The 144,179-nt window shown below is 35.5% G+C and overlaps 7 protein-coding genes, 1 long non-coding RNA gene, 1 other non-coding gene and 3 pseudogenes across 14 annotated transcripts; 5 read left to right on the plus strand and 7 right to left on the minus strand.

The window, feature by feature from the left end:
* The first annotated feature begins 19,611 nt into the window (after window positions 1–19,611).
* Window positions 19,612–21,178, plus strand: LOC120125567. 4 transcript variants are annotated; one of them, XM_039143972.1, is made up of 3 exons: window positions 19,612–20,558; window positions 20,607–20,762; window positions 20,805–21,178. In XM_039143972.1, the coding sequence occupies exons 1-3, from the start codon at window positions 19,735–19,737 to the stop codon at window positions 21,145–21,147; spliced, it is 1,323 nt and encodes a 440-aa protein (XP_038999903.1). In that variant the 5' UTR covers window positions 19,612–19,734; the 3' UTR covers window positions 21,148–21,178. The 4 variants fall into 4 exon arrangements, with proteins under 4 accessions (XP_038999903.1, XP_038999902.1, XP_038999901.1 ...); XM_039143971.1 differs by having other exon boundaries at window positions 19,612–20,766; window positions 20,809–21,178; XM_039143970.1 differs by having other exon boundaries at window positions 19,612–20,762.
* Window positions 21,179–25,686: 4,508 nt separating this feature from the next.
* LOC120125565 (ABC transporter D family member 1-like) lies at window positions 25,687–48,724 on the plus strand. The gene is made up of 26 exons (XM_039143968.1): window positions 25,687–25,885; window positions 27,914–28,035; window positions 30,175–30,454; window positions 31,745–31,969; window positions 32,628–32,825; window positions 32,944–33,398; window positions 40,093–40,231; window positions 40,313–40,391; window positions 41,496–41,734; window positions 41,859–42,163; window positions 42,244–42,352; window positions 42,435–42,593; window positions 43,150–43,249; window positions 43,337–43,445; window positions 43,801–43,891; window positions 44,020–44,144; window positions 44,291–44,440; window positions 45,423–45,495; window positions 45,968–46,148; window positions 46,223–46,381; window positions 46,991–47,152; window positions 47,223–47,456; window positions 47,576–47,739; window positions 47,840–47,892; window positions 47,974–48,052; window positions 48,229–48,724. The coding sequence occupies exons 2-26, from the start codon at window positions 27,974–27,976 to the stop codon at window positions 48,313–48,315; spliced, it is 4,017 nt and encodes a 1,338-aa protein (XP_038999899.1). The 5' UTR covers window positions 25,687–25,885; window positions 27,914–27,973; the 3' UTR covers window positions 48,316–48,724.
* A 1,672-nt stretch (window positions 48,725–50,396) lies between these two features.
* On the minus strand, window positions 50,397–50,469 carry TRNAR-ACG. Its single transcript has one exon. It is a non-coding gene; the product is annotated as a tRNA-Arg (tRNA).
* A 203-nt stretch (window positions 50,470–50,672) lies between these two features.
* Window positions 50,673–53,979, plus strand: LOC120125569 (oxidation resistance protein 1-like). The gene is made up of 8 exons (XM_039143975.1): window positions 50,673–50,967; window positions 51,561–52,081; window positions 52,206–52,278; window positions 52,662–52,739; window positions 52,829–52,892; window positions 53,158–53,245; window positions 53,411–53,495; window positions 53,649–53,979. Exons 1-8 carry the CDS (start codon window positions 50,854–50,856, stop codon window positions 53,730–53,732), a joined length of 1,107 nt encoding a protein of 368 aa, XP_038999906.1. The 5' UTR covers window positions 50,673–50,853; the 3' UTR covers window positions 53,733–53,979.
* Window positions 53,980–54,615: 636 nt separating this feature from the next.
* On the minus strand, window positions 54,616–67,772 carry LOC120125572 (annotated as a pseudogene).
* Window positions 67,773–68,284: 512 nt separating this feature from the next.
* LOC120125568 (chaperone protein dnaJ A6, chloroplastic-like) lies at window positions 68,285–74,477 on the minus strand. Its single transcript, XM_039143974.1, has 8 exons — window positions 74,370–74,477; window positions 72,378–72,545; window positions 71,593–71,734; window positions 71,350–71,407; window positions 70,583–70,625; window positions 69,455–69,503; window positions 69,262–69,342; window positions 68,285–69,179 (listed from the first exon to the last, which is right to left on the minus strand). The coding sequence occupies exons 2-8, from the start codon at window positions 72,482–72,484 to the stop codon at window positions 68,310–68,312; spliced, it is 1,350 nt and encodes a 449-aa protein (XP_038999905.1). The 5' UTR covers window positions 72,485–72,545; window positions 74,370–74,477; the 3' UTR covers window positions 68,285–68,309.
* A 3,848-nt stretch (window positions 74,478–78,325) lies between these two features.
* On the minus strand, window positions 78,326–78,756 carry LOC120125573. The gene is made up of 3 exons (XR_005516375.1): window positions 78,665–78,756; window positions 78,451–78,530; window positions 78,326–78,372 (listed from the first exon to the last, which is right to left on the minus strand). It is a non-coding gene; the product is annotated as an uncharacterized LOC120125573 (long non-coding RNA).
* Window positions 78,757–86,469: 7,713 nt separating this feature from the next.
* On the minus strand, window positions 86,470–88,182 carry LOC120125571 (50S ribosomal protein L29, chloroplastic-like). Its single transcript, XM_039143978.1, has 2 exons — window positions 87,789–88,182; window positions 86,470–86,829 (listed from the first exon to the last, which is right to left on the minus strand). The coding sequence occupies exons 1-2, from the start codon at window positions 88,122–88,124 to the stop codon at window positions 86,653–86,655; spliced, it is 513 nt and encodes a 170-aa protein (XP_038999909.1). The 5' UTR covers window positions 88,125–88,182; the 3' UTR covers window positions 86,470–86,652.
* A 1,491-nt stretch (window positions 88,183–89,673) lies between these two features.
* LOC120125570 (ubiquitin carboxyl-terminal hydrolase 4) lies at window positions 89,674–93,726 on the plus strand. 2 transcript variants are annotated; one of them, XM_039143977.1, is made up of 7 exons: window positions 89,674–89,979; window positions 90,675–90,791; window positions 91,699–91,797; window positions 92,035–92,223; window positions 92,402–92,583; window positions 93,027–93,462; window positions 93,613–93,726. In XM_039143977.1, the coding sequence occupies exons 1-6, from the start codon at window positions 89,863–89,865 to the stop codon at window positions 93,427–93,429; spliced, it is 1,107 nt and encodes a 368-aa protein (XP_038999908.1). In that variant the 5' UTR covers window positions 89,674–89,862; the 3' UTR covers window positions 93,430–93,462; window positions 93,613–93,726. The 2 variants fall into 2 exon arrangements, with proteins under 2 accessions (XP_038999908.1, XP_038999907.1); XM_039143976.1 differs by lacking the exon at window positions 93,613–93,726 and having other exon boundaries at window positions 93,027–93,592.
* A 452-nt stretch (window positions 93,727–94,178) lies between these two features.
* LOC120125574 lies at window positions 94,179–102,578 on the minus strand (annotated as a pseudogene).
* An 11,026-nt stretch (window positions 102,579–113,604) lies between these two features.
* LOC120125553 lies at window positions 113,605–119,142 on the plus strand. 2 transcript variants are annotated; one of them, XM_039143956.1, is made up of 7 exons: window positions 113,605–113,776; window positions 114,532–114,646; window positions 114,930–115,000; window positions 117,581–117,868; window positions 118,052–118,094; window positions 118,256–118,364; window positions 118,984–119,142. In XM_039143956.1, the coding sequence occupies exons 1-7, from the start codon at window positions 113,753–113,755 to the stop codon at window positions 119,060–119,062; spliced, it is 729 nt and encodes a 242-aa protein (XP_038999887.1). In that variant the 5' UTR covers window positions 113,605–113,752; the 3' UTR covers window positions 119,063–119,142. The 2 variants fall into 2 exon arrangements, with proteins under 2 accessions (XP_038999887.1, XP_038999888.1); XM_039143957.1 differs by having other exon boundaries at window positions 113,605–113,764; window positions 114,520–114,646.
* A 19,638-nt stretch (window positions 119,143–138,780) lies between these two features.
* LOC120125527 overlaps window positions 138,781–144,179 on the minus strand; it is a 14,954-nt pseudogene continuing 9,555 nt past the window's right edge.

Genomic DNA, 144,179 nt, shown 5'->3' on the forward strand with positions numbered 1-144,179 from the left:
AAGAGAAATATTAGTCGGATGTAAGCGGTTAATGTGCCTTCCCCTAAGGTTGAGTCCAACAGATTCCTTGATCGAACTGAACATAGCTTCAACAGTAGTTGTTTGTGATTGAAAGATCCTCTTGTTTCTTTCTTTCCAGATTGTGTAGATCAAAGCATTCAGGGAGAGTTTCATGATTGAAGAGAGAAGGGAAGATCCCTTCCACTTAACCGTTGTCCAAGCGTAGAGAGCATCCCATGACTGGTGGCTGAACCGAAGACCACTGCAGGAGAAAATTGCAGACCACAGAGCAGTAGCAACCTGACATTCAAAAAATAAATGGTTTCTAGTTTCCATTCTCGTTCCACAAAATGTGCAATGGTAGTCAGTGACGATCCCCATTCGATGAAGCCTCTCTTTTGTGGGAAGTCGGTCGAGGAATGCCATCCAAGTAATAATGCTATGTTTAGGAATAAGGAGAGGAAACCAAATAATACAATGCCAGTGAACTTTCGGGTTCTTGACCCTAATGTCATTCCAAATTTGACTAATTTTCTTAGAGACAGAAGTCGGGATAGAGGAGGCTTCAATTCTAAGCATCAAAATCTGTTTGAAGCTCCAGCTCATGCTTGATTTAACTGCAAGAGACCAAAAATTGTTAGTACTAAACATGTAGCTCTTAAGCCAAGCTACCCACAAGGAACCTTCACCAGCAAGGATGTTCTTTATTAGGCTCATCATGCAAGCTTTATTCCAAGTTTTTAAATCTTTAAGACCTAGGCCTCCCTCAGATTTGGGAAGACAGATTTTCCGCCAACCTACTCTAGCACCCGCAGCAGGTTTATCAGTCCCTTTCCAAAAGAATCTAGAACATAATTGTTCTATCTTTTTAATGATAGAGAAGGGTAAAAATATTTTCATGCACCAATAATTAGTTATGCTAAATAAAACAGCTCTGATAAGTTCTAATCGTCCAGCAAAACTTAAAGTCTTACCAGACCAATGATGAAGTCGATCTTTAATGGTGGCGATGAGAGCAAATCAATCTTTTTCAGTAATTTTCCTAGTAACCAGGGGAATGCCCAGATACCTTACTGGTAAGCTACCAATTTTGAAACCAGTAATCTTTTGCAGATCATCAAGGGTGGAATTAGAAACACCAGCAGTAAAAAGTTCACATTTTGAAGCATTTAATTTAAGGCCAGAAATTTCATAAAAAGTATCAAGCACAGAAGTGACTCCGATGATAGAGTCAACATTACCTTTGCAGAAAATTAAAAGATCATCAGCGAAGGAGAGATGAGTAAGACCAATGAGCTTGTATTTGGGATGATAACTAAAAAGGCATTTAGAAGCAGCTAGATTCAAAGCACATTATTAATTAAATTGTTTTTATTAAATGAATATTAAAAATGTAAATTACACATTTAGTATTTAAACTATCACTTTTATCTCATTTCAGTACATAAACTTTATTTATTTTTTAAATAAACCATACCTAACATTTTAGTTTGGTAAATCGTCGTTAAAAATTTAATGGCAATACTGATGGGATATGATATGTCAATTTTTTTACATCTTCTTTTTAATTAATTTTATTCAACTAATTAGGTGGTGTATGAGGATAAAGTGAAATTAATTTTTTTGCTCCAAGCGTGAATTAAACCTAGGACACTCGCATAAAATGCAAGGTACTTAACCATTAAGCTCAACTAATCATTTTGGTTAAATGCACCATATTTTGTCTATAACTTATATAATAACATCATCACAAAATAATTATTTTTCGATGATTATAAGATTGGAATATGAGACATTTTAAATTAATGTGTAACACCCCCAACCCGTATCCGACCTGAATACGAGTCTGAGGTGTCACATTGACTTTTCAAACTTTGACTCTTGACAAAATTCAAGGAAAATTTAAAACTTTCATTAAAATAAAAAGCGGAGTATTTACATGAATTGACCAAGACAACCAAAATCGATCAGAGCATTCATAACTGACACTTTTCTTACATGCCAACATACTATACACGACAAAATACATACTTTATCAGTTACTTATGATATGATCTTCTAGTAATGATGTTGATCTTGCCACTCCTATTTCTGCTCTTTTGGATTCTTTATACGTACGTGTAAAGAACTTACACGCTAAGTCACAGACTTAGTGAGGCATAAAATAAACATACGACAATAATATCACAAACATACACTACTATCAATCCACTAAGACATAGCTATGCACATGTAAATACCACACTATGACATATGAGTAAGATATGCATGAATAAATAATTATGTTTCATAAGAATTTCCTTTAATTTATCTTTGGAATGCCCATGTACATTATTGAGAACAGAAGATACGCGAGTACACTGAGGTTGTGCACAATGCTGTCACCACAGCTCGAATAAAATCCCACTAGGGGCACTGAATATTTGTCTCGAATTACCACTATGTCCTGAATGACCACTATGTCCCAAAGGATCACCGATAATCCCTCGACTCTTAGCATACCAATTATACCTACAGCTCTCATATTAAATAACATGGGCTTAATTATAAATATATTTCTCATTTCATATCTCTTTCATCATTGTCCATGTAAACACATAAGTCACTTCATATGATCATTTCCATTATTTCACATACCTGGAAGGATTCTCTGATAATGGCATTCATTCATATAATATCATGTTAAATCATGAATGAAAAATGCATGAAATCACTATAACGTTAACACACACACATATATATATATATATGCATGTGCGTGAATATGGAATCATAAATTCACTGTTAAGAGATAGATCGCAAGTCTTATCTCAATTCTATTTCATCTAGGATATGCAATCACCTTGGCCTTGCTTGTTTTGACTTGATCCTAATCCTTCGTTTGTTTCGGAACGAAATTACATTCTATATCTACATAGTGATACATTGATACTAATCAATATACTAATTAATATATTCTAAACTATCACTCCTTAGGCTAAAAAGAAAGCTATTTTCATCTCTTAATGAAAGTATGCATCGATGCACTACACCATATATCGATGCATCCCTTGACGGGTGCATCGATGCACTATCTATGCATCGGTACATAAATCATATTTGATGTTTGTATTTTAAGGGGGTGTATCGATGCACTACTTGTACATCGATACACTGATGGCATTCGATGTTTTTATTTTAAAGGAGTGCATTCATACACTTCATGTTCATCGATACACCTTGAACAATTTCTGGGATTTTACCCTTGATGCATCGGTACACATTGAATGTGTATCGATGCACATAGCCCATAAATGTTATTTTAGCACGAAAATCTCTTCATAATCTTCTCAACACTTTATATTTTCCCTTTTTTATATCCTTAACTTGCATACACCTACTTAAACTAATTAATACCCATTCAATACCTCTTAAACTTAAAAATTCAATCCTCCACATAAATTTCAAGAATCTCCCTCAATTTCCAACATGTTCTAAATCTAATTCTAACACTTCGTATGTCTTAATTAAGTCGATGACAAGTCAAATTCAACCTCCGATTCTATTTCAAGATTTCATTCAAGAACTCCTAATCTTTAATTCTTCATACACCCTTCATCTTGTTTTTTTAAAGTAAATTAAGTTTTCCTTAAGCTTAATTATCATCTAAGGATCAAAACCAAACTTAAATTTCAACTAACAATCAGCTTATGAGAAATCTCACCTTTGCAAAGTCTTCACGTTGGGAGAAAAGAAGAGAAGAATAGAACTATGGAAGCTTATGTATTTCTCTCTTCACTCTACGTGGAAACATATATAACCACAACAATTAAATTATTTCCCTTGTCAATGACTATTTTGTCCTTCTATTCCTCATTCTTTCTAATTTGATCATACACCACATTTTTTATATAAGTCTTTAATTGTTCAATTATTATACTTTAATCACTAAATTCTAAAACTTTACAATTTAGTCACTAACCCGGTATTGAGGATGTTACAAATCTTCCCCCTAAAAAAATTTGTCCTCGAATTTTCATTACACGAAGAGATGGGGGTACTGAATCCTCATGTCCTCTTCACGTTCCCTCGTTGCTTCCTCTATCTTGTGATTCCTCCACAAGACTTTAACTAATGGAATAGTCTTGTTTCTTAACTGCTTAACTTCATGAGTTAAAATCTGAACTGGTTCTTCCTCATACGTTAGATCTGGCTGAATTTCGATCTCTTCTGAAGTCACAATATGGGAGGGATAAGATCGATACATCCGAAGCATTGAGACATGAGAGACATCATGAATTTTCTCCATTTCAGGTGGCAACTCTAATTGATATGCCACTGATCCAACTTTTTTTACTATTCCGTAAGTCCAATGAACCGAGGACTCAACTTTCCTCTTTGACCAAACCTCAAAATATTCTTCCAATTAGACACTTTGAGAAACACTTTATCTCCAATTTGATATTCGATCTCTTTTCTCTTTAGATCCGTGTATAATTTCTGTCTATCAGCTGCTGCTTTGAGATTACTTTGAATTACTTGAACTTTTTCTTCCACTTCCTGGATCAACTCAGGACCAAGAATTTCTTTATCTTTAAGCTCGAACCAGTTTAAGGGCGTACGACATGTTCTTTCGTAAAGAGCTTCATAAGGAGCCATTTTGATGCTTGATTGATAACTATTGTTGTACGCAAATTCAGCAAGAGGCAAGTACCTTTCCCATGATCCTTTGAACTCGATAACACAAGCTCTCAATATATCCTCCAAAATTTGGATTGTTCACTCGGATTGCCCATCGGTTTAAGGATGAAATGTTGTACTAAAGTTCAACCGAGTTTCCAACGCTTTATGTAATGATTTTCAAAACCGTTAAGTAAATCTAGGATCTCGATCCGAAACAATAGAAACAGATACTCCATGTAGACGTATAATATCCCTGATATACAACTCATAGAAACAGATACTCCATGTAGACGTATAATATCCCTGATATATAACTCGGCATACTTATCCATGGTAAAGTCAACTCGTACCGGAATAAAATGAGCTGACTTTTTCGATCTATCAACAATCACCCAAATAGAATCTCTTTTATTCGAAGTCAAAGGTAACCCCGTTACAAAATCCATTGTTACATTCTCTCATTTCCACTGAGGAATAGACATTGGTTGCAATAATCCTGACGGAACCTGATGTTCAGCTTTAACTTGCTGACACGTCAAACATTTGGATACAAATTCCGTAATGTCTCTCTTCATTCTAGGCCACCAATATCGACTCTTGGGATCCATATACATTTTATTTCATCCCGAATGCATAGTCAATGGACTACAATGAGCTTCCATTAACAAGTCTTTATTCAACTCATCATCATCTGGAATCACTAGCCTCAATTGATAATATAGGTTCCCATCAGCTTTCATTTCATAATCTGTAACCTCTTCATTCCTTATATGTTGTAACTTCTTTAAATACTTTTTATCTCTAGCTTGCAATTCTTTAATTCGATCTAGCCATGATGGCTTGAGAGTCAATTCTGCACATATGGCACCATCTCCTTTTAACGATAGTCTGGCATCCACAGCTCGTAAGGCTGCAAACGTCTTTCGGCTAAAGGCATCCGCTACCACATTCGCTTTCCCTGGATGGAAATCGATCACTACATCATAATCTTTTAACAATTCCACCCATCTTCTTTGTCTTAAATTTAACTCCTTTTGGGTCATCAAATATTTCAAACTCTTATGATCTGTATACAAATAGCATCGTTCACCATGCAAGTAGTGACGTCAGATCTTAAGAATAAATACTACTGCAGCCATCTCCAGATCATGCGTGGGATAATTCTTTTCGTGCGGTTTTAGTTGCCTCGATGCATACGCTACCACTTTACCCTCTTGCATTAGCATGCATCTCAAGCCATTATGAGACGCATCACTATACACTACGAAGTTCTTGCCAGACTCGGGTTGAATCAACACTGGAGCTTCTGTCAAAATCTTCTTTAGCCTTTCAAAACTCTCTTGGCACTCCGGAGTCCACACAAATTTTACCTCTTTCCTCAATAATTTAGTTAGGGGTAATGATATTATCGAAAAGTTTTTAACAAACTTTCGGTAATAACCAGCTAACCCCAGAAAACTCCGGACTTTTGACACATTCTTTGGAACTTCCCACTCTAAAATGGCTTTAATCTTTTGGGGATCCACTCGAATTCCTTCTGCAGAAATCACATGTCCAAAGAACGTCACTTCCTTCAACCAGAATTCATATTTGGAGAGTTTGGCATAAAGCTTATTTTCTCTCAAAATCTGTAAAACAATCTTTAAATGTGAACTATACTCTTCTTCTGACTTTGAATACACTAAAATATCATCGATGAACACCACTACGAATCGAGCCAAGTAGGGTTGAAATATTATGTTCATAAGATCCGTAAAAACAGCTGAAGCATTTGTAACTCCAAACAGCATTACGATAAACTCATAGTGACCATATCTCATTCTAAATGATGTATTTAGAATATCTTTATCTTGAATATTCAATTGATGATAACCAGAACGTAAATCACTTTTTAAAAACATTGAAGCTCCCTTTAACTGATCAAATAAATCGTCAATTCTGGGGAGAGGATATTTGTTCTTGATGGTCACTTTATTAAGTTGCCTATAATCAATGCAAAGACGCATAGATCCATCCTTCTTTTTGACGAAAAAAACTAGAGCTCCCCATGGTGAGACACTCGGTCTGATAAACCCTTTGTCTAATAATTCTTGTAATTAGATATTTAATTCTTGTAACTCTTTTGGGGCCATTCTGTATGGTGACATGGCAATAGGTGCAGTTCCCGGTATTACTTCAATCTTAAATTCTACCTCTTTGTCTGGAGGCAAATCCAGTAACTCTGCATGAAAAACGTCAGAAAACTCTCTGACTATAGTAATTTCTTCAATCCCCTTATCTTTAGCTCTCACATCCAGCGCACACTAGCAATAAACCCTTGTCATCCCTACAGCAATAACTTCTTTGCCGACATCACTGATATTACATTAGCTAATGGGTTCCATCATTCACTAAATACCACGACTTCTACCCCTTCTGGGCTTCTCAACATTACTCTTTTCAGTCTACAGTCAACATTAGCATAATAATAATATAACCAGTCCATTCTCAGTATCACCTCGAATTCATCAAAAGGTAATTCCATCATATTAGTAGGGAATTCAATTCCCTGAATCCATATGGGACACCCTCGACTTACCATATTGACCCGAGCACTGTGCCTTAACGGATTAGTCACTATCACCTCGTTACTAGTAGCTTCTAACAGAATATTCAATTCTCTCACTAACTTACTACAAATGTAAGAATAAGTAGACCCTAAATCAATCAATACAAAAATATTCTTATCGTACAGTTGAAAGGTACTTGCTATAATCTTTGGGTCATCTCGATCCTCGCTAGTCTTAAGATTATACACACGAGCTGTAGAACGTATCTCTTGTGAAGCCGATGACTCAGATTGACTTCTTCCTCTGCCTCTACCTCTTCCTCTCTGGATAGCCAAAGCAGACCTCTATGGTTGAGCAGATTCACTAGCTAATATGGGATAATCTCGAACAAAATGCCCGGTTTCCCCACATTTGAAGCAGACTCCAGAAATCATCCTACATATCCCCGAATGGTTCCTTCCAAAATGTGGACATTGTCTGACTTGGCTCAGGTTAGTTCTCACAGCTCCAGATCCCACTGACTGTGTCTGTCAACCCCTCATCTGATTTGATCCCCTTGCAGAAGATGCAACTGATTCTGATCTCGCTTGGGGTCGAGAACTTATATCTCTGCTCATTTTTGATGGTGCAACACTCGATGATGCGCCCGATCTTTTCGAAGTCTGAACTTGAGAATCTCTGAACCTCTCATTTTGAGCTCTTTCCAGAGCTTTAGCACGGTTCACCACTTCTTGAAATTAATATAGATTTAACACAATTAACATTTCCTTTAATCTTGGATGTAAACCTTCCACGAACCAATCACAAACATCATTCTCTGTAGGAATAAGCTCGGTAGCAAAACGACTCAGCTTGTTGAATTCACACTCGTATTTATACACTGTACGATACCATTGCTTCAGGTTCATGAACTCTTGCTTCATTTGTCGGATAAACTGATCTTCGATATATTTATGCTTAAACTTTTCTAAGAACAAAGACCAAGTTACTTGATCACCAGGCATTCTCAGTGTAACGTTGGTCCACCAAATCCTTGCTTGCCTTTTAAGCAAGGAAATTACTCCATCTAACTTCCTGAATCGGAGCAATAAAGTCCCTTCAACATGATTTTTACACCATTAAGCCAAAGGTCCGCAGCAATAGGACCTTCTTTGGCTTCACCTCTAAACTCTAGTACTCCTAAACCCTTCAACTCCTTTGCAACATTCATTCTTGGAGTTGAAGTAACAGAAGGATGAAAATGCACCAATATCGCGTCCAGTGTTCTGAAGAACACGTCTTGATCACTTACAGGCACTTTAGAGGGTGCATGATCTTCACTCTGCCTGGCCAGGGCAGGTGAATTGCTACTTTCAGTGGGCCTATCATCTCCCGCTTCACTTCTAGAGCTACCATGTCCAGACATCTATAAAAACATACCCATATCATTCTATCAGCAAAACATCATACTTACTATTATATCATATCAGAAATTTTTGCTATTTTGTTGACATGTATACCTTATGGGACACTCTAGACTTCGGTTTATGCCGAGAATCGACTAAATCGTAGCTCTGATACCATTAAATGTAATACCCCCAACCCGTATCTGACTCGAATACGAGTCTGAGGTGTCACATTGACTTTTCAAACTTTGACTCTTGACAAAATTCAAGGAAAATTTAAAAATTTCATTAAAATAAAAGCATTATTTACATGAATTGACCAAGACAACCAAATCAATCAGAGCATTCATAACTGACACTTTTCTTACATGCCAACATACTATACACGACAAAATACATACTTTATCAGTTACTTATGATATGATCTTCTAGTAATTATGCTGATCTTGCCACTCCTATTTATACTCTTTTGGATTCTTGGTACCTACGTGTAAAGAACTTACACGCTAAGTCACAGACTTAGTGAGGCATAAAATAAACATACGACAATAATATCACTAACATACACTACTATCAATCCATTAAGACATTGCTATGCACATGTAAATACCACACTATGACATATGAGTAGGATATGCATGAATAAATAATTATGTTTCATAAGAATTTCCTTTAATTTATCTTTGGAATGCCCATGTACATTATTGAGAATAGAAGGTACGCGAGTACACTGAGGTTGTGCACAATGCTGTCACCACAGCTCGAATAAAATCCCACTAGGGGCACTGAATATTTATCCCGAATAACCATTATGTCCCGAAGGAACACTATGTCCCAAAGGACCACTGATAATCCCTCGACTCTTGGCATGCCAATTATACCTACAGCTCTCATATTAAATAACATGGGATTAATTATAAATACATTTCTCATTTTATATCTCTTTCATCACTGTCCATGTAAACACATAAGTCACTTTATATGATCATTTCCATTATTTCACATACCCGGAAGGATTCTCTGATAATGGCATTCATTCATATAATATCATGTTAAATCATGAATGAAAAATGCATGAAATCACTATAACGTTAACACACATATATATATATATATATATGTATGCATGTGCATGAATATGGAATCATAAATTCACAGTTAAGAGATAGACTTATCGCAAGTCTTATCTCAATTCTATTTCATCTAGGATATGCACTCACCTTGGCCTTGCTTGTTTTGACTTGATCCTAATCTTTCGTTTGTTCCGGAACGAAATTACGGTCTATATCTACATAGTAATACATTGATACTAATCAGTATACTAATTAATATATTCTAAACTATCACTCCTTAGGCTAAAAAGAAAGCTATTTTCATATCTTAATGAAGGTATGCGTCGATGCACTACACCATGTATCGATGCATCCATTGACAGGTGCATCGATGCACTATCTATGCATCGCACTGATGGCATTCAATGTTTTTATTTTAAAGGAGTACATCGATACACTTCATGTGCATCGATACACATTGAACAATTTCTGGGATTTTACCCTTGATGCATCGGTACACATTGAATGTGCATCGATGCACATAGCCCAGAATTGTTATTTTAGCACGATAATCTTTTCATAATCTTCTCAACACTTTATATTTCCCCTCTTTTTATATCCTTAACTTGCATACACCTACTTAAACTAATTAATACCCATTCAATACCTCTTAAACTTAAAAATCCAATCCTTCACATAGATTTTAAGAATCTCCCTCAATTTCCAACATATTCTAAATCTAATTTTAACACTTCATATATCTTAATTAAGTCGTTGAAAAGTCAAATTCAACCTCCGATTCCAAATATGAACTCTATTTCAAGATTTCATTCAAGAACACCTAATCTTTAATTCTTCATACACCCTTCATCTTGTTGTTTTAAAGTAAATTAAGCTTTCCTTAAGCTTAATTATCATCTAAGGATAAAAACCAAACTTAAATTTCAACAAATAATCAGCTTATGAGAAATCTCACCTTTGCAATGAGTCTTCACGTTGGGAGAAAAGAAGAGAATAAGAGAACTCTGGAAGCTTATGTATTTCTCTCTTCACTCCACATGGAAACATATATAACCATAACAATTAAATTATTTCCCTTGTCAATGACTATTTTTTCCTTCTATTCCTTATTCTTTCCAATTTGATCATACACCACATTTTTCATATAAGTCCTTAATTGTTCAATTATTATACTTTAATCACCAAATTCTGAAACTTTACAATTTAGTCACTAACCCGGTATTGAGGATGTTACATAATGGCCGAAAGCTTAGCCACTAGATTATAATGTGAATCTTATTTTATTATATTGAACTTAATACACGCTTATGTTATTATTAAATTAAAAGACTAATATTTAATTTTTAAAATCATAATAATTATTTATAATTTATAATATTATAATATTTATTTAAAACTAAATAGTTAATGAATTCTTTTAATTCAATAATAATATAAGTAAGTATTAAGTTGATGCCCACGTCACAATTCCATTGTATTGCTGAGGCGACTGATGTTACTTCACTCCATCATATATGAACGATCAATTGACGTAGGAAATATCATCTTTGAGCAAATCCATGAGTGTGCCAAGAAGGCTAAAGATAATTTATTTTTTCTAAATTTGATCATTGTCTTATGTAAGAAAACGAAAGTGCTTGAGGAGTCCCTGGAGGAATTCATCTAGTCCAATGAAGGTATTACAAAGAAGAAGGTATCAGAGTTGATGATCTTTGATGGCGATGCCTAAGGTGAAGGGCTGGAACGCGGTGCAAAATCCATTATCGTAGTATGAATGACTACTGTAGTGACTACCACCTGAGAGACAAGAGAAAGGTTGAAGCGTTTGGAGGGGCACGCACATGGAGACCGTCTTTACTTATGTCAATGCGAGGGATGTCAAGCTTAATGCATTCTTCAAAGAGCTGTTACCAATCTCCAATGAAGATCTCCCACCATTCTCTGACGACATCTTGCTCAAACCAGCACCAACAAGAAGTCTCACATTATTTTCCTCAGTACAAAATGTTCAGATCAACTCTTCGATCGATGTCTCCCCACTTGCTGCACACTTCTCTCTGGTTCCTGAAGAAGAACAAGGCCTAAATGACGAGCACCTCAATCCCAACTCCTCGAAGAATATTGAGGTGATTCTGTAAGAGTTATTTGAAGAAAAGATTACTTCGGCTGAAGTTGTTGTTAAACCAGTTGTTGAGCATTTTTTCACCGAGTAAACCGTTGAGCAGACCCTGACCTGAACACTGAACCTACTGTCGAGATCTAAGCAAGCCAGCCCTTGGAAGTACCAGTTGAGAATTCTCATACCAAGGAGATGCCACAACGAGTTAGTCCCCTAGGACCAGGTGTCGCCTCAAACACTCAGCTGGTCACACTGCTACTTATCCCCCATCACCGTTCAACTCTGAAGATACCAAATCTGAAAACACACCCCCTCTCATGCGACTCCGCACCCGAGCGTCTAGCAAGGCCAACCCACCACAATGAGGTACCTCACTCCTTTTGCATTTGCATGTCATATAGATTAGTTTAGGTTTACTTAGTTTTCATATATTGAGGACAATACATCCCTCAAGTTTGGGGGAGGTGTTGTGTTTCACACTTAGTTCATTGCGTTGATAATGTTTAGTAGAAATAATTTTTTTGCCATGACATAAGTTATGATTAGGGTAGTTACTTGGAATGAGTTAAAGATACCCAATGATGAAAGAAATTTTTTGCATTGGTCAAAATTATTGTACATGACTGTTGAGGAGGATAAAGTCAACCTTTGGACTGGATTCTTTGTGGCTCTTTTAACAAGATTGTATGTTTTCTATGTTTAAGGTACTTAGAAAATTTTTAGGTTTGAACTTTTGCGCGCCTTGACATAAAATGATTGAAAAGATTAAGTTGAACTCCTTAGTGCTATGAATTATGTTAAGTTATAAATAAATGCCTCGACATAACTGTAGAGTGGCACTCCTCTGTGCATCGGTATTACCTGGAAACCTTACTTGAATAAATGGTTGCCTTGGGACATGAGTGAATGAAAGTACTCAGATGATGACTTTACCTGACTAGCTCGGGGGGTGTAAGGTATGCTCCCTTACACCTAGAGTGTGGGATGGTAGGTGTGACGTGTTTACTCCCTTCGTAGCGATGTTAAGTAAAAAATTATTAATTTTTTTTTTGAAATTAAATGAAAGTAGTGACAGTTTCCTTAATAAATAATTTTATGCCTTGGCAAACCAAAAGAACTTAGGAGTTTTCTAAATTCATTAAGCATAGACTAGATACAATCACGCACACACACTGATAAAGGATCCTGGCCTAGGAAAAGGTATTTGACCTTCTCATTTAGTCTAGAATGTTGAGGCCAAACTTGTTGCTGAGGGTTGAAATTGTAAACCACTTAAATGCCCTAATTTATACTTTGCCTTGAAACTTTATTTTTCTAATACTCATTATTTATTGCTTGAGAACAAGTAATAACTTAAGTTTGGGGGTATGATAACACCATAAAAATACCATATTTTAGATTTTTTCCCTTCAGTTATTGATTGTCTAAAAGTTATTGACATAACATTTAAGTTTCATTTAGGACATTGTTGCATGTGGTGGATAAGTTTTTGTCGTGGAAAAGTTTATTTGATTAAATTGATGTTGCTGATAAGAAGGGTTGTGTGCTGGATGTGATGATACATGTGATTGGAAATGAATGAGGAAGAATTTATTTGTCGAGGCAAATTATGTGTCAGGGCTAGAGGAACTAAAGATGATGCCCTTGAGGAATAATTTTTGTCGCAGCGAGTTTTATCTCGCAAGTCTGACCAAGGCACCTCACGTGAATACCTGCCCCTGCTTAGGATTTGGGACCACTTCTAGCTGCCATTTTATTCACACAGTGGGTGTGAATTCAATGGTAGTTGTGGAAATTTCAAGGGCACTAAACACTAGAAATTCTCACTATAAATAGCACATTATATCCTCCATAAAGGAGGAGAGAAATATACCCTAAAAGAAAGGCTTACAGAAAGACTCGTACCTGACCCGAATACGAGTCTGAGGTGTCACATTGACTTTTCGAATCATTTGCTTTTACAAAATACAAAAATTCCTTTGTACATTTCTAATAAAACCAAATAAGTTCTATTATATAAAACATGTGGTTTTACAAAACTTATCAGAGCGTATACAATACAAAACTTTTTATCTTTCATGCCAACTACATTTCATATAACAAAATACACATGATTCAAAACTCTTCTGATCTGATCTTTAAGAAGGAGAAACTGACCTGGCCTGCTAATCTTCATCCCCTTTTCCTTTTCTCGGAACCTACGTGTGAAACACTCACATACTAAGACGATAACTTAGTGAGACATTAATAAACTTAAATATAAAATCTCAATACTAATTCTACTATGAACATTTCATATAATCATACTAAATTATCAAACACATTATGCATCAAAACATAAATACATACATATACATATCATACCAACTCATAATTTTTTTATGTAATAGTTACACATATGCACACATATCATCATTTACCTTAATAATCTTATTGTATATTATTATCATTTATCCCTTTTATCTTATCATCTTTTTCTTATCTTTAACACACATACATCTCATATAATATTATATCACCAAACAAACATATAATATCACATAAAGTTTTCTCATATTGTATCTTTTAATGGCCTATGTACACATATGAGAACTATAGATATGTGAGTCTATAAAGGTTGTGCACATATGTTGTCACCACAGCTCGTATAAAATCCCCCTAGGGGCACTTAGACTTTGTCCCGAAAGACCGCGTAGAAATATCCCGAAGGACCACTCCTTAAGAACCATATACATATTCCAATAGACCAAATAAGTGTACCGAAGTACCACATATATGTTCCAAAGGATTACATATATGTCCCGAAGGACCACGTAGAACCCTCGACTGTTGACATGCTAACTATACTTCTAGCTCTCCTTTCACATAACATGGGCATTACCATTATATTTATCACATATTCATATAGACATATGGTTAACTTACACGTAGAACATTTTCATATGATTCACATTCACATATCACAAAGCTTATCACATATACTTGTATTTTTTTCATCTAATCACATAGTCATATAATATTTCATATGATCTCATAGGTCATATCACATAGATCCGTATTCAATACATATAATCACATAGATCATATTTATCATGTTCCATTAATTTGTTTTTATATAATTTGTCACATAAACATATATTCTCGTAACTTATTATTACTTAGTTCCTATAACATCCTCATATGATATCCGATATCTTTGTACTATACTTCATAACATATAAGAATCTAACAAATTTTATATCATAATTCCACTTAACATAAAGTCCTTCCTATATTACTTATCTAACATATTTAAATACCCACTGCTATCAATAGCTCCTAACTTCTCTCATATTCTCCTATTATCATATAAATCAACCCTACTTAGTTTATCTCACTTATCATTTATTCACTTAAATCTAATTCATATAATTTATACATTGTCATCATACAATTACTAATACCCTTAGCACACACAATAACATATAACACTTATGACTTTATTCATGTATTCATGCATATATAATAATCATATCACACATATTAAAATTCATATATTTATGCAATCAAATATTGAAAATAGACTCATCGCGAGTCTTATTTCCATACACATTATATACCAATTAATATGCACTCACCTGGCCTCACTAGTTAATAGCGATCTCTTATATTTTCCTCAATGACTATTAATTGCCAATTGTTCTAGAACTCGTTTATGCTGAGTATCTACATAAATATAATTTCCAAGACATTATCAGAAGCCTAAACATCATAGTTCGATTCTAATAACTTAAGCTAATTAATGAATCAAAATTCACATTTTCCCCTCCAGTGGTATCGGTACCCCTAAGTATGGTACCAATACTTCTCTTTAGAAGGGTATCGATACACTATTGGGGTATCAATACCTAAATTAAATTTGACGTTTACAGGTATTGATACCTGCCTAATGGTATCGGTACTTATGGCATCGATACCCCTTATTTAGGTATCGATACCTCATGAAGATGTTCTTCAAAATTGGTCTTAGGGTATCGGTACCCCTTGCCCAGAACATGCTATTTCACCCGAAAATTCATCAACTCTTCACTAAATTTCATCATTTAAAACCCCTTTCATACCATCAAACTCAACTACAACCATTATAACTATCATTTATCTTCCTAACACCTTATAAACTTAGATATCTCACTTCAATTCTTGAAACTAAGAAATTTACTAAGTTTTCCATGTAATCCAAACTTATTTCTAACACTTGTAACTTCTTATTCACACATATGACCAGTCAAATTCAACTTCTAAATCCATTAACTCATTTTATTTCAATAATTTACTTAAAAGCTCCTTTTTCTTAATCTTCCATAATTTGAAATTCTTTAAGTTTTAAGCCACTTAAAACTTCCTTTAAGCTTTCTTATCACTCTAAGAATAAAGAGAAACCTTAAAATTAAAGAAACACTCAAGTTGAATCCAACTCACCTTTGAAATTAGCTCACAATGAAGAGGAAGAATAATAAGAAGCAAAGTTCCATATTTCTCTTTTCCTTTCCCTCATTTCCCACGTGATTTTCCTTTATAAAGGGAAAATAAAAATATTTCTTATCAAATAACCATTATACCCTTATTACTTTCAAACTTTACCATTAAATACTTTATAAACTATTTCCCAATTTAGTCCTTAAACTTTTAAATCTTTTAAAATTAGACCTCAAAGTTTCAAAACTTCTATTTTAGTCATTAGCCCTTATTTTGGGATATTACAGTTCCCATTCTCGTCCGTCCTTAGTACCCTCCATAGCCAGGCTTCGCCGGAGCCGTGGCTAAGCACTCAAGAGAGGCTAACTCACTAGAACAGTCATGGTGGTGGTCTGATGTTAGGGCAGAGCTCTGTTCTGAGAGTTTTTCTTCTTCTTGCTCTATATTTCTTATATTTTAAGGGCTTGTACTTAATTAATATTTTTGGGATGATGTTAGCCACATCGTAAATTGTTTTATTTGGTGTTGGAAATGCTTTGATGATATTTTATTTTATGTTTAATGAATGATTAAATATATTTTTGTTAATTGTTGTTTTCTTCGTTGTTGTAATCTTTTGCCTTAACATTGTAAGAGCTTTTGAAAGATTGCCTAATGCCTTGCAAAAATATTCCTAGTCTTTGTAAGAGCTTTCGAAAGATAGTCATTTTTCTAGGAGTTAATACCTAATATCGAGAGAGTTAGGTTAGATCTACGTGAACAAGTAAACTAATCCGGGATGGTGAGGTTCTAATCCACCTTAGAAATAATGAGAGAATTTCATGCGACTAAGAAAGATAAATGCTTAAGTAGATAGTCTATGAGGTGTATTGTTGTAGCAATAGTTCGTCAGGTTCTGTGCTAGAGATACTCTTGGAACACTTCAGTAAATCCTGTCAAGCAACATAGACTTAGCGTACTAGATTATCCTAAACATAGATTAATTTCTCACCGTAAAAAATCAACCCAAATGCTCTGTTAGAAGTATGATTGTATGAGGTTTTCGATCTATATTCAGAACTCAAACATTTTTAGCCTTGGCAACTTTTATTTGTTTACTAATACATATTTTTCTTACCACGACAAAACTTTTATACTCACTTCATTATACATTTTTGTTGCCTCGACATACTTTTTCCATCTATTCATACTATTTGCTACTGCTTATTTTTCCTTTGTGAATACCATTAGACAAAAAATTTAGGATTAGTTAGTGACACCTAGTTCTAGCTGTAGCAATCTTTAAAGATTTCCCCTCAATCCCTGTGGAGATGATAACTCACTTACTACTATATTACTTGAATTGATTGTGTATACTTGCACAGATTTACGCACCACAACACACACATTTATACGCGATCGGTGTCCTAGGTTTAATTCACGCTATGAGCAAAAATGACTTCTTTCATTTTATCCTCGTAGGTGATGATTTCTTTCATTTTATACTCATAGGTGATGACACATAACATCATCTAAATGAAAAAAAATAATTAAAAATATTTAGGAAGAAAGAGAAATGTGATGTGAAAATTAAAAAAACTGGCATGTCATGCTATATTATCATTACCGTTAAGTTCTTAATGGTGATGTACCAAATTGAAACTTAAATTAAACTTTAGATATGATTTTGAAGAAAACTAAAGTTAATGAAACAAAAATAATAGTTTAAGTACTAAATGTGTAATTATCCTTTTAGTGTTTACTCAATAAGGATAATTTAATTAACAGTATGTTTAATATTTTGCATTAATGATGTGTTTGAGTCTACGATGTTGTACACTAATCCTATATATTATATAAATTTAAATGATTTTTTTCCTTATATAGGACATTTTTCATGTACCTTTTTAGAACCCCAGGTTAAAAATTCAAGCCCTAGTCTGCAAGGGCAAAATTTTCGAGATAATGTTCTCGAATTTTTTATTTAACGATATAACGTACTCCCAAGATTAATTGTTCAAATAGGGCGAATTGCACAGTGTTGGCCATAGGTCGCCATGCCTTCCGGGCGACCTACGGCGTGGCAGCTTCCCAGCATAGGTCGCCATGCACTCCGGGCGACCTTGTAGGTCGCCATGCACTCCTCCTGCTCCTCGCGTGATTCCTCTTGCCCTCGGATGCCCTCGCATAGCTCGCTCGAATGGCCTTGGTCGGATGCCCTCGGTCGGATGGCTTCGGATGCCCAACGTGTTGGAACGTGCATGACACATGCAATCTCTCTCATAGCTCGCTGGGAAGACATGGCGACCTAGTAGGTCGCCCGGATGGCATGGCGACCTACGACCAACACTGTAGATTTCACCCTATTTGAGCAATTAATATGAGGAGTGCATTATCTCGTGAATTAATTTATTCGAGAACGTTATCTCGAGAGTTTAGCCAGTCTGCAAGGGCATTACGTGAAAATATGGAATACGTGATGTTTCGGAATTTTAGGGTTAGGGTTTGGTTTTTTAGGGTCAAATGCAGTCCATACATGAAAAAATTTAGAAATTTTATTTAAAATTTAGAGTTTAGAATTTAGAAAATATGATTAAAATAGATAAATTATATAAAAAATGTATCAAGTGATAATTCTAAAATGTGTATTTTATATTCTTTATGATATAATAATAATATACGTTAAATATAGGTTAAAAGTTAATATTATTGTTCAGCTACTTCAATAAATATAACTATCATTTGTTTTTGAAAGCTGCAGACCCTTTTGTTGTTCAACTGATCTATCTATTTCCAGAGTTTAATGGATCTTTCTTCTTCTTCCTAGAATAATATTTTATGATGTAATAAATAAAGTAGGAGATAACAGGAAAATATCATTATTTAATTTCAACAAGAAGAAAGCTGTGTGAAAAGATTCTCTAAAGTTCCACTGAATCAATTATACGTTATTAAACCACCCAGATTATGATTTGGTGTTTAATCACTGACTAGGTCAAAGACTGGCTAGGAAATTTTTATATTTTCATTTTTTTGTTCATTTAAAAATATTTTTTTAAATAAATTTAAATAAATATAATATTATCATAAATTTAAAATTAATAATAACTTTTTTTTACTAATATTGTATCAAATAATAATTTATATATTATATTAAAATTTTATAATAGTAAAAAATATTTTTTTCTACAAACCAAAAGTTTTCCTCTCTAAAAAGCAAAAAGTAAGGGTAGGGGGGAGATTAACTAAGAAAGGGCTTCCCCCTCTTCAAAGAAACTCCCAGTTTCGTTTTATCTATATTCTGCAAACCATTTAGTTTTAAGTTCCTTTGTTTAATTTATTACATGCCCTTTTGCTGCTTAAGGCAAAGTAAAAAAACAAACCAAAACACTGTCTTTTTTCTTTTTTTTGCAGATCAGAGCTTTAAAGACAGCATGGGTACTTTCCGATAATTATTCTTCCAGAAGATCTTCCTCTTTCTTCTCCCTTTTCTTCGTTTATATTGCCTTTTCATGCTTTGTTTTGTTGTATGTTCTTTCTTCAATCTCTTCTCTGCAGAAAAAAGAAGAAAAACTCCATATCTCATATCTTTTGTCTTCCTTTTACGTCTACCCTTGTTTTTGCTATCTCTGGTCTGTGTATCTCTTCTTATGGATTCTGGTAACAGTGGTAGTGTGCAATCTTCGAGTTGCCGCAGCGAAGAGTTTGATTCACGCGCTGACTCAATCTCAGCTTTTTTTAACAGTAACCCATCGAGCCATATTTGTCATGATCCTTCGGGTATCCAACAGCCGCCGCTGATGCAACAGCAAAGTCACTCTCCATCGTCTATGCTGTTTGATCCTTTATCGAACTACTTCGATCATCCTTTATCAAGTGCGACGAACCCAAATTCACAACTCAACCTGGGCGCGGTTTGGTCCAAAAATATAAGATCTGAGACCAATTGCAGTGATCTTGGTGGTGGGTTTATGGCATCACAACAAGCTGAAAGCAGAGCCACGTTTTTTTCTGTGCAGATTACTCAAGGGCCAGAAAATGGTACAAAAGCTTCAGTTCCAGGCACAATTGACCAACCTACAAACACCAATATGGCGCGTAACTCAAAGAAGAGATCTAGAGCTTCTCGGCGTGCACCGACGACCGTTTTGACGACAGACACGACTAATTTCCGAGCCATGGTTCAGGAGTTCACCGGGATCCCTGCACCGCCCTTTACCTCCTCGCCTTTCCCAAGAACCAGGCTTGATCTATTTGGTACGACTCAGTTAGACCCTTGTGCTCCCCATTATCTTTTAAGACCATTTGCCCAAAAACTGCAGTATCCTCCCCCATTTATTTCTTCTTCTACAGCTTCCTCTTCCATGGTAGATGCTATAGCTTCTACACCTATTACTAATTCTACTTCGAGTACAACTTCCATTAACTACCAACTACCATCCGAGTTAGGCCTTTCAAAGCAGCTGCCTCAAAATCCACTCAACAACGACATCAACATACAAAACCCAGTTCTTAACTTCGTATCTCTCCTTCAAACCCCTCCAAAATACCCGCTGTCCAATTCTACAGGGCCCTTTGATTTTCCATCGAACGAGTCTGCTCTCAAAATGGGTGTTTTTGAAGAGTTCGGTTTGAGCCAGGGGCATGGAAATACCAACCTCAGCGGGGTTCAAAGCATGGTTCCATCATCAGATATTGAACCATTGCCAAGAAATGAAAACAGTGCTAATCCTTCGAGCTGGGGAGTATCAAGAGGGGCTCAAGATCAACATGACCAAAGTCTTCTGTGGTCCGTCAATGGCAACTACAACAGTAACACGCAAAGAGTGCTTACAAATGGGGATTTTCATGGCGATAAAGGGCCAGATAATGTAGCTACAAGAAGAGAAGGTATGGCGGGTTCATGGATATGTTCATCTGATTAGAATTATCTAAACATATTATCAACAAAATGATAAAGATCTTCACAAGGAATATCAAGGAAATGATGGTGAATAAATATTATATCATGATGCATGAAAGAGATGGAATCTTTCTTGTTCACATTTTAAGTTTTAACCATGATTTTCAAACATATATGTAAATCAAAACAGTACTGCCCCTCCCCCACCCTCCACTTCCTTTAAAGTTCAAACTCCTCCTTTTGGATATAATTATATGTAAATGATAGTATAGCCTCTGGATATCACATTTTAACGTAGTATTATTATGTTCATCATACATAGACGATCATACGTAGACGTCATTTGGGTTTTGTTTGATTGTAGTGCAAATATAAAAGTAAAATCAGATAACGGAAACCATGAAAAATTAATGTTAAGAAATCGCAACAACAAAAGAAACCCTAATAATTTAGGGTAAGAAAGCAAATGGTCTGGAGTTTTGTCTGGTTCTTTCTAATTTCTATGATTATTAACTACTAATTTAAAATAAAAAAAATTGCTTTGAATAATTTTATTTTATTTGGTTGAGCGTTGAATAGTTTAATATTATTTAATAAAGTTTTTAATTTAAATATTATGGATGAAAAAAGTGTTGAAAAATTATTATTCATTTTTAAATTGATCTAATTCAATTTTAAATATAGTTGTAATTTGTATGATTATCGGACACGTAGATTTCATTGTATATAAAATTATGTACGACGGCTAGGATCTATTTCTTGTGGTAATTTGTGCTTCGGTAGAGTTGTACATTTTCTTGACATATTTTGATGATTGATTTTGGAATTACTCTTTTGTAATGTAGATAGAAAGATGCGCATGGTATTTTTATAAAACCGTATAATAAAGTTCCTGTAAAATATGCATAAAATAGTTGAGTGTCTGTTTGATTCCAATTACTATTATAATGTAAAAGCAAGTATTTGGAAAATTGATTATCAATGTGTGACAAAGTTATATAGATCAATTTTCATTGATTGATAGATCATCATCTCTTTCACTTCGGTAATACAAATTTTTATCTTTTGGTTTTGAAATAAAATGAATAAATAAATCTATGGAAAAATATCAAAAATTTATTCGAGTAGTTGTATCTATAAGATGTGTGTTATTAATATGTTATTTTTTTAAAACAAATACTATATTATAATAATCTCACGCTATTTAAAAATAATATATAAATAAACATAATAAATGTTATCAAAATGTAGAGATTATACATAATTACTATGTTTTTTTCAATATAAATACATATAAAAAATGGGTGATTACAAAATAATAACAAAACAAGCATAAGATATTGGGAACTTTTAGAAAGAAATGGTATGTTGTGATGAATGGAATAAAAGAGAAATGATTAGCCAAGGGATAATTGGAGATAAAAGGGGGCAGGCCTTTTGAGACAAGAGAAAAGTGTGACATTTGTTTCAGCATATCATGGTGGCCCATGTAGCCTATCTGGCATCAGCCCACACGCTATCAATGTGGCAAACAAGAAACATAAAAAAATATATACCATGACAATACATATGCTAAAATTAATTCATTAATAATAAAATAAATATATAGGGATAGATCATATTACACAATATAAAATTCTTTTATTTTTACATATGTTTAGGATTTTTGAATGAGTAAAAATAGATGACTGAAATTACTGTAGGAAATAAGAAGATATTCACCGGAAAAATAATAGAGAGTTAATCTCAACCATCTATTTCCATTCATCCAACGGTCCTAAATTTGTGTAAAAAATAATTTATATTACATAAATGTAATTTTATTATTGTATTGGTATATAATTATATATTTTAAAGACATTAAATGAATTTTTTTCGTACAAAAGTATAATTTAATCGCTACATTATAATCTTATAATTTTAAAAGGTTTACGGTGATAAAAGAAAATGAGTTTATGATCGAGAAAGAGTTAAAAGTGGGTGACGAATTTCAAACGTTAAAACGGAAAAAAGTCTCAAGTTGTTAAAATGGAAGGCATGGAGGGAATTATAACTAAATATTGATAAATATTGATAGGTTGAAATATTAGACTATTTAAAAAATATAAAGGTTTATTAATTATTTAAAATTAAAATACAGTAAGAATTAAACAACTTTAGTTATTAAGGAATTGTTGTTATTTTTGAGGTATTGAGTTCGAGCACTGCTCATGTGGGTATGTGCGTTCATTATTAAATAATTGAGAGTCTTTGTACATATATTATCTTATATTCACTCTAGATTTATAAAAAAATTAAAATCCACATGACAATATTTAATTTGTGTAATATTAAGATTTACAATGACCTAAATTGTTATTATATCAAAAATTTGAGAATACGAAATTATCCTTTATTAGTTGATCTTACTTGATTAAATATTTAATAAATTATTATATTTCTAATTCAAATATTTATTTGTACATAAACTAAAATACTATTAAACTAAAATTATATTAAATATACAAATTTAACATGTATTGGGCCCATTTGGATCCTCACTATGCTCACGCCCCTGATGGAAGGTAATAGAGCATGGGCGATTAACTGAAAAGTATAATTAATAATTATAATAGAGATGAAGAACTACACGTTAAATATTCCGGTTGACTTTACGTAATAATGGGAAAGTCTCAAGTAAAATAATTTTAATATACTATTAACAAAATGTGTTATAGGAAATATTATTATTTTTTAATATTTTTGATAAAAAATTATTTAAAACATTATTATTTTTACAGAAAATGTTATTATTAAGTGTTTTATTTAATATATCAGGTAAAACGCTACCTAAAACATTATTTTTCCTACAAAAAAATGTTAATATTGAACACTTTATCGGAAATGTTAAAAAATATTAACATTTTAGGTAAAAAAAATAATATTTTAGGTAATTTTTTTATCGAAAATATTAAAAAAATATTAACATTTTCTGTAACGCTTTTTTAACTATATATTAAGACTGTCGTACGATAAAACTACTTAGTAATCATCTATACTAAATTAAAAAATAATATCTATAATAGCTTATATGACATAATTTTTCCACCATATTATCTAACGATTTTGCCCCCATTTTCACGTTAAATCTATATAGGTCAGAGTAATTGCCATCAAAACTATGGCGAGTAGTGGTAGCCGTGTTCCAATATTTGGCCACCACAACATCAACAAGTAGACTGAATTTATACACATTATAGTTCCATAAACGTTAATAACGAGGAAACAGCATCAAAACGTGAATCCTATTATTTGTTGCCCGTACAGAATGCAAATTAAAAATAAACTAATTCAGAAATTTCCCAGCAACGTGAAACTATTCATAAATCTATATCTTACAATGCCGTATTTATTTATTTTATTAATTGAATAAGTATCAAACGTATTAACTGGTCAATCAATCATCATATTATTTTTTTTGAAAGAAATCAATCATCATATTAGAAAATTAATTCGGAGGGTTTTTTTTTTATTTCTCAGTCTATATGATTGTTTATAAAATTCGGATTTTTTAATACCAAATAAACTAATTTTTTATTAAAACTTGATTCATAATATATTTAACAAATGAACAATGTTAATTTCTCTTTCCCAATAGATAGAAATTGTTTAAAAAGAAAAAAAAAACAAACGAATAATGTTTTCTATCAATTTACGGTTAGGTATGATTCAATTAATTAATTGATAGATTTTTAATTGATGTCCCACATAATTGTTAATTAATTTTTAAAAGTATAAATATACATAATTAAAAATAATATGTATTCATATAACCATATGAATAATTAATTAGTACAAAGATGAAACTTAAACCATAATAAAATTTTGATTTTAAACACCAAAATTTTTATATAATATTTAAATATAATAAAATTCGAAATTGATATAATAAGATTCTAAATCTTAATTTTATCATTGAAGCAAAATATTATAAGTATAAATGGACCGATTCTTAATACAGATCCAACACCATAACTCTAAACAAACAATTAAATTTAAATTAGAGACTTCTAGAGCTAAAACAAGAAGTCATTATCAACTGCAAACGGTAACTTTACAGAAAATAATGGTCTTGATTTAATTTCAAACTTATTCGGACATATAATTGATATTAAAAATATAAAACACGACTTTTATGTTGGCATTTCTTTAGCTAAAATTTGGGGGAAATTTATTAAAATGTATATTGTTAAGATAATATATATATATATATATATATATATCATAAAGATAGGGTGTAAAAGCGTGAACCACTGAATCAGCAGCTTGTTCATGTAAGTTTGGATTAAAAGTAAAACTTGAGAATGAAAGAAAGGAAATTTGTATTTACAGAATTTTTCTTTCTTTCAAAAGTTGGAATTACATTACCTATTAAAATCTAATCTTATAATACAAAATAATGGCGCCGTAAAGGACTCATCATCATCTATAATATATCATCCGCCAGAGTCTCTCTCTCTCCTCTTTCCTTGGAATTTTGTTCATAGCGTTCGTCTTCGATTTACCAAATTTTTTTACTAAAAATCCAAGGTTTGAATGATTGGTGCGCTTGACGATTTTATTGTTAGTATTTGGAGAAAAATTCGTTGGAAATTTTAGTTACCGACTACCGGGAAAAAATTGATAGATGGGGGATATAGAGATGGGGATTGCAAAAGATTAAAGCGGTTTCTATTGTTTTGATGCGATTGTGAGAAACTTCTGCTGCTGCAGCTGCTCAGGTATTCTTAAACAGTTACTATCTAGTTTTCTTCTTTTTTTTTCTTTTTGGATTATAGTTAAATTTTCTTTTTCTTCTTGTTTTTGAACCTGCGGTTTTGATTAGTTTTTAGAGCACAAGATTATTATGTTTTTAGAAAATATTTTTATAAAAAAAGAAAAGAAAAAAGGCTGTGTTTCTATTTAAAGAAAGTATGTTTGTTATGGTAGGGTATTTGATCAAATTATGGAAAGTTGAACTGAAGTGTAGCTCTGAAAATTTAGGTCAGCATTGTTGAAGTTGTAAAATTTGATGCCACTGAGAGACTTTAGCTCTTCTCGGTTTATTTTCGAGGAAGTTGTGAATTGTAACCGTGTAGGGTTATTACATGTATAGATTGTAAATGTTCTGGCTACTATTGCTGTTAAATTGAACAACATTGACTCACCTATAGTTCTCGGCAAATATTGTATCTGATTTGGTAAATGTTATGGTTAGTAATGGTGAATTTTATGTGGTATTTGTGTTTGAGACCAGTTTGTCTGGTTTGCGACAGAGGGTTCGATGTCCCTAAGTTCTATTGTGGCAATTAAGCATTAGAAATTCAGGTTTGTTGCATGTTGGACAATGATCACAGAAGCAATTTAACAAATTGTTTAATGAAGAGGAGGTGAGTTGAGCAGATATTCATTTACATTTTCAGATGAAGAATGTTCATTTTTTATTTCTATATTTTATTCAAGCAATGGAGTTTGCAATTGGTTAAGACTGTTTCAGACTAATCCAGTGACGATCAATTTACCACTGTGATTCTTTTTTGGTCTTCATCTCTCCTGTTATGTCAACTTGTACTATTATTTTACACATGCAAGAAACTTCAGCTGCATCTTTGTCTCTATCAAGTATCAATTTGCATAGCTTTTAAAAAATGTAATTTTTCTTTTTTCATGTTTATTTTATTGACTACTTCCTCTTCTTCTGACGTAGGGAATATGCAATAGTTTTGATCAGTGTGACTCCATTTGTTTATCATCATGAACAACTTAGATTATCCTCCAAAGAACATTTTATTGAACTTCAACAGTACTCTTGGATTATGATTTTTTTATTTGTTTGTTGCTGCTGCTTTTTCTAATAATTTTTATTACATACTCCATTATTGTCTTTGGTATGCTGCTGGTGCTTAAATAATATATCTCACATATATGTTATGCCTGATTATTTGTTGAGAATTATTTGATAAGAAGCGCTTATAAGTTTTAATATTACAAAAATTGAAGTAAAATCTCTTGCCAACATTTACTTCTGGTGGAGCATGGTTATTGGTTAACACCATTGGCTTTTGAATTAGAATTGTGAGAGCTCAAAACAACAGTTGTAAAAATGTTTTTTTGTCCTTTTTTCTTGATAAAAACTTGCTTTACCTTGTTAATCAACAGGATGTGACTTTTGGAGAATCATCTTATGTTCCTTATAATGTGAATTTGTTAAAATTGTTTTTCCTTCTGCAGAGCATTATCTTTCACTATTCTACTAATTGTATTAGATGGTATTGCAACTACCCTGCTAATTTAGTTCCAACGTGTTGTGCATTGGCTGTAAAAATTTGGAGATCTTTTCTTTTTGGGAATGGCAGGGAAGATTTGGGATGTTTTAGTCAATAATAAGATATTGTTGTTTAAAGTATCTCTAATCTTGGAGATCTTTTTCTTTTGGGGAATGACAGGGACAATTTGGGATATTTTAGTCAATAATAAGAAACTGCTGCGTGAAGTTTCTCTAATTTGAAGAGTCCTTCCTAGATTTTATTTTCATATGTAATATTGTATCCTATTTTTTTTTTCATTTACAACAAATCATTTTATAGGGGTATACATATGCCATATATAGCAATAGGTATGTACATTTCTAGCAAAGTTTCTTCACTTTTTCTTAAAAAAGTAATAAGTATTACTTGTCCCTCTTTCAATTTATTGGTTCCCAATGTTGATCTTAGGAAAAGCCAAAGTTGAAGCATTGTTATTTAACAATTGTTGTTAATGCATTCCAGAATCTTCCATCTTTGGTGGGTGGCCTTTCTTTGCTCCCGTGCTGAGTTCCACCTTCAACAATGCCTTCTCTTCAATTGTTGCAGCTAACTGAGCATGGCCAAAATCTTTTGGATTCTAGGAGGTATTTATGTATTTTCTTGGTTATATTCAGTTCAAACAGTTATGTTGACTCTTCTATATCGTAATTGAGTGAATTTATTGTTCGTACACATGGTAAGAGTTGGTGCTTTTCTTGAACTGGTCAGTTAATGATGATGCTAATATTTTGTGTTTCTTCTTGGGAATATATTACCTTGTATTTTCTCTATCCTCTGTACTTTTCTTAATATCTACTTCTCGATGAATGTGAACAACATAGAGAAAAAGTGTCTTCAAATCTTCTGTTTGTTTGGGGTTTCTTAGTATATAATGAAAGTAAGTGACTTCATGGGTAGAAGGCCTACAGTTTACACGTGTCAGAAGCTTTAAAATTGTTGAAAAAATATTGTGACACATAGTCAATTTTCAGCTTTTTTCAGCTTCCATGTTTTTAATTATTAGATTAATTCCTAGGAGCTGTAATTGGGAGGCCGATAAATTAGCTAAGGAGGGGATTGGTTGATTGTAAGGGTATTTTTCTAGAGAGCTTTAAGGTTTTTTAGTTTTAATCTGCCTCCCTAAATGTATTGGTGTATTTTATTGTAATAGTTACTCTATTTAATAAAATCAGACACTCTTTTCCTCCTTCCGCTAGTTACTCTTTTCTTGAGTAAACTAAGAGGGAGGTTTTTAATGAGGCCTACTATTCCTATCAAAAAAAAAAACTGTCTTCATATTGGGAACAACTATTGTATGAAGACATTCTCTATCAATTAGTAAAACCTTGCAAGTTGTTTCTTTAATGGTTATAAAAAAATTCAAAATTTTAGATGGAGAATACAATAAGAGAAAGAAACTCATAATATTTTGAATGTATGGGGTGGTGATTTATCCATATATATAGGAAACTGTCTTCAGTAAATGTCTGTATTATTAGTTTAATTATTAATAACCTCGAGGCTTTCCCCACCGATGGTTACCCTTTTCTTCAAATGATAAATGATTTTCTATGGGGGTAGGATGTAATCGCACATTCCCTTTATCATTTTGGACTATGTCTCAATTACTTTAACCCAAAAGAAATGTTAACTATGATTATCTTTGAATTTTTTTTAAATCAGCTAACTATTGGAACAAACATATTTTAGGAGTTGGGAGACAAAAGAAGACATCTGGGAAATGTTTAGCGTAGGAAACCCCTACTGGTTGGGCCTATTCTTTTGTAAAAGATGACGTTGGAGAACATACAATCTTATTATTAGGACAGGTCCTATCACGTCTTACTATAGTTAAACTAATTGATGTTATGTGGCATGATATTATTCCTCTACTTGCCTAGTAGTGCTATGTTGGATGTTCATGCTATGATATTCGTGTTACAGTGCTTAAGTCAGATAACCTTTCTCTTCTTTCCTCCCATTGGGTGGTGCCTGTTTCCGAGAAATTGAGGGAAGGAAGACTACGGTGGTTTGGGCATGTCCTTAGGCGACTACCATCTGATGTGGTCAGGAGGGTAGAGTCGATTACAGTCGACGGTGCCAGAAGAAGAGGACGACCAAGGCGGAAGTGGGAAGACTGCTTGAGATCTGATTTGATGGATTTAGCTCTTACCGAGGACATGACCTCTGATAGGAAAGTATGGAGACTTAAGACTAGGATAGTCGAGTAGTGTGGGTCACATCTCTAGGGTGTATCATCTCTGTCTTCTTTTACTGCCTTTGTAGTAATTTACATAACTTCTACTTTTTATCCGTTTCTGTTATTGGTATTTTTTGAAGGCTTAGAACTGGCCTTGCTATCGTTTGAATTCTGTGTATCATTCTCTCCACTTTTGAATTTAGTCGGGTCTTACGTTTCTGTCCATATACAAAGATTACTGCCCATTACAGACGCGCATATGACATTAATGATATTAATGACTGCAGATGAATACTGTACAACTATGTATTTATGTATTTATTTATACATGCATTGCATTTTATCTATATTTTTAATTTTCTGACTGCCGGAGGTCTTCCACGGAAGCTACTCTCAACCTGGCGTTGGGGGCAGCCTACTACCCTACCTCCCCCTTACCCCATTGCATATGGGAATTGGGTTTTGTTGTTGTTGTTGTTGTTGTTGTTCTTTCCTCCCATTGTGATTGTCTAGTATTTTACTGTTCTTTTTAATGTTTTCTCAGGAAAGCTCTACTTCTTGCTTCTGGTATTGTGGTTGCCGGTGGAACTGCTGCTTATCTGAAATCAAGGTTTAGCAACAAAACACCTGATTCATATAGTCATTACAATGGGGTCCGAGAAAACAGAGAAAAATCAGGTAAGGTTCTTAAAAAGAACAACAATGTAAAGGGAACTACACGAAAGAAAGGCGGATTGAAGTCACTCCAGGTTTTAGCAGCAATTCTTCTATCAAAGATGGGCCAAATGGGTGCAAGAGATCTTTTGGCGTTGGTGGGCATGGTGGTAAGCCTTTTATATTGTGTATTTCCAACATACAAGGGCTCAATATTATTCCAACTTTTTGAATCTTTTATCCTTTATATTTTATTTGCCACATCACATTGCAAGTTACAAACATTATTAAGATAGGAAACTTGAAAATTTAACGAGTATTCGGCCTTCAAAGATTGGGGTTATTTAGCATTTTCTCGATGTTGAATCTTTAGCATAGAGATGTCACTTGACTTGTGGTTATGTGCACATATAACAAAAGGGATTGGTTCAAATCCATCTTTATGCTAGAACATGACAAAAAAATTTGCAATATCTAGAGCAGCTTGGTTGTCACACCACAATTTTATAGGTTCGAATTACCAAGACCAAAGTCCCTTATCAATTCATATGTCCACACAAGCTCACATGTAGCTTGTGCCATGGCTCTACTCTATTTTTCCAATAAACAAGGATTCACCATTTTGCTTCTCTCTTCCATGATGGAAGATTGCCTTCAACAAAAAACAACAAGTTGTAATATATCTTCTATCAATTTTTTAATCTCATAGATTTGCACCTGAGGAACCCTCAATACCATTGCTATATAATATGCACATCCTGGAGCATTTTGCCCAGAGGGGTAAGAGGTTATTGGTTGTAATATGGGTTTTGTAGCAAATCACTAGGAAGGACTTTTTCGACATTTGACTGATGTAATGGTCAATCACTATTAGAAATAAGAGAGATAATAGTATAGGTTTAGCCACTGGCGAGAAAGTACTAAAATCTTTGGTGTTTGAGCAGACCTTATAGCAATAAGGGACAGGTTGAAGTGAGCCATTAGGATTAACTTTGTCTACAAACAGTACAAACCAATAAGCTCTTGTCTTCTTGTGAGTATGCTAATTCCCAAGTAACATTATTGTCTTAAGCAGTACACAGCATATTACACAAGCTATAGAATTAAATGAGTGTACTGAATCAAATGATTCTGTGATTAAGTTTATAGTTACTTGCTATATTTACTACACAAACGGAAACAAGGATAAGCCAAGGCACATGAGAAGGAAATTGGTTAAGGAAAAAAAAAAGAAACTTTGTCTATATACCTTCAATATGTGCATGCATGCCTGTGATTTAAGCTCGAACTTCTCATGTGACATGCATCAGATATAGCAACGGGCACAGAAAATATTTAAAAGGGTGATGGAAATTTAATTTACTTATAATGGGATGTGACTCAGGATGCTTTTGTAGCTTGAACTCTTGAGGGGGGGGGGGCTGTGCTCCTTTTAAGTAACATCTATTACCTTTTTGCAGGTGTTGAGAACTGCTTTGAGCAATAGATTAGCAAAAGTTCAGGGATTTCTATTCCGTGCTGCTTTTCTTCGTCGTGTACCATCATTTTTCTGGCTAATATCCGAAAATATTTTATTGTGCTTTCTTCTGTCGACCATTCATTCAACTTCAAAATACATAACGGGTACCCTAAGTCTGAGGTTCAGAAAAATACTGACGAAACTCATCCATGCACATTACTTTGAGGTAGTTTTCTGCCTTTGATGTTGGCTTAATTTGTTTTTTATTTTTTATCCTATGCTATTTCATTTTTTTTAATCTGGTTTGATCAGGTCTCTTTCCCATCTGACTTCATTAATCATGCTTTACTGTTCCCATGCGCTTGCATAAGTGAACTATCTTGTTTGCACATCTCTACCACTGCAGGTGGATTACATGTTTTTGTTTAATATTTAATTGTCTTATATTCCTTTTATCTGGTATTTTTCATCTTCTCTTTTAAAATGTGCGTAATAACTTTAACCAAAGCCTTGTGGAGCTAAAGTCTTAAATCCTCGTAGACTTGAAATATGTGAAGTTCAGAATCTTATGAAATTTTCATTCATGGAACTGAGTATATTTTCTTATGAGTGCTGAAAATTTTTAGTATTCTGTTCTAATCCTGATATCCAGTCGCTTTCCTCCAAATGCTTTTTTCCCGAATCCATTTTTGCTTTAAACTGCAGCGAGATTGTCCATCTGGTATATAAATTGCAAATACCATCTTCATTTCCAATAGTGTTGCTTTACCTTCGTTTGTTCTCATGAAGTAAGAAGTACTTATCTATTAGTTTTACATGCATAATACATTTTTTTTAATTACTATGTTTTATTTATTATTGACTGAAAAAAGATGTGATTTCAGAACATGGCGTATTACAAAATATCGCATGTTGATGGACGGATTAGAAATCCTGAACAACGGATTGCAAGTGATGTTCCAAGATTCTGTTCAGAGTTGGGTGAGCTTGTACAGGATGATCTGACAGCAGTTACTGATGGTCTGCTTTATACTTGGCGTCTTTGCTCTTATGCTAGCCCAAAATACATATTCTGGATTTTGGTAATTTTTTTCCTATTAAATTGTATTGTTACTGGCTTACATAATTTCCTGGCATTATTCTGCTGATGTAGCACTGCGATATTTTGTTTAATTGTCAAATTAACACATTGCTTTGCAGGCCTATGTTTTGGGAGCTGGAGCTGCAATAAGAAACTTCTCTCCTTCCTTTGGGAAGCTAATGTCCAAGGAACAACAGTTGGAAGGAGAATACAGACAACTTCATTCAAGGTTAAGGACCCATGCAGAGAGTATAGCATTTTATGGTGGAGAAAGTAGAGAAGAATCTCATATTCAACAGAAGTTTAAGACTCTTGTTAGGCACATGAGGGTTGTACTTCATGACCATTGGTGGTTTGGCATGATTCAGGACTTCTTATTGAAGTACCTTGGTGCTACTGTGGCTGTTGTTCTGATTATTGAGCCTTTTTTTGCTGGCCATCTTAGACCAGATACTTCAACATTGGGACGGGCGGAGATGTTGAGCAATTTAAGATATCACACCAGTGTTGTAATTTCACTATTTCAGGCCCTGGGAACCCTTTCTATAAGTTCAAGACGGCTAAATCGTCTCAGGTATTTCTTTGTTCACTGCTGGCTTTCGAGAGAGATTAGCGATACAGCATATTGAGGAACATTAAACACTTCCTAAGCAACCTCTAAAATCTTACCAGGCACATCCCTAAAATCCATAATGAATAGAGTTGTTGATTGTTACAAAACTGACCTTCAGTGAGACAGAGATAGGGGAACATTAAGCACTAAGTAACCTTTTTTTTATAGAAGGTTAGGCCTCATTAAAAACCCCTTCTTACCCTCCATGTTACGAAAATAACATGGAGGACATTGAAAGGAGGAAAAGAGTGCCTATAACTTTATTAATCTGAAGAATAATACACTGTCGTCCCTAACATCAATCTTAAAACCTTCCCACAAGAACTTAAGACTTTAAAACCACATTTTGCTGAAAAACCTTAACAATAATTACATAAGACTGAAAACAAAATCCCTGCAACAATGAAGAGAATCATACAATCTAGCACCCCAAAAACAAAGCCTAATAATCAACCTATACCCTCTTTAGCTAATCTGTCCGTTTCCCAGTTGGCAACCCTCAAGATAAGCCTTAACATAATATCCTTCCCTTCCATTAAAGAGATGATCTCCTTCACCAAGGATTGGAACATAGGGGTGCTTGACTTTGGATTTTTGATCCACTTCAGCGCGTTACTTGAATCCGATTCTAAAATAATCCTTTGATTAAGAACCAAACCTAATTCATTAAACATGCACAACCCCCTCTTTTTGTCGCCAAAAGTTTTGTCAAAATCGGAGGACCACCCCCAACCTTATCAGAGAACCAGTTAATCAACACACCACTGCTGTCCCTAATCAGGCCTCCTATACCACCTTTATTCCATCCCTTCACCATCGCTCCGTCAACATTAATCTTTATGAACCCATCTGGAGGAGGAACCCAACAAGTAGGTTGGGATCTTCCTTTTTTCCGTCTAGCAACCGAATCAGCAAGTGTAAGATCACCCACTAGGGAGTCGAAAGGAATCTGCATGTCAAAACTTGCAGCAAACCAAGAAACTATTCTAAAACGAGCAATAAAAAACAACATCACCATATCCAGCTTTCCATTCTTAAAAATAACCTTATTCCTGCTTTTCCATACCGTCCACAAAATGGCCCTTGGAATGAATTTCCAAATACTAGAGTTCGAAAGTAGATCATCCCACTGAATAATACAATCTAAGATGTTATTTGGAATCACCCAACAAACGTTCCACAAATACAAAAATCTAACCCACAGTCCCCAAGCTACCTCACAATGCAAAAAAAGATGAGAAACATATTCCCCAAACCTGCCACACAACGGACATAAGGGATCTTCAATCCTAGCCACTCCACGCTTTAACAATTCCTCCTTAACCGCCACTCTCTGATGAACAACCTGCCATAAGAATGTTTCAACACGGGGAGGTGCTATCCCTACCCAAATATTTCTTTCCCAAAAATCCTGATTCCCCCCAATATCGATCGAATCAAAGAAATTCTTGATACATGAATTAGTACAGAAGCAACCCTCTCCATTCCCTGACCAAATCCAACCATCTTCCTCATCGAGAGGCAGTGAGATGTTATTCAGCATAGAAATCAGGTGTAACCATTGTTCAATCTTCCAATCCACCAGATTTCTTCTCATTTGAATATCCCACACCCAGCCTGCAGCATTGTTCACCCTGAACTCCACTTTACCCGTTTTATTAATTGAAAGAACATACAATCTAGGGAACATATCTTTGAGGGGGACTTCTCCCTACCAAACATCATGCCAAAATACCACAGAATGATCGTTTCCAGTTTTCAACCTGAAATTATTCCTAATGCAATCCCCAAACCCATCATTAGAAAAGAAATTATTTATCACTCCTCTCCAAATCCAAGAGGCACGAGTTGTCCAAGTATTCTCCAACATTTTGGAATTTGGTTCCAAGTTCACACAACATACTCTTCCACCAAGAATCCTTTTCAGAGGCAAACTTCCATACCCATTTACCCAATAGTGCTCTGTTCAAAATAGCTAAGTTCGGAATCCCTAGACCCCCAACCTTCTCGGCTTACTGACCAATTCCCAGTTCACCCAATGTATGTTTCTTTTATCAGTCGAACCCCCCATAAGAATGCAGCCATGATAGAGTTTAATTCCTGCAACACAGTAACTGGAATTCGAAATATTGAAAGGAAATAAGTGGGGAGAGAGCACAACACAACTTTGACCAACACCACCCTTCCTGCTAGCGCTAGAGAGTTTGCCTTCCAACCAGTCAACTTGTTATGAAATTTCTGCACGATTGGCTCCCACATTGCAACAGAATTCCTCTTGAACCACAGAGGCAAACCTAGATATTCTGCTGGAAAATTACCCACTGAGCAGCCAATTTCCTTAGACCAATTAGATAGTACATCCTCTTCAACATTAATCCCAAAAATTCTTCTCTTGACTAGATTAATCTTCAACCCCACCAATAACTCATAAATCAAAAGCACTCTTCTAACATTCTTCAAATCTCGAATTGATGCTTTTGAAAAATAATAAAGTCATCCGCAAATTGTAGATGCGATAGCTTGAAGGAATGATCTTGAACTCCTAACTCAAAACTCGAAAACAGACCCATATCCACTGCTTTAGTTAACAGCAAATGGAGTAATTCACCACCCAAATTAAACAGCAAGGGGGATAACGAACAGCCATGTCTAAGACCTCTTTCTGTATGAATTTTCTCCATAGGAGTCTCATTCACTAGAACCGAAATAGAAGTTGTTGACATACACTGATACATCCAAGAATGCCATTTTTCTCCAAACCCCATTTTACCCATTATTTTCAACAATACCAACCAATCAACTGAATCATAGGCTCTCTTGAAATCTACCTTGAAGACCACCCCCTTTAACCCTTTCTTCCTCCAAAAATCGATTCCTTCATTTGCTATGAAGGAGCAGTCCAGAATATTCCTCCCTTGAATAAATGCAAATGGAGACGGACTAATTATTTCATTGATACACAAACTGAACCTTCTAGGTAATACCTTCGACAAACTTTTATATAGCCCTCCCACAAGGCTAATTGGCCTAAAATCCCCCACCCCCTCCGGGTTATCCTTCTTAGGAATAAGGGAAATAAAGGAATGATTCACCTCCAAGTCCCACTCCTTACCCTCAAAAAAATCCTTAAAAAACAGCATACTATCATCTTTCAAAGTAGTCCAGAATTTCTTAAAAAACCCTAAATTCAGACTATCCGGGCCAGGAGCTTTGTTGCTATCCGAGTTAGCAATTGCTCCCCAAATTACCTCTTCCGAAAATGGCTTCTCAAGTGCTATACTTTGTCCTTCCGGTAATTTTAGAAAATCCATATTTAATTCCTCAGCCTCCAAAGAATAATTCTGAGTAAACAGACCATTGAAAAATTCCACCACTGAATCTCTAATTAAGGTAGGATCTTCTATGACTTCATTACCCACCCTAAGGGACTTTATACCATTTTTCCTCCCTCTAATTGTACTATGATGGAAAAATCTGGTGTTCTTATCTCCCTCCATTCTCCATTTCAGTCTCGATTTTTGCAATCAAATCGATTCTTCTTTCTTATGAAGCTCCCATAATTCTTCTTTTGCTTCAATTATTGACTTCATTGTCACCGAGGAAAGACCTTGTTGCATTTCCAATTCCATGTCCTGAATTCCTTTCTCCAACAATTTAATTTTTCCAGGCAGCTCTAAATAACCCCTCCCTTACTATCTCTTTATCACATCCTTCACCTGCTTTAGCACCTTAGACAATGGCTCCCCCTTTTCCTCTTTACATAGTTTACCCAGCTCCTTTTCCATCATCACAGTAAAACCATCCTCCTCCATTACATAGTTAAATAACCTAAACGGTTTCAGCCCCCAATTGCATTCTTTGTTCTCCAGCAGAATAATATTATGATCGGAAACGGACCTTGACTGCAATGATTGGCTTATCTTCATAAACAAAGTTACTAATCTCTGATCAACCAAAAAACGATCCAACCTCTCAAACGTGGGAACTTCCCTATTATTGCACCATGTAAAACGGCCTCCAGACATTGGCCAATCAAACAAATTTGCCTTGCTCACGAAATCTCTAAAAATATTCATAGTAACCGAATTCACAGCTCCTTCTTTCTCCTCCTGTGACAAGACTGCATTGAAATCTCCTCCTAAGCATAATGGACAGTCAACGTTCTGCAAAAGTGATAGTAAGTCGCTGAAAAACATCTCCTTATCTGTATCCACACTAAGGCCATACACATTAATGAAACAACATCCTAGGAATCCATCCATAGTCCCTTTTTTTGCTACAAATCTGCCATAAATGACTATATCCTTCACCACAAATTCCTTCTGATTCCACAAGGTTATTAAGCCACCAACAGATCCTATAGCAGGGGCTACTGCCGATCCAGTAAGTAATTTCCCCCCCATTTTCCTTACTAACATATGACTGACAACCTCCAACTTGGACTCTTGCAAAAATAAAATTATAGGTTTCTTCTCATCAACAAACCTCTTAATAGCTCGAGCTTTCACCCTCCTACCCAAACCTCTAACATTCTTAGACATTGTCGACCACTCAACCATCATTAATATAACATAACCTTACATCCCAATTACACCTACTATCCCTCCTTCGAATTACTTTCATTAACCAGAGGAAACATTTTGGCCATAAAAGCTTTTTCTCCTCCTTTGAACTTAACCCCCAACAATTTGGACACATTCCAACACTCCAATGCCTCTGCCACCCCCTCTGTCTCATTCTCTGCAAACGAATCAAACTCCTTACCATTGCAACTCTTAACATCCCACCTCCTAGAATATACATACTTATAAAAACCTCTTTCAATATTACTTACTGATGCACATTTCCCAATATGTTGACGCCTCACCGGTGAGACAGACCCATTCTGCAAGTTTAAAGCAGTTTGTTCACCATTTTTTCTTTCTACAGATTTACTTCCAACCCCATTGGACCTTAAACTCCCTTGATCAGACCCACTTGTTTGACTCCTAACTATGCTGGTATTAGGCCCATTATCTTGGACATCCTTATCATGGCTCATGATGACATCTCCCAAGGTTCTCTCCTTTTCTCTCCCTTCATTAAAATCCTCTGACACTCTGTTGACTGGGAACATCACCTACTGCTTTCTCCTCATAACAAAAGTCAACAGCCAACATATGTTTTGTTCCTACTTTTCTTTTCAAATTTCCATCGATAAACGTATCATCCCCTTGTTTATCACCTCGAACCCATGCTTCAACCCTGTCCTGAGAGTCTGACAAGGACTAGTAACCCAACTGCTGTTCCTGTCCCTCCTGAGCATCTCGTTGACTCCAGTCCGGCGAGTTCTCCTCCCAAGAAGCCACTGTTCCGTCTTCTTCAACCACATCATCCAACTCTAGAAAAAAATCTTCACTCCCTTCCACTTTAATTTTAATGATAAATGATCTTCCATACGTATTAATGGTGACCTGAGAAGGAATATCAAAAGCACTCTCCGCCCTCAGCAGCATATGTGCCACTCTACAGTCCACTCTTTGAATTGTTTGCTCCTGAATCTTCACTAGCTTGCCCCATCTCGATGCCAAATTGGTGAAGAATGGAACTGACCAACAATTTAATGGAACACCTATCATGGAAATTGCGCAGTAGGCTAATGGAACAAAATTCTCCTCCATAACAGATTCCAGCCTTTCGAACCAGAAGGACAGAGCCTCCCACTTATCTTCCATCGCTGCTTCTTTGTCCTCCACTGTGTTAAAGACTATCAAACATGCATTTTTTTGCATAACCCCACCTTACCACCTTAACATTGAATCCCTCAGTCCTTAATGCCCTCTGCACAAATTCCACTTCGAAGATCGCCTTACAAATGCCTGTTAAGGACGACCTCAGCCACCTCCTCTCCTCCATTGGAATAAACACTTGCATAGGCTTTTTCACCTCCCTCTTATCTCCAACGTTGTTCAAATGTTGACCATCAACTTTTTTCACCCCACTACCGTATCCTTGTATGTCGTACCATCATAAAACTTGTTCATCAGTTCATTCTTCCCCAACCTCCACCAGGGATATTGGTCTTTTCCCTTTCGACTACTCTACGCCTGCATCTCTTGACCCCACCACGTTATATCGCTCCAAGTTCCTCACAACACTATTCCTATGATATTTCGCAATCGACACCAATGTTCTCCTCCCATCAACCACAACGTTATTCAACCGTTCCACTGCCTTCAGCAAATCCTCCTTGCTAGCAAAATGCATAAAAGCAAACGTACCGACCTTATAATTAGGTCTCCTATTAACGAACGGAATAAACACCTTAATCACCTTGCCATGAACACTAAAACGATTCCATAAAGCACTTCTGTGCACTCCCCTACTGAGATTATCAACGAACGCTACCCACGATACTCCTCTAGACACCACTCTACCTCTGTGTTTGCTACCAGCTCCTCGTTCACTCTCTCTCTAGCTCTCTCACTTATTTTGCTTTAACTCTTAGCACTAAGTAACCTTGGAAATCTTAAGCATCCTTAGAATTCTTTGCACCTTCAGTAATAATTGTTGATTGTTACAACTTACAAGAAGTAACACGTGAGTGAGACTGATTTCTAATTAATCTAATAACTTAAGTTGTATTCTTATTATTGTTTCTCTTAATATCTTCCAGTGGTTATGCTGATCGTATTCACGAGTTAATGCTCATATCAAAAGAGTTAAGCGCTGATGATAAAAAGTCATCCCTGCAAAGTGCCGGAAGTAGGAATTACTTAACTGAAGCTAATTATGTTGAGTTTTCTGGCGTCAAGGTATTTGAGATGATATTTAACCATTTATGATTCTTAATATGCCTTGGCAATGTTTTTGTTCTAATGGTTGTAACCATCCAGGTTGTCACTCCAACCGGAAATGTTTTGGTGAAAGATCTCTTTCTAAGGGTTGAATCGGGATCTAATCTATTGATTACAGGTGCTTTTTCCCTCAAAAAAAAGATTGATTTACATTTTTACTTTTAATGTCTTATGTTTCCATTTCCTCTGGTTTTAAACATGCTTCTATTTTGCTATTTTTGATCCATTTCTATTATTGTTGAGGAGGTATAATGAGTTTTTATTGGAAATGAGAGTTACCATAAACGAGTTGTAGATTTTTTTACATAGTGATGATTGACTTCAAGTTTTGGTTGGTTACAGTGGGGCTTTTTGATGAAGTTTTGTTCTTAATATTTTTATATTAACCAAAGAGTGGCTTAATTTAAATATTAATCCCAGTAATGGTTCTATTTGATAACGATCTTGCTTTGTAGCTATATTTCAGTACATGTTTAGTTTTGAAGAAGAATATAAATCACTAACTGGTGTACAGCAGTAACAGCATTGAATTCGTAATTGTCTTTTTTTTTGGACTCCTTCGCTTTAGCTTTTAAATAAAAACAAGATAAATGTTCATATTTTTCTGACATTTATGATTCTCTTTACTTTCATTGTTCTCTGCTAAGATTCCAAAGGAGTAAGCTCTTCGAGGTGCTTAGAAGATAAGGCAAGCTGAATAAGAGGACTAGAGACATGTTTAGAGTGAGACAGAAAAACATACTATATGTTTAATTCCGGTTGCATGTAAAGGGGCAGAGATCCTCCTTTTGAGTGAACATTTTCTTTTCAGACAAGGCAGATAACTGGATTTATGCTTCAGTTCTGAAGCAAGAATGGGGTGAAGATGGATAATATACTCCTTTCTCTTCACATTGTCCTCAGCAGCCCTTTACCAATCTTGCTTGCCTTTATCTATTGCCTATTATTAATATCCTTGTATTCATGCTTTTCCAGTGAAAAGTGAAAGTCTTTGTGTTCTTTGTTTATTCATGTATGTGTATGTGTATGTGTTTTTTGTGTGTGTGTGTGCGCACTCGTTTATGTGCTTTGTTTATTATGTATGCATGCTTATTTATGTATGTGACGCCCTTTAAGTTTATCTTCCTGAAAACTAGTATGCATGTGCTTAATCCTGTTTCAAAGTTGCGGTGTGATTTTTTGGGCCAATATAAATCTCTTGTTTTTTTTTTCTTTGCTGAAGGTCCAAATGGCAGTGGAAAGAGTTCCCTTTTTCGTGTTTTAGGTGGTCTTTGGCCACTGGTATCTGGCCATATTGTGAAACCTGGGGTTGGTTCTGATCTTAATAAGGAAATCTTCTATGTGCCACAAAGACCATACACAGCTTTTGGAACCCTTCGAGACCAGCTAATTTATCCTCTTACCGCAGATCAGGAGGTTGAACCTCTTACATGTAGTGGAATGGTGGACCTGTTGAAAAATGTACGAGTTTAAACTCATAATAATTTTCTTGTTTTCTCTTGCTTAATTGTGTATTGATGCTTTCTGTGTCTTTTTGAGTTTTATAGGCCACCTTCAAAATAATTTCACTTTGTTGTTCCTTTAGGTTGACCTTGATTACCTGTTAGATCGTTATCCACCTGAGAAAGAGGTGAATTGGGGTGATGAACTCAGTCTTGGGGAGCAACAGAGATTGGGGATGGCTAGACTCTTCTACCATAAGCCTAAATTTGCAATTCTTGATGAGTGCACTAGTGCTGTGACAACTGATATGGAGGAGCGATTTTGTGCTAAGGTTAGAGCAATGGGTACATCATGCATAACCATATCACATCGTCCAGCACTAGTTGCATTTCATGATGTTGTTTTGTCCTTGGATGGGGAAGGAGGATGGAAAGTTCATTACAAAAGGTACCATGCATAAAGTTGCAGGTATTGCATATATTACCAGTAGTTATGGTGTATTAATTGAATTTGTACAAAACCTGCAGTGAGAATTCTTCAGTACAAAGTGAAGGCGAGATTGATTTGACAGTTTCTGAGACAGATCGCCAAACTGATGCGATTGCAGTTCAACGGGCATTCACCGCTGCTAAAAAGGTCTGAAAAATTCTGAAGCTTGGTTTGTGTTTTTTTTTGGATGTTTTATCTCACAGCAAACTTTGGCACTGATTTTTTCTAGGACTCTGAATTCTCAAGCCCAAGGACTCTATCATATGTGTCAGAGGTAATAGCAGCATCGCCCTCTGTGAATCATGATGCTAAATTGCCTATTGTTCCTCAACTCCACAAGGTTCCAAGAGTACTGCCATTGAGAGTAGCTGCCATGTTTAAAGTATTGGTATGTTTTGTGCAAGTTTTCTTTGTTCTCTTAAACTAACCTCATTAACTTAAGAGGATGATTTTCCCATTTTTGTGCCCAAAGTAGGTATTCATAATTGACCTTGTGAAGTTCTAAATTTTACTGGAAAACTCAATGATGAGTTTCCCGAAAATTTAGATTATTATGCCTCGCTTTATGTAGTTGTTATTGTTATTCCTAAAGTGTTTTTTCAATGCGTTTTTAGATCCTGGAAAAAAATCTCTATGAACGGTATATTTGATTAATTGGCTTTTAGTATGGTACCTAAAAAATTAATTGGCTTATTCTTAAAATTCTCTAATATTCCTATATAACCTTACCATAGCTGATACAAGTAGCTTAAACACTGTTGTATAACATTTCTTGAGCATAAGGATGATTATTATTATTTTTGATATTTTATGTATCTTCAATATTTGAATTTGAGCAGACCTCATGCAAAGTCCTTGATGTAAGTAATGAGCAAATGTTGTTTTTATCCACCAACACTTTTTTTTTAATTCTTTATGTACAACCCAAAATTCTTGTACTTTAGGTACCTACGGTATTTGACAAACAAGGGGCTCAACTACTTGCAGTTGCTTTTCTCGTTGTCTCGAGAACATGGATATCAGATCGGATTGCATCATTGAATGGTATTACAAATCTATTATTATGCTATTTATTCAATTTAAAAATCTGAGATATTATTTTATAGCTATTTTAAATCCATCAACTCCCAGGAACCACTGTGAAGTATGTTTTGGAGCAGAATAAGACTGCCTTTATCCGTTTAATTGGTGTAAGTGTTCTTCAAAGTGGCGCATCTTCTTTCATTGCACCCTCCTTAAGGTAATTTTTCCTAAAGAGCAACTATTGACCTCCATATGAAATACGTAAAACTAAAAGAGGGAGTTACTAATTGAGAAAAGATCTATCAGTGTAATCATGTATTAAATCTACACTAAAATAATAATGTATTACGTTACTTATCTGCAATATAGGCATACACATAAGTATAGTTTTATCTTCCTAACTACTGTAGGTTGTGTTATATTAAAGATTTAATGCTAGTGTAGAACCCCAATAAAGAAATTGAGATCTTACTACATAAGTTTTATTTTCATTCCTAGCTTTTTTCAACATCTAGGTTCATGGCTTCTAAGTGAAAAATAATTTTTTAAATAGCCTTTTTCTTGGTTTGCAGGCACTTGAAAGCTAGGTTGGCCCTTGGATGGAGGATTAGGTTGACCCAAAATTTGCTTAAGAACTACTTACGAAATAATGCATTTTACCAGGTAGTTTGATAAGCTAAGATACACTGATGCCTGTGTACTTGGTCGACAATGCACAATGTTTATAATTTTCTCTACTATTACCAAGAATTCTGCAATGGTAAATTCACTTCACATACATCTTACTGTAGGTTTTTCATATGTCAAGCAAAAATATTGATGCAGATCAAAGAATAACTCATGATCTTGAGAAGTTAACAACTGATTTGTCTGGACTGGTTACTGGAATGGTGAAGCCATCTGTTGACATTTTATGGTGAGTACATTGTCTTGATTTATTTTGGTCATAGGATTTTGTTTTCTGTCTAATCTTGAATCTTGACTTTGAGAGCATATGTCCCTTTCCTCCCTCATTTATCTATCCTCCGAAGAAATATTCTTAACCAATGCTGAAAATTTTAGGTTCACCTGGAGAATGCAGCTATTAACTGGGAGAAGGGGTGTTGCCATTTTGTATGCATATATGTTACTCGGTCTGGGTTTTCTAAGGACTGTTACTCCTGATTTTGGTGATTTGACAAGTCGAGAACAACAACTTGAGGGAACTTTTAGGTAATTCTAGTATCCATGTTACCAGTACTAAGAATGCTAAACGCACTTACAAATGGAAATAATTGTATGAACATGTATGTGCAAAGTGCCAATTTAAACTGGTCTGGCAGTTTAATAAGAGAAGCTCTGGAAGTTAGAATGTGAAGATACGAGGCTAGAATGGTATGTTTAAAATCTGTAAAGACTAAGGGATGGTTGATTATTGAGAGCGATAGTAAATTATGTGAAGAGTAGATTAAGAATTTGGATAAATGCCCAAGTATGTATGTTTCAATTTCTAAAGAAATTGTGGATAAGATCAGAAACTTGGAGGGTATTATTCGTTGGATAGCTAGGTCAGCAAACTTAGAGGCTGACGCTTTAGAAAAGACAGGAATAGGTTAAGATAGGGAGTGTGGGTTGGTTTTTCTTTTTTCTTGTCTTTTGGTTATATCTATTGTATGTGGGCAAAGTTTCTTTGTACTCATATGCTTTGTATTGCTCTTTTAATTAATAAAACTTGAGGCACTCTTTTCCTCCTTCCACTGATCTATGTAATACCTTATGGTGTTCTAGAAATCATGAAGGGGTTTTTTATCGAGGCCTCCATTTCTTATAAAAAAAAATCTGTAAAGACTAAAGATGAGTATTTGTTTCGAGCAAACTTGCTTACATGATGCAGTGGATTGATTAGAACAATTAAAATCTCTAATATGAGAGGAAAGTTATGTTGTTATCTCATTTTTACATTTATATTTTAACATTAAATTAATTATATCCAGGTTTATTTCTCTTGACAATAATTTTTTCCTTGGTTAAACTTTTCAACTTTAGGTCTTCTCATACTCATACCGTTCATAACCTGTTAAGTTCTTAAAGCATTGACGGATAAATGTAAATATGAAAAACACATGTATCCACTTAGGTACTTTTGTGTAGTTTTATGGATATCTGGATGTTGCTCTTCATTTATCATTGTAATAACTTGCACTATTTTAATTAGGTTCATGCATGAAAGACTGCGCACGCATGCTGAATCTGTTGCTTTCTTTGGAGGCGGTGCTCGGGAAAAAGCAGTAAGATATTTAACTCGTTGTTGTATCTGATACATTTGAATGCCTACTGTTGTTTCCATCATTTTTTTACATTGATGTAGAAATTTCCTTGTGGAAAGCTAGATGGAAAGCAGTAGTTTGATTCTTTCTATAATCTGGAAGTTTGGATACACCTTATGTTTATATTGCACAACTACATTTTACAGTTAACATGCTAGACTGAAACCCAGAAGATAAACTCTTTCTTATATTGTTCCTACTTTCCAAAGGCATATATTGTTTGATTGATGCTTCGTCTCTTGTTTTCATATATAGAAGAATATTTTACCGTGAAATGACATGAGTTCTGGAATATTTTATGGATCATGGTCTACTAATTTTTTCCCTTTTGCATTGTTTGCAGCCGAGCATGCATTATGCAACATTACTAGACTACTATTTCTCCAGAACTTCCATTCCCTGCCACTAATTATACGTTTCTTAAATTTAACAGATGGTCGACTCAAGATTTAAGGAGCTTTTTGATCACTCTTTGCTTCTTTTGAAGAAGAAATGGCTGTTTGATATACTTGATGATTTTGTCACAAAACAGCTTCCACATAATGTTACTTGGTTTTTGAGCTTATTATATGCCTTAGAGCACAAGGGGGACCGAGCCTTGGTTACTACTCAAGGTTAGATATCTAACTTGACTTGGTAGTACTTTCTGGTTTCTCCATCTCTCTGAAAGTACTTAACTAATTTTTAGGTGAGCTGGCACATGCATTGAGGTTCCTGGCATCTGTTGTATCTCAAAGCTTTTTAGCTTTTGGTGACATCCTAGAACTGCATAGAAAGTTTCTGGAGCTATCGGGGAGTATCAACCGGATTTTTGAGCTTGAAGAGCTTCTTGATGCTGCTCAATCTGGTATGTCTAATTTACTCTTTCCTAATGTTGTTTATACCTTGCGTTTCTTTTTGTGTTCTCATTTATTTTGTTGAAACAATGGTATGAAAGGAATTTCGTCAAATCTCGAGTTGCTGGCATTCTTCTGAGTGTGAAAAAACTTTACAGAATTCAAATATTATATGTTTGGAGGCATAGGTTTTCTGTTGGTATCTTCAGGGAGCAATTCATAAATTACAACAATTTAAGAGTTGGGGGCATTTGCAACTTAAGCTGCTTACAGTATTGCACTGCATACATTGTTCCTCAGACATTTCAGCAAAAACCATAACTCATTGGGCTTTACCAAAACATGGGATTTGTAATGTTTTCTGTGTTTCAATTGAACATACCTCTGCTCATAATATCTATCACTTGATAAATTCTTTCTCATGATGGATTTGCTTCTGTATGACACATCTGTTTTGACCTTCATAAATATTTTTCCTGATCAGCCACAACTCTGTATCTATTTGACTAGGATCAACTTCTTTTCTCAAGTCATCTTTTGTTGTTCAATTTATTTATTTTAAGACCAACTTAGTTGTCTAAATTTTGCACATTAATCTAACAAGATTGTCATCTAACCAGGGGATTTGAGCACCGATAATTTGTTGCAGTCTCAGAGGACTGCTCTCTCTGCTAAAGATGTTATTTCTTTTTCCGAGGTGGATATAATTACGCCGGCACAGAAGCTGTTGGCTAGGCAGTTGACATGTGATGTAGTCCCAGAGAAAAGCCTGCTAGTTACTGGTTAGTATAGGTATTGTTATTGTTTTCCTTGATAGGAGATTTGTATCTGACTTGCCTTTAATCTCTTAAGGTCCAAACGGGAGTGGCAAAAGTTCTGTTTTCAGAGTACTTCGAGGTCTGTGGCCCATTGTGAGTGGAAGGCTTTATAAACCATCGCACCATTTTGATGAAGAGACTGCATCTGGTGGCATCTTCTATGTTCCTCAGCGACCGTATACGTGCTTGGGAACTTTAAGGGATCAAATCATATATCCTCTCTCTCGCGAGGAAGCAGAGTTGAGAGAATTAAAATTGTACGGACAAGGTAAACCTACTTGCATAAGTTGCACTGCTTTCCTTATCTTTTGAGTTTCTAATTTGATGTCACAATGTACTGAAGTTGTCTCTGTGCTTTTGGAAATTGTGAACATCTAAAATTTTCAGGTGAAAACGCAGTGGATGCCACCAGCATTCTTGATGCGCGTTTGAAGACCATTCTTGAAAATGTTCGATTGAATTATCTTTTGGAACGGGAGGAAGGTGGTTGGGATGCTAATCTCAATTGGGAAGACATCCTCTCACTCGGAGAACAGCAGAGATTAGGCATGGTGAGTTAAGCTAACTTCTGCACCTTTTGGACAACAATATTCTACATCTATCCCAAGCGGAATTATGTTCATTTGATAACAAACTTTCTGTTTTAACCAGGCACGGTTGTTCTTCCACAAGCCTAAATTTGGTATCCTCGATGAGTGCACAAAGTATGCAACTACTCACCTATGTATTTTGCTTAAAAACTGGTAACTAGCTGTCTAATTAACTGGGTATTCTTCTCATGGCAGTGCCACGAGTGTCGATGTTGAGGAACCACTTTATAGACTGGCAAAAGATTTGGGTATTACCGTTATTACATCATCACAGGCAAGTAGTTTGATCCGACAAACATGCAGCCGGCTGTTTTCAGAATGCATATTTTAAAATTCGATGGATGATAAAACATTTATGATATTCATCATGATTCCTGACTCGAACATTGCAACAAAATTAGTTCCGTTGAATTTAAACTCTTCCTTTTGCTATCTATTGTGTTTTCCCAGCGGCCTGCTCTAATACCGTTCCATGCTTTGGAGTTACGACTTGTTGATGGCGAGGGTAAGTGGGAACTTTGGTCAATCAAACAATGAGTAGGGTGCAACAATGAGCTTTGTGTTTGTGATCCATATGATGGTATACACAAGAACCGGAGTGCGGAGCCAACTTGAAGCTGACTTTGTTGTTTCGAGTTGACATGATTATGGAGAAGGATAAATTCTTAATCATGCTCAGAACAGGGCAAGTCAAAGATGATGGTAGGTGGTAGCGAGAATTATAATTTACCTTTCGTTAGAACAGATTGCTGCAAATACTTATAGTTAGGGAATGCTTAAATGAGAAGAAGCAAAGTATAATCATAACTATAATATAAGTAAGCATAAAGATATCATTCGTGTACAGGTTTCTCATTCCCTCTCCTATCCCTATTCTTTTTACCCTTTCTTTTATGGGATAAAAATCCACGGGTTGTAAGAATTGATGCCCAATGAAGGGAATAGGCTATTACATTTTTTACCCCTTATGATTATTGTCATATCTACATGGTTTTTAAGAGAAATATTATATGAAATGTAAAAGTTTGGATTTACTCCAATTAATAATATCTACCAGTATGAGTCATCCCTATAATACCGTCATAAACAGATAAAGATCGTTTATTTACCAAACAAAAAAACCGTTTCAGCTTCTTGATCCTACAAAATAATCGTTTATAGCTTATTTAATTTTTAATTAAGCTGCTGATAGTTATCACCCGTCTTGGTGTGTGTGTGTGTGTTTTCCCACATATTTGTATGATGAAAAAAAAATCAATTCTCTTAGCATGAAGGTATGCAGATCAATATTTTACAGATTTTTTTTTTATTTTTCGATATTTAGTTCAAGTAAAATAAATTTTTCAATCATGTTAGTATTTATTTTTATTTTATACTATATACATTACATAGCATGTAAATGTTAAATAAAATCAAATAATGTATGTATGTGGTTTTAAGTCCTAAATAATAAAATCGTTACCCTCTAAGAAACATAGTATTTAAAATTAATAAATTGATCAATATTTTAACCCAAGAATGGTAAATTTTAAGATTTAATCCTTAAAAATGAATAAACTTAAGTTAATTTTATACTAAAATAGTCTTGGGAGTTTTTAATTGAACTTTTGCCTCCCTAATTTTTCTCAACCTTTTGTAAGTTGACATAAATGCGCTTGCAAACCCCTATTATTTTAATTGATTAATTAATAATCTAATGTTGTTGGTGTTTCCAACTAAAGCTATGGGCAATTGTTTAGGGCAAGTGTATGCTGTAGTGTATTGGCATGGCAGTTGGGTGAGATATCGTTTTCAGCAACACATACAAATCCATAAGAAGAGTTGAGCTTAGCTGCGCCAAAGAAAAAGAGTGGTGTTTTTGCTGATAATGCAGCACGGAATCTGTTGCGTTTAACACTGTTATGGGCTAGCAAAGCTAAGGTCAAACTCAAAGGGCTTGGTGTTGGGGACAAGGACCATCTTAAAGGCTCCATGGCTTTCCTTTTCCCTTGCGTGGCTTCCAAGGCAGTTGAATTGGATTACGATTATGCAGCGGAGGAAGCTTTTGCTTACTTAACAGAAGATGAGGAGGAAGAGGAATGTGAATGCAATGGATTGAAAAGTTCATAGCTGAGTTCTAAATATAAGGTTGGAGGGTTGATTGAGATCAACTCAAAGAGTTGTTTTATATAGAAATCTCGATTCTCATGGGAGTGGCCGTAGTATCTTTAGCAATGGCTACCATGGATTGTGGTTTACACTTTACAATGTCTTCTGTTAACTGAACTTGCTATTTTATCAAAGTCGTACTAGATCACTCATTTGCACTAATTTTATAGTATTGACATTACTAATTAGGCAGAAAACATGTAAAACAGACATTATGCAGTGATTTGGACCTTAACATTTGGCCTCTGTGGGAGCTTGAACTTTATTTCCCAGTGAAACCCATCAGCAAAGGAAGGCAAAGTGAATGGAAAAGCATCAGCGAAAGGGCCTCAAGGGATTGTTGAATGTGACTTGTTGGCCATTGATTAACATGTTTCTGCTGAGATAATCGGCAGAATGGGACTGAAGGAAAACAAAGGTTAAAAATTAAATTTGAATCAACCATCATTAATGGTTGAAAAAAAACCTTTCGACTCCACTGGGGATCGAACCCAGAATCTCTGGTTCCGTAGACCAGCGCCTTATCCATTGGGCCATGGAGTCGCTTGCTGATGATTTGAATGGTGTAATATTATTTTGATTTTGAACCGCTTAGTCTGAGCCCAAGCGACAAAGGCCAAAATGTACCAGATTACTTGAGGATTTACTTTAAGCGTACTCTTCCTCGTTATTTTCCTTTGCGGTGGGCCGGTGGCTACCAAAATGAAAGGGAAAGGAGACTGGATAATATAGATGCGATATTATATTATTATTTCAAATATGTTGCTTTTGTAGCTGAATTTGGCAGAAGAAGGGGTTTTTTCTTTCACGGAGAATATAAATGGAATACAGAATCAGACACCACTCAAATCGACAAAAAAGGTAGGAATTTGAGGTGTAAAAACATAATCTTTTTTGTGAATTGGATTGGATAACAAAAGCAAGGAAATGGGAAAGAAAAAATCACTGAGGAGCAAAGCTGTTCACTTCGTAGCTGATCTCACCACTGGCCTTCTTAACCCCATCTCTGATAAAACCTCCACGCCTTCCCATCCTCCTCATGTAAGCTTTTTTCTCTCTCTCTCTCTCTGCTTTCGTTTACATATCTTGAAAAAGGCTTCCTTTGCCCCTTTTTTAAGGTTTTGAATGCTTACTATTATCATAATTATGATGATCACGATGATGTTTGCCCTTCTTCTGATGTTTGGTCAACGTCCCAAATAAGGTTTGATTTTGGGTAGTTGAGATATAGATTTTTTGTGTACTTTGATTGTTCTGTTTTTTCATGTTGTTAAGGTATCTGATTGGACTTTACAAGGTTGCATCTATCTCTACGCCTTTTCTAATTATCATTTTTGGGTGTTTTGTTTTCCTTTTCCCCTCGTTTGCCTTGGTTGATCCTCCCTTGACATTAGAATTATTCCACTGTTTGTCGAAATTCATTGACCGAACTTCAATTTTGGTTTAAAAGTGCAGGTTTTATCGTATTGTCATTTGAAACTTATCTGAATGAAATTACTGCTTAAGAATTGCAACCTTGTAAAACGAGCAAATGAGTATTGACTGATTAATGTGTTTTGAAGATTACTGTTTTACTCTCTTGGCAGCCTGCGATCACGTTTTTGTTTTAACTGTTCCGATTTTCTTTCTGATAGGAAAATGTGAGTGTCTCAAAAACAAGTCAATCAGAGACTGGGTCAATCAGCAAGGAGGATGATCATGATCTAATTGATGGCCCTGATACCTCTTCATTTACTGCATTCCTGTATTCACTCTTGTCTTCTTCGGAATCAGGTCACAATTTGAATCAGGATGAGCAAAATGATAATCAAGAGGAAGCTGGTGATTCATCAGACAACAAAATGAAAGAGAATGGTAGAAGGAAAAGCTTGCTTGCTAGGGGTAAGCAATCGCTTAGAACTCTTTACCATGCTACTAGGATCATTGGAAACAAAAATCAAGACAAGGGTGACGATTCTGATGTCAAAAGTGACAATGAGGCCAAGTTTGATGGGCTCGAGATGAGACATATCCAAAATGTTAAGGAGCCTTTGGCTCTGGGAGATCTTCCTGAAACTTCTGAACCATCATTGCTTCTTACAGAGAAGACAAGAAATGCTCTTTATGAATCACTTCCTGCTATTGTTCATGGGAGAAAGTGGTTATTGCTCTACAGGTGAATGCCACTGGTTTTTGGTTTAATGGACTGACTTTGGTCTTTCATCTGGATATTTAGTTTTGCTTATATTTAGAAACAGTTAATTTTTTTTTTTTGGATATATCTCTATTGGCTTTCATAGTACATGGAGGCATGGTATATCACTGTCAACATTGTACCGGAGAAGCATGCTCTGGCCTGGCCTCAGTTTGCTGGTAATGGTTAAATGACTTTCTCCCCCCTCTTTTTTCCTCATTATTTCCTTGTATATTTTGCGTCTCTGATGCAGCCATGCTATTATAACTCATAAATGTGAAGCAACAAATCATTTAATGGTGATTTATTTATTCTTGAAGACTTGAACGTTTTCCATTTTCATATGTGATTTAGTTCTTGCATATCATCTTTTATATCAGTGACGTTTAGATCTCAAATCCAATTTTATTTTCTTTGCTTGATAATAAAGTTCATAAGCTATAAACATGCATGATATCAAATTCTTTATTGAGGCTATTTTCCCAGTGCAAGTCCTTAGGCGAGGTTGTCAATTTTTTATGTGCACTAATGTCAAGCGCTGATGAAATTGATTTTATCTTAGGTTGTTGGAGATCGTAAAGGTGCAGTGTTTGGTAGTCTGGTTGAAGCACCCCTAAAACCAACTAATAAGAAATATCAGGTGATGCTAGAAAATACCCTTTTTGTTCTTTTTCGTATCCAGCAGACTTTTAATTTTTTGAATAGCTTGTTTGCAATACATTTGAACAGGGAACAAACAGTACCTTTGTTTTCACCAATCGACCTGGTGACACAGTTATATTTCGTCCCACAGGTATTCCCATCTTTGTCTACGGTTTCAAATTTGAGACTATTAATTCCTCTCTGTTTAAACATCAGAGCATATGGACTGAAAAAGTTGCTATCCAATGAAGATATGCATGTGTTTCACAACATGGTATACTGACAGCTGAAACGGCATTTAACCCTCATGCATGATTAACTGGTCTGCAAGGGGGAATTTAACTCTTCCAGCGTCTTCTGGTATTTATAAAAGTGTCCGAGTAAACTCGGTTCATCTAACTGGAAATATGGAACAGGTGCAAATCGATATTTCACTCTGTGTTCCACTGAATTTCTGGCTGTTGGTGGTGGTGGCCATTTTGCACTCTATCTGGATAGTGATCTGTGAGATATCTGTCCCTCTGGTTCATTTTTATTATATGAAAATATCGACCGCTTTCCCCCATTCTCCCTTTTCTCTGTCCCTTCTTTTAAATAGAATTTCTGTTGATCACAACAATTTTTTTAAATGAAACATTGCTTTCTAATATGTTCATATATTTATGTAAGATTGAATGGATCTAGCTCATACTCGGAAACATATGGAAACCCCTGTCTTGCGTTCTCTGAAGATTTTGAAGTGAAGGAGATTGAGGTATGCACTTTGCCATTCTCTCTCTCTCTCTCTCTCTCTATTCAACAACCATGTCACTATTCTCTTTGCTTCATGAATTCATATTTGCCTTGTTTGTTTGTAATATGATCATGAAGACACCTAAGTTTCTTTAAATTTATCCTTAAATAACAGTTGTGGGGCTTTGTATATGGATCAAAATACGAGGAAATACTTGCTTCAAGTAAAACAGAGATGCCTGGAATTTGCCGATGGTAAGAGCACGAGGCTATTTTATTTCTGCCTGCAATCATCAACTAGCGGATGGTTTTGACCATTTGTTACAATAACCTTTTCACGTGTGTCGACATAGACAACAACTGGAACTAGAATCTTTCAGTGTAAATGTCTTTACTGTTTACTTATGCCTGTACATACATCTGGCATCAAGCTGAATAGTGGCTGAATGTTACTGACAATATATGGAAAAGACATGTTTCAGCGAAATTTGCGGGTCACTTTATTATTCAATCATAGCTCACTTTAGAGAGTGATTATCACCATAATCCATTTCTCTTAAATTTCATTAGTCATATCAAAATTATTAACTTGGTTAACATATTCTTAGCAAATGCAATAACTTTTGGCCTTTATATAGGGTTTTATCTTTTTAAAAGGAATTGCATTACCTCAATCCTCAGTTTAATGCATCCTTCCCGTTTGGTGTAAAATTGCTGTTTGAATGAGCATTGATGTCAGAAACTATAATAGAAGATATATGTGCGGCAAATATAAGTGTTTGAGTTTGACCAGTGGCATTTAAATAACCGCAACACAATTTTACTATTGCTATCTTGCAACTGCAAAAGAAACTTTCTATCAAAAAAAAAACTGCAAAAGAAACCCAGAACAAGAAGCTGCCGTTCCATCGGAAAATAAACAAAAACTACATAGCAACACCCTAGAGGTCAACAACAGTCAATACCAAAAGAGAGGAAAGGGAAAGCGATGGGAAATCATCAAATACTTGAAAGGAGGCAGCTTCCAACATTTATATTAATACGACATTGAAGAACATGGAAGAAGTAAATGCGTTCTCAATTCAGCAATGAACTTGGTCTACATGCCAGACAGACAGCTGCCAAATAATGACAAGTCTGTGTTTATGCTGTTGCAATCTTTTCCTCAATTCCTTTTTGTATCTTCCGGGAAGGAGTATTGATCAGATTCATGGCATTGGCATCCGCTGCTTCCTCATAAGCAGAAGCATGAATACTGAGAGCGGCACGACCGGGGGGGTCAGGATTTTTTTACCATGCTGCATCCCATGCTACTGCTTTTGCCGTGCTGCACGCCACACTCGGACCTCCTGGAACTGTTGACCTTGCAGCATTCTGCTTGCAATTGGATAATAGCAATTAAAATAAACTAGAGTAACAGAAAAGACAGATGGAAAAACAGGAGGGGAACAGCATAATACCTTGGGGAAAAACTTCTCGAAGATATTTCTGTAATAGTAGCCCTCCTTTGTGGTTGGGGTATTCTCAGGGTATATAAAACTGGCATTCATCAACATTGCATCAGTGACCTGTTAAGTTTGGAAACAAAAGGTTGTTACATTTACTATGCAGCCTAATTGAAAATGTCTCTCAGAAGAACCACAGACAAATATACCTACCTGTTTTTCGGCATGGCCCTTCAAACCATCAATCCAACTGTATCCAACTCCATCACTGAACTGCTCTTTCTGCCTGTATAAAATGTGCTGAAACAGAGGGAAAATGAAGTTTCAATCTTCCCGGAAGTTTTCCATACGAAATCATATCGAAATATTAATACACTGAAGAAATATAAGCAAAGAAAAGAGGACCAGATAAAATGATAACATCCCATTAAATTTTCTAGATTGCAGGAATATTTCAAAAGAAGATACACCAACCTTGGGCAGATATGGCTTCTGATCATCATCAAATGCATTACGTAAGACCCACTTCTCAATCCTCCCAAGATCGGGCCTTATATGCAACAAATTTATATGGCACTAACCATAAGTGTACATTCCTTTACAGAAAAAAATGGGCCAAAATATGTAACTAAATTCTAAAACTCCTCCTTCGACCAACATGCGATAGAAACTACTAGTGATCAAGTAACTAACACCCCGTATCATTTGCATCAGCTCATTATTGAATAAAAGAACCTAGAAAACTGACTACCACCTTATACACCAGATGAAAGCACCAAAAGCCAGAACATATATTGCATTCAAGAGTGGAAATTGATGTCACCCCTACAATGTGAAATGTCATCCCCGTAAATGGTTAGGAAAAACCAGGAATGATAACATGCAGAGAAAAAAAAAGCTTGTCTAGTTTATTCCAGCATGGACGGACATGACATTCCTTTTCTCAACATTAAATTAAATGATGCTAAATAATGACAAATCTAGAAACATCGTACCATTTTCCACTCGGGATCTATACTCATTGCAACATTGATGAACTCTTTGTCTAAAAAGGGTACACGAGCTTCAACTCCCCATGCCGAAGTTGACTTGTTTGCTCTCAAGCAATCATAAAGATGAAGAGCTTTGATCTGTTGAATTATTTTTTTTGATAGGAATAATAGGCCTCATTAAAAACCTCCCTCTTAATTAGCTCTTGGAAAGAGTAACTATCGGAAGGAGGAAAAGAGTGCCTTAGTTTATTGAATAGAGAAACTATTACAATAAATTATACCAATACAATTAGGGCATCAGAATAAAACTATAATCTTAAAACACCCTATAAAAATACCCTTACAATCAACCAATCCCATCCTTAGCTAATTTATCTGCTTCCCAATTACATCCCCTAGGAATCCATCGAATAATAATCGCCCTCTCATGAACTAAGGACACAATATCCTCAACAAGTGAACTGAAGAAACTAGGAACAGAATTAGGCAGCAGAATCCAGTCTACAGCAGATTTACAGTCACTTTCTAGGAACAATCTTCCCTTTGCCGCCCAATCTGATGATAGGAAAATGTCTAGGCCTTTCTTAATAGCTTTTAGTTTAGCCAACGGAGGAGGGCCTGGACCAATACTAACAGAGAAGGTCGATAGGATAATGCTATTACAATCTCTCAAAATACCTCCAATTCCTCCCTTCATCCCATCAGACTTGACAGCCCCATCAACATTAAATTTGTAAAAATCTGTAGGGGGAGGCTGCCAACTTTGTTTCGAACTCCTATGAGTATTCTGGTAACCAAACCTGTCTGCTAGAGAGGGGTCCCCTACCAACAAATCAACTTGAATTTGGATATTAGGAAACTTTGCTAGAAACCATCTAGCCAACCTAAATCTTATTAGGAAAAAGAGAGAGGTTATATCAAGGCTAGAATTTTCAAACACTACTGAATTCCTTGCTTTCCAAATAGACCAAAGAACTACTCCCGGAATGAATTTCCAAATGTTCGATTTTCTGTTTAGATCAGACCATGAACTTAGCAAAACTTGTGGATCATTAGGCAAAGCTATAGATGTCCCAAATCTTCAATTTGTTCCAAATATCCCCTGCAACTGAGCATGAGAAAAAAAGATGCTGGACTGTTTCTTCATTATTTTTACATAGTGGACATAGTGCGTCTTCCATAGGAACCCCCCTTTTCTTCAGCTCAATTATGACTGTCAATTTCTTGTGTATGATTTGCCAAAGGAATGTTTCTACTCTAGGGGGAGCGAAACCTGACTAAACCCATCTTTTCCAAGAAAAACCACCTCCTTGACTATTAGATAGAGCCACCCTGCAGGATTTCACCGAGAACAAACTATCCCCCTTCCCAGACCAAGAAAGAAAATCCTCCATTGAGTCAGATAAATTAAAACAATTTAATGCTGCCATTAGTTCAATCCATTGATCCAATTCCCAATCACATAAGCTTCTTCTTGTTTGAACATTCCACACCCATCCATTTACATCAAAGCAACCAAAATCAACCACCTTACCCCTTTTATTGTTTGATAATGCAAATATCCTGGGGAATTGAATCTTCAAGGGTAGGTCATTGACCCAAACATCATTCCAAAATGAAATCGATTTGCCACTTCCCAATGAATCTTAGTATTCGACCTCAAACATCCTCCAACATCATCCTTCATACATTATTCACAATTCCTTTCCAAATCCAGGATCTTGAGTTGAAACAACGTTGCTATTGACAGAGATAAAAGTTGTGTTGCATCATCCTTTTCCAAAGTGAATCTTTCTCATTTGCAAATTTCACACCCATTACCCAACAAAGCCCTATTTATGATATTCAAATTCAAAATTCCCAAGCCACCGTCTTCCAAAGGTTTACAAACTGCCTGCCAACTAACCCAGTGCTTCGATTTTACTTGAGCTTCCCCCAAAGAAAGTTAGACATCAAAGTATAACTTTCTGCCTTACTTTGAGCGGCATTTTGAAAATGGATAAGAAAAAAAAAACGATAACGATGATAATACGTTTATAAGCATAATCTGCCCACCATTGACAGTGAAGAAGCCTTCCAACCAGCTAACTTGTTGTTAAAATTCTGTAAAACCGGCTCCCAAAGTACTTCAGAGTTTTTCTTTGCACCTAGAGGTAAGCCAAGATAATCCATAGGAAAACAGCCCACTGAGCATCCGATATCATTCGCCCATTCATTTAAGGTAGCATCTTCAACATTTATACCAAGCAATTTACTCTTAGATAGGTTTAAATGTAATCCTGTCATTAAACTGAAAATCCTTGGCACTCTTTTGATGTTCTGAATGCTAGTAAGAGAGTCACGACTAAACAGAAGTCGGCGAACTGTAGGTGAGTCAAAAGGAAAGGATTAGTTGATCTACCAATATCAAACCCCTGGAAAGTCCCAAATCAGAAGCTTTAATCACATTAGATGTAGGAGTTCACCAATTAGATTAAACAGCAGAGGGGAAAGACGCAGCCTTATCTTAACCTTTTGTCATTGGGAACTCCTCAGTAGGAGAATCATTTACTAGAACCGAAATTGAGGCAGAAGATAGACAATATTCAATCCAAGAAACCCATTTCTCCCCAAACCCCATAGCTTTCATTACTTAAGAAGAATCGGGTCATTCACTTATCATAGGCTCTTCGAAAATCAATTTTGAAGACTACCCCCTTCCTACCTTGCTTCCTCCAATAATATATACATTCATTAGCTAAGAATGCACAGTCAAGGAGTTGCCTACCCGGAATAAATGCGAATTGATAAGGACTAACCAAATCTGTTATACAAGAAACCAATTGTCCAAACGATTTTTTTAAAAAATGTGAGATTTTGAAAACCATATTAATTCTTAATTATCCTCTTTTTTAATTTAAAATCAAATGCGATTTAAAAGACCTCGTTTGAAAATTTAGATTTCCTTTACGATCGAAAAATACGGTTTGAGAGTCGCCACCAATCTTTGATTAGGGTGTGATTGAGCACCAAAAATGCTGTCATTTAAATAAAAATAATTTAATTAAAAAAACAAATTGAGGTCGGCGTTACCAAAATCCGTCGGAGTCGGTTACGTGTGGGGAAGGATTAGCACCCCCACAACGCCCTAAATCGGTACCTAGTCGATTAATTAATATCCTTGCAATGAACTTTACAAATTCGAATTTATTTTGATTTTTGATCCCATGAAATAAAAATGTAAATTTAAAACATTCAAAAGCACTCAAAATAATTAAATTAAAATTACCAAGTCGTTTTAGAAAGATAAAGAATGTTCGATTATCTACAAATATCGAGACCAGATCTTAAAGATATAACAACATTTTCTCGATATATTTAAATAAACGAAACATTTCTTTTTCTTTCGTTCCCAATTTTAGGTGACGAATCAAATTTTTTGGTTTCACTTTCGGGATACTTTTAATTTAAAATCATTAAAAGCGGACCTCAAATCAGTTATGATGCCCATTACAATAATTTTAAATTAAAAGGGCATTACCTTAATCTAATTATGCAATATGTCGAGTTATGCAAATGAGATTATCATGTATATTATGCAATAATGTCATGCAAAAACTAATTAAAATATGCCATGCACTCAACAAACTTCTAAATCTAAAAAAACATGTATTTACGACATTGACATACATTAGAATAAAATCATATACAATAAAACATATATTAATAACTCGACTTCACATTCAAACTTACCATGAAGGACCATAATAAAATAAAATTAAACTAAGCATGCAAAATAGGAATTAACTATTAAATTAAAAAACATGCTAAGTGACTAAATGGTCAAACAACCAAATACAAATTACATTTCAAAAATAAACATAAAAAACATTTCAGGACTAAAATGAAAAGCGCTCATAAATATGAAGACAAAATTAATAAGGTGCAAAAGATTCGTTCAAGGACCAAAATAAAGTTCGTAAATTACACAACAAGGTAAAAACAGTACGAAAATGGCTCTAACATGATTCGGGTAAGATAAAACGTTTAAAAATTAAGAGACCATATTAAAATAACAACAAAGCTCGAAATGCCTGATTTTGGGGACCGAAATGGAATGCGCGCATAATACTGGGTCAGAAAGAAACTAAGAAAAGTATCGGCTGAAACGACGGCGTTTAACCTTTAGACAACAACCCTAATATCTAACCCAACGAATTCCTCGCCGTTCTCTATCACTCTCAACTGCCTAACTCTCCTTCTTCCTCACACACCCCTCTGCTCGCTCGACTCCGGTGAGAACACCATCTAAACCCGACGAGGGTTTAGCCGCAAACAACTCTCCGAGGGCTAAAATCCTTAGACCTACCTTCGATCCATGAACGCCGCCGAGCCTCTCACCCTCTCCTACGAACCCACGACCACACAAAGCCGTCGCATGCTCCGATGAAGATTAAATCTACCCTAGTCACTAATCTCGACAGTTAGACAAACCTCAAACAAACCTAAACTCCCAACCCCGAGACCCTTACACTCTGATCTACTGCTCAATCCTAAGGTACTGCCTTGCTTCCTTTCTTTATTTCTTTATTTTGGTATTATTAAACTAAATCTCACACTTTTTATTGACTACTAAACCCACACAGTGAACAAATGAAGCCGACGAGACTCCTTCCTTTTTTATGCTCGAGCAGTATAAGTAAGTCCCAATCCCTTTCAACATTTTAATTTTAAAAAACAATCACACATGCATAAAACGAAAGAACGAACTGGAAAACTAAGAAAATTGGAGAAGAACCCCTAGGAGAAATGTACCTTTATTGCTTTATCTATTTTTGAATTGTATGATTACACTGTGATTTCCTTTCGTATTCTCTCGGTACTGCAAAATCACTGATAGTTAGTCCGATTTTCTGCTTCCCCCTCGTTTTTGGTCGTTTCCTTTCTTTGTGTTTTGTGTTTTTCGTTGGTTTTCTTTTCACTGTTTTCCCCCCTTTTTTTTATTGTGTTCCCTCTCCTCTTATTTCAAAACTGAGCCCCCTTATTCTCCTGTGCTCTCTCCTCCCACGTTTTCAGTGGTTAATTACCCATTAAAAATTGACCCTCCACTCTCTATAAACTGTTCTCCCTTTCTGCTTAAAACTGCCCATCTTATTGGCATAATTCAACTGAGCACGGGTTGGGTTAGATATCATGTTGGGCTCAATTCGAATTGTTTAATATTCTATAAGCCCGGACAAGACGAGCATCTACACCAATCTTTTGGATAGAACTTTAGAAATGATTTTGTATAAACTACCAACAAGGCTAATTGGCCTGTAATCTTCTAAGCTTTCTGGATTCAGTTTCTTAGGGATTAAGGAAATGAATGCATGATTAACCCCATGGTCCCATTTTCTTCCACTGTAGAAATCAAAGACAAACTTCATAATCTGCTCATTTAACATAGGCCAATACTTCTTGAAAAATCCCATAGTAAAACCATATGGTCCAGGGGCTTTATCACTAGCTGATGAAGAAATTGCTTCCCAAACTTCTTGTTCTGTAAAAAAACTCCTCAAGACGATTCCTTTGCACAAAAGATATCTTTGCAAAAATAAGTTCAAATTCTCCCACTTCCAGCGTATTAATCGTGTTATAAGCTTTTTTGAAATAATCCAAGACATGAGCCTTAATCTGAACTGCGTCTGTCAATTCTACACCATCCACCTTCAAAACATTAATGGCATTAAATCTGTTTCTGTTCAAGGCACTTAAATGAAAATACCTCGTATTCTTGTCTCCCTCTTTGATCCACCTCACTCTAGATTTCTGGCACCAAATTACTGATGGACCAGCTCCTTATTTTCATTTTAGTACCTTTTAATAAATTAAAAATTCCCCTACCTCCCTTCTTCTTATGCAAATCAGCCAAGGAGTTTTCAACCAAATCATCAAAACCTTCTTCCTTTAATAGATAGTTGAAAAATCTAAAGGTTTGGGACCCCAGTTCTGCCCTCTTCTTCCAGCACTATAGGGTTATGATCAGAGAGTGATTTGGGTAGAATTCGTTGTACCAATTTAGGGAACCCCTGTAAAAAATTGCTACTAACCAGAAACCTATCCAGTCTTACCCACGTAGGCAACTCTCTATTGTTGCACCAAGTACATACCTCTGATAAAGGGAGATCAATGAGGTTTGTTTGTGAACAAAGGATCTGAGCAGATCTAGAGCATGCCAATTCTGTGCAACTCCATATTTCTCAGATGGATTAAGATAGCCATTCAAATCACCCCCTATGAATATTGGTAGATTTAAATTTGTAACAAAATTCGACACCTCCCTAAAGACTCATCCTTTTCTTCCTCCACTGACGGGCCATACACATTAATTAAGACACACTCAAACTTACACTTGAACATTCCTGAGATTGCCACAAATCTACTGTTCTTTTCTTCCCTTGTAACTTGAAAAAAAGTTCATTCCATAACACATCAGGCCTCCTGCTGACCCATCAGCCGGATAAAACTTTTTCCTTGAAGCATCTTACCCCCTAATCTCCTTCTTAACCCATTAAAACATTGATTCAATTTTGTCTCCTGTAGAAATAAGACAATCGGTTTATCCCTATTTACAAGACGGGTTACTGCTCTGACTTTTTCCTTTCTCCCTAAACCCCTTATGTTCCATGAAATAATTTTAAGATTTGACATTGGAATATTAAAACTTAAACTGAAAAGGAAGACTAAATTACTCCCTTTCTTTCCTAGACCCCTTCCTTTCCATCTTCAAAATTTCCTCTTCTAGCAAATGTTGCCCCCCTTTGAAATTAATGCCCAACATGTTGCAAACTTCTCTAGTAGCAATAGCTTAATTCAAAGCTCTAACAGAAGAGTGTGAAGACTTTGAGGATGATCTGTCTTTTTCCAAAGAATCTCTGACCATACTTCTATACTCCCTTCTATAAACTCTATCAAAAAAACTGATTGACACTTCCCTCTCCGAGCACACACTACCTGAACGTCGAGGAGCAATTTTTAGTCTCATCAGATTATTTAAGCTTTTTGTCCGATGAAGACTTTGAACAGGAATTTTGGAAGAGGACAAAATCTCCTTTCTTTTGAACTGACCTTCCATAATTAACTCTGAACTGATTCCATCTTGATTCACTACATTTCTCTGCCTTACACACGATCTGGAAGAGCTATCCTCAGTCAGGCCAATCTGTTTATCATCCTTTATCCTTTTATTCTTCTTTGAACCAGCCCTCTGTTGGACAGAGAGTTTGTCTCTCTCAAAATCATTAAAATTCAGTGTATTAGTTGCTTCATTCTCCTGTCGACTTCTCAAGCCAACATGCTGCTTTTTATCCATATCAACATCCTGTTCAGTGTTTGACATTTCTTTCTCTCCCCCTGTCTTTTCTTTCTCCAACGTAACTGCACCCTCCTCTGCAACTTCTCTATGATTAACTGAAATTGTATTGGGCTGGCACATAAATCTACCAGTACCATCTTCTCCCCACCCACTTAAGAATAATACAGGCCCATAGGGTAATTTTCCTTATTGGTGAAAAATCAACCCCAATTTCATCTGATTAGGCTTTATCCTCTGATTCAAAAGTTTCCCTTAATCCCAGCCCCACGTGATTCCTGTTCTGGTTACTCATATTTTCCATAAAAACTGACAGCCCACAATTAGCAATTTCTTCAGTTGACTTACTCGATGGGACTTGTCCGCTACTGACTCCATTCACTCCACTATTCTGTTTATTATTCAGCCAAGATAAGACTTTATGCCTGGTTTCCTCTGATAACTCCTGATTAGTAGCTGCTCCCAGAGTAGGACGCTGTCTATCTCCCTGCACAGAAATGACATAATCACTGTGCAAAATTTTTAAAAATTTCTCCTCCGTCTTCCCCACCAATTCTTCTGGTTTTTTTTCAAAACAGAACCCAGGGATAACTTCACTTTGAACGATCTTCCATAAGAACCAATAGTGACCGTATCAGGGACATCGAATGGACTTTCCACTCTTAGCAGTACTTTTGCCACTGATAAATCCAATATGCTCTTTGAATCTCATTAAAACAATGAATTTTTCCCCATTTCCCGGTAAGTTTTTCCATGAATGCCTCATTCCAGCACAATAGAGGCACTCCGAACATCTCTACTTGGCAAAGGGCCAATGGAACTCCATCATCATTCAGAACTGGAGCCAACCAATCGAAACATAAGCATAATTCTTCTTTCTTATTCTTCCATACGTATGTAAGCTCCTCTATCGTATTGAATGTAATGATGCAAGCATTCCATGCATAACCCCATTTCGATATCTCAACTCCCACTCCCTTGATCTTCAAAGCTTCCTTTATCGAATCTTGTTCATAGGAATGTTTCATTATCCCTGTTAATGATCGCTTAACCCACTCCGAATGGTTCCCCGGAATGTGCATCTCCCATACGTTCCTAACACCATTTGCATTCTGTTTTGGCACCCTTCAGTTTTTCCCCCTGAAACTTGTTCTCTTCTCGCATTAAGGCCATTATTCACAAATCCTTATAAGATCTTTCATCCCTCAAACTTCTCACCGATACAAATTTCTTCTCGGTTTGTGTTTTTTCCTGTTTACCTGACTTGTTTCCCATCAACCTCTTCCCTTCAACAGCTTCCTTCCTCATAGTCTTTTGATATTTAGCAATCCCTACTGAAATCCTTCTCCCATCAATCCACTTACCATGAGTATACTGAATTGCCTTCTTTCTACTTTCTTCATCAGTAAATTGGACAAATGCAAAGGTTGAAGACTTATAATTTGGTTTCTCTAAAAAAAAGTGGGATAAAAATTCTCATAATCTGACCATAAGGACTAAAAAGATCCCTTAATCCACCTCTCGTAACTCTCTTACTAAGATTATCAATGAACATAGTTCATTCCTCATCAGAGACATTGGACTTTTTCGAAAACTCTCTAAAACTCTCTCTACCTCTCGCACTCATTCTCTCTCTATTTTTTTTTTTTGCTTCCTGTATTATAAAGATATTACTATTATCATGGAAAAAAGAAATTATCAACCATTGATCTGTTGAATTATTAGAATACCATCATTAAAAAGTGAACAATATATAACAGGTACTTAGGTGATCATGCCTAATAAATAGATTCCTCCAACTCACTTTACTAAAATCCAGGAAAAGTAATGGTCAACTGGAATACCTTTTGACATGTTTCTTCATGAAACTCCTCTTTGTTAGGTGCTTTATGGAAATACAAGTAACCTCCAAAGATTTCATCAGAACCCTCCCCTGAAAGAACCATTTTCACTCCTAAAGACTTAATTTTTCTTGACATAAGAAACATGGGGGTGCTGGCTCTGATGGTCGTCACATCATATGTTTCAATGTGGTAGATAACTTCCTCCAGAGCATCTATCCCTTCCTGAAAGATCAAAATGGGAGAAAGGAAGAAAACACACAATTTTTTTTTAAAAAAGACCATATTTTGCTATCCTTTCTTAAATCAATCAGAAAATTACCTGGACAGTGAAATGAAACTCATGGTGAAGAGTTCCAATATAATCTGCTACCTTTCTTGCAGCTTTAAGATCAGGAGATCCCTGAATAGTAAAATGTCAAGAATATTATACATAAAGTGGCAAAGCCATGTTTATGTCAAAACTAATATCAAGGTAGAATGTGTTGTTGCAGAACTTATCCTAACAACTAGAAAGATATTTTGCATAGACTACTTACATAGTACTAGCAGCAGCAGTTTATAATGCAATTGTACAGGCATTCTTCAATTAATAATTTCATTTATCCATCAGTTACCTAATCCAAACAATCATAGTGTTTAAGGTAACAACAAAAAGTATCCAATCAACAGGAATGCCCTTTACACAATAAATTGACCCAGAAAGATAGGAATACCTTCAAACCAATGCAGAAAGTATGTAACTGTGAGCCCCACTGGCAAGCAGCCTCTGAATAAGCTAGATAACGGGCAGCTACAGCAGCAACAAGTGATGAGTCCAGCCCTCCGGATAAGAGCACTCCAAATGGTACATCTGTCATGAGCCTCTTAAGCACAGCCTATATGAAATAAATTCACAAGGAAAAGCTAGTGGTGAAACAAAAATGGCATAGCACAAAAAGTAATACCAACATCTATTAATTTAAGTTTTTAACATCGGAATAATTTCAAATTTAAAGCCATATAGTCTTCAAGTATTCGGATAAGTGATCTACCAAAACAATGAAAACCCTTTGGCACATACCAAGAATCTGTACGATAGTTTTGTTGAAAATTTTCTTTGGTCGAGCTTTTCATGACTAAATAGGATGATATAGACAATAGAGAGGGTGTCAGACAGACAAAGAACTTATAGAAAAGGAGAAGACATATTTATGGAGAGAGAGTCATACAGTTAGGATAAACATTTCCAATTCTAGACTACAGATCAAGCTGAAGTCTTAGGACCTAACATAGGGGGAGATATCCCAAAAGCAAAGAGTATATTAAATTAACAAGAAAACTAAGAACTCCATAAACTGAGCTCTGCTGCTGTTCTCTTGCAACAAAAGTTCCTGATGAAAAAGAGGCCACAAGAAAAGAAACACGGTAATAAAGAAATCCTAAAAACTAAGCTGACCCTAGACAATTAGGGGGAATGGAAGCCTGAATCACAGAGGTGTAAAGGCTTTAATCCCTCAAAGGCTCTCTCCAAGGTGCTAACAGTAAAAGAATAAAATTTAAAAACAAGAAGTGAAGCAGAAGGTTTAAAGCATGCCTTCTCAAAAGCCTCCCGTAGGACTTTAGGATCATATGGAGTTGAAGGTATCTTTTCCGAGTACCATGGGGGGTTATACCATCTTCTGATCCCTCCTGCAGACATTTTGAAATGCAATAAATAAAAGGAATTGTATAAAAAACTGACAAACAAAGGTGAATTTATAAAATTCATAGCTGAACCATTAACAAGAGAAGAATATCATATACCGTAAAAATTTCAGATTCTCCTTACGAAGTTGTATAAACAGTTTTTAAGCCGGTTAGGAATTAATATCTAAAAAATACCTTGCTTGCTTGAATATACATGCCCTGGAAGGAAAGACATAAATCGTTCACAATCATCACTCAAAGCTTTCATCTCAGAAGCAAACCATACAGAACCTGCAAAGTAACTAGCAATTTTATTAGTAGAATGCATCGACAAGGGGTGTATAAAAATCAGAATTAGAAATGGGAAAACTATTAATCAAGCAAAAGAAGAAGCTAAGCCCAAAGCATCGAATCCATCCAAACATAAACAAATGCGGCACCACAAGCTAGTTTATATCTGCACGTTTCTTAAAACTTAACTATATCCAGTAACAAGCTTTCAAAAAGGCAACGAAAAAGGTTGCTTTGATATTCTTCAGGACATGCATTTTCCTATTCTGCAAACTTTTCAGGTGACAAATCTAAGGCCTTTTGAAAAGAAAAAAAAAAGTGGTCCTAAGGAGGTGGGACAACCATCAGAGCAAAGACCAGGTTCACAAAAAAGCCTCCTAATTAAGCCTAATATTAGCTAGATTTTTGCCATAAAGTACAATTAAAATTTTAAAAAAATAAAAGTTGCTCAAATATTGTCGCAAATGAAAAGAGAAAGTGTAGCTTCTTAAGTTCACAACTCCCTACAAAGTACAATTCAACGAAGGCCTAACAGCCAGTGCCTATAAGAAGGAAAACTGCATACCATCAAAGCCCCACCCGATATAAAGTGGGGTAATTCCAATAGCATCTCGAGCTGCAATGAAACTTTTGTCACGAGTGTCAAGGAGGACAAATGAGAACATGCCATCCAGCATGTCCACAAAATCTTCTCCATATTCTTCATACCGAAAAGAGTAAGTAGCCAAATCCGCGGACTGATTACGTATGAATTATTTATTAGGGTTTTGGAATTCTTTATTTTTCTTACGGGTTCTGGATGGTAGGGTCAATGTTTTGGGAATTGGGAATCTTTGAACTTTTACCGTACAAATTATCATCTGCTACGTGGAGTAATATTTAATTCGTAAAAATTATTTATTATGATGCTTTTACAGTTTGAACGAATAATAGTAAAAAGATAAAATCGGAAGCTATCACTTTACCGACAACTAATAATAGTATCAATTTTAAATTTACTTAATAACATTATAAAAGTAGGGTAGAGGGAAATTATGTTAAAATAAAATAATACATCCTATATTTTAGTGTACTATTGCCAAGAGGCAAGAGCTTTCCTTTTTAATGTGTATAATTGAAATTTAGCAGGAAAAAACCTTTATTGCTTCATAATAACGAGAGTTAGCTTTTTAGTATGCATAAGATTCGTTATTCATTCATAGATAATTGACACAAAATTTAAAGGGAAGTTGCCCAAAATTTTAGTTCAATCTCAAAGAACAGCAACTATCTCCTACTGCTTGCTGCCTTGTCCTTGTTCAAGTCAGCAAGCTCCTCAATAAGCTTCCTCTCTTCACTGCTCAATCGTTTCGGTATTTCAACCTGTACGCGCACCAACTGATCACCCCTCATGTTGCTTTTATTTAGAACTGGGACACCTTTCTTTGCCATTACAAGGGTGGTGTTAGGCTGCGTCCCAGCTGGTATCTTCAAATCGACCATACCATCTACTGTTGGAACCTTGATGGTTGTTCCCAGTATTGCATCTATGTAAGACACTTTGCAGGTATACAATATGTTGGTATCATCTCGTTTTAGGACAGGGTCTGGCATAACTTCAATAACAACAAAGAGATCACCAGGAGACCCACCCTTCTTTCCTGCATTTCCTTCAGACCGGACTCTTAAACGACTACCGGAATCCACACCAGCTGGAACTTTCAAACTGATCCTCTTTGTTCTCCTTACCCTCCCATCACCAGAACAGGTATTGCACGGGGTAGAAATTTCCCCCGTCCCACCGCAAGAAGAGCAAGTCATTACCTGCTGGAAGACACCTAATGGAGTCCTTGCAGATGATATCACCTGGCCTTGCCCGCCACACGTTGTACATTTCGACGCTGTTGTACCAGGTTTTGCACCTGACCCGTTACATGTTCCACAGCTTTCTAGTCGGGTTATCTCAATCTCCTTCTCAACTCCAAAAACTGCTTCCTTAAAATTCAAGACAAGACTGTAATATTCATCCTGCCCATCAACTGCTCTACTCCTGGAACTTCGGCCACCCATGCCCATGCCGCCCATGCCGCCCATGCCACCCATACCGCCCATGCCCTCAAACAGCGACTCAAACAGATCAAAAGGATTGCTAAAATCCTAAGAAATAAACAAGCCATCATTGACACAAAATGATTTTGAAATAAATTATCTTCATTCAGAAGTGTTAGCGTTAACTTACCCCCATTCCCATACCAGCACCTTTAAGTCCAGCCTCCCCATATTTATCATAAAGAGATCGTTTCTCATCATCAGACAAGACCTAAGCAATACATTGCACACCAATGATCATTAGATGTCATATGACCATAGTCACTGATGCATCTCAATCGTATAAAAAGAAGCCAAATGTAAGCACAACATGGAACTCTTACTTCGTATGCGTTGCTAATTTCCTTGAACTTCTGTTCTGCCCCTGGATCTCTGCAAAACAACATACGATGATAAGAAATTGAAATAATGAAGGAAAAATGGACCAACTACTTAAGCATGGATTTAAGAAGATTATTTAACTAGAAGCAACAAACTGTTTTGGAAGACTTCAGAGAAGATATCTGACTAGAAGGCAGAAATCTACAAAGAGGATTCTACATTTTCTCTCTTTCATCAATCACATTTAGAAATATATGGATACAAACTCAACAAATATCTGAGTTGGGGAAATCTATGACTACTATTCTATTTTCTCTTTCTTTCAACAGCCACATTCACTTTATAACCATCATTTAATATCTCAATCTGGATAAAGGTACTATCAACTGAAAAAGATGATTAGGCAACTTCAAATACACTAAAGAAGGTGAGTGTGCACTACATCTACAAAAATCTTCAAAGCTGATTCTCCATCATGTGACGCAGATGCTAAAACAGAAAATAAGTAGATAGTGATCCATATTATTAATATGATCTCATAGGGAATTCAAATCTACCTTAATACAGAATTTCCCTAGCAACAACGTCATTGTTACTAATTTCCCTATATTCAACAACATCACAAGGAAGCTAATTGCTGTGATTCAACCAGGAGAAAAGCCACTTTTCTGAACAGCATTATGGTCAATTCTACATGAAACAACTTTTACCTCCAGATACAAAATCGAAAACGAAGAATTAAGAACTAATTAGATAAAGGAATATTGATACTTCTCACAGACAAACCACAACACGATAACCCAACTATTCTCAAATTTTTCCTAATGCATATTGCATTGTACGGGTCAATAATTAGACATCTTTTATCACTATTTATTTCTATATTCTCAGCTTAAATTCCAGTACATAGATTCTTGGAATCCCAGAAAAATCCGGATAATTACAACTAGCCGAGTCATCTCACAAATTTTATCGGAACCATATAAAACTAAAGCTCAAGTTTCCTACCACAGAACATTATACATGCATTTACCACATTATGTCAAAACATCTAAATATTATTAAATATATACAAGCAAACCAGACACGACCATAATAAAAGGCTAAGAAATACAAGATTAACAACTGACTTGTTCACATCCGGATGATAGCTCCGAGCAAGCTTTCGATAAGCTGCAACAAAAAAAAACACTGAGATAATATAACAAGGGCGATAAAAGCAAAAAGTAGCAAAAGAAACAAACAGCTAAGCCACTTAGTTTTGGAGTACTTGAGAAAAAAGAAATCTAGTTTACATAATTATCAGTCACTTGTACATGCAAGTAAATACACCGTTAGTCATTTCAAATCAAAGCAAGGAAACCATAAATTTTCCCTCAAATAGTTGGGACACCTAAAATATACTTCCTTTTGAACAGGAGAACCTTCAACACAATACCACCACTTGCCAACTCATCCTATTAGACCTAGTCTTACATTTCTTTCTAAGACTTGCAAGCACTCATTTCTCTTCCTCTTGAACAGAAAGAAGATGCCTCAATGTTATCCCAGAAAACAGACAGTTTTTTCAGCTTCTATACATGCTTGATATGTGTACCTACTCATATCATCGAATGTGTCTTTAATTTCTCTTCAAATTCATCCATCCTCTCTAAATTCCTCTTTCCTTATATCACTAAAACCTACCCTCCCTGAAAACTGAAGCTTCTGCAATAGTGTTAGTTTTCAATGCAGAAATCCTTAAAGCTGGATAAACTTTAATTTCAATAAGTTGTGTACCATAACCATAAATAAGAAATAGACTGGCGAACTAAAATAAGCACATAAATACCCCCACAATATCATATAGGGAACAAAATAGAACAGTCACTGAACAAGGTACGGTAAGTTATCATACCACTTTTAATTTCGGATTTACTTGCATTTCTTGACACCCCAAGGACAGTGTAATAATCCTGCTTATTATAATGCATGATCATGTTAAATTGAGAACAGAACAGCAAAGTAGGATTGCAACTACAGCAAAAATAAATTTTCATCCCAAAATTTTCAAAATATATAATTAATGGAAAAAACCATTACAGGCTCCACTTTCACACACACACATACAAAAGTAAAATAAGTTGAGGTTTATGCTCACAGTTTCAGCTCTAACAATGAACCGTGTTCCCCTACGACGATGTGATGTTTGAGATGACCCCATATAGGATAATAATGGGAAGGAATCACGTGAAAATAAGCTTGAACTCGATGCTTCCAGATAACTCATTGTACATGTTACCCTACAAAAGGGTAATAAAAACCTAAATTATTCTTCCATAAATACCAAAAGTATTATGGGTGGAGAAAATACATTATACATCCCCACTCTTTTCTTTGGCACTCAAACTCGCAACACCCCCCCTCCACCCCAATTTTTTCTGTAATCATTACAGCAATTACAACCTAACAAAAGAAAAATTAAAAGGGTAAATTTTCCATCTTATCATTATGTTCACCAAAATGATATGCATCAAAATTTCATAAATGCAATGCATACTGATGCAGAAACCATAAATATATATAAAAAAAATGCATATTGATGCAAAAACCATAAAAAAATAACTAGTAACTCCTTAATTGAAATTTGATAAACCGAAATTAAAACTGAACTAAATGAAGCGAAATCGACTGACGGATTGTACTACAAATATTAATGAGATGAGTTGGATCAATATCCATACTTTTTGTATTGTATATAATGTATACAAAAAATCAAATAAACAATACAACATTAAAATATAAAAATTAAAAATATATATTAAGACATAGCAAATTCAGCGATTCCATGTTTATATAAAGCTCCCAAAGAAAATAATTGACGTCTAACAATCAAATTCAGTAATGTCCCTTCCATGCAAAAAAAGGGTTGACCAGAAAACTTACCCTAATTGGGCTGTCATTATTCGATTTGCCACATAGGGTCGTACAATAAACTGAGGACGAATACCCCATTGGGCAACACAGGTACTTCCACAAGGTAATATTGCCATCCAATATGAGGATTGACAACTTGATCTTAAGTTTATGCCAAATGACCTTTGGCAGGCTGAAATAGGTAAAAACTTAAAATTTAGTGCAACCTAAAATGAAAGGTAAGAAAATTCATAGATTGACTGCACCATTATACGATATAAGCACAATAGAATGCATCCTTGGAAAAATAAAATAAAAAGTAAACCAATAAGACTTCCATTTCATCCATCATTGATGGAAATACCAAAAGGATTCCAATCAAATTAACGCCAGAGGATTTCTAATGGTCATTGTTCACATCAACTCAAACAATCATCATATATGTGACAAGAATAAATAAGATAAAACAAAATAAACTGGTAGAATCATAGTATGGAAGCTTAACCTAAATGATTGCTTTTAACAGCTCAAAAATCATAGTTAGAAGCCGTTGCATAGAAAATATGAGCTTCTACCACAAAGGGCATGGATTCCGTTACTTGCCATGATACACTAAGAATTTTAACACTATAATAATTTTTTTTTTATAAGATTTGAAGGTTTCATTAAAAACCTCCTTCTTGATTAATGGAGCTTGAAAAAAGCTCCTTAATCAGCGGAAGGAGGAAAAGAGTGCCTTAGATTTTCATTAAAGAAAATACTAATTACAGCCTAGAGATCTCTTCAAAATAACCCTTACAACAGCCAACAAAACCCACCCGAACAGGAATCAAAGACAAAACTGAGAATACAAACAACATAAAAATTAGCCTATTCCAACCTTTGCTAAAGCATCAGCGTCCATATTAGCTGTCCTTGCAACCCAATTAATAACCCCCCCCCAAAAAAAATTCTAAGATTATCAACTATATTTCTAACAACGAAGGCATAAACAACTGGGCATGAGTCGACATTGTTGATCCAGTTTACTGAAACCCTGCTATCACTCTCAACAATCAGCCTATCTTTAACCCTCCCTTGAGCAGAAGCAAAGAAAGAAATACCCAACATCCAACTAACAAATTGCACAGCAGCTGGCAACACTTCAATAAGGCCACAATTACCCTTAACAGTGGAAAAGCCAAAGTGACCAAAACCGATATCAGTAGCAACATCTCCAAATTTCGAATGACGTGCTTTGCTCACGCTAAAAAAACTATTTTCAAATACCCTAACATCAACAAAACTTTACCAACCATCTAGTGGCCCCAGCATTGAATAACTTATTCTGATCCGCAGTTAAAGCCCAACCTGCATTTTTTTCTTGATTCATGCCGTCAAAAGCTAGTTTTCATTTATATGTATGTGTGTGTATTCATTTCCTTAAATATTATCAAGGCTTGTTGAACACATGTGTTTTCCAAGTTATTCCTACTAATCATGTACTAAATTGCGGTTGCGGTTGTCGTCGTTGTTGCGGATGTTGCGGACATGATTTATTTCCTAAAAATAACTCCGTTTTATGTTGCAGATGCGGTGTCATGGTAACCTTGAAAAATGTTACCATGCGACCGTTATATAATTTAATACTTATTTCAACCATTCTATCCAAACCCATTTCTTTCTTCCTTTAGTAGCAAAAAGCTCCCCCCCCCCTCTTTTGATATTCCAAACAAAGTACTTATCCAATGCTAACCAAATTAATGCAAATTCTATATCAACTAGGGTCAACAATCCACCACCCAAAAACCAAAACGGTCAAACAAAACTTTATAAATAAAAGAATAAACATAATACAATAAGCACAAGAAATGAAAATGTGTATCAGCCATGAAATCGATATGATATTAAAATTCTCAATACTTACACCGCAGTTTAACAGCTAAAACAATTAAACAAACCGGTAACCCAAATTTAAAAGCAAAATAGAACCAAAAAAATATAGCAATTAATTCAAAATTTAGGGGAAATGGTCAAACCTTGTTGGCTCCTAAGTGTCTTGCTCTCTGGGAAGGAAGAGAGAAAGGATATAGTGAGGCGCTTTTGCAGAAGAACAAAAGGCAGGTGAAGGATGAGGTTAGAGTCTCTACATGTAGGGTTTTATTCTCTGATTTTCTAGGTAGATTTGTGTCATTTTGCTCTATTCATTTCCTACCGTTGGATTGATACGATGGATTATGACGTTTGCCAAGGTTTTTCCCCTTAATTAAAAGATTATATTTGGAGTAAAATACACTAATGGTCACTAGAGTTTGAGTAATTTTTCGTTTCTACCGCATTAAGTTTAAAAAGTTACAAAATGATCACTAATATATCGTTTTATAACAAATCAGTCACTAGATCGTTAACGGCTACTACTGAGATGACATAATGCCAATGTGGCGCCTTAGATTACTGATCTGGTACCATTTGACCACGTAGGATAATAACTTTGACCGCATCTAACTCGTCTTCCTTAAGGAGAAACTCTAATTCTTAACCCTCAATTCCTAAGAAAATCTTAACTTATCCTATATGTGGGCTTTCAAGAATCTATCATCGGTGATACACATCCTAGTGATGATACTAGAACTTTCATGACTCGTTTAAGTGTTGAGAGTTTGTGCACCAATTCTCATTCGTTCTGTTTTCCTTCAACACTGCCTAGGTTTTTTGACTGAAGATTCTACACTTGAAGTAGGTGGGTTTTTGCCTGGGTTTTTTTAATATTAATTATTCAGAAAGTTAATTCAAAAGTACCTTTGAGATGGGACAAATTCTTCTTGACTTTCCTCTCACATCCGTGAGAATACAAAGGCACAATCATCTCCACGCACTGCGGCTCCACTTTCTTGCTAGCTACAACTAAATGCATGTCATCCATTTTAACTCGCTATAGATTTTTCTTCTTTCAAATGTAGAATTCTCATCATCTTCTGCGCTACAACTCGGTGGTCATCAGTGCTTCATCTCATGTAGAACAAAGTAACCTTAGGATGTAAGCAAGTAACAGAAGTTGGTTATCTAACCATAGCATGTTTAAATTCCTTAAATGGTCCAACGGTTTCATGTTCTTTATATTCAAGACCTGGCATCCATGAGCTTTCATCAGTTCATACTTATGGTGCTAATCAACATAATATTTCTTCATGTAGAGAACCTTTACTAAGTCATAAGAGTACAAGTATTAGTATGAAAAGGCACAAAAAGGTGTCAGAATTGAGTTCTTTTGACAATTTATCTTCACCTAATGTAGAGATCAATCCACCTATAATGGATTGGGACGGAACTTTTTATTTTTTTCCTTTAGTGGCTTATTTGACAGTAGCAAATACATGCACCGAAAGCATTTTACACATTCATGAACCATTCAGCACCAATATACAGTCCTATCCCTGCAATTTTAGTGAGATTTAACTTGGACCTTGTGAAGTAGCTCCAATATGTTTTGTATTTTTACCTAGATGGGGTGGATTTTCATCAGCTCACCTTATCTTACAGACAAGCTCCGGTGGTTTCCTGGTTCAGGCTAAGGGATTTTATATCGAGTCCCCCTACGAAATTCAACTTAATAAGCCCATATATTCCTTCTAGTGTGCAGTTGAGTAAGAATTTATCTTTGTTCAATCCTTTTGATGAAACCAACCATGTGGAAGAAATAACTTCATGGTCACGGATATCATATTCTCTTGAGAATTCAACCTATCATGCTGAAGCTGTTTATATTATAGAAAATTTCAAGGGCTATAATGGGGAAAGCTTACTTGCTGCTGAAGATTGGTTGGTCACGAACAGTGTAAATATAGTTTTCCACTTATGGTTATGAGGCCAAACATGAAGTGGGAGATTAACCCTCAAAGCAGTGAGATCACGTAGAGATTATTTTATCCTTTGAATCTAATGGAAAAAAATTGGTCCTTCCTGCATGCAGGTACAAAGGTCTTGACAAGACTCCTCTGATGTAGTTATGGTTCCTCTTGAAGTTGATTTGGGTATGAAAGCATCCCATGATGATCACCATGCAAGTTTTCTTTTAGTTTCTCTTAAAGCCATGATATCATATGATGACAGTGAATCTATTTCTGGGGCAATATCTTTGGAAAATTCTGCTCCTTATGTGCTTAGTTTTGTCAAGATTGATGAAGTTGCAGATGCCAATGTTTTCCACATCAAATAAATGGAAGGGTTGCTGCTCTCTACTTTGGTGTTCTTACGCACGTTGGGGGTTCTCCTTAAAGAAGACGAGTCAAATGCAGTCAAAATTACTATCCTTCGTGGTCAAATGGTGCCAGATCAGTAGTCTAATTGTGACCATTTTAAAACTTAGTGGGAAAAATAAAACATACTCAAATTAGTAACCATTTGTATAGCTTACCCTTATATTTTCTAGGTGAAATTACATGCCGGGTCCCTCTATTGTAGTGACCAGACTAAATTCATTTCTCATAGGTTGATTACTTAATTTGAACGATGTTAATAATTTAATAAAATTAAAGTAAAACAAAAAACAAAAAAAAGGTTCTTAAGAAATGGTTGGAGACTTGGAGGAGTGGGCATTTCCCAAATTATTTCCCAAAACACTTCTCTATCAAAAGCATGAATTATAGCACAAAGATTTTGAAACACACTATTCCTCATCCGCAATCTACTACTCCCACTTTTTGAATAACAAAAGAAATGCATACATCAAAGTTGAAAGAAACCTCACAAACAAATTTAATAGAATAAAATATATAAAAATTATTAAATATTAAAATTAAAATAAAATAAATGATCTTAAAAAATAAAAATGATATGAGTGGATCTAAATCAGACTGGAATTAGACATCTACAAATAGAAATAAATTTTAATAAAACTTGATGTACATAATTTAAGTTTAACCGATGAACAATAAATTTTATGCATAAACGTGACCGACTCAACTCATGAACAACTCTAGTTGAAAAAGAAATTAAAATTATAAAAAAGAATGTTATTGTATTGTTTAGATAATAGTTTTAAGTGAAAATTTGTCAATTCAAATTTGATGTCATGAAAAATAGTTTATAAAAGAAAATAATGATATTAAAGATAAACATACAGCATGGTTAGATTTATATATATATATATATACACACACATACATATAGCTAGATAATTTTATGATATTGAGAATATATATATATATATATTATACATAAGAGTATATTTTTTTCTGTAGAGTTTTCTGCACTGCTGCTTGAAGAAGGCAATGAACAATGTCTAATTTCCTTTATTATGCCATCTTCATTTGAATGTTGTAAGGTGCACGACAGACTACAAGAACATTACCCCACATGCAAAAGTTGTGATTTAAGCAGAATATATTTATTAGATAACCAAGTACAGGCAATAGGAAATCGTCCCACCAAAACTGTAAACCAATAACATAGATTGCAGCAATGTTTTGACTTTTGAAGATGATGATTGCATTGATATTTTTTATATGATAAAAAAATGTAAACAATTTTCTTCTGCAACTTTGATGCCAATTGAAGCTTGAGATTTGAGAATTCATACATAAATTCCAAATGTATGAAGCACGCTTAATCTGAGTAACAAATGCCTTCATCTGACTATGGAATACTGGGAATGATTATCTGCAATTTAATCGGAAGAACTTGAACAAAAAATCTTACAAGACACTATCTTGGATCTTTTTGCATACCTTTCAATCTGTTTTACAGCCATTTCTATAATTTCCGGGTTTCGAAGCAGGGAGTGAATCAATAAGGAAAGATTTGAAGTGCTTGTATAACTCTTTAGGCTTCTCTATATTGATCGCATGCCCTGCATTCTTTATGATCACTAGTTCTGCATTGTCTCCCAGAAGCCTGCATGAGCAGCTTAACATCACTATTACAACGAAAACAAATTTCAGACTCAGGGAAAAAAGAACCCGATATACGATATTAGTTACCTTTTCAATCTGTATGCCAAATCCAAGGGGAATATTTGGTCATATTCTCCCCAGATTATTAGTGTTGGCTACACATAAGAACAACATTTACTCAGTAAAGATCCCAGAATAGAAGAACATCAAAATTCCAGACAAACTGCCATAACCTGAGTTATCTTTGGAAGATCCGACAGCTTTCGGTCCTTGTGTAATGCTTGGATCAATTCTTTTCGTCTGTGCACATTTCCTGCCAACAGAATCGAATTCCGGTAAAAACTTAAGACGATCATACTATAAGACCACTATTTCAGGGGGGGAAACCCAGAAATGTAGTCGAAGAAGAAACAATGATTCCAAAAGAATTAGAGAAGCTTCACTTACATTGATGAAATCGTTTAGAAAACAAGTGGAAAGTCCTTTAGCAGGCTTATAAAACGAAATCTTCATCAATTCTCTCATCTTTTCGGACGTTTGGGGCAACAAAATACTGACAGCCTCATCCACGCTCTTCACTTTAAACTGTAGAAAAATAAACAAGTGGCCAAGCCACTTTCGGTGGCAGCCATTAATTTTGTCAAAAAGGGTTGACTATTTGTTGAAAATCAACAATGGTAAAATCTCAATTTTAGTCATTGCAATTTAGGGTATTTACTAATTAGTCCTTAAGCTTCAACTATAAATACCCTAGCTCATTTAGCTTCAAAACCATCCCAAAGCATTCTAGTTTTCTTCCAATACTAGAGAATTTAGAGAGTTTCTTGAGAATTGTTTTCTCCTTGGTAGATCGAGAGAGGTTGTAATTCCTATTTTCTCATAGTGAAATTATTCTACCGTTGCCCGTGGTTTTTACCCTATTTTATTTAGGGATTTTCCACGTAAATTTTGTGTCTCTTTTTATCTTTATTTTTATTTTCTCAAATTATCAGTTGCGATTTTGCTCTATCCGATAGCCGTCTTCCGCAACAATTGGTATCAGAGCCAGATTTGAGTGTGTAATATCTGCTTATTGTCTTTGTGGTTGCCACCAAAAGGTGGATCCTCCAACATAAGAAAGTAAGAAGGTATTACTCTTTCTTTGAATGTTCCATAAAACTATTCATGATAGTGAAATAGTGGGAGCTATCCGTAAAAGAAGCTATGACAACAAAATTTGATATTGAAAAATTCAATGGGAGAAATTTCTCATTGTAGAAATTGAAGATGAATGCCATTCTGAGGAAAGACGGTTGTCTAGCAGCTATCAGTGAAATGCCGGTGGATTTCACAGATGACAACAAATGGATCGAAATGGACGGGAACTTTCATCTAGCATTAGCAGATGAAGTATTGTTAAGCATCGAGGAGAAAAAGACAGCTAAGGAGATATGTGATCATCTCACCAAACTGTACGAGGCCATATCGCTGCACAATAAAATTTTCCTTAAGAGAAAATTGTACACTCTCCGTATGTCAGATTCTACTTCAGTGACAGAGCACTTAAATACACTGAACACTTTATTTTCTCAGCTTACATCCTTAAGCTGTAAAATAAGAGAACAAGAACGTGTTGAACTTCTACTTCAAAGTCTATCGGATTCATATGATCAACTCATCATCAACTTGACAAACAGTAATGTCACCAGTCTAGTCTTCGATGACGTTGCAGCTGCTGTTCTACAAGAAGAAAATCGGTGCAAGAACAAGAAAGACAGACAAGTAAATCTGCAACAAGCAGAAGCGTTGACAACGATGACAACGATGAGAGGGAGATCAACAGAACGTGGCCAAAGCAGTAGTCACAAACATGGTAGATCGAAGTCGAGAAGCAAGAAGAATTTAAAGTGTTATAACTGTGGAAAGAAGGGTCACTTGAAGAAGGATTGTTGGAGTCTAAATAAAAACTCCAATCCACAAGGCAATACCGCAAACACTTCAGATGATGGATATGCTCTATGCTGTTAAGCGTCAACCACCGTGGAAGGAAGAAAACGATTTGCAGATATATGGCTCATCGATTCGGGAGCAACATATCACATGACCTCAAGAAGAGAATGGTTCCATCATTATGAACCTGTCTCAGGAGGATCTGTGTATAGTTGCAATGAGCATGCCTTAGAGATCGTTGGCGTGGGAACCATCAAATTGAAGATGTATGATGGAACAATTAAAGTTGTTCGAGATGTGCGGCACGTGAAAGGTCTGAAGAAAAATTTATTATCCTACGGATTGTTGGATAATAATGCTAGCAAGATTGAAACACGAAAAGGAATCATGAAGGTGTTCCGTGGAGCGCTTGTGGTGCTGAAAGGCGAAAAGATAGCAGCAAACTTGTACATGCTGATATTGCTAGAAGCAGAAGCCGATGTTGCCTCATGTAGTTCAGATTCTGCAATGCTATGGCATAAGAAACTTGGGCACATGTCAGAACAAGGAATGAAAGTCCTTGTGGAGCAAAAACTACTTCCAGGCTTAACAAAGGTATCACTTACTTTGTGTGAGCATTGCATAACAAGTAAGCAACACCGGTTGAAATTCAACACATCAAATTCTAGAGGCAAAAATGTTCTAGAATTGGTTCACTCTGACGTATGGCAAGCACTAGTTACATCCCTAGGCGGAGCAAAATACTTTGTCTCGTTTATTGATGACTACTCAAGGAGATGTTGGGTGTACCCTATTAAGAAGAAGTCAGATGTGTTTTCCACTTTTAAAACTTCAAAGCGCGGGTGGAACTTGATTCTGGAAATAAGATCAAGTGTTTCAGAACAGATAATGGAGGAGAATACACAAGCGAAGAATTTGATGACTTTTGCAGGAAAGAAGGCATCAAAAGACAGTTCACAATGGCGAACACTCCTCAACAAAATGGAGTGGCAGAGCGGATGAACAGAACCTTGTTAGAAAAAACAAGAGCAATGTTGAGGGATGCAGGCCTAGAAAAATCAATCTGGGTAGAAGCAGTCAATACCGCCTGTTATTTGGTGAATCGAGCTCCATCAACTACAATAGAGCTGAAGACACCATTGGAGATGTGGACTGGTAAATTAGCTGATTATTCAAACCTCCATGTATTTGGAAGTATTGTGTACGTGATATACAACTCCCAAGAAATCTCAAAGCTGGATCCAAAATCCAGGAAATGCAAATTCTTGAGGTATGCTGATGGTGTAAAGGGCTATCGCTTGTGGGATCCCACTGCCCGCAAAGTGATTATCAGCAGAGATGTTATTTTTGTAGAAGATAAACTAAAAAGAAAAGAAGATGATGGTAGCACTGAAGAGTCAGAGACTACACATATACATGTGGAAAGGAGGTTGAACAAGGAGATTCTTCTGAAGCAGAATCAGCACATGATGAACAAGAACCAGAGAGTTATGAAGCTCCAACAACTCGTCAATCAGATCGTGTGAGAAGACGTCCCAATTGGCACTCAGATTATGTTATAGAAGGTAATATTGCATATTGCCTTTTAACAGATGACGGTGAGCCATCAACATACCAGGAGGCAATAAACAACTCAGATGCTTCATTATGGATGATGGCGATGCAAGAAGAAATTGAAGCCCTTTATAAAAATAATACATGGAACCTTGTGCCACTACCACAAGGAAGGAAGCCAATTGATAACAAATGGGTCTTCAAAATCAAGCGAAATGGTGACGATCAAGTGGAGATGTATCGTGCAAGACTGGTGGTCAAAGGATATGCTCAAAAAGAAGGTATTGATTTCAATGAAATTTTTTCTCCTGTGGTTCGACTAACAACAGTTCGAGTAGTCTTGGCAATGTGTGCTACATTAAACTTACATCTAGAGCAGCTAGATGTTAAAACAACTTTTCTTCATGGAAATCTTGAAGAAGAGATTTATATGCTCCAACCTGAAGGTTTTGAAAAAGAAGAAAAGAAGAACTTGGTTTGTAGGTTGAACAAATCTCTGTACGGTCTAAAGTAGGCGCCGAGGTGTTGGTATAACAGATTTGATTCCTTCATTATGTGCCTTGGATACAACAGACTTAATGCAGACCCTTGTGTTTATTTTAAGAGGTCTGGTGATAACGATTTTGTTATATTGTTGTTGTATGTGGATGACATGTTGGTTGCAGGACCCAATAAAGATCATATTGAAGAATTGAAGGCACAACTGGCTAGGAAATTTGAAATGAAGGACTTGGGATCAGCAAACAAGATTCTAGGGATGCAAATTCACCGAGACAGAAGTAATAGGAAGATTTGGCTTTCACAAAAGAATTACTTGAAAAAGATCTTGTCACGATTCAACATGCAAGATTGTAAGCCAATTTCTACCCCTCTTCCTATTAACTTCAAATTATCCTCCAGTATGAGTCCTAGCAGTGAAGAAGAGAGGATGGAGATGTCTCGAGTACCGTATGCATCAGCAGTGGGAAATTTAATGTTCGCTATGATATGCACAAGACTAGACATTGCACAAGCAGTGGGAGTGGTTAGTCGGTACATGGCGAATCTAGGCAAAGAGTATTGGAATACAGTAAAGAGGATCCTGAGATACATCAAAGGGACCTCAAATGTTGCATTATGTTACGGAGGATCAAACTTACTAATCAATGGGTATGTAGATTCTGACTATGCAGGGGATTTGGATAAAAGCAAATCTACAACAAGATATGTGTTCAAAGTTGCTGATGGAGCTATAAGCTGAGTTTCTAAGTTGCAGTCAATTGTGGCTACATCCACAACAGAAGCAGAATATGTAACAGCTTCACAAGCCAATAAAGAAGCAATTTGGTTGAAGATGTTATTGGAGGAGCTTGGGCACAATCAAGAGTATATCTCTCTGTTTTGTGACAGTCAAAGCGCCTTGCATCTAGCAAGGAATCCAACATTTCATTCAAGGACAAAACACATACGAGTTTAATACCATTTCATTCGTGAAAAGGTGGAAGAAGGGACAGTAGATATGTAGAAGATTCATACCAAAGACAACATAGCAGATTTCATGACAAATGCGATCAACGCTGATAAATTTACTTGGTGTCGATCCTCTTGTGGCCTGTCAGAGACATAAGAAACATGATGGTACAAGGTAGAAAGAATGGTGTGAAGATATGATTGTTCCAATCAAATCTTCAAGTGGAGATTGTTGAAAAATAAACAAGTGGCCAAGCCACTTTCGGTGGCAGCCACCAATTTTGTCAAAAAGGGTTGGCTATTTGTTGAAAATCAACAATGGTAAAATCTCAATTTTAGTCATTGTAATTTAGGGTATTTACTAATTAGTCATTAAGCTTCAACTATAAATATCCTAGCTTATTTAACTTCAAAATCATCCCAAAGCATTTTAGCTTTCTTCCAATACTAGAGAATTTATAGAGTTTCTTGAGAATTGTTTTCTCCTTGGTAGATCGAGAGAGGTTGTAATTCCTATTTTCTCATAGTGAAATTCTTCTACCGTTACCCGTGGTTTTTACCCTATTTTATTTAGGGGTTTTCCACGTAAATTTTGCGTCTCTTTTTATCTTTATTTTTATTTTCTCAAATTATCAGTTGCGATTTTGCTCTATCTGATAGCCGTCTTCCGCAACATAAACATCCCTTCATCCATATCTTTCTCTTCCATACAAACCCCACCGCAACATAGCACCAACTTCTTCACTCTCTCCTTGAACTGTGCCGCCATACTGTAACCGACGAAGACGCCGTAACTGATCCCGATAACGTTCATAACCATGACCCCATGGGCCTCCATGACCCGCATGACACACTGTGCCTGGAACTGCTCGGAACGTTCGGGTCGGGTCGTGTAGGAATCGCCGAAGAAGAGAAGGTCCGGGACGTAGACGTTGAATCGGGACATGAGGGGTGAAATGAAGTCGTTCCATTGCCACATTGCGTTGGCGCCTATGCCGTGGATGAGGATTAACGTGGGCTTGGATTTGATGTGAGCTTTTGGGGCCCAAACGTGCATGACGGTGCCGACGCCGAGGTCCGTCTTCGATGATCGGAGACCGGCGTTGGAAAAGCTGTAGCGGAAACACCAGTCCCGCGTTGCAGTCAAGCTGAAACACTTTGTCATATCTTTTGTATTTTTCTGAACGCAAAAATTAAATGAAGAAGAAAAGAAGACGGCTTTAAAGTTTTCTTGGCATAAAGTAAAGCGCCAACTTTTTTTGTCGTTCTTTTCCCCCTACGAATTCCGGTTTACTGACAGATGAAGTTCAGTGGATACTGATAATAGTCTGGGGTCTTCTTCCAACTTCAAAAGAAAAGTACTCATAATAGTCTAAGGTCTTCTTCTCACTTAAAATAATTGTTTAAATAAATCACAATTCTTGTTATTTTATATGGAAATTCATATATAATTAAATTTAAATAATTAATTGTTAAAACTAATTCTAAAAAACAAATTTTCAAATAAATTAATTCTTAAAAAACAATTTTTTTTAAAGAAATAACATTTTGTTATTAATTCTACCATGTTTCATGCTTAGTTTCTCCTTGCTGTGGACGATCATCGACTGTTTTTCAGATGCCGGGGAGAGGAACAGCTGGCAACTTTAGCTTTATTTTGCTTTCCTTTTTTCGTTTCTTAGTTTTTACGTTTTGTTGTTTTATTGCTTTAATCTTTAATTAGAACCATTTTTTAATTTTAATAAATGCCGGCAGTTTCAAGTTTAAAAAAATTGATTTAATTTATTTCACCTTCGTAAAAAATTATAAATAAATAATTATTTTATTTTAAAACAATAAATTTTATTGTTTATTATTCTAATTTTTATAATATTATAAATACTTTACAACATTTATACATTTATCTTTTAAACACTATTAATATAAACATATAATTATCTAAATTATGATTTATTTTTTCAATTATAATAATATTTTATTTTTATATGTTTTAATTATAAAATAAAATGTTTTATTAAATAATAAAATATAAATGCACATGTTATAACATCAAATATATGTCAATCATGAACGTGCGTATGAGATTGATTTAAAATGTATGGAGGAATCAAAGTTTGGTAAACAAGACAAGCAAAAAATAAAATAAAAACTTCGTTACGTAGATATTCCTCCACCGCAAAAGTGGGAATCATAAGAATAGGATGGATGAGTCGACAAATCACACACGATAACAAAAGCAACATGGCAGGTTTAATACATGAATTATATTATTGTTTATGGTTTTAATACGTTTAATAATTTTGTCTGAATTTATATTTATAAAATTTGCTAAAAAATATAAACATAAGATAATTATTTGATATGCTGTAAATGAAAAAAAATCCATTCTTTTTTAACCCAAAATCAGTGAAAGAAACAAAATTAACAGAGGATAGTGATAAATATTTGCACCAATAATATATGAGAAATTACATGATCATTTATCACTGAAAAGTTTTAAGCACGTACTATAAACTTTTGAACATGTTAGAGTCTAAATTAGCACAAATCAAAAGTTTGATCTTTGAACGAGCATCTCACCAAAACTTTAATACTAGATTGAGCATATAGGTGTATTGCTCCAGCTCTTATCTTGAAGTACACATCCGTTTCCGATATGACATGACCCTTAATATATCGGGCATACATACGTTACACGCATTAATATATCCAACACTCTCGGAGTTTAAAGTCTCGAGATTCTGCTTTAAATGGGAGATGGTTTTCAGAGAAGAGCGGACTTCATAAGAAGGAAGGAAGTAAGAGCTCTCGGCAACGAGTTCTTCGAGATCCGAGATGGAGGAGGAGATATCCGTGAAGTGAGACTTGAGCCGAGATGGATCGGATTGAGCAATGAGAAGGGACTCAGCGAGTTGGGAGTCAATGTTGGAATGGGAGAAGCGAGAGAGGAAAGAAGAGGTGGACTCAGAGGAGTAAGCTGAGCCGGATCGGCGAGCAAGTGAGTTGTCTAGATGAGCTTGGTGGTGATTACAGAGGCGATCGAGCATAACTTGGTGCTTTTCTGTAATCCGAGTCAATGTTTAAGGTTTTGGTTGTGAGATTTGGATCTGCCCCTTTTTCCATGGTGATCTTGATTTTTCTTTTCTTTTTCTGGCAGCAGAATTTAAATCGGCAATGTGTTCGATGTGTGGAGTGCTCTTAGCTTTCTTTTATATTGGTGCTATGTACTACCTGTATCTGTTCATTGGCCAAAAATGAAGGTTCCCTCCACAAGCTTGGCTGGTGAAGACAACAAATGAAAACTCAGAATCAATTTGTTGAAACGAGTCTTTAATAAAAGCTTCCCCATGAAAGAAATAATAAATAGGGTAATCAACAATCTTAGGGAAACTAAAAAAACCCTAGCTTCAGTAACACTCACAAAATGGTGTAAAATTATAATCAGCAACAATTTAAAGAGCCCTTTTTTAAAGCCATGAAATTGTGGAAGTATTTGGAGTGGCTCAAGCAGCAGATTTCTCGGCTTCTTTAGCTGCCTCCTGCTCTCGCAACTTAATCAAAGATGGAGGTGGCTTCACAACAATGCTTTTCTTCCATTGCTGATCAAGCTTTCTTGACAATCGCTTGGTGATGCCCTCCTCAATCTCTCTTTCCCGTTTAATGGTCAGCAAACGAGCAATCTGTCAAGGACAAGAACACTTGCATCCTTGTAATAACACTGAATTAAACTCTTAAACGGTCGTAGAACAACCTGTAATCTTTACAAAGGAAATAAATAATATACAACTAAAGTCCATGCTGTAAGTAGACAGAAAACCCAAAGAATCTCAATCATGAGTGAAACGAACTCGAAGGATCCTCGTCATTATTATAATTTCTGTTAATTACAATCTAATACAGCTTTAATTACCACTTCATAGGTAGGTCCTAACTCCTATGTATGTGAATAATGCTGCTGAATGTATTGAAAAGCAACAAACATAACTCAACCTGGTTTTACCTCTTATCCTTCCATTGTCGTGTTTTTTTTTTCATTTTTGTACCCATTGTCGCACAAGGTTGTCTCTAAAAAATGTACCTCCCCATGTTCAAACGCAAGACCTCCTACCCATACAGGAGTCCACTTGAAAATTTTCTGGTACCATTTGATCATAGCAAAACTTCCAGTGACGAAACCTTATAGGACCGATTGGTATCCAAACAGGACAATACCAGCTTGTGGACACAATGCTGCGCGACACACAGATGTATATCTACAATTATATGAACTCGCTTATGCTACTAACAATGCATAAAGTTCACTGCATTCATTCTTTGGTGCACAATTTGAAGGCAAATACACAGCATTGACAACAGAGGTTCATAATTTATTTTCGTAGTTCATAAAAAATTGCTAACGTTTAGTGTATATATATTGCTGATTATCAATTAAAAAAATATAGCTGTCATTCTCAATGCAACGTCCAAAGTTTAGATTTTGGGGAACTTGAAGCACACTGACATATTTGTTCTAAGCAAAGTTCCAAACACACTTTTAAAATTCAAGTATTGTATACCCAGATTCTGAAATCCCATTTGAAATCTGATTCAACTGTTGAAAAAAGACCAAAGAACAACCAAATGTAGGGGGAAATAATACCCTTTTGCGCATACGGTGAAACTCGCTAGACTTGAACTCATTGCGAACCGATTTCTGAAGACGAAGCATCAAAAGCTCTCCTTTTAACTCAACCACATCGTCGTTGATTTCTTCAGTCGTTTTAGCTCTTATTTCCTTCATTTCTTCTTCTCTCTTTGCCATCGTTACCACCGACGAAGACGCTGATGGTCTTCGAAAAGAGGTCGTCTGAGAAGGCAACCGCTGGGGACAAAAGCGCTGGATTCTGACGCCGGTGAAGGAAGTTTTGGCAATTGAAAACATGGGATTCGGAGGTAAAGTAAGGGTTGTTGGGGAAGCAACAGAATAGCTCAACATCTTTAATTCTTTGGCTTCAGCTGTATTATCTTCGTTTGCTTTTTTTTTTTCACTATTAGCTCACTTTCTCCCCACTCGTGTAAATGGATAAGGCATCTATTTCTCCTCCTCTTTTTCTCGTTAATATAAATGATAAACTATACAAATAGTACTTTAACTATCAGTTTTATTTTGTTTTAGGTCATACAACTATTTTTTATTTCAAAATCAACGTTTCTTTTGGTTACATACCGTTAAATAATTAACGGTGTTGATGATGTGTCATCATAAGGCAGAGGTGTAGGTGAGGCGGCGCAAGGTGCGCGACCGCGCAAGGCCCCCAAAAAATAGGGGACCCACCACCATATTCTGGGTTCATCAAGAACTCAGGCTTTTGTTCTTCATTACCGAAGATCATTCGAGAGAAAATATAAAAGGGGGAGAGGGGAACTTTTGATTCAAAGGAAAGCAAATGAAATTTCAAAAGTTGTTTGGCTTATATGGTAAGCCCGTTGGACCTGTGGAGACCCACCAACCCGAACCGAACCACTTTTGTTCCGCGTGTTTTGTTTAGGATAAACTACATTTTTAGTCCTCGTACCTTTTAAAAAGCTTATTTGGGTCCTAAATTCGATTCTAATTCCATTTTTTTCACAAATTGACCCTTGAATTTGACTCTCTTTTCAATTTAATCATTTTTATTATTATTTATTATTTTTTAATATTATTTTTATATATACTTCATTATTATTATTATTATCTAGAAAATATGGGGCCCTTTATAAGAATTTGTACAGGGCCCCCGACAAGCTAGCCACGGCCCTGCATAAGGTAATATCACATCATCACTGATTTTTTATAAAAATATCATATCAATATTTCTGTTAATTTTTTAACAACGAATAACCAAAACATAACATTATGTGTGATTTAAAAAAATAATAATTGGATGAACAAAACGGAATAAAAGTGATAGTTAGGATACTAAACTTATAGTTTACCCATAAAAAATTGGGGTAAAGTACAATGTGGTCACCTTTGATTTTATTTTATTCACTTTAACTTATGAAGTGCTATTGTTGGGTTCATGATTTTCTTTGGAAGGAAAAAGTTCTAATAATTAAGATGGCATATTTAATAATTTATAAGATCAGGGGCAATGATAGGAGCCTTGACGCTCTCAAAGTTTTGGGAAATTTGCATTTTATCCCTAAAATATTTTTGAAATTTTAATTAGACAATTATTGAATTGGATATATTTTTTGAAAAGAGATCACGCGTCACATATTTATAGGACAATTTATTTTTAATAGGCAAACTAGAAATGAGAAGAAAATAAAATGTTAGACATTTATTCTGACTAAAAAACCTTTAGACAATTATAGTCAATAAAAAGTATAGTTTGGGTACTTATTTCGTAATTAAACCTAGTTTTTCAGTAGAAGGACTAAAATACAATTAGAGATATAATACAGAGACTGATATAGTATTTTTACCTATTTTATCCCTTCCGTCCCAACAGCCGTCTCAAAAGAAAACGAGACAAACGTTCGGTTCATTTCCACTGCCCCAAATTGGAAATAGAAACCACGAATAAAAGGAAGAAAAAAACACAATTCAACTAAACAAACCCTAGAAGTAGTCCGAATCAAAACTGAAGAAGAGGGAGAGATAATTGCAATCGTGAATAGCGAGTTAGAATCACTGAGCTGAATCGATCGGGAGAAGATCTGAGTTAGACTTAAATTTAGTTTTATAGATGGGGGCAGCGGGTTCAAAACTCGAGAAAGCATTGGGCGATCAGTTCCCTGAAGGCGAACGATATTTTGGCCTTGAGAACTTCGGCAACACTTGCTATTGCAACAGCGTTTTGCAGGTTCTTATTTGTTACACTTCTTCTTTCAGTAGCAATTCAATTTAGAATCTAATTCCATTCGTCACGTTTTGCCCTTTTAAAAATATATATAATGAATTTGATGGTTTTTATGTATATTTTAATATTCCGATTAGATTGATTTTGAATTTTTAGGTTCGAACAATTTCTTTTCAATAATATTTGTTTATACAAATATATTCTGGTACATGTTTATTATTGTTTTGTTTACAAATATTCACGGTTCGTATTTTTTGGATTCTAATGGTTTTGACTAATGGTTCACTTGCTCCACTGATAGCAGTTGAAAGTAAGTAAATTTGGGAAGTCCTCAAGGGAATTGATGGGAATGAAATTATCTGGTAATTGCATGCTGTGCTTCATTCGGGTGGCATGGTTGTCACAATTTAGATTGACATTAGAAGGTTTATATTCAAGATATGCGTATTGAGAGGTTGATACCATGATAGATATAAACTAATATTAGGAAAGGAGAAAAAAATTGTCTAGGGTGGATTTTGTTGCTGACAGCATAAATGATTAACTAATTCATCATTACTAATAAGGTAACTTACAGTTTGTTGTTCAACCTTATGTTATTTAATAATAGTGTTCTTTTTATTTAAAAGTTGTTGGGCAACAATAGCCTCTCAGCTTCAATAATCATGATAGTCTCATTTCATTGCTATTTTTTTCAGGCACTTTATTTTTGTGTCCCATTTCGTGAACAGCTGCTAGAATATTATGCAATTCATAAAAATGGTGTTGATGCTGAAGATAATCTGCTGACTTGCTTGGCAGATCTGTTTACACAGGTAAAAACCCCTCCAGAAGTGTAGTGATCTTGGGTTGTACCCCTCTATCTTTGATGAGCAGCCCATATTTCTTTAGAGCGGATTACTTTTTCTGCCTAGTGATAATTTGTTTTCTGGTAAGCCAGTGGTGTTACAATGTGCTTAAGTTGCAATGCCTTGTTTTGGCCTTGCCTTAGTTTCCATGAATTAATCTCCCATTTGATTCATTTAATTTTTTTATTTTATTATTAGGCATCCTAGGAGCTCATGTGCAATTAGTTAGAAGTATGAAGCCCAATATATCATCTTAATGATATGATGAAAAATGGACCTTATGTAAACTTTTAACAATATGTGATCGGAAATAAAGATAATTATTGTTGTTAAATGGATTATTACTAAAAGATTTTCATTACATTTGCTCAAGGACCCATCTTTGTACAAGAAGGAATGGTGTTCATGCATTTTTTTAATATCTTTTTAAAATAATTCATTTTATTTTCTGCAAATCCTATCCTTTCTAGCAACTGCTTATGTTTTTCTCTGCTTTTTTTTTTTTTTTTGATAGGAATGGCAGGCCTCGTTAAAACCCCCTTCATGATTAATGGAACATAAAGTGCTCCTTAATCTCTGCTTTTTTTGTAAACTCCTTTTAAATGGTTTGGTTTGATACTTCAGTATTGGAAGTATGGTCCTTTAGGAAATTGCTTAGATGCATGCAAAATGTGTTGTTCAGGTTTTCTCTTTGGCCATTGAGAGTCCTAAGTTTTAACTGTAGTGGGGAAGATGATTGTCTTCAGTCTAACAAAGGTTATTAATTGCTATGGTATATTTTCCCTCCACCTCTCCCTCTCCTGTAGTTGTGTGACATATGTGGCTTATACTTGATTTCTAATGGGGCCAATTGCTGGTTGTTCTTTATGTTTAGATAAATTCACAGAAGAAGAAGACAGGTGTCATTGCTCCAAAGCGTTTTGTACAGAGATTGAAGAAACAAAATGAGCTTTTCCGCAGCTATATGCACCAGGTAGTAGGGTGCTTTATATTTATTTGGCTGAAGAACTTCCTCTAAGTTGATGATCTCTTCTATGAAATTAAAGGTTTCCAATTGGTCTAATGTTGTAACTTTTTCTGGCATGTCACAGAAAAGTTGGCTTTCCTTTATCATAATAATGATTAATGCTTATTGCTTATTGCTTATTGCTTAATGCTGAAGGGAATAACTATTTGTCTCTGTTTTTTCTCTCTTTATGATTTTTGGTAGGATGCTCATGAGTTCTTGAATTTTTTGCTGAATGAACTTGTTGACATACTGGAGAAAGAGGCTCAAGCTGCAAAAAAGGAGGAAGAAACTTCATTACCATCGGAAAAGACTGCAAATGAGCCAAAGAATCCTCAGGCAAATGGTGTTAAAAAAGAGCCTCTGGTTACCTGGGTTCACAAGAATTTCCAGGTAAGTCTGCTGGTTGTATTCCTATATTCTGATCAATTGTTTTAGTTTTGCATTGTATTTGCTTTTACATTTGTTTCTCTCCTCTCTGAGTTCCTCTGTGTATGTGTGTGGGTTTCCTTGTTTTGCATTCATGTATTTTAGGAAGAATTTCATTATCTGATTGGGCAATTTGAGACAGGGAATACTTACCAATGAGACAAGATGCTTGCGATGTGAGACGGTGACTGCAAGAGACGAAGCTTTCTTGGATTTGAGCCTTGATATTGAACAAAATAGCTCAATAACTAGCTGTTTGAAAAATTTCAGTTCTACCGAGACATTGAATGCAGAAGACAAGTTTTTTTGTGATAAGTGCTGCAGGTACTTTTCATTTATAATGTTTTCTTGTAGATGTATCATATTTTGAATGCCTGCTCACTTGGTTTTAGGATTCAGTTTGTAGAAGTAGTTTACAATGAGGATTGATAGTTCTCTTGATTACTATAATGTGTGAGAGTTGCAGACAAGCAAGCCAAGACCAAACACATTAAATTGAGGGTGTTTTTAGTAAAAGATGTCAGTTGTGGTCATGGACTTAAATGAGATGTTCGAAAGACTAAACTCATGATTATGCATTTTCCCTAATGATTAAAAAATCAAACTTGCATGGTTCAATTAACTGTTTCATTTTTGTAAATAGTTAAGTTAATAGATGCAGAGTTTAAAGTCTAATATTTCAATGGTTCCAAAGATGCATATCATAGTCATTTTAATGATGAATATGCATATAGCAATAATTACGGATGATGTTGATTTACTTGCAGTTTGCAAGAGGCCCAAAAGAGAATGAAGATAAAGAAGCCTCCTCACATCCTGGTTATCCATTTGAAACGGTTCAAGTACATTGAGCAGCTTGGCCGGTACAAGAAACTCTCCTACCGCGTTGTGTTCCCACTTGAGCTGAAACTGAGCAATACTGATGAATATTCAGATTCCGAGTATTCTCTATTTGCTGTAGTAGTTCACGTGGGAAGTGGACCCAACCATGGGCACTATGTTAGCCTGGTGAAAAGCCATAACCACTGGTTATTTTTCGATGACGAAAATGTGGATATGATTGATGAGTCAGCAGTTCAAACATTTTTCGGGTCAGCCCAGGAGTACTCGAGCAATACAGATCACGGGTATATCTTATTTTACGAGAGCCTTGGTGCAAACAAGAGCTGAGAAAAGAGGGTTTCGAACTTACCATGAGTACAGGTATAGTAACCACTCAAACTTCAGTTTCTTGAACTGCTTCTACATAATAATTTTTTCGCGGCTTTCTCTTCGATTTCCATTACCGTGGAAAGAGCTGGCAGCTGCATATCAGTGAGATGAGGGGGTTATGGGGAAAAAATGTATACTTAGGTTGTTTTCATGTACAGTGGATGGTGGAAGCACGCTGTCCTTTTGTTTGGATTTTCCCACAAATAACAGGAAAATAATAGTGGATAAATGTTATGATGTCAACATCAGAATCTGTATGTCATGGTTGAGAATGTTTTAACATTAGCAATGCTTTTGGATTTGATTAGATTTTCAATTCTCGATTTAATTATACTGATACAGATTTTTAATGGTGCAATATTTACTAAAAAAGTTAAAACTGAAATAATATATATATATATATATATATATATATATATATATATATATCTGAATTTTATCAATAAAACCACTTAAATTGATTTTGAACTGAATGAAGATATTGCCGATTTTATATAATTTAATTGATATCATAACAATTGTAACAATCAGGGAACCAGCTTTTTAAATTAACTAATCTAATTTGAGGTTAGGGAATTAAACCTAATTTAGGCATTTTATCTGTAAAAAAGGTCAGCTTTGTCAACTCCATTGACAAGTCGGATATCTCAATTACACTAAAAACTGTAAAAAGAATAACAGGATGCTCCTCCTATCGAATAAGTTGCTTGGGCAAAGGGCAAAATTAATTAGCTTATGGAGCAGTAACTACAACCAAGTAGCAGTAGCAAGGACCAAACTATATGTTAAAATCTATGTACTGTTATCTGAAATCATTGACGAAGAATGGGCTACTTTCAGACATTTACAAATGAGTTACAGTAACAAAGCAATCGAACAAGGTTTGTAAGAGAATTAAGACGGAAATCAGTTCATTCAAGGTGCTGTGTGCATGAAAGTGTCGTTGTCTAATAGTTTTTCAAGATCAATCAAGTCTTCATCCAAATCTGTTGCTTCTCCTGCAAAGTTGAGAATCTTATTGCACATGACCTGCCAAAGTTTCATGCAAAGAGAGAATATCGTCGTCATCATCATAATATATAATAAACTTGGTTTTCATGCATGCTTTTAACTCGATTTCTGTTACAAAGCCAAAGTTTATGCAAAGACAATATGTCCTTATCATTGATAATAAACTTGGTTTTGTAAGATTGCATGTATCTAACATCCTTTGTTAGATAGAACACTTCAATCTATGTTATTCGGACTTGGGTGTGAATATCGAACTTGGATATGTCTGACAGACATTTTCTTTTTCTTCCCCAAAAAATCTTCAAATATTTGGAGGATCCTGAAGAGGATCATCTCCTATACCCATACCAATTAGTAGGACTTGAGTACTTGACGAAAAAAGAAAAGTTGATCAGCAATGATTTCAATTACCTTCTCTTGGATCTCAGTTACAACGTTCTTCATCCTACTATATTGATCTCTGCCTGCAGGATTGTGAGCCATGGACTTAACTCTGGCAAGTGCCTTCTGTAATCTTTCTTCGGTTTGCTTCCTGCCTTTCTTCAGGAAATCATAGTCATCCTCCTTTGGTGGTGCAGGTGTGCTAGGTCCCTTGGTGAGTGTTTCGGATTTGAATCCACGTAAACCACTTCCTTTCCGTCTCCATCGTAAAATCACCTTCTCCACAATCCCTACCGACCAAACTATCTTCCGATAGTTTTTCCTTACCTGGTGGCCTCTTACATGTGCCTTTCATAGAAAATAAACAAAACTAAAAGTTAGGGTTCGATAATTAAGATTGTAAAGGAATATGATGACAGAATATAAAGCAAGAATTGTAAAAGCTGATAAACTAAAGCAGCAAAAGCGATGAACCTGAATCTTGACAATTCTTTGGCGGATAATCAAAAACTCTTTTCTTCCCTTCCAACCACGAAACTTATTTTGAATGCGAATGGCAGCAGCATTCACGCTCTCATCATGTTGTCCAGGCTTGTTTGACTTGACCGCAATAAGTGAAAGCGCATGCTCAGCAGATATTCCAAATTTATCATCACCATACCCTTTTAACTGCCTGTTTTGGAAGGATTGCACCCTGAAGATTTGATGAATACGAGCAGCAGCTTGCATCGCATTACGAACAGCAGCTAATGAGTTCTTTAGTGATGGCCCATCTGAATCATCCTCATAGCTGAATGGAGCTGTGTTTCGCTCCATAATTTTCTGTATGTCATCTGGTCTAGAATCTGTGGTATCATTACTACATTGTTTATCCAAATTCAGGGATAGAAGGCGGGACTTTAAATCAAATTCCGCAAGATAACCAGAAATTCCTTTATGCCCATTGGCAGAGGCTAGGTCAGCAGGTGTTCTGCTTAAAGGCCATTCAGGTGTCGGATCTGTCAATGGTCCGGGAGCTGCACCCAGTGAAATAAGGGAAGCAACCGTCCGTTCTCTGACGTTAAAGACAATTCATGTCAGCAGAAGCCAGACAGACCAAAATAAGCACATCATCGATATAGTACATAAACAAACTTAAGCAATATATGTATCATTACTGAACCCATGAAAAATTAGCCAAAGGACCATTATTTTTTGGAAGCCGCAGCTATACAGCCTAGAATTTACTTGATGACTCTTTCCTTCAGATAAATCATACCAAGAGCCCTATGGCATAGAATACCCTTTCTTGCTTGCGTAAAAGAGGAAGCTCAGGAAAATAGTCAAAATGTTGAAGAAGAGAAATGTATAAATGTTCAACTTTTATTTCAAGTTGCTTACCTGCCAGAAGATGCTGCCCAATGAAGTGCGGTCCATCCATTCACATCCCGGAAGTTAACACTCACACCAGCAACTATAATGGGTTCTAAGGCCCAATCATAGCCAAGAGCAGCTGCAAAATGTATAACACCTTGGCCACCCTGGTCCAACATACTGGGGCCTTTTCCACCTTCTGCTATCTTCTGCAAGAGCCATACACGCAACTTTTCTTTCAATAGCTTCTGAAGTAGCTGCTCCTTTATTTTTTCTGGGAAAATATCTTCTTCTGAGTCAAGCGACGACATCTGGTCCCATTCCTCAATGTCCTCCTTCAGCAGAGAATTAATTTTACTGCTCAACTGGGTTATATCAGCTAAGCTATTGGTGTTAGAATTGAGAGAACTGGAGCCAAGACACAATAATCTACCAAACCGCATATCAAGAATTTCGGCGGCATTATTTCTAGGGTGATCTGCAGTATCTATGTCTTGATTATGACTGAGTCGGTACTCAAACTCTCGGACTTCACTACAAGCTAATCTGTTGGAGCATGTGACATAGAAGGGAACCCTGCCAGCCTCATGTCTTGGAGTATGGCAACGAAGAACACCATCTGCTAAAACCTCTGCTGGAACTTCTACTTCCCCAAACATGCATGACCACTTACAATTTTTGGCCTCATCTCTACTCTTCAAGAACCTTCCAGTGATAAGAATCTGTGTGAAATGAAGAGATTGGGTGGGAAAGAAAAGAAGCTAATGTATAAGAAAACAAGTACATTTTAGATACCACAACAGACAGTGAGGAACTAATTTTCCAGTATTTCAGCCTCATCAGTGGAAATAGATATTTCAATGCTGACTTGACTTGCATAAAAAGAATTACAGCTTACCTTGATTTCAGAGCCTACATATGCCCAATTTGGTGAAAAATCAATAATACTGAAAAGCTGATCATGGGAGAGGGAAGGACCCAGCATAAAGGTATCCAATTGCCCCTGAGAGGGAATAGAGGAAACATCAACCCCATTTTCACCTTCCACCTCATCCCAATAGGCTCCAGAATTGGAATGTGTATGCGATTCATCTACATCTCCAAGTTCTTTACTCATCCAGCGGTTGAAACTATCAAGCTTCTTCAGACCTTCTGCTAAGGAACCATCAAGCAAATGTGGTCTCATAGCAGAAGAGTAAATAGATTTCCCCTCCAGTGTCAAATAGCTCTCTGAATCTGGTTTAGGAACATATTCATGGTTTGCATTTGAGGGATCTGTCAGCTGGTTATTATGTAGAGAATCATCATGTTGCTTTTCTGGATAAACATGGTGATTAACTTCTTCATGAAATCTAGAAGTAAGATCATATCTCAGGTCTGGATGCAACTTCTGGTCCAATGGCCACTTCATTAAATGAGAAGAATTACCCTCAGAAGCCTGTTTAGAGGACAAATTAGGACTTAATTGGAAAAAGAAGAGGTAGAATATACACCTAGCTTGACGCATTAAACTGCATCAATGCAACTACTGCATATCGAATAAGGTTATAGTTATTCTAGGACCTAATTTGCCAATTACAGCTGACATGACCATAACGGCCATCATTAATGCCTTAACTTTAAATATTACAATTCCACTCTTTGCATGTATAGTTAGAATTTTCAAACCCATCGTCAAAGTTTAATCAATTCATTACCTGCCAGTCTTCTTGAGCATGTGATTGATCCTCAAACTCCTTTTTAAGAAAGCTGTTGTCAAATAGCTGCCCCATGATATCATTTTGTTTAAAGGTGAGTGGTGGCTGATATTGCGCAGAGCCAACCACAGGATTACCATTTTCCAACATATCCTCCCATAATGTGAATCAAGGTTCTTCTGGGGCTCATACGTTATTCCAACATTATTATACTCTCTATCCCTGTCTGGTTGAGTAAGTTGAAAAGCAGCTGGAGGCAGTTTCCCATGATAATCATCTGTTAGCAGTGCAGGACAGTAGTAAGCAACAATGGAAAGGCGAATCAACAATAAATAACACAAAACCAAACAATTAGCATACTTGAATGTGATACTTGAGCATATGGATCATAGAACCCGGTATCCGTCCTCCCCACAACAGGCTGATGTGAATCAAGAAAAGAATGGAACTGTGAACTTGCTTGATGATTATAGGCTGCATTAGATATCATCTTGCTTGGTAAGAATAAAACACAGACTAATGCATTCATTACCCACAAAACCACAAACATTCAAAACCACATTAAATTAACACTTAATCATTTATTAAAAATTGACCCATATCTAGCCAACAAACATACCCGATTCAGCATCTTCATATTCTGATGCCTGCACATGCACACTGTTCATGCTTGCTGTATCCATCGTTTGTGAAGGAATCTCACTATTATTGGGATTAAAATTGGAAGAATTAGAACTTTCCACCTCATAATTAGGTACAATTCCTTCAGGTTCTTGGGAATATGGAATCGTTCCTTCAATCTCTTTGATGTGGCTAAAATTTGTCATATTTCCCTGAAAAATTTTCAGAAAGTAAAAAAAGAAAAATTAGAAGATGGCTCTTCATTAGAAATGTTTAATTAACATATTGAAAACACTAGAGAAAGAGACAAGTATTAAATTCAATTAGGTTTTAGACTTCAGAAATGTATTTGAAAATATACAGTTACATATTGTGAAGCCAAAGACCTTTAAAGTTTTAGAAGAGACTCGGGATCAATATTTTACTATTGTAGTTGTTCAGAAGGTAATGGTTGGGATAGAAAAAAGGTGGGAAAACATAGGAATTAGTTTTAAAACCTAATGTGAGTTGGTCCAAGGTAATGGCACCAAAATACAGTAGAAAATGCAAAGCAAGAAAAATAACAATCATTCAAGATAGAAATAGCCTCAGGTGAGGATAGCTCAAGTAAATAAAGGGGAAGTGGGACATATAGCATCAAACAAAATACAAAGTTCATACTGGCATGCATGCTCTCAAGCTCAAATACACACATGGCCATAATATAATATTGACCATATGATATAAAATATTTGACCATCAACACGGTAGAAAACACAATACTTATCCTTGATTTAAGCCAAGAAAACCAAGTTCTAGGCCTGCTAAAGTCTTGCATGCACAATAATGAAATCAAGTGAAATGAACACACCAGACTGTAGCAATTCAAGAGGTACAAATGAAAACATAAGATGTCTACAAACAAAAAGCTGCCCCTTCAATTTATATCAGCTTTTAAAAATTTTATTTTGGCTGGGTAATAATATTGATAATTCTGCAACCATACTATCATCTAAAGCTAAAAAATATATGGGTTTAATTAATAACTTTAATCAGTTAAAGAACCTTCTAACAAGTGAAGCAACAACAAAAAGATACTACCTTCCCATAGTTCTTTCAAAGATGGATAAGCATAAGCAAGAAGAAAAGAAAAGGAGAAAGGTGATAGAATGAGGTCTGACCATTACATCTCGATAGTGGACAAGAACAATGTGCGAGAGTACCCTACACATTTAGTGAATAATGTCAGCAACCAAGAGGGATTTGCTATACTAGTATTGCAACAGAGAAACTAGTACAGTTTCAAGCAAATAGCACATGCATTTCAAACCAAGAAAACACGATCCACATTAGCAGAATCGATTTCAAAAGTTAGAAACCTCAGCCAATTTAATATGCTAAATATTATATTATCATAATGCAAAAAGTACCAAGCAAAACAAAAGAGATCTTAGGTTCAGTATTTCCTTACGTTAAACTTATTGACGGCGTAAATGTGATTTTATTTTTTTAGTAAGTTCCATTTTCCTAATTTTAGAGATGAAAATCAAATTGATCAAGAGAACTTCAAAATATCAGAATTAGTGAACAAATGTGATTTTATTTTTTTAGTAAGTTCCATTTTCCTAATTTTAGAGATGAAAATCAAATTGATCAAGAGAACTTCAAAATATCAGAATTAGTGAACGCAGGTAATATAGAAGCACCCTATAATGGAAAAGAAGATAAAATCGGTTCAGCATAGGCCTAAGCAAAAGAGAAAAAAAATCTAATACTGTGTAAAGAACTCTTTCTGTGTATCAGCTTAACTCGCTTGAAATAAAGTAAATCCTAGGTTCAAAATCTAGTAATAGAGAGATTAAAGGACATGCATATGATTTCCAGGAACAATAAAAATGCTTTGGATTCATACTGTTGCTATCACCTATGTTTAGACTATCGACTCCAATGTAGAGGAAGACTTTTTCTTGTAAATCACATTTAACTATTATTTCATGTGCAGTGAAGTGTAAGAATAACAACTAAAACTGAGTATTTAATGATTTAAACAGAACATATAAACCACACAAAATACTTTTAAAATAACTACCGCCCCTTGGAACATAAATGTTTCAAGACCTACTCTTCAAGCATCCAATAACTGCGCCTTTGGAAGTTTTCGTCTTCTCCATGAGCATAGTAGCAATGCAGAACATCAATGCTTCCAGCCTGAAAAGATTAACATTTTTCCAGTTCTTTTTCAAAATGAAAATTTCATTCAAAATACATTCATTCTTCCCACAAAAGAATTCAAAAAGATATATAAAAGAAAGGTTTCCCATCATTGACTCTTACCTTGAGTCTCTCATGAGCTTCCTTCACCGTTTTCCCATCCTTTTTCTTCCTCCAGTTATGTCCGTCCTTTCTAAAGTATCTCAGTACCTTTCGGTCAAAAAGAAAAAGTGAACCACCTGAAAAAGAACACATTAAGTTTGGAGAACTCAATTTGGGATGATAGCAGTTTAAATATCGAAACAACCATTTCAATTTGGGATGTTATCTTATTTTAAAAGTCAAAACATCCTTTAGTTGAATTTGGGATATCAAAACAACCACTTACTAGAAGTAAACCTGTTATGCTCATGATTGGTGAGGGTGATGAATCTAACCCAAAATAAGTAATCTAAATTCTAAAAAAATGTATTAAGATGAACACTGCATTGAAAATGATTTTGTTATCAATAAAGAAAAATTATCAATCAAATAATAGGCTAAGTTAATAACCCAAATAAATAACGAATAGAAAATAAGATATAAGTAGATCTTAGGAACAAATAAGTCGTTCAAATTTAGATGACAAACTTGTAATGTAATTTTACCCATCCTCACATTAGAGTACTGCAAACACAAAGAAAAGAAAGGCATTCTGAGAAAATAAGAAATAACAATTTTAACACTTTTCATTTGAGTAAAATTTAACTACAGTATTTACAGCATAGATAGTTTTATATCTGGATTACAATCCAAATGTGATTCTGTTAACTAAGGAATGGATCAAAGGAATTGAAGAACGGCACATTCTCGAAGGATTTTCTAGAAAAGAAAGCTGCAATCTCACAAGTTAAAGCTGTTGAGAAGATATTCATGGAAGCAAACAATAATATTATCCTAAATGGCAGGAGAAATAGAACTCAAAAATCAAAGGAGCAATGTTTACATGTTATCAAGATAAGTATCAATCGACATCAACTAACAGCATGAACCATTACAATGAAATTAAAAGATCATACTTGGTGGCACATGTGCTGGTTCGGGAGCAATGCGAAATTGCTTATAATTTTTAAGAATTTCACATATTTCAGCTGGTCGTAGCCACCTGTGCTGCGCTTCCATGAGTATCTGCTCAATATCTGCACGCAACAAGATGAGTCATTCAAATCTTTGCACATACCTTAATATCAAGTAAAAACCTTAATTCATAATGAAAAAGATTATTAATATAATTTTTGTACAAAATAAATGAAAACGGTTACATTTGTTTTTTAATTTTGACCCAAGACCCTTTCTTTTCAACAAAAATTAACACCCCTTGAGCTTAGCCATTTTTCTTCTGCATAAAAGAATCCGAATGAAGCTATCTATTCCATCTTTCAAACCAAACCTCACAAAAGAAAAAGTAAATTAAAACCCACCTTGTGAACTAAAATATAAGCAAAATGGAGCAAACTGAACACCAATTGCAGTAAATTAAACCATGAAAAAAGAGAGCGGGAAAAGACAAGCAAGATTCAGCTTTCACATGAAACCCAAAATGAAAGATAATAGAAGAGTCAATTCCATACGTACCCAGTTGATTAGTAAGTCCATAGCGCCTAGTTTCTGACATAATCTTGATTTTCTTTTTGCTTTCTTTTTCTGTTTTCAACTCTTTCTCTTCGCTCAAAAACCCTTCAATAAAAGCTCTTTTCCATAAACCGAAGTTAAAGTCATTTTACGATCTGATAAAAACAAACAAAAAAACGCGGTTTTTCGATAACAGAGAAAGTGGGTGATCAAAGGTACCGCACCCTCTGCTATGTAAGTTTGATTCTTTTTTTCTTGAATATATATATATATATATATAGTCAAAGAGAAAGAGAGAGGAAATCGCCGAGGAGATGGATGGAAGGGGATTACCGCCGAGGAATCAACGTGTTAGACTTTCTTCAGTCCACTTCTTGACGAGAGCACGGGATTCTCTATTAAGAAAAAAATGTCATTCTGTTTTTTTTTATAAGATTTTTATTTATCCAAATAAGAGAGAATACAAAGTCCAAAACAAGGGTCAAAGACCACTATATTCAACAAAAATGGTTATCCTATATTTCAATTGTTACAAAGAAGCATATTAAAATTATCAAGCCTATTGAAATCTTTATTCCTATGTTGAACTCCAACTATTTCTTTGATAGAACCAAGCAAGTCTTCAACAGTTTGAAATTTTCCTTAAAATATGGGTTTATTTCTCTCCTCCCAAACTTTATAGATGAAAGCACACCATGCAATCTTCATAATGGAGGTTAATAGAGATTTACCTTTCCAAGTTGAAGAAGCCCAAGCAAGCTTGTTTTCCCATAACATTTGAGGTATGACAGATGAGACATATTCAAAATATCATTCCAAAGAGAAGTAACCATAGTGCATTCAACAAATAAATGATTTCTCGTTTCAATAGCATCATTACAAAATATACAATGACCAGCAGTTGTGAGTCCCATACGTAAGAGTCTCTCCCTAGTTAGGAGTCTATCAAGGATTGCTAACCAAGTAATAACACTAAATTTGGGGATGTGAAGGGGAAACCAAATAAGCTTTTGCCATGAGACTTTATCATGTTTGTGTCTTACTTCTTCCCAAATCCCTTTAGCAGTCGTAATTTCAGTATTAAGAATGGGGATGGCATCAGTTTTCAGTTTCAAAAGTTTTTTGAAGATGTAGCTTGAGGATGCACTTGTAGACATTTGACTAAAATCATTAGTTTTGATTACATAAGAATGTGTCCAAGCAATCCACAAAGAACCTTGATTAGCAAGAAGGTTTTGAATTAACAGAATCATGCAAACCTTATTCCAAGATTTTAAGTCTTTTAATCCTAGCCCTCCTTTAGATTTAGGTTTACATAAATTACCCCAACTTACCCTAGCTCCAGAGGCTGAAGTGTTAAAGCCTCTCCATAGATATCTTGAGCAAATTTGGTTTATTTTGTTAATAACAGATTGAGGAAGCAGGAATTGACGACACCAGAAGTTTGCAATGTTTTGTAAAATAATTTTTATGAGTTATAACCTTCCAGCATAGCTTAAATGCCTCCCAGACCACTGGTGGATTCTGGATCTGATCTTATCAATAAGAGGGGAGCAGTCTTTAACAGTGAGTTTCTGATAAACAAGTGGAACCCCTAGATATCTTACTGGTAGAAGTCCAAACTTGAAACCAGTATAGGTTTTGATGATTTCAAGGTTCCTCGGAGAAATTCTTGCTGCAAAAATTTCAGATTTAGCCACATTTAGTTGGAGTCTAGAGATTTCATAGAATTTATGAATAACAGAAATAACTTCAGCAATTGACTTTATATTTCCCTTGCAAAAGATTAGGAGGTCATCAGCAAAAGTAAGATGTGTGAGCCCAATTTTTTTGCATTTAGGATGATAACCAAATAAATCTCTGGTGGCAGCAAGATTAAGGAGCTTAGAAAGAAAATTCATAGCTAGAACAAAAAGAATTGGCGATAAAGGATCACCTTGTCTAAGGCCCCTTTCACCTTTGAAATAGCTAATTAAAGAACCATTAAAAGAGATTGAATATCTTTCTCCAGAATAATAAACTTCAATCCAAGTAATGAATTGGGAAGGAAGATCAATTGCTTTGAGAATGGATAAAAGGAATCCCCAGTCAAGAGAATCAAAAGCCTTTTGAAGATCAATCTCGATAGCACACATTGGAGAAATAGATTTTCTACCATAGCCTTTGACAAGGTCCTGGGCAAGGAGAGAATTGTCAATAATGTTTCTTCCCTTAATAAAGGTTGTTTGATTAAGAGTAATTAAATCAAGAAGAAGATTTTTCAGCCTATGAACAAGAATCTTAGTAATTGCCTTATAGACCACAGAGCAACAGGAGATGGGTCTATAGTCTTTGACCTTGCTAGGATTAGTGATCTTAGGGACCAGAGCAATAATAGTAGAATTAAAAGATGGTAAAACATAAGAGTTCTGGAAAAAAATATTTAACAACTTTAATCACATCTTCACCAACCACTGACTAAGTAGATTTAAAAAAGAAAGGTGTGTAAACGTCCGGGCCAGGAGCCTTATCATTACCTTGGCTGAAAAAGGCATCCTTTATCTCCTCATCAGTGATATTTATTTCCAAATCTGCTAATACTTCAGGAGACAGATTGAGATGAAGCAGATTTTTTAGAACATTGGGATCACTATTTTTAACATTTGAATCGACTTTCCCCAACTGATTTTTGAATAATTGGATTACTTCAAATGCCATATCATCAAAATCTTCCAATCTACTGCCTTGTTCATTCACTAGGACTCTAATAGTTTCTCTATTATTCTTTGAAGCAATGACTGAGTGAAAGTACTTAGAGCATTTGTCACCCTCTTTAAGCCATTGAATTTTAGCCTTCTGTTTTAAGAACAAATTTTCTGCATGCTCAAGAGAAGAGAGCCCACTCTAAATAATAAGTTCAGAATCAATAGAAGATGTTCTATTTAGGGTAGAGAGCTGAATTTGTTCAAGTTCAATTTTCTTTTGCTTAACCCTATTAGAGATATTGTTGTAGCATTCCTTGTTTAACTTCCTCAAGCAAGTCTTCGGATTCTTAAGTTTGAGGAAAAGAGACAACATTGGATTTCCTTGCATTGGGTGCTGCCAAGAATTTTGAAACTCTTAAAAGAAGTTAGGATTCTTGGTCCAGAAGTTAAAAAATTTGCAAGGTTTGGGTCGATTTGTTTGGGAGTCTTTATTAAGCCAAACAAGAGCCATACAGTGGTCAGAGGGCCCTGGAGCAAGAAATTCCATAAAGGAATTATGAAAAGAGCTAATCCAATAAGAGTTAACAAGAACTCTATCTAATTTCCTAGCAATATAGGAATTTTGTTGTTTATTGCTCCATGTGAAAGTTGGTCCAAAGAAAGGGTGATCCTGAAGAAGAAGGTCATGGATATTGTCTTAGAAATCTTTCATTTCATTAGAAGTGTAAGAACCCAGGATGTCATGATCTGAGCATTCAAAAGAATGGAGAAAGATATTAAAATCACCCCCCTAATATCTTAGGAAATGAACCAATACTAGAGTCAAGGTCTTTTAAATGTTGCCAGAGATGTTTCCTTTGAGTACCATCATTACTGCCATATATAGCTGAAATAATAAATAGGACACTATTTCTAAGTACTTTAGCAGTGATACTCTGGGCAGTAACTTGACAGAGTGAAAGATCCAAACCTTTTTTCCAAAGGAACCAAATCCTACCATTTGAAGCATAGTCATAGTTTGAGAAGAAGTTTTAAGTACTGGATTTGAGGTTTAAAATAGATTCAAATTTTTTTGGTTTAACCCTGGTCTCTAATAGGAAAAGAACATCAACTTTGTAAAGAGAGTCCCTTTGTAAAACCTTATTATGTTTTTTAGGATTATTCTGTAACATCCTCAATACCGGGTTAGTGATCAAATTGTAAAGTTTCAGAATTTGGTGATAAAAGTAGAATAGTTAAATAGTTTAATGACTTATTGAAAATATAGTTGAAGGTTGTTTGGTAATTATTGAATGAATTAAAGGGTAAAATGGTTAATTGACAAGTAATATTTTTATTTCCCTTTATAAGATAAGGGAACCACGTGGAAGATGAGAGATTTCTCCAGAGTTCTCTTATTCTCCTTTCTTCTTCTTCTTCTTCACGTGAAGCCATAAGCAAAGGTAAGATCTCTTGTTGGTTGACATTCAGCCGAATTTAAGATAGGGTTTTGATCATTAGATGATAACTAAGCTTAAGGAAAGCTTAAGTTATCTTAAAATCAAAAGATAAAGGAGTTAAGGAAGATTAAAGATTTGGAGTTCTTGAGTGAAATGTTGAAGTGGAGTTTATAATAAGAATTTAAAGTTGAATTTGACTTGCCATCAATAAGAATAAGAGATTTATGAAGTTAGAAATGATTAATAACAATGATGAAAGTTTAGTAAGATTCTTAAATTTTAAGAATCATGATGAGATATGGAAAATAAAGATGGTTTACATGGATATAAGTTGGTTTAAGTAATGGTAGTTTAGTTTAATGACATGATAGGGGCTTAAAATAGAAGTATTGAGTGAAAAGTTGATGGTTTTCGGGCTTAAAATGCAAATTCTGGGCAAGGTGTATCAATGCACATTCAATGTGTATCGATGCACTCTTTAAAGAAGAAACATCGAATGCAATTAGTGCATCGATGCATAAGGAGTGCATCAATGCACCCCCTTAAAATGAAAACATCGAAGGTGATTGGTGTATCGATGCATGGGTAGTGCATCGATGCATATGTTAAAGAATGCATCGATGCACTGTAGAATGTATCGATGCACTTCAAAGGGGAAATGGAAATAGACCTTTCTTTTGGTCTAAGAAATGATAGATTAGAGTATAAAAATTGGATATTGATATGTATCAATGTGTGATTATGTAGATATCGAACATGAACAAGTTCCGGAATTATTATCAAGTTAAGATTTGATCGAAAGAGAGGAAACCATAAGTGGATTGGAACGTAGTGAGGCCAAGGTGAGTGCAGTTTATTTTTATAAGATTATATGAAAATTGGACTTGTGATAAGTCTATTTCCTATAGTAATAGTTCATTAAGTCTTGATCATAAGTATGTTAACAACATGAAGTGTATGTATGTTTGATTATATGAATTGATATGTTTTGTATGTGCTATGTGGTTTACGTAAAAACACTTTTAAGTGTTAATGAGAGAATATAAAATAAGTTATGAAATTATAGGAATATAAAAGATCAGTCAAGTGATATATGGAAATAGATGTCTATGAAGAGTTATAGGAGAACAAATATAAGTCATATGATAATGAAATATAAGACTATGTGAATACATGGTTATGAGATAAAATATGTAATAATAGGAAAATATGATGAAAGTGAGTTCATGAGAAGTGATAGGAACTAGGTAAACATGTGTAACAATATATGCTTAATAGAAACATGAGTTGAACAAGTACATAGTGGTATGATCCATTATGAGAATTAGTATAATAGAGCTTTTTGATTTAATGAGAGTTAAGGGAACTAAATAAGATTGAATTATAGAATGAAATGGGAATAGTATATCAATTAGGAAACTTGAATATAAAAGGATGATACGAATATATAAGATAAGTTATATGCTAAAGATTTATGGAGCTATATGCTAAAGATTTATGGAGCTATATGAAAAGGTTATAAGGAATATATGAAAGTGAATTAAGTAAATATATTAAATTAATATATAAATAAAATACTATTAAACGATATATATTTAGAAATACGACATAGTTTATGTAATCTAAGGGAATACAAAGAAATGAAGCATAAGGTAGATGATATGACATAAGTTATTATATACATATATGATATATGTTATCAAGTAATATGAAAGGACTCAAAAAATTGATATAAGCTATGTGGAAGTGTTCTAGGTGTTTTTATGTGCTATATGAAGTATATATGATTATATGTGAACAAGATATGATATGTAAGTTTACATGAACATCTAAGAAATGATCTAAGCTATATGATATGATCTACGCGATTCTATGCACTTTGGATATATGTTATATGACATGGATCTATGTGACTACGTGAGAAAAAATATAAGCTATGTACTATGTGAATATATGAATATGTGAAATGAAATAAATGATAATGCTCATGTTATGTGTCATGAGAGCTAGGGGTATAGTTGGCATGCCAAGAGTCGAGGGTCTACGCGGTTCTTCGGGACATATATGTATTCCTTGGAACATGTGTTATGTCTTTTGAGACACATACTTGATTCTTTGTATATGTATATGATTTTTAAGGAATTTTCTATGTGGTCCTTAGGGACATTTTATATGGCACTTCGGTGCAATTCTACGCAGCACTTCGGTGAAATTCTACGTGGCAGTTCGGTGCATTTATACGAGCTGTGGTGACAACATTAGTGCACAACCTCAATAGACTCACATATCTATAGTTCTAAAAAATGTATATGGGCTAAACAAAGAGATAACAATAAAGATGGTTCTGGTGAAATATATGTTTTTGTGATATAAACTGTATTATATGATTGTTATGATGATGTGCGTATGGTTTGAATGAGTCATATATTGATGAAAAGTATGATTAAAGGATATAAATGATAATAATGTGGATAATAGAATAAGATTAATGATGGAAATAATGTGTGATGTGTACATTATATTATATATAATGATTGTGTGGCATCAATAAGTAATATGTTCATACATGTTTAAGCATTTAGAGTTTCCTTTATAAATTTAATGCCTCACTAAGTCATAGATTTAGCGTGTGATTGTTTCACACGTAGGTTAAAGAAGCGAGAAGAGAAGCGCCAGATCAGCATCTCCCTTACAAAATTTCAGATCAGAAAATAAATGATTTAAATGTGTTTGGTTAATTTGAATATAGTTGGCATGTACTAATTGATTGAGTTGGATATGCTCTGATCGATTTTGATTATTTTGGTTAATTTATGTAAATAAACCGCTTTTATTTTAATGAAAGTTTTAAAGTTTCTTTGAATTTTGTCAAGAGTCAAAGTTTGAAAAGTCAATGTGACACCTCAGACTCGTATTCGATTCGGGTACGGGTTGGGGGTGTTACATATTCAAACTTTGGCATAGACACATTTTGACTTGTCAAGATGTTCATTCTTTTTAGATTTAAGGTCTTTAATTAGTAGAGCCACTCCCAAAGCAGCAGATCTGGGCTTTTTTCCGTTAATCTCTAAGGAATGAGGGGATTCATCTACAAAATTTAAGACCTCAAATCTGTTAGAGAATCCTTTTAAAGAAGCCTTGTTTTTTGTTTTTATAGGTCGACCCCTTCCTCTTTTAGGAACATTAGAAACTTTGGTAGTATTTCCAATTGGAGAAACAATATGTTCTTCAGAATGATTGAAGTGGGGTAGAGGAACTTTAGAAGTGTTGATGTCCTCATTAGAAAAATGAGGGGAAACATTTATAACATTAAGGTCAGAGACAGTAGTAACATTTTGAGGCAAAGAAAGTAATGAAGTTTTGCAAGCTTCATTTGAGTCAGGAAAAGAACAAGATTGATCATCCTTGGCAGCATAATCATATGTAGAAATTGTTGAAGTACTACAGACCTCATTAGAAATAGGAAAAGAAGCTAGTTGGTCATCCTTGGCAGCAGGATCAGAAAGAATTAATGAGGAGCAAGTTGTTTCTTTAATAGGTTCCTTATCATTTGATGAATTCTCATTTTTTCCTTGGGAACTAGATGACAGAGGAACTTGTGGACTAGACATACCTGGGAGGTTAGAATGTACAGCAGGGAGAAGATCTCCCATTTTTCTCCAGATTTGTAAATTAGCAGGTGATGTGTCTTTAAGAGCTAAATAAGCTTTCTCAGAATGACCAAATTTATTGCATTTTAGACAGCTATAAGGAAGCCAATGAGCTTCAACAAAAACTGTAGTAGTCTGCCCATTTGTGAGACTAACTCTATTATTTTAGGGATTACATCATTCACTCCAATCTCAACACAGATTTTAGCAAACTCTAATCTAGATTTTGAGGCAGTAACTGAATCCATGGTTAGTGGGTTTCCAATGGCACTTGTTATGTAGCAAAGGCCCTCTATCGAAAACAGTTCGAGAGGAACATTGAAGAGGTGAACCCACAGAGGGATTTTAGAAAGATCAAATTGTAGTCTTATAGAATTCGGCTCCCATTTTCTTAGGAATAAGGGTTTATTCAAGATATGCCATGGTCCATTGTGCAATACCCAATCCCTCACAGAATCACTATTAAATGAAAAAAATATAAAGATTGCTGCATGCGAAGCTTACCTAGACACGAACACCATTTGACTGATTATTCCACAAGCTTTCGACCATTCTTTGCATAGTTGCAAAGTTGGGAGCGGCCCCCAGGAACTGACCCACCAGGGATGAACTCCATTCAACAATTCCATCATCGTAAATTTCTTGTGGAGGTTGGATAATAGGGTTTGAATCACGAGATTTGGGGGAGAAATATTGTAGCTCTTGCCCCGATTTACATCCAAATAGCCTCCTCCAGTCCATAGAAGTGGAGAGTATCAACACAGAGACAATATAAAACAGGAAAAATCAAGAGAAATCACCTGAGACGCCCCGGTTCTCAGATCCGTTACATATCACTTATTTTATCATTAATTTTGTTTTTTAATCTCAATTAAAAAACACTTTAAATATAAATTGTATTATTCAAATATAATATTTTTATTATTTCTTTAAAAAATTATTTTAAAAAAAATTAAATTTTGCAAATAAGTATGATTTAAAACGTGTTTGTATATATAACACTCAAACTTTAAAAAAAACATAATAAAAAACTCATTTAATTAATACAATTTTTACCAAGTCTCTAACCTTTCAACTTGTACTTATTGAGTGATTAAAGATAAAACACATATATGTTGACCCCTCCAAGATGAAATAAAAATAAAATTGAGATAAAATTAGTCTTTCTTGTAGTTATGGTCAAATGTTGAGGGAGTAAAATTATTTTACATTAAAAGAATAAAAATATTTTAAATATCTAAATCTAAAAATTAGGACCGACAAAGATCTTATTAAACTAATATTTAAATTAAAAAAGATTTAAAATGTCATTATACCAAATTTTTTTAGAGAAACAATAACTTCTAGCCACTAGTAACTTCATCACTGATAAAAATTAGCTGACCCTATTCCCATATGTAATGGGGTAAGGGGGAGGTAGGATAGTAGGTTGCCCCCAACGCCAGGTTGAGAGCAGCTTCCGTGGAAGACATCCGTTATGAATTGTCCTCAGTGGGACTAAACATGTTAATCAAATGACTTCTAAATTTGCATTTATCAATCGTTACTAATTCTCTCGTGCATTTTTTTTCTCAATTTACCAATGATCACGCTATATTATAACATATTATCATGATCTATTCTTCGGCATCAATAACATAATATTATCATACATAAACATATTATAAACTTCGCAATCATATCTTTAACATAATAAATATAAACACATATCATAACAGTCACGATGAATCCATGCCTAATCTAGAGTGGATAAGTGTCCACTTAAAATATGAATTTTCTTTTGTTAGTTACTTGTTTTACTAATTGTGTGTAATGTCCACCGCATACAATAATTTTGTATTGTTAATATACGTGCCCATCTTAAAAATATATTTCTAGATCCGTCATCGTAATCATGTGTTCGTTTTAGAGCCATAATCACGAACTAGGCATTTCATGCACAATGTATACACATATTAAATCACAAATATGAACTCGGTTTTTTTAATTAAGCTAAGGTGGTTACGCTCTTTTAACATGAGCTTATAATTTTCTCATATTGATAAATTTATCGATTAACATCAATTTTTTCTTACTTTGAAGATTTCAATAATTTATTTGTTATTCTAAAACACACAATAATAAAACAAATACATATTAACATGCCAAAATCAAATTAAAACTTAGAGAATATATATTAAATTTATTTTTAGGGTTTAAAATTATTTTAAATCTGATCGAATGTTCAGTAAAATATATATTTTTATCAAATCATATCAGATTAATAAAAATTCTGATCCAATCCGACCTATATCTATATCTCTGTATAAAGTCTGAAACCCATTTAATGAAACCCTTGGTTTAACAAGTAATATGTTAAAGCTCAACTTCGATATGTATATAAATGTATCAGATTAAATACTGATAATTTATTAAATAATAATATTACAAAATATTTTGTATATAAATGTACTGGTCTTAACTGTCTAAACTATATTAAAAAGGTTAAAACTCTGTCTATAATTTGTTTTTCTATTCATATTTAGTAAAATGATCTAAACTCTCTTTAAAATTCACTCTCACTCCATGCTCAATCAACCATGACCAATCTTTTACGATAACTTTTACCCTTTTTGCACATGAATAAACAAATAAAGTATAAGATTGCAACAAGATTTGAATCTGTTTAAGCTCAATTTCGAAATAATTTCATTTTAGAAAATAAATCCTAAAATTTTATTATTAAATTCATAAATGATTAAATTAAAATTTACTTTATGTTAATGATTATATTTATAATCAGATTTATACAAAATAATTTGAATAATTCATATTGTAAATATCTTAAACTCGACTCAATTTGAATATGTGATTTTCTTAAACAAATCATATATAATATAATTAACAACTTACATAAGCATAATAAATATTTAGAATCTTTAATTGATAAATTTCGTATGTATCGTCTTCTATAGTTCCTTCATGTGCAAAGCTTAGCTCAGTGCTCAACACCGACCAGAGTAGTTAATTTCGTACCATCATTTTTTGTTTTTCACCTAAAGCTTCTCTCTTTATTGCATATTGTAGAAAGATTTCTTTTCCATAACTTGTCACATGCAAGCCCATCTTACTTTCTTCGTATAATAACACTTTTTGCCCTTAAACTTTATAATTTTTATTATTTTGTCTCTTAAACTTTTTACCTCTTTTAATCTTCAACTTTCAGTTCATGTCAAACTAATGAAAAAAGTGATTAAATTGATCTCATCTATTTTGTCCTTATTTTTATGAATATTGATATTAATATTTTGTAATTTTATATTAAAAATCGTTTTTTTTAAACTAAATTATAAAAGTCTGGGTAAATTACGTCAAACTGAGGGGAAAGTGGAAGGGAGAGGATCTGTCGTCGTCGTCGTCGGAGTCGTAATCACAAGCCTTTTATCTGGCAAACTGCGCCATTTAGGTGCATCGGCTCCCTTCTCCTCCGATGTAGACTTTCATCATTCATTTTTTTTCTCTTTTAAAAGTTTTATATGAAAATACAGTGTTGTAAAGTCCAGAGCAACTTATAAATTAAATCAAATGTTTTTCTGAAATATTCTGAGATTTGCTCAACACTATTTTGCTCTCGCTCTTTGTTATTTTTTGTTCTTTTGGGTGCAATGGCGGCTAAATCGACCGAAGAGGTGAGAGTTTTTTAATTTTATCTTTTTTGAATTAGTGGCATTTGAATCTTTTCTGTTTCTTTAATGAAATTGGAGCTGCTTTTGGAAATGAAGCTTCTGATTTTGGATTAAGTGTCAAACAAGTTTGGTCTTTTTTAATGACTGTTTACAATATTTGCCGCTTGAGAAAATCTCATGGTCTTTATGATCTAGTCTACATTCCATTGCCATTCATTTAAAAAAAAAAGAATTGAATTTCTTGTTTGGTAAATGTAGAATGAGGAAGACATTCACTTCTAGTTTCTTGCATTTTCTTCAGTTTCTTGGCTACATAAAACAGTTTCTTGTCGTTTTTATGGCTACTATTGTTTAACTTTCTTGCATTGCCTACTTCAGATTCCTGGTTTTATTTATGTGGATTTCTTCTCTCCACTTAAAAAAGAAAAAGGAACTTCTTTTAATATAACTTCTTCATTTATACAAATTAATAAATTGATTTTCTTTTACCAGTAAATTTAATTGTAAAATGTCAGCCATATGGATCTGTAGATAGATAGAAAATCAGTGTTGACTTAGAAAAAAATCGTAGATAATCTCTCTCTCACGTTTAACTTGACATTCACTTGTGCTTTTAGTGACTAGTGAGTAAAGGAACCTGAAAATAGAAAAAATGAGAAATGGAAAATTGTTCCTTCTTTGTTATATAAATCTTTGTGTGCTTCTCTTTCAAAGTTTATTTTGCAATGCTTTATTTTTTTTCTCGTGATTTATTGCAGGAAAACCTATTCTTATCCGGGATGGTGGATGGAAGACCCAATTTGCCAGTTGACATTTCATGCTTTGGGTTGATTAAGCCAGGATTTGATGAGACGAACCAACATTGTTCTCTTGGTAAGGATATTCGTCTTAGATTATTGTTTTATGTTGCTCCAGTTCATTTTTTTTAAGTATTTGTGTTAAACACTCATGTCCGATGTGTATCCGGACATGGATATGAGGATAGAGCCCTCCAAGGATCCTCTAAATACAATAAAGAAAACTTCTAAAAATTGAACATACCAATGTTGGAGACATACCTTTATCCGACCTTCCCACTGAAGTGCAAGTAACATAAGTATCAATGTCCTTACTTTGATAACCATGTTTAATAAGTTCCTTTTATTTGAAATTTCAGATGTCTTGCCTATTCTAATAGAGGATACAACATTTCCAGTAAGAGAAAAATGCAGCTTAAACCCTTCACATGTGAGTTATTTTTTCATCTTTCAATCATCTTTATCTGCTGAGGATTTTTACAAATTCACTTAATTAATCTTATCATTGTCCGCTTTTTGTGAGTACTATAAATGGGTGTGAATATATGTGCAAGTATACACAATCGAACAAGTAATACAGTGATAAGTTGAGTATCGTCTCCACAGGGAATTGGGGAAATCAAATAGGTTTGTCAAGTCGCTTTACTTTGTCACCTAAGTAAAGTTAGTGATGATATGTACAAATGAGAATGTTGTGGCAAAATGGAATGAATGATGTGAAAATGGAATGGTGGTAGTGTGATCGCAATTGAATATGTCGTGGCAAGTTGGATGAAATGTCGTGGCAAATTCAATTGTGATAAGTGCAAACAAATGGAAATGTCAAGGCAAAATAAAATATAAATATAAGATTTGATTAACAAGACTTTAGCTTTCTCACATGACAAGCTACTATGGAAGTGAGTGATAGGAGTCACTGGGAAAATCTAAGTCTATTTCTCCTAATGATATTTCTTCTATGCCTAGTCTGCCCGACAGAGTCTACTAAAGTGTCATATGCTATCTCTAGTAAGGGACTCGATAGATTAAATATGCCTTGGCATAACCGATTGGCGTAAACCCCTGCAGTGATCCTATTGGTCCAGATAACAGGATATGTCTCGGCAATACCTTTTTGTGGCAGCATTAACATCTAACCTATCGTTTTTGCACAACTCTTTTTAGTCGAATGAAATCCTAACCTTATCTCTAAGGTGGATTAGGCCTAGTTACTACCTAGAACCCCTTGTTTATGTAGTTCCTCCCTAGTTTCTCTCACTAAGGATAATTTGCCAAGGCATTCTCTCAAACCCTCAAAACCTCCTAAAGAAAGGCTACTCTCGTAGCTTCTACAACCTTAAGGCATTAAGTTTCATAAACAAAACAGATTGAAGCATAGAAAGACAACCATTCATTGAAATAAAAACTTAAATATCCAAGCGAACTCCCACCAAATAGGATTAGTTCATTGTGAGGTTCGAAATAAACAAGCACAAAGCAAGTTTCATTCGTTCCTTACAACCCAATAACAAAATATGAAAGCAAAGAACTAAGGGGAGGAGAAAAAGCCTTCAACGTGCACTGCCAAATGCTTTCCTTGATCACCAAAAACTGCTCCTAGCGATCTAGCTCCTCTCGGATGCTTAGAACGCCACTCCCTTAGGCTTGTCAAGGAGAAATGCCACGGCAAGTAGGATTGACTGAGAAAAGTAAGACCTCTCTCTAACTTTTAAGCTCAAATTGGCGTGAGACCAAAAGTCTTTTTCATTGTGGCTTCATCCTCTATATATAAGGGGAGAAAAACCTTAGGAATTGGTGTTGAAATTCCTAGGATACCCCCAACTTTGCTTGATTCTCGTGAAGATTGGGTAGTGATCCAGCATGGGGCAGTGGTCCAACATGGGGCAGTGGTCCAGCATGGGCATCTAGAAATGGCCCATACTGGGTGGTTGGCTGAGCACCTGACATCTGCAGCATGGTCCAGCATGGGCGGCATGGTGCAGCATGGCCTGTGCAGTGCTAATCCAGGTGGATTTCTCGCTCTTGGTGAAAATGGGGGACAACTGGCTTAAAAAATATCTTCTCGCACTTTGCTCGCTTTCGAAATACCAATCCAACTCGACATTTTCATTCTGCTCAGCAGTCTCCTAATGTCATGGCATTTCCTTGCTCTCAATTTCTGCACATCATTAGACAAACACCTTCCCCATAAAGCAGCACTGATGACAAAATAAAATGTCGCGGCAAAACGAATTCCACCACATGCAACTATATGTTCCTAAATGCATCTACATGGTCCTAAATGAGATCTTAGACATTCAATAACTTAAGTGAAAAGGTCCCAAAATACAACTTTTTTACGGAGTTATCAATCATATCATTTTTTTAGCAACTTGCAATGTCGTTAATGTAAATTCAGGTTGTAATCCAACACTAGATTTGCTCTAATCCACCAGAATAGTAGAAATGTTAATTACACGTTTATATCTTCCTAATTCAAGGTTAAAATATGTTTTCGGTCATGTAACCTTTTGATCAATGATCATTAATATAGAAGGGTATTTTTTTTAGTAAATATGCAACTGCTTCAGTTTCTCTTTTAAAAACTAAAGGAAGTACATCGCACTTTTAAATACTGCAATTTGGCTTTGACCTTTGAAGTATGCTTGATCTCCCTGAGAATAGGTCAGCCTGATTTCTTGAAATTCAAATAGATGAGTTCATTTCTAGAAGTAAAAAATCACTTAAACTGTAACTGGGATAAAGTACACAAGTCCCATGAGATTTAATACTTAAATTTGAATGGTTTTTCTCGTCTCATAATTTCCTTTTTGGCTTTTAATTTTTGTAGTCTTGATTCTATACTTTCTAACCAATATTTGTTATCCCAGCAATCCTTGTTTTAAAGTTGGTTTGAACTTTATAATCTTTCCTATAAATAAATTACTTTAAAATAAGAATTTGGAAACTACTTGAGCTGTTTTTTAACAGTTTTTTCAATGTTCCTATATATTTTCCATTCCTTGTACAGGGCCAGGATGTCTATAGCATTTCTGTGTTGCGTGAGGAAGGAAATACAAGTTCAAATTGTACATCACAGTTTACTTTTTTGAGCCTCCTAGAAGTTCCTTTTTCATCTAAAAACCATATGTGTTTGGATGCACCATTGAGTTGCCAGAGCTGCATTGATTTGAAAGTGGATGGTGAAGATGGGTATTCATCTTGCATTCTGGATATGAACAATGAGGAAAATGCTCCCGAGACACTTAAATCCAGTGATGAAAGTGTTGGAAATCTAAAAAGTGAAGGTGCAGTGACAGTAAGTTTGATCTACCTGTGTATATATTTGGGCTGTAAAACGTAGATTGTGCATATGGTGTCCGAGACATTACCACATATATTTTTATTTAATCATTAGTGTTGCTGATTTTCCTTTCTTGAGATTTAGTACATTGTTTCTTCTTCACTCTTGACTCTAATGTTAGATCTCAATAAATTACAGCATTTGCAGAAGGTGTTGCAGAGACAAGCAAGCTTAATTGCAGGTAAGTGTCAACTCAGCTTTGAGTTTTAATGGGTTTAATGTCATGTCCAAAGTTCAAACTTGGGTCTCTCACTGGAAGTGCAATGTGCTTTACCATTGCACCCAACACTTGCTGGAGTGCAGAATTTGCTATATGACTTAAACTGAGTATTGTTTCGACAGAAAAATCATCAACCGAGAGGGTTCATGATGCACCTACGAACAGGTGGAGGAGATATAAAAGAGCTGCGTCATTTGACTCGAGGAAAATAGTACTCCTTTTCTCAATCTTGTAAGCTCTGCAGTTCCTAGCAAACCAACAGTTTACCTTCAAACTACAAAATTTTCGTTTACTAAGATAAAACGTTTCAGTCGTAACTCATAAGTGGCGACATTTTAACTAAATATGGTAATTAATTACCAAGAGTGTTACAGAAAATAGGAAAGCTTGGAGTTTCTTAGTTACTCCGATTTAGTTGTTTGTCCATTAGTGTACTTTGGTGGTTGCACATATCGTTAACTCGATCCCATGTATTATTTTCTAAGTACATGACTCCGGTTATGATGTCTGTTTTTCTTGAACTATCTATATCCGATACGCATTTGTATAGGTACAACAGTACGAGGATATGATCTTCCATTGGAAAAAAATTAAACGCATCCATGCTTGACACATGCCGTACTTAACGTTCGCAAGTAGTCTGAGTAGCTTAGGCTTTATTCAGGAGAGTAACCCCTAAGAAACTTCTCTTTTGTGATAGGATTGTTCCATTAACCAACTTTACCCAACAAAAGTTTCCTACTAGTAACTACTAAGAGTAATCAGAGTTGCACTTTCTGATTTTTTTTTATTATTATTATTTTGTTTCTTTTCTTTCAATCAACAACTTACTGTTTCTTCTTCGGTTCAGGTCAAGTGTGGGGTCATTGATATTGATTTATCTGACGCTGAGAGTTAGGCAAAGTATCGATGGGTTCAACCATGTGTAGCACCTTTGTAATCATCTCCTTCAAACTCATGCTTTAAACTTTGTTTTTTATTGAAATTTCTTTAGAATTGTTGTCTTTAAGTACTGTTGCTTCTGTCGTTCTCTCTCTCTATGTATATTTTGTTGAAAGTCAAAATGACTTTCGGTCCAAGTTGAAGAAAATTGAATGAATTTTGTCAAATATAGGGGGCATCGAAAGTGGGCTGTTTTTTTGTTGATTTTTTGGGAATGGGTAAATCTCAATTTTAGTCATTTTAATTTAGGGTATTTACAAATTAATTTTTAAAGCTTCAACTATAAATACCTTAGCTCATTTAGCTTCAAAATCATCTCAAAACATTCTAGCTTTCTTCCAATACTACAGAGAATTTATAAAGTTTCTTGATAGTTATTTTCTCTTTTTTATCAAGAGAGAATTATCATTATTTTCTCCTTGGTATATCGAGAGAGGTTGTAATTCTTATTTTCTCATAGTGAAATTCTTCTACCGTTGTCCGTAATTTTTTACCCTATAAAATTTAGGAGTTTTTTACGTAAATTTTGTATCTCTTTTATTTTTAATTTTTATTTTCTCAAATTATCAGTTGTATTTTTGTTCTATTCGATAGTCGTCTTCCGCAACAATTGGTATCAGAGTCAGATTTGAGTGTGTAATATATGCTTATTGTCTTGTGGTTGCCACCAAAAGGTAGATCCTCCAACATAAGAAAATAAGAAGGTATTATCCATTCTTTGAAGGTTTCAGAGAACTATGAAATAGTGAGAGCTATCCGTAAAAGAAGCTATGTTAACGAGATTTGATATTGAAAAATTTAATAGGAGAAATTTATCATTGTGGAAATTGAAGATGAAGATCATCCTGAGGAAAGACGGTTGTCTAGCAACTATCAGTGAAAGGTTGGTGGATTTCACAGATGATAACAAATGGATCGAAATGGACGAGAATGTTATGGCAAATTTTCATCTAGCATTAGCAGATGAAGTATTGTCAAGCATCGAGGAGAAAAAGACAGTTAAAGAGATATAGAATCATCTCACTAAACTGTACGAGGCCACATCGCTGCACAATAATATTTTCCTTAAGAGAAAATTGTACACTCTTCGTATGTCAGAATCTACTTCAGTGACAGAGCACTTAAATACACTGAACACGTTATTTTCTCAGCTTACATCATTAAGATGTACAATAGGAGAACAAGAACGTGTTGAACTTTTACTTCAAAGTCTACCTGATTCGTATGATCAACTCATCATCAACTTGACAAATAGTAATGTCACCAGTTTAGTCTTCGTTGATGTTGCAGCTGCTGTTCTACAAGAAGAAAATCGGCGCAATAATAAAGAAGACAGACAAGTAAATCTACAACAAGCAGAAGCGTTAACAACGATGACAACGATGAGAGGGAGATCAACAGAACGTGGTCAAAACAGCAATCACAAACATGGTAAATCGAAGTCGAGAAGTAAGAAGAATTTAAAGTGCTACAAATGTGGAAAGAATGGTCACTTAAGAAAGATTATTGGAGTCTAAATAAAAACTCCAATCCACAAGGTAATACCACAAACACTTCAGATGATGGAGATGATCTATGCTGTGAAGCGTCAACCACCGTGGAAGGCAGAAAAAGATTTGCAGATATATGACTCATTGATTCAGGAGCAACATATCACATGACCTCAAGAAAAGAATGGTTTCATCAGTATGAACCTGTCTCAGGAGGATCTGTGTATGGTTGCAATGATCATGCCTTAGATATCATTGGCGAGGGAACCATCAAATTGAAGATGTATGATGTAACAATTAAAGTTGTTCGAGATGTGCGGCACGTGAAAGGCCTGAAGAAAAATTTATTATCCTACGGATTGTTGGATAATAATGCAAGCAAGATTGAAACACGAAAAGGAATCATGAAGGTGTTTCGTGGAGCGTTTGTGGTGCTGAAAGGCGAAAAGATAACTGCAAACTTGTACATGCTGAAGGGAGAGACTTTGCTAGAAGCAGAAGCCTCTGTTGCCTTATGTAGTTCAAATTCTGCAATGCTATGGCATTAGAAACTTGAACACATGTCAGAACAAGGAATGAAAGTCCTTGTGGAGCAAAACCTACTTTCAGGCTTAACAAAGGTAACACTTCCTTTGTGTGACCATTGCATAACAAGTAAGCAGCACCGGTTGAAATTCAACAAATCAAATTCTCGAGGCAAAAGTGTTCTAGAATTGGTTCACTCTGACGTATGGCAAGCACTAGTTACATCCCTAGGTGGAGCAAAATACTTTGTCTTATTTATTGATAACTACTCCAGGAGATGTTGGGTGTACCCTATCAAGAAGAAGTCAGACGTGTTTTCAACTTCCAAAAACTTCAAGGCGCGGGTGGAACTTGATTCTGGAAATAAGATCAATTGTTTCAGAACAGATAATGGAGGAGAATACACAAGCGAAGAATTTGATGACTTTTGCAGGAAAGAAGTCATCAAAAGACAGTTCACAGTGGCGAACACTCCTCAACAAAATGGAGTGGCAGAGCGGATGAACAGAACCTTGTTAGAAATAACAAGAGCTCTATCAACTGCAATAGAGCTGAAGACACCAATGGAGATGTGGACTGGTAAACCAGCTGATTATTCAAATCTCCATATATTTGGAAGTATTGTGCACGAAATGTATAACTCCCAAGAAATCTCAAAGCTGGATCCAAAATTCAGGAAATGCAAATTCTTGGGATATGCTGATGGAGTCAAGGGGTATCGCTTGTGGGATCCCACTACCCACAAAGTAGTCATCACAGTGATGTTATCTTTGTAGAAGATAAGCTACAAAGAAAAGAAGATGATGATAGCGCTGAAAAGTCAGAAACTACACAGATACATGTGGAAAAAGAGGTTGAACAATGAGATTCTTCTGAAGCAGAATCAGCACATGATGAACAAGAACCAGAGAGTTCTGAAGCTCCAACAACTCGTCAATCAGATCGTGTGAGAAGACGTCCCAATTGGCACTCAGATTATGTTATAGAAAGAAATGTTGCATACTACCTTTTAACAGATGACGGTGAGCCATCAACATATCAGGAGGCAATAAACAGCTCAGATGATTCACTGTGGATGATGGTGATGCAAGAAGAAATTGAAACCCTTCATAAAAATAATACATGGGACCTTGTGCCACTACCACAAGGAAAGAAGCCAATTGGTAACAAATGGGTCTTCAAAATCAAGCGAAATGGTGACGATCAAGTGGAGAGGTATCGTGCAAGACTGGTGGTCAAAGGATATGCTCAAAAAGAATGTATTGATTTCAATGAAATTTTTTCTCCTGTGGTTCGACTAACAACAGTTCGAGTAGTTTTAACAATGTGTGCTACATTGAACTTACATCTAGAGCAGCTAGATGTTAAAACAGCTTTTCTTCATGGAAATCATGAAGAAAAGATTTACATGCTTCAGCCTGAAGGTTTTGAAGAAAAAGAAAAGAAGAACTTGGTTTGCAGGTTGAACAAATCTCTGTACGGTCTAAAGCAGGCGCCAAGGTGTTGGTATAAGAGATTTGATTCCTTCATTATGTGCCTTGGATACAATAGACTTAATGCAGACTATTGTGATTATTTCAAGAGGTTTAGTGATAACGATTTTGTTATATTGATGTTGTATGTGGATGACATGTTGGTTGCAGGACCCAACAAAGATCATATTGAAGAATTGAAGGCACAACTGGCTAGGAAATTTGAAATGAATGACTTGGGATCAGCAAACAAGATTCTAGGGATGCAAATTCATCGAGACAGAAGTAATAGGAAGATTTGGCTTTCACAAAAAAATTACTTGAAGAAGATCTTGTCACGATTCAGCATGCAAGATTGCAAGCCAATTTCTACCCCTCTTCCTATTAACTTCAAATTATCCTCCAGTTTGAATCCTAGCAGTGAAAAAGAGAGGATGGAGATGTCTCGAGTACTGTATGCATCAGCAGTGGGAAGTTTAATGTTCGCTATGATATGCACAAGACCAGACATTGCACAAGCAGTGGGAGTGGTTAGTCGGTATATGACGAATCCAGGCAAAGAGCATTGGAATACAGTAAAGAGGATCCCGAGATATATCAAAGGGACCTCAAATATTGCATTATGTTACGGAGGATCAAACTTACTAATCAATGGGTATGTAGATTCTGACTATGCAGAGGATTTGGATAAAAGCAAATCTACAACATGATATGTGTTCAAAGTTACTGATGGAGCTGTAAGCTGGGTTTCTAAGTTGCAGTCAGTTGTGTCTACATCCACAACTGAAGAAGAATATGTAGCAGCTACACAAGCCAGTAAAGAAGCAATTTGGTTGAAGATGTTATTGGAGGAGCTTGGGGACAATCAAGAGTATGTATCTCTATTTTGTGACAGTCAAAGCGCCTTGCATCTAGCAAGGAATCCAACATTTCATTCAAGGACAAATCACATACGAGTTCAGTACCATTTCATTCGTGAAAAGGTGGAAGAAGGGACGGTAGAAATGCAGAAGATCCATACCAAAGACAATATAGCAGATTTCATGACGAAGGCAATCAACGTTGATAAATTTAGCTGGTGTCGATACTCTTGTAGCCTGACAAAAATGTAAGTAACATGATGGTACAAGATAGAAAGAATGGTGTGAAGATATGATTGTTCCAATCAAATCTTCAAGTGGGAGATTGTTGAAAGTCAAAATGACTTTCGGTGCAAATTGAAGAAAATTGAATGAATTTTGTCAAATATAGGGGACACCGAAAGTGGGCTATTTTTTGTTATTTTTTAAGAATGGGTAAATCTCAATTTTAGTCATTGTAATTTAGGGTATTTACAAATTAGTCTTTAAAGCTTCAACTATAAATACCCTAGCTCATTTAGCTTCAAAATCATTCCAAAGCATTCTAACTTTCTTCCAATACTAGAGAGAATTTAGAGAGTTTCTTGAGAGTTGTTTTCTCCTTTTTATCAAGAGAGAATTATCATTGTTTTCTCCTTGGTAGATCGAGAGAGGTTGTAATTCCTATTTTCTTATAGTGAAATTTTTCTACCGTTACCCGTGGTTTTTTACCCTATAAAATTTAGGGGTTTTCCACGTAAATTTTGTGTCTCTTTTATCTTTAATTTTTATTTTCTCAAATTATCAGTTGCATTTTTGCTCTATCTGATAGCGGTCTTTCGCAACATATTTCCCCTTTATAAATATGGATAGAGAAAATCGCCTCAGTGACCAAAAATGCCTTATAATATACGATTTTAACCAACTTTTTCCGGATTTGCCAAAATGACCAACAAAATCGCAATGCGATCGCTAATTCGCAACGCGAATTGGGAAAATCGCAATACGATACTGACTATCGCAATGCGATAATACAAAATCGCAACGAGATACTGACTTTCGCAACGCGATAATACATAATCGCAATGCGATTTTCAAAGCGCCATTAGTATCCTGGCCAAGTATTTTATTTTTAAATTCCAAACATAAAACCAAAAATCACATAAAACCTAAAATCACAACTCAGCCCCATCTCCATCTCTCACTCTCTCACCCATCTCCGACGAAATCCGTCTCCATCTCCGGCGAAATCCGTCTATCTCCATCTCTCAGAGTCACCCTCACAATCAGAAATGGAAAATCAACCAAATCAACCAACGAGGGTTAGTTTTTTTAATTATTTTCTTTTTGAAAATTTTGCATTATTATTAGGTTTTTCATATTGAAATTGATGATAAGTTTACTGGTAATTTCAATAATAGATTAACCATTTCACTTAGATTGCTTATTAAATCAACCGAGAATCGCAACGCGATTTTAGTTTCGCGTTGCGATAGTCAAATTCGCGTTGCGATAGTCATTTTCGTGTTGCGATTTTCATTTTCAGAAACTATTCTTCTTCTGCAAATTGAAACTTGAATGAATTGCATTACTTCAACCAAAAAACAAAGACAAATAAGAAATTCACAGTGTTGCAAATTTAAGTTTGAAGAATAAACTACTACTCTTTATGTTTATTATTGTTTTTGGTATATCTTCACAGTGTAGTTTTTGGTATATCTAACTTAGTATGTTTATTGTTTTTGTAGAACTTTTATTCGGCTCAATTAACTTAAAGAAATAAAGTCAGCCTGGCCAAAACAATTGCGTCGAAGCTTTCACCTGCACAAAGAAAAATATTTGAGGATACTTGCTTCGGGCCATGGCTGAAAGTACAACATCTCGGTGGAGATGCGATGTTGACACACCTATTTCTTCAAACCATGACTAGGGATCTACCAGATACTATACAATGTCGTGATGAAGAGATATGGTTTGATTTTCCACCGGCGTATACGTGTTTTGGGCGGGAGGAGTTTTGCTTAATCACCGGTCTACGCTTCGGACACGATGATGTAGGTCGGTACACTAGACACATTACCCGCCCATCATGGTTATCCCGGGTTTTTTCCTGAGCTGGAGAGGCCGAATCTACACGTGGAAGACCTAACGATATTATTGAATAAGAAAGATGGTTTTACTCGGATGGATGACGTCGACGTTGTCCGAGTATGCCTTCTAATTCTTTTGCATGCCGGCTTTTTAGGCAGAGAGGTCAGACAACCTATTCCAAATGATCTAATCAAATTGGTAGAAGACCTAAATGCGTGGAACATGTTTCCGTGGGGCTCGTATTTATGGAAAGTTACATGGAATAAGTTATCGTCTGCCTTGGACGATCGAAAAAGTTTGCATGGCGATGGTTCCAAATACACTTTGACAGGCTTTATTTGGGCCTTTAAGGTAAGAATTTTTATATAATGTTTCCAAAATTATAAGTAATTATTTAACAATTACTAATATTTGTTATTTTATTGTTTGTAGATTTGGATATTTGAGGCCTTTCCCGCCATGAAGACATATGCAATAAAAACTTCAAATAATATTCCCAGGGCTATTTCCTGGAAGAGGAAACGGACCTTGCAATGGGAAGATTTACTACGGTATACGACAATAAATAATGTAAGTTAACATAAATACTACCATATGTTTATAAACAAGTTATTACTAGTACACGTTTAACTTTGTTTGAGCTTTTATATTGTTAGGAGGCCAACACTCCTCTACAGAGGCTGACACCCACGGAAGCTGAGCTTGCCACTGATTGGTGGCAAGCTAGTAAGCGTTTTTTTTATGGAACGGTTGATGAGCAACCTCCACTTCGGGAGCCATCACCTCGCCCAGAGCTATCACCTCACCCAGAGCCATCATCTGAACGACCCGGCTATACACCTCCACAACGACAGCCATCACCTATTCTGTCACATCATCGAGCCTCTTCTCCTTCATCACCGCAAGATAGGCGACCGGCAAAGATGCCACGACGTTTATCTCCCTGTTCTCCACCTCCACCTCAACGGGATGAGTTAGGGGAGTTACGTGATGAGGTCAATGCCTTGCGTGAGGAGGTCGGTACTTTACGCAAAGACGATGGTGCATGGCGTGTTGAGGTGTCTACATTACGCGGTGAGGTAGCCGCTCTACGTGAGATGGTAGCATCGTTGCAGAATGAGGTTCATACTCTACGCAACGAGGTAAGTTTAAGATTTTTCATACTCGTAATTCATTTGGTTGCTGCTAATACTGCTAAACTGTTTTTGTTAGTATTTGTTTTTGTCTTTTGGTTGAAGTAATGCAATCCATTCAAGTTTGAATTTGCATAAGAAGAATAGTTTACTTTCGCAACACGAAAATGACTATCGCAACGCGGAAATGGATATCGCAATGCGAAATGAAAATCGCAATGCGAAATGAAATCGCAACGACAAAATCGCAACGCGAAATGAAAATCGCAATGCGATTTGTGTTTCACGTTACGATTTTGTCGTTGCGATTTCATTTCGCATTGCGATTTTGTCGTTACGATTTTAATTTCGCGTTGCGATAGCAATTTCTGCGTTGCGATAGTCATTTTTACGTTGAGATTTTAAGTTTCGTGTTGCGAAAGTAAACTATTCTTCTTCTGGAATGTTTATATATGTTATCCTTTTAAATGTTTATATAAGTGCTTACTTCTGGAATGTTATCTGAGCATTTTGTGAACTATGATAGAATAATGACTTGGGTGAATACAATGCTAGTTTGAAACATATTTGTTTTTGCTTAATATCATGTCTGTTTATTTACTGATTTATGTATTAATTTTTTTTAGCGGCCCGATAAGGTGGATGCTTTACGTCGGGTTTTCCTTGCACGACGGAGTTCACGCATCAGACGGCGTGGACGTGCTATTACGTCTCCGTTCACCCCAATGGTGCGAAGACTCCGCAAGAAGAATCCCGACTCACCGGTCATCCCTCAAGAGTCTCCTCCAATCGTTCAAGAGGCCCCTATCCTCCCTCAAGATTCCCCCCACCGTTCAAGAGGCCACTGTCATCGTTGAAGAGGTTCCTCCCACCATTCCAGAGCCCGATTCACATGGGGTAATATATCGAAGTATTGAGAAACTCCCACCGGTTCCGGACATGATGGATGAGAGTTGGCTCTCGTATGAGTTACCGGTTAGTACCCTTCCGGTATCTGAAGTGGATAGGAGACAACTACCGGAAACAATTGTGGATAATACCCTTTGGGCTAAGACCTCAGTTGATTTTTATCTACATGAGCGAAGCCAAGGGTGTTACACTGACATCAGCAAACTCAACGATGAAATATTTTTGTTGCTTGATCGGTCTTGGTGGGGTGTGCTATTAGGGGTTGAAGACAGTGGCTATTTGGATGGGAGGTAAGTCTTATATTTGTCTTATATATGATTTTGATTAATTTGTTTAAAAATTAATGTAATTCACTAATATATGTATTTTTTTGTAAAACAGCATATCGATGCGTGGGTGTCACGTCTACTAATAAAAAGGAAGCTTAGGAAAAATAAAAAAAATTCGCTATATACAATAATGCCGGCGGTTTTTCACGCAGTTCACTTGAAGAATCAGCGAGATGAATCATTTTCGTTGGGCAATGGACAAGCTAAACTTTATCCTGCATGGTGGGAGGTCGATAAGGTTAGTTTTAATTTTTTAAATTTTTTAAAGGTGTTCATAAATAAGTGCGCAAATAAATGAATTATTACTTATGATTGCAGGTGTTTATCCCTGTTTTGGAACGTCGTCACTGGCTTCTCGTCCAACTTCAGCTCCCATCTCTGAAGATAATAGTGTATGACAGCATGATCAATTACATATCACTGTCTGATATGAGAGATATTTTCAAGGGATGGAGCTCTCATTTGGCTAAATTCTTGGATGAGATTAATTATTGGACTCATTCTGGACACAAGAAGCCAAAGAAGTTCAATGTCACAGTTGTCAGAGACGAGACTGCGCCACAGCAATCGCCGGGAGCCATAGGGGATTGTGGTCCTCTCGTATGCCTTTGCTTGGCGCGTTTGACGATGGGAAGCACAGAGTTTTTACCTCCTACCGATAGAGATAGAGCTGCAGTAGGCTTGTGGTTTCGGCATTATATGGCTAGAGCAATATATTCGAGACGTTGCCTACCTGCATCCGCGTTATGAAAGTGTCCATTGTTAATTGGAAAGTCAAATGCAAGTTTTGTTAACATATATACTCCTTTTGGTTTGAAAATGTTTGGTTAAGTACCTAGAATTTAATAATTTGTTTGTTTGTAGGTTTTAGATGTATAGGAAGTCTTGTTTGAGCAAATGTTTGGTTTCTGCAGGTTAATCCTTAAGTGAGCTGCGTGAAATGGATGTACGGGGTCACAAAGTTGTTGATTCATTGATTCAATAATTGATGAAGAAATAAGAATTATTATTATTTTTTGATTGTTTAATTGATTTGTAAAAGATGATTTGTAAATGTTGATTTGTTTAATTGATGTGTACATAATTCTTATTTGTGTTGAAATGTAATAGTTGATTTGTTGATTTTCAATCTGTATTATGTTGAAGGAAAAACAGACTACCACAACACAAAACTGACTATCGCAACGAGAGAATCGCAATGCGAAATGAAAATCGCAACGAGAAAATCGCAATGCGATTTTCATTTCGCATTGCGATTTTGTCGTTGCGATAGCCATTTCGCGTTGCGATAGCCATTTTCGTGCGTTGCGATAGCCATTTTCGCGTTGCGATTGTCAAATGAATGTCTAATAAGTGATAACAACTGAACAGATCATAGCAATGTTCAAACTCAAGTTACTAATACATGTCTAACTGAAAATGTTAAAAGTGCACACATAAAATACACATAATGCAAGTTTTGTTAACATATATACTCCTTTTTCATTTCGCATTGCGATTCTGTCGTTGCGATTTGCATTTCGCATTGCGATGGTCAAATGATTACCTTTCGCAACACGATTCTGACTTTCGCAACGCTATTCTTACTTTCGCAACGAGATAATACAGAATCGCAATGCGAGTTTCAAAGTTCGCAACAGGTTTTAGTTTCGCAAGCCAAATTTTTTGTGTATATATCTACGCAGCAGCAACAACTCATAACCTAAATCCCTAAATCGTAACTCATTCCATCTCCATCTATCACTCTCTCCGGTGACATCCGTTCCTATATCCAACGACATCCTTCCCCATCCGGCAACAGGTCTTAGTTTCGCATCTCGTTTGTTTAGTAAATTAATTTACAACCATGAAATCATCTAATGTTGATCATGTTTGGATAGATTTGTGTTTTGGAGGGTCATGGGAGAATGTTCATGGTGTTTTACAATATATGCCTTTACCCATGAATCTTCAACTAAAACTGTAATTAAAGAAGTTAACTTATGAAACTCTAATGTTACGTGTTTCAAAGAAATTGAATTTAGAGTCCCTAAGTGGATTTAGGCTATCTTATCAGAGAAATGGTAAAGTTTATTTGTTAACTGACAATGAAGATGTTGAACGATTCATTGCTTACATTAATGTTTCAAGTGATGATGTTACATTGTATGTTGTTGAACCTAGAAGTAGTATTGTTGGGTCAGTAACGGGTAGTAATCAACTAAGTGGGTCTCAAAACCCTCAACCTTTCTCTAATCCAAATCCAAATCAACTTTCAGCCCCAAATTTCGGTTTTCGTATTGAACAATTAGACGATGATGAGCCAAGAGAAAAAATTGTGAGTACTAGTCAGTATTCAAAATTTGATCTTGGTCAATACCCGGACTTTGATATTGGTCAATACTCGGATTTTGATGATGTTTAAGAAGAAGAAACAGACCCTGCGTGTAATGATTTTGATATTGGTCAATACCCGAATTTTGATGATGAAACACCCGTTGCCGAGGAAGATGTTGTTGATGATAATGAGGAGGAAGTTACGACTGTGAATGAACATGTTGAACATCCATTCTGTAATTCATATAATCCTGAAGAAGAAAAAGAAGAAGAAAAAGTCCCCGAAGAAAAGAAAATGCCACGGGAGTATAACTGGAATATGCCAGAATTACTTCAACTACCGGAAGAAGAGTTGGCAAAGAAAGCAGTTGATTGTTACACAAAAGTTATTCGTATCAAGAAAGATGATTGTTTTGATACAAAGGAAGACTTGAAGATAGCTTTGTATACGAAATGTGTGGAAGATGGCTATCAACTAAAAGTTAACAAATCAAGCAAAGATCATTTCGAAACAAGGTGTATGATTGACAAAAATTGTACGTGGCGTATGATTGCAAAGAGGATAAAAGATTGCGAAATGTTTCAAGTTAGGAATTTTATTGATAAACATACATGTTCAAGAACCCAAGTTTTTCCTAACCATAGACAGGCAAACAAAAAGGTGTTGGGTGGTTTTCTGGCTGAGTTAATGTCTTTGAATGGCAGGGTATATCGGGGACATGAAATTATGACTGACATGAATGCTCGGTTCAAGATTAGTATATCATATTCTCAAGCTTGGAGAGCCAAATGTTATGCCTTGGAATTGTTGAGGGGGTCGCCAGAAGCATCGTTTGACCAACTGCCGGCTTATTGTCACAATTTAAAGCTGAAAAATCCTGGGTCGGTAACTCATATCAAAACAGATAGAGATGGACGCTTTGAGTTGCTGTTTATCGCCATTGGTGCTGCGGTTAGTAAATCAATATAATTCTGTTGACTCATTTCTGTTAGTTACATGCATTTCACATTTAAATGATTATATTTCTTGTGTATATTATTTTGTAGATTCGTTCGTTTATTACTTGCATGCACCCAGTTATTATAGTTGACGGAGCACATTTGAAAGGTCGATACCTTGGAGTAAACTTATTAACAGTAGCCATGGATGCTAACAATGGGATATTGCCAATAGCTTACGGGGTTGGCAAATCTGAAACCTCTGATTCATGGACATGGTTTATGGGGCATCTTAGGGATTGCATAGGTCATATTAGCAATCTGACAATCATATCCGATAGGGCAAACTCAATTGACAACGCTGTTAGAAGGTGTTTCCCAGATGCTTTTCATGGACTTTGTGGTTTTCATTTGTATAGAAATCTAAAATCGAGGTCTGCTGGTATAAAAAAGCACAAATGGACATACTGGAAGGTTGTAAAGGCTTATTGGAAAGTGGATTTCAATAAGCATATAAACTGTTTAAGACGTGTTTTGCCTCAGTGTGCTCAAACACTAGAAGATGTCGGGTTTGAAAGATGGTCAAGAGTACATCAACTTGGAGCAAGATATGGTTTCATGACGTCTAATAGTGCAGAATCAATCAACGCTCTAAGTCGTCATTCCCGGAAATTACCCATTACTATGTTAATGGAGTTTTTTCAAGCCTCTATTCAACAGTGGTACTACAAGAAAAGAAACCATGCAGGTATTATTTCTTTGAATTCGTAACTTATCATATATTTTACTAAGTATTATTTATTTAAATTTACAAGAACATTGGAACATCGTGTTACACCATGGACTGAAAAAAAGATAACGAAACGTGTTGTGAAGTCAACGTCATGGAGAGTTGAACCATGTTCAAACACTTTGTTTGAAGTACTGGATAATAACTTAAATGGGCTTGTCGATCTAAATGCAAGGACGTGTAGTTGTATGAAATGGCAAACATCTGGTTATCCGTGTGGCCATGTTATAAAAGTTGCTCTTCATTTAAACCAAGATGATTCAAGCACATACGCTATGGATTGCTACACTACAGAAGTATATCGACAGACTTATGCCGAGATTGTCTACCCTATTCCACATCCTTCTGAGTGGGACATACCAGATGACTTACAAACAGTTTTGCCACCAGCCATGGACAGAAGGCTACCTGGCCGACCAAAAAGTCACGATCGTATACCGTCTAAGGGTGAAGAGAAGAAGAGATCGACATGTAGTCGGTGCAAGGAAAATGGTCATACAAGGTTGACATGTGGATCACCAGTGCCATCACAATCATCTTTTCCTCTACCAAAATATGGATCATCATCAAAATCCAAAGCTCATATGGTGTCAAGAAAAAGGCAATCAAAATCGCAATCATCTTTAAAATCCCAATCACAACTGGCTTCACCTTTTGGGACTGTTAACTTAGGTGATTTTTAAATGCAAACGTTGTATTATGTAGATTTTATGTGTGAACTTTTAACATTTTCAGTTAGGCATGTATTAGTAACTTGAGTTTGAAAATTGCTATGATCTATTCAGTTGTTATCACTTAATAGGCAATCATCTTAATGTCTATCACAACGCGGAAATTACTATCGCAATGCGAAATGAAAATCACAACGAGAGAATCGCAATGCGAAATGAAAATCGCAACGCTAATTTCGCAATGCGAAATGAAAATCGCAACGAGGGAATCGCAATGCGAAATGAAAATCGCAACGCGAATTTAATTTCGCGTTGCGATTTTCGTTGCGATTTCATTTCGCGTTGCGATTCTCTCGTTGCGATTTTCATTTCGCATTGCGATAGTACTTTTTGCCTTCAACATAATGCAGATTGAAATCAACAAAATCAACCATTACATTTCAATCAATTAAACAAGCACAAATAAGAATTATGTTAACATCAATTAAATAAATCAACTTTTACAAATCACCTTTTACAAATCAATTAAACAATCAAAAAATAAGCAATAATTATTAGAGAAAATAACACTTCTACTATTGAATCAACTTTTGCAGCCATACATCATTTTCACGCAGCTCACTTCTGAGATTAACCTGCATAAACCAAACATTTGCTCAAACAACACTTTCTACACATCTAAAACCTACAAACAACAAATTATTGAATTCTAGGTACTTAACCAAACATTTTCAAACCACAAGCCTATAAACATACCAATTGTTTATGGACATTTTTATAACGCGGATGCAGGTAGGCAGCGTCTCGTATATATCGATCTAGCCATATAATGTCGAAACCACAAGCCTACTGCAGCTCTATCTATATCCGTGGGAGGTAGATACTTTATACTTCCTGTGATCAAACGGTCCAATGCCAAGCATACGAGAGGACCACAATCCCCTCTGGGTCCTTTCGTTTGTTGTGGTGCGGTCTCGTCTCTGCTAACTGTAATATTGAGCTTCTTTAGCTTCTTGTTTCCAGAACGAGTCCAATAATTTATCGCATCCAAGAATTTAGCCAAATAAGAGCTCCATCCCTTAATAATATCTCTTAAATCAGCCAATGATATGTAATTTATCATGCTGTCATATACTATTGCCTTAAGGGATGGGATCTGAAGCTCGACGAGAAGTCAATGGTTACGTTCCAAAACAGGGATAAACACCTGCAATCATAAGTAATAATTCATTCATTTGCGCACTTATTTATGAATACCTTTAAACTCAATCTAAAATAAACACTAACCTTATCGACCTCCCACCATGCAGGATAAAGTTTAGCTTGTCCATTGCCCAACGCAAATGATTCATCTCGTTGATTCTTCAAGTGAACGGCGTTAAAAGACGTCGGCATAATTGTATATCGTGTATTTCTTTTATTTTCCTTAAGTTTCCTAATTATTAGAAGATGTGACACCCACACATCGATATGCTGTTTTACAAAAAAAGACATATATTAGTAACTTACATAAATTTACAAAAAAAAATAATCAAATTAAAATATAAGAAAAATATAAGACTTACCCCTCCATCGAAATAGCCATTGTCTTCGACCCCTAATAATACGCCCCACCAAGATCGATCAAGCAACAAATAAATATCATCATTGAGCTTGCATATGTCAGTGAAACACCCCTGGCTTCGCTCATGTAGATAAAAATCAACTGCGGTCTTAGCCCAAAGGGTGTTATCCAGAATTGTGTCCGGTAGTTGTTTCCTCTCCACTTCAGATACCGGTATGGTACTGGCCGGTAACTCATACGAGAGCCAACTTGAATCCATCATGTCCGGCACGTCAGAGGGTTTCTCAAGAATCCTACATATGACGCCATGTGAATCGGGCTCTTGAATGGTGGGAGGGACCTCTTCAACGATGACAGTGGCCTCTTGAACGGTGGGAGGGGACTCTCGAGGAATGATAGGGGCCTCTTCAACGATAGGAGTGGACTCTTGAGGGATGACAGGCGAGTCGGGCTTCTTCTTGCGGTGTCTTCGCACTATTGGGGTATACGGAGACTTAATAGCACGTGCACGCCGTCTGATGCGTGAACTCAATCGTGCAAGAAAAACCCGACGTAAAGCATCCACCTTATCGGTCCGCTAAATAATTAAATACAAATATCAGTAAATAAACAGACATGATATTTAAACAGTGAAAACAAAGACAAATATATTTCAAACTTTCAACTAAAAGACAAAACAAAGACAAATACTAACTTCACAGTGTTAAAGAATACACAATTTAGCAGAATTGGCAGCAACAGAATAAATTTACTTCAACCAAAAGACAAATACTAACTTCACAGTGTTAATAAACAGTTTAGCAGTTTTGGCAGCAACCGAATAAATTTACTAAGCAATCTAAGTGAAATGGTTAATTTAAGTGAAATTACGAGTAAATTTATCATCAAGTTAAATATGGAAAATCTTAAACTTACCTCGTTGCGTAGAGTATGAACCTCATTCTGCAACGATACTACCATCTCACGTAGAGCGGCAACCTCACCACGTAAAGTAGACACCTCCACACGCCATGCACCATCGTTATCAAGTAGAGTACCGATCTCCTCACGCAAGGCATTGACCTCATCACGTAACTCCCTTGACTCATCCCGTGGAGGTGGAGAACAGAGAGATAGAAGTCGTGGCATCTTTACCGGTCGCCTATCATGAGGTAATGGTGGAGAAGAGGCTCGATGATATGACGGGATAGGTGATGGCTCTCGTTGTAGAGGTGTATAGTCGGGTCGATCAGGTGATGGCTCTGGGTGAGGTGATGGCTCTCGAAGTGGAGGAAGTGGAGGCTGCTCATCATTCGTGCCATCAAGAAAACGCTGACTAGCTTGCCACCAATCAGTGGCAAGCTCAGCCTCCGTGGGTGTCAGTCTAATTAATGGAATGTTGGCCTCCTAAAAATATAAAAACTCAAACAAAGTTAAACGTCTACTATTAATAACTTGTTTATATATGATAGTATTTGTGTTAACTTACATTATTTATTGTCGCATATGGTATTAAGTCTTCCCAATCCAACAGACGTTTCCTCTTCCAGGAAATAACCCTGGGAATATCATTTGAAGTTTTTATTGCATATGTCTTCATGGCGGGAAAGGCCTCGAATATCCAAATCTACAAACAATATAATAACAAACATTAGTAATTGTTAAATAATTAATTATAATTTTGAAAACATTATATAGAAATTCTTACCTTAAAGGCCCAAACAAAGCCTGACAAAGTGTATTTGGACCCATCGCCCCGCAAACTTTTGCGGTCATCAAAGGCAGACGACAACTTAGTCCAGGTAGCTTTCCATATATACGAACCCCACGGAAACAGATTCCATGCATTTAGGTCCTCTACCAATAATATTAGCTCCTGAGGAATAGGTTGTCTGGCCTCTCTGCCTAAAAAGTCGGCATACAAAAGTAGTAGAAGGCATACTCGGACAACATCGACGTCATTCATCCGAGTAAAACCATCTTTCTTATTAAACAATTTCTTCATGTCGTCGACGTGTAAGTTCGGCTTCTCTATTGACTCATCAGGAAAAACCCTGGATAACCATGATGGGCGGGTGATATGACGAGTGTACTGGCCTACATCATCGTGTCCGAATCGTAGACCAGTGATTAAGCAGAACTCCTTCCGCCCAAAACAAGTATACGCCGGTGGAAAATGAAACCATATCTCTTCCTCACCACGTTGTATACTGTCGGGTAGATCGCTAGTCATGGTCTGAAGCCACAAATGGGTCAAATTAGCATCTCCACCCGGATGCTGTACTCTCAGCCATGGCCCGAAGCAGGTTTCTTCAAACAATTTTCTTTGTGCAGGTGAAAGCTTCGAAGCAATTGTAGTGGCTAGGCTAACTTTATTCCTTAATGTCAATGAAGCCAAAAAAAATTTCTACAAAAACAATAAACATACCAAGTTAGATATACCAAAAACTAAACTGTCAAGATATACCAAAAACAATAAACATTCTTGAAACTAAAATTTGCAACACTGTTTTGTCTTTTGGTTGAAATGAAAATCGCAACGAGATAATGAGAATCGCAACGCGGAAATGACTATCGCAACGAGAGAATCGCAACGCGAAATGACTATCGCGACGAGAGAATCGCAACGTGAAATAAAAATCGCAACGCGAAATGAAAATCGCAATGCAATTTTGGTTTCGCGTTGCGTTTTTTTTTTCGCGTTGCGATAGTTATTTCCGCGTTGCGATTTTCATTCTCGAAACTATTCTTCTTCTGCATTACTTCAACCAAAAGACAAAACAAAGACAAATACTAACTTCACAGGCTAAACAGTTTAGCAGTATTGGCAGCAATCGAATGAATTTAATAAGAAATCTAAGTGAAATGGTTAGTCTATTATTGAAATTACCAGTAAACTTATCATCAATCTCAATATGAAAAACCTAAAATAATGCAAAAATTTCAAAATAAAAATAAAAAAACTAACCCTCGGAGGTTGATTTTCTATTTCTGAATGATTGTGAGGGATTTTTGACTGTGAATGGTTGTGAGGGATTTCGCCGGCGATGGGGACGGAAATCTTCGGAGATGGGGACGGATTTCGCCGTAGAGAGTGAGAGATGGAGATAGGATTGAGTGTTGTGATTTTGGGTTTGAGGTTATGAGTTGCGATTATTGTGGACGGTTCAGTTTCCGATTTATTAAGAAAAAATTCGTGTTTGGAATTTAAAAAAAAATACGCGTTAATACGAATGACGCTATGTAAATCGCGTTGCGAAAGTCAGAATCGCGTTGCGAAAGTCAGTATCTCGTTGCGATTTTGTATTATCGCATTGCGATAGTAAGTATCGCATTGCGATAGTCAGTATCGCATTGCGATTTTCCCAATTCGCGTTGCGATTTACTTATTCGCATTGCGAATTGGGAAAATCGCAACAACACTGTAGACCATCGCAATGCGATTTCCAACTATCGCAACGCGAAATGCAACGCGAATTTGCGATAATGGAGATCGCGTTGCGAATTAGCGATCGCATTGCGATTTTTGTTGGTCATTTTGGCAAATCCGGAAAAAGTTGGTTAAATCGTATATTATAAGGCATTTTTGGTCACTGAGGCGATTTTCTCATATGGATAGTGATTTAGCAATGCAGCATCTTTTATCATTGTCAATGTTGGATTATGCTCATGGTTTCATAAATAAATTTAAAGTACTCATGGTAATCTTTTTTTAAGCACTATCAGTTTAGTTATTCAAACGAAAATTCTTGTAATTGAGACAATTTACTCACCATCGTTAACAGAAGCTATCTATTTCAATTATCACGTTAAATTTTTTAATGACTTCACTTTTAATAAAATTATATTTTGTAGCCATCTAACTAGTAATAAAAATAGGATCCAATTTGTTGTCGGTCCCTTATACCTGGGATTCGGATTAAGAACCCTCAAAAGAGGACTCCTCGCCTAATCCCTAGGCTAAAGAAAGCATTCACTATATAATAAAAAAATAAATAATTGAAATTAACAATATTTATTTTAATTAATGTTATAGTAATAATTTAAGAAGTTGATTGAACATGTTTACAAATTATTTGCTAATGCTCTGTTCTTTTACTAACATTTAGATCTTAGTGGTTGTGGAAGATACTTCTCTCGATGAAATAAATTCAACAGTTTTATCAAATTATACATGAAATTCGGCTCAATCACTATCAAAGAACCTTTTTGGTCTGATTGAACTCGGATGTAGATAAACAGTTAACACAAAACGCTACATCTTCTCAGGCACATAAACTTTGAAGTTAGCCCCTCGTTGTACTCCGCTACTGGCCAAGAGTAGGGGTGATAAAAAGTAGTTTTATTCTGATTTTGGAAAAAATATACAATTAAATTGCTTTTTTAACGCTATAACAAGTATAAGCATTAAAGACTTCTCAGTCACAGAGAAACTGGCTATCCCAGAAGGCTAGAAAGTAATTTTCTGAGAAAATTTAAAATGCTGGAAAATATATTTGAATTCTAATTACTACGTTGCATGAAAGGAAAGCTCCAACCACGGTGAAAATAACAATTAAATGATATAAAAAACAATCTACATTGTGATTAAAATCAAAGACTAGATTCCTGAAACAGTTCAAAAACAGGACTGTAAACTTGCAGGGGAAAAAAGGGGATTTTGTTCTGGGAAATTTTGTTTACCTTGTGTTTGGTGGTTGAAAAACACAATGCTTGAATGCCTATTCTTTGTTTTTTTCCCTACACATTTGTCTTTAACATGGACAACCACCTCCTTGCTGCTCTGATTGGGAAGAATTGGCGGTGGATTTCAAGTTCACGTCAATCATGTCTTCTTGTTTTGTTGAAGAAAGTTTCCATCCCCGGTAAGGCAGCCGCGATCTTGCGGAATAGAGGCTGCAATTTCAGATTTATTAATAATAATAAATGTGATTTCTATGGAAGCAGATCAACATAACAAACAAACAAATTTTGTCTCCAAATGTAGCGATGCGAGTATATGGAGGATGTTGATTTCTAGTTGGAGTACATCAGACAAACAAATAGTTGATTATACTTCATTATATAATCATCTATCTATCAAATAGTGTTGATTTTTCTTATTTCACCTTGATTTCTATAAACATGACTCCATGTTCCTTAGCTTTGTTATCTCCTTCCTCTATAGAAACCTGTCTGTTTAAGCACCAAAGCGTATAAAATGAAAACAACATTAACGATGTGTATGGTTAGGGTAAAAAATGTGAAAAGTATGAAGGAAGAAGAGACGTTTATAAAAATGATTTTAAATTGAACTGATAGGAAGATAAAATAATAATAAAAAAAGAGACGTGATGTAAGTTAATGATCGATGTAAAATGATTGCCCATCCAAAAAAGAGACTCTAAATTTTTGGATCGAATCTTCATATCAGATCTTTCTGCACACCCGTGAGTGAGATTAGGTCGTTTTGATTGAGCTATTTTTCCATTTTTAAAATAATAAAAGTCGAACAACACGCCAGCCAACATTAAAAGCTTTCCATTAGAGTCTTTCATATGATGAAATCAAAAAGGAAGAAAAGGTACGGGCGTAAGCTCATACTTACTTGCTACATCATAGGCAATTACTGCAACAGAAGAATCTCTGATATAACTTGGAATAAGACTCCTAAACCTCTCCTGTCCAGCAGTATCCCTGAAATTAGAAGCTAAAAACTCAAATGGAAACAAGACCTTTGAAATCTTAAATCGTCAAAACTAGGAAATTTGGATTAATTTGCATGTCATGCTATACTCAATTGGCAAACAACGTGTCGGTGTCGAAACGATTTTTTCTTTAAAGGTGAGATTTTAAAAACCACATTTATTCTTAATTATCTCTTTTTAATTTAAAAAATAAATGTGATTTAAAAGACCTATCGTTTCGAAAAATTTTAGATTTCCTTTACGATCGAAAAATACGGTTTGAAGAGTCGCCACCAATCTTTGATTAGGGTGTGATCGGTCACCCAAAAATGCTTTGTCATTTTAAATAAAAATTAATTTTAACTAAAACAACAAATTGAGGTATGCGTTACCAAAAAAATGAGTCCGGGAGTCGGTTACGTGTGGGGAAGGATTAGCACCCCAAAACGCCCTAAATCGGTACCTAATCGATTAATTAACGTCTTTGCAATGAACTTTATAAATTCGAATTTAATTTGATTTTTGATCCCGTAAAACAACAAAAAAGTGAATTTTACAATATTCAAAAGCACTCAAATAAATTAAATTAAAATTACCAATTCGTTTTAGAAAGATAAAGAATGTTCGATTATTTACAAATATCGAGACTAGATTTTAAAAGCTATAACAACCTTTTCTCGATAAATTTAAATAACCGAACATTTCCTTTTCTTTCGTTCTCAAATTTTAGGTGACGAATCAATTTTTTTTGTTTTACTTTCGAGATACACTTTTAATTTAAAATAGTCAAAACGACCCTCTAATCAGTTAAGACAGGCCACTCAAGACAATTTTAAATTAAAAGGGTATTACCCTTAGTCCGATTATGTAATAAATCGAGTTATGCACATGTGGGTATCATACAAATTATGCAAAAATGTCATGCGATTCACAATTAAATCATTTGCATACTTGTACATGTACGAAAACATATCAACAATGCAAAACAAATACGAGCAACTACTTAAAGAATACAATCCTAACAATGGACTAAATTAAAATAAATTCACATGACTTTACACATATTAAATCGGTAAATGTAATTTAAAGACGAGAACACATTATGTACAAACTACTCTTGCTTAATATGTGAAATACTCATATCGCGCGTACATGCATGTAACTACACGTTATAAATTTATTCACAAGATGCAAAATACTACTTACATGTCAATACGTGTACATATATATCTATATTATATTATAGATCACACGCATATATAAGTGGATTATAGAAAGCCACCATATGCATACAACACGCGTTCATGAAATATAGACTCACACACACATATATATTTATAAATAATATTTGAAGAAATTTTAAAATAATCTAACACAAAGGTTCAAAGTTAATGGAATTCACAGGTAAGTATTCCATGAATTTATATATGTGTATGATGTATAATATAATATAAATATTTTGGGACCCTAAATGTATAATATACAACACACTTTCTTTTTTAAAAATGCCCCTCCCTGTGATGTATAATCTAACACACACGTTCATAACATTCACTACACACATATTAAAGATAAGCATTGTTGTTTTAATGAATTTATATGTATATTATTCTATGTGAAATCTAAACCTAGTCCCATTTCTCCATTTTCACGATTTGCACTCCTCTCCCCTTGTCTCTCATCAAACAGCGGCACTAAACAGAGCCCACAGTTCCTCCACGTTCGGCAGGCCGCTATGTTGATGGCTTTCTTCACTCCGACCCCTCTTGATAATGACTTACTAACCCTTCTCATAACTGTCTTTGATTTCCATGTTGGGCTTCTAATTGGTTTGGGCACGTGCTAGATTCTCCAGGGCTCCAACTTAATCCCGGATAAATCGAGTATCTACAGCTGCCCCTCTTTGCTCATTGTCGTGTAACGAGAATAGAGAAAAGATCAAAAGATAATCGAGTTTGTCCGATCCTGAGAACTTTAAAAGATTAAACCACTCCACTGTTACTTCGAGATAAATGAAACTTGAAAAATCTTCAAATGACAGGTCTGCTCCCTCTTGTTCAGGGATTAAGAAACTTGAACAATCTTCTAAAAACGGGTTCGCTCCCTATTGCTTCAGGGAGTAGAACTCGAACACTCTTCTGTTTACGGGTTCGCTCCCTCTTGCTTCAGGGAGTAGAACTCGAATAATCTTCTGATTACGGGTTCGCTCCCTCTTGCTTCAGGGAGTAGAACTTGAACAATCTTCTGCCTACGGGTTCGCTCCCTCTTGCTTCAGGGAGTAGAACTCGAACAATCTTCTAGTGTGATTCTGCTTCACCATTATTCCATGAATGCTCAACTTTGAAGGTTAATCCTGAAAATCAAACGTTTCCACCTATTAATGTATGCTTGAAGTTTTGAAAAACATTATACTCGAAAAAAAATTAGAATTTAAAAGAATCTTTGAGAATCCATTTCTCTTGAAGGAGCTTGTCTCGCAACTAGATATGAGAATCTTCTTGGACTCGGCTACCATCTAAACCTCTCTCTTCCTGGGACCTTGAATCAGTTAATTTGTGTGCATTTTCTTTTAATCAATTGTTCCGTTTCTTTGTACTTGAGAACCTTCTCTTTCCTCCCACATCTGATGATCTGATGGCTTGCTCCAATGCTCTTCTGAGAAGGCTTAAAATGGCCTGGAGGACTTATCATCTTGGTGTGAAAATATCCTACCCGAAGGTCTTATGGATGACCCGAAGGATTTATCATCTTGTTCGAGAAACTCACAAATGACCCGAAAGATTTAATCATCATGCTCGAAAGACTTACTGATGACCCGAAGGATTTCATCATCATGCTCGAAAGACTTACTGATGGCACTTAATGACGGATTTGCTTCATTACTCTTCTGTGAAGAGGCTTAAAAATTACCCGAAGGATTTAATTATCATGCTCGAAAGACTTACTGATGGATTTGCTTCACTACTCTTCGGTGAAGGCTTACAAATTACCCGAATGATTTAATCATCATGCTCGAAAGACTTATTGATGGGTTTACTTCACTACTCTTCTGTGAAGGCTTAAAAATTACCCGAAGGATTTAATTATCATGTTCGAAAGACTTACTGATGGATTTGCTTCACTACTCTTTCGTGAAGGCTTAAAATTACCTGAAAGATTTAATTATCATGCTCGAAAGACTTACTGATGGATTTGCTTCACTACTCTTTGGTGAAGGCTTACAAATTACCCGAATGATTTAATCATCATGCTCGAAAGACTTACTGATGGCCCGAAGGACTTCATCACCATGCTCGAAAGACTTACTGATGGACCGAAGGACTTACTTTGATAGATGGGTAAGAAACTTTTCTTACTCTTCAAAATCTCAAATTTCATATTTTAATGAGAAATCCTTCTCATTTCCTTTCATAAAAATGACTTAATGATCGGTCCACGTGCCCCTCTTCAAAGCAAAGCTTCCTCTGTGGATTGACCCCTGCGTTCCTTAAGTTCTGCCTCTCTAAACATGATTCCCTGTATTTGATGTTTAACTTCTACCTTTCAATTGTCGGGATTTTAACATCCTACATCTTCTCTTTTCACTGGAAGATCTGTCAAAACCATGTGTTTATGTATGAAACACGAATGCAATTAAATGTATTAGTGTAATGCATTTTCTTTTATGCAAATGATGTTCTCATGAATGTATAAATGTCGATTCCATCTTCATTTGACTTGAAAGTGGCAAACTCAGTCTTTTTCTACTTGAACATTCCTTTCCAGGGTTTGCTTTGATATCAGTGTAGCAACTTATAATTTCCAATTTGCATTTTTGAAGAGCCTTCTGATATTTTTCTATCTTCTTGTTGTCTTCGTTTTCTATCTTCATTTCGGAGAAATTGCTTTCTCTCCCAACTTCTTGTTATGGTCAGAAATATGAATGTATTGCCCCATTTTCATCCTTGGCTCAATTATGCTTTCAGAGTTGTTCTTCCAGGACTCTGCCATTGATCAATGCTCAGTTGATTTGCTTTACAAGGTAAGCTATGCTCAAATTCACGATCTGCCCCTGACACTTCAAGTTGCGAGACTCATTCTCAATAACTTCTTGGTCTGAATCTTGTCATCCCAACATGATTTGGGTTTTTGGTCATTCCCCAAAGTGGGTACTCTTAGATCTCTTCGTGCCCAACATATCCTAACTTGAATGTTCTCATTTTGGTGTCACTTCACAGTGGTATTGCCAAGTATCTTGAAGGCGTCTCTTCATATTGTCATAAACACTTAAAAAGTGGCAATTCTTCTAACAAAATGTCTTGCATTTTATACAAGCTGTGATAAATGCCCCTTCTGAATAATGAGATCATATTCTTCTTGATGGGTAATTGACAACGTCACAAGGAAATTTT

The sequence above is a fragment of the Hibiscus syriacus genome, unplaced genomic scaffold (genome assembly GCF_006381635.1).
Source record: "Hibiscus syriacus cultivar Baekdansim isolate YM2019G1 unplaced genomic scaffold, ASM638163v2 tig00110432_pilon, whole genome shotgun sequence".
Classification (NCBI taxonomy): Eukaryota; Viridiplantae; Streptophyta; class Magnoliopsida; order Malvales; family Malvaceae; genus Hibiscus; species Hibiscus syriacus.

Coding starts and splice junctions, on each gene's coding strand:
- LOC120125567 (XM_039143969.1), top strand. CDS start 19,735: ATGCTTTGTTTTGTTGTATGTTCTTTCTTCAATCTCTTCTCTGCAGAA.
- LOC120125565 (XM_039143968.1), top strand. CDS start 27,974: ATGCCTTCTCTTCAATTGTTGCAGCTAACTGAGCATGGCCAAAATCTT. Junction 30,455..31,744: donor TGGCGTTGGTGGGCATGGTG/GTAAGCCTTTTA, acceptor ACCTTTTTGCAG/GTGTTGAGAACTGCTTTGAG. Junction 47,153..47,222: donor GAAAAGCCTGCTAGTTACTG/GTTAGTATAGGT, acceptor TAATCTCTTAAG/GTCCAAACGGGAGTGGCAAA.
- LOC120125569 (XM_039143975.1), top strand. CDS start 50,854: ATGGGAAAGAAAAAATCACTGAGGAGCAAAGCTGTTCACTTCGTAGCT. Junction 52,279..52,661: donor GGCCTGGCCTCAGTTTGCTG/GTAATGGTTAAA, acceptor ATTTTATCTTAG/GTTGTTGGAGATCGTAAAGG. Junction 53,246..53,410: donor CTCTATCTGGATAGTGATCT/GTGAGATATCTG, acceptor TATTTATGTAAG/ATTGAATGGATCTAGCTCAT.
- LOC120125568 (XM_039143974.1), bottom strand. CDS start 72,484: ATGGCAATATTACCTTGTGGAAGTACCTGTGTTGCCCAATGGGGTATT. Junction 70,626..71,349: donor TAAATCCGAAATTAAAAGTG/GTATGATAACTT, acceptor TTTTTGTTGCAG/CTTATCGAAAGCTTGCTCGG. Junction 69,180..69,261: donor GTGCTGGTATGGGAATGGGG/GTAAGTTAACGC, acceptor TTTATTTCTTAG/GATTTTAGCAATCCTTTTGA.
- LOC120125571 (XM_039143978.1), bottom strand. CDS start 88,124: ATGTTGAGCTATTCTGTTGCTTCCCCAACAACCCTTACTTTACCTCCG. Junction 86,830..87,788: donor TTCACCGTATGCGCAAAAGG/GTATTATTTCCC, acceptor TGTCCTTGACAG/ATTGCTCGTTTGCTGACCAT.
- LOC120125570 (XM_039143977.1), top strand. CDS start 89,863: ATGGGGGCAGCGGGTTCAAAACTCGAGAAAGCATTGGGCGATCAGTTC. Junction 92,224..92,401: donor GGGTTCACAAGAATTTCCAG/GTAAGTCTGCTG, acceptor AATTTGAGACAG/GGAATACTTACCAATGAGAC. Junction 92,584..93,026: donor TTTTGTGATAAGTGCTGCAG/GTACTTTTCATT, acceptor ATTTACTTGCAG/TTTGCAAGAGGCCCAAAAGA.
- LOC120125553 (XM_039143956.1), top strand. CDS start 113,753: ATGGCGGCTAAATCGACCGAAGAG. Junction 115,001..117,580: donor GCAGCTTAAACCCTTCACAT/GTGAGTTATTTT, acceptor TTCCTTGTACAG/GGCCAGGATGTCTATAGCAT. Junction 118,095..118,255: donor ACAAGCAAGCTTAATTGCAG/GTAAGTGTCAAC, acceptor TTGTTTCGACAG/AAAAATCATCAACCGAGAGG.